Source organism: Tenrec ecaudatus, chromosome 16 (assembly GCF_050624435.1).
Source record: "Tenrec ecaudatus isolate mTenEca1 chromosome 16, mTenEca1.hap1, whole genome shotgun sequence".
NCBI classification, from domain to species: domain Eukaryota; kingdom Metazoa; phylum Chordata; class Mammalia; order Afrosoricida; family Tenrecidae; genus Tenrec; species Tenrec ecaudatus.
In genome coordinates, this window is record NC_134545.1 from 66,994,868 (window position 1) to 67,139,046 (window position 144,179).

Sequence of the window (144,179 nt, forward strand, 5' to 3'; positions counted from 1 at the left end):
TATTAAGACCTAAATATTGTGTCCCAAAGTCCACAGATGCAATTTGTAAGAATCACAAATAGTATTAGCAAAATACTCTGAAAGTTGGAACAAGAAGAAACAGTTCTGACAAGTAAATTCTAATTAAGCAGGAGACATGTATGTGATTTCTGTTTTATTGTGATTGCAGTTCTGAATAGCAGAAAAGCACAGTGAGCAGATAAAACAAACTAGAGAGAACAGCCAAATTCTCATGATTTCACAGGAGGCAATAGTGGATATTCTGAGCACCAAGTAATCAAAATGTTGTTACTTTTGACAGTTTTATTTATTTAGGGCTGTTCTGTATTTGTAAATTCAGCCTTTGTATTGAATTCCCTTTTTTGTGGAAATCATTTCCTTGCAGGCGCTTACAGCTCTTATAACATTCAATTGTATCAAGCATATTTGTACATATGTTGCCATCATAATTTCCAAAATGCTTTCTACTTGAGCCCTTGGTAAAAGCTCCTCTATTTCTCCTCTCACTCCACCCTCCCACCCTAGTGTATACTTGACCAATTATATACTGTGATTGTTATTCTGTATCTTACATGGTTCATTGTCTCCCTTCACGCACATTTCTGTTATTCTCCCTCTTTCAGGTGGAGGGAGGGCTGTTTATCCAATTTTTTTACTGGGTTTCCCTTTCTCACCCCTCTCCCTTCCTGACCGTGCCCCTGCTCTCCTGATATTGCAGTAACCATTACTGTTCCTCTGGGGTTTATCTTTCCTGAATCCCTTGTGTTTTTGATTCACACATGAACATTATTTAAATTCCTGAAATTCTTAAAAAAATTCATTTGTTTGGGTTTAGCCTCTGTTATTTATTATTTCTTTAAAGGGGGATGATAGTTTGTTTTTTATTTTAATGAACCTTTTTTAAAAGTATGTGGATAAAATGATTTTTACCTCATGATTCCTAATATTCACAAACAAATTTGAATTCTCCTGGGCATGTAGTTTTTCATCTTCAAAGCTAAATACATATAAGTGTGAGTGTATGAATGTAAGTGAATATACATATGTACATATGCTTGTACTTAATTGACTCACTTATTTTAACAGACATTTACCCTGGTGGCATAGTGGACTGCCTATTAAGCAGTAAATGACAAGGCTGGCAGTTGGAACCCATCAGCCACTCTGCAATCTAAAGATGAGGCTGTCTGTTCCTGTAAAGATTTAAGTCTCAGGAATCAAAGGGGCAGCTCTGTTCTGTCTCTATAAAATTGTAATGAGTAGGAATCTGCTCTGTGGTAGTGGTATAATTAGAATAAGGAACCCAGGTGGCACTGTGAATTGGTGGTTGGGCAGCTAACCATAAGGTGGCAGTTTAAATTCACTGGCTCTTTCCAGGAGAAAGATTGGACTCTGCCCCCATGAAGACTGATAATCTCAGCAATCCTATAGAAGGCTGCTACGAGTTGCAATCATCTTGATGAGAGCAGGATTTTTGGTTTGGTTGTGACCTGTGCTAGTTTCTAGAGAAACAAACTCATAGACACTCATATGTTTATAAGAAATCCCTTTATATACAAGAAAAATTGAATTTTGAGAAAACATCCCACCCCAGATCAAGTCCATAAGTCCGATATTAGCCCATATGTCAGATACCAATCTATAAAGTCCTCTTCAGGCTCACGAAACACATGCAAGGATGCTGAATGCAGGAAAATCACAGGTCAGTGGGTGGAAAGTCTTATGGATCCAGTGGCAGTGGAAGCATCTCAGAGCTGGCAGGGTCTCCACGTGACTCCTTCAGCTTCAGGGCTCCAGCACAGCTCCAGATGTCTTGTCAGCAAGCATGTCTTGTAGGAAGTTAGTGTATGTCCCGCCTCCAGCAAGCTATTTATCTCCTTAGCACCTCCAAATGAGGTCATCAAGCTGCTATCTGATTGACAAGCTAGACTCCGCCCCTTTACTCTTCAGTCTCAAATTGATAACAGATTATGTAACTACCACAGTACCTATATACAAAGAGACCCTGGTGACACTGTGATCTAAAGTCTGTGACCACTGAGCTGAAAGCGAGTGATTTAAATCTATGTCCCACCTCTGGAGAAAGATGTGACAACTTTCCTCCCGTAAGCATCACAGTCTTGAAAACCCAATCGGTAGCTGTACTCTATGGTCCCTGGTCGCAGTGATTTGAAATCCATTCAGCAGCAACAAGATTTTATACATAGATAGTAATGAATTTCCAATGTGATAAACTGAATCAAACTCAATGGATATTCATCCAGGCAGCATCCTTTTGACCTATTAATTCAGAATTGTATGACTATTCTACTTCTCTTTTTAACCTAAGTATACCAGAATAGTAAGTCTACTAAATATCTTATTGCTCTTTATGTTTCTCATATTATTCTCTGTTTTGTTTGATTAACATCAGGACTTATTGGGAGAATTTTCTATCCTAAAGTATTTAATGTCCTTAGTGCTTAGTTTTTCTGTTTGTTTTTTAGATGAGAAAGTGTTTCTGGGGGTACAGAGAGACTGGAAGTTGAATAAACTGGTCTTGGGACTATAAAATGGCATCACAACTGTGAAAAATGATATGGTGCTTTCTTTAAAGTCAGAAATAGCAATTCCATTTTATCTAGCAATCCAACTACTAGTCATGTGTCCTGGAGAAATAAGACTGTGCCACAGATTGGTATCTGTACACCACTGCTCATGGAAACATCAGTCAGAGACGCAAAAAGATGAAAACAATCAACCACCCATCAAAAGATGAATGGATAAATAAATCACAGGGAATACAGAACATTTAATTTTTTACCTAATTACAGACTAACAAAGAATCTTCTAAACACCTCATAATTGACATACATTCTGCTGAGTAGATCTAGTCCATTAAAAAAGGACAAGACTACATGACTGCACCTATATAAAAAGTCAAGGGGAGTTTTACACAGAGAAAGAAACATTTCGAAATGACCAAGGATCAGAAGGAAGGAAAAAGAAGGAAAATTGATAAGTAGAGAAAATACATGTATTAATTTGAGTTAAAGGAAAGGCAATATACAAAAAGGCCTTTACCAACACAATGTCACCAAAGAAAAAGAAAACTGTGAGGTACACAAAAGTTACAGACTACAAAGCTAAATACTAATAAATATACTATTCTGCTGACACGCATACAGGTTTGTAATAATAAACAGTAATCTATAAGCAGACATGAAATCTGATCAGGTATTACAAAGCAAACAAGATTACATGCATGAGTATATATAGGTTTGACAGAATATTTCTACATACATATGTATATATTTTACAAGCCTATACACATATATAATAAAGCAAGCAAGGACAAAGCAATGAAAATGTCTGAGCCAAGCAAGATACCTTGAAGGAATGAGTCAATGGGTTTAGGGGCTCGGGACCATAGTTGAGTGGGCAGCTAAGTCATTTGGCACAAGGGCAATCAATGTCTTGCATCCTGTTGTGGTGAGCTGTGACTGGTGTCTTACAAGTTATCAAGCAGTTATCTAACTACAACTTTTGGTCTCCCTCTATGAGATATAGTCTATTAATACAGCCCTTCAGACCATAATCCCTTTTGAAATGTAAAGTGTAGCATCTATACCTGTGGTTATAATCCTATTTTAAAGAGAATTCTCTGTTACAGGATTAAGGGGGGTTGTATTCTGGATCTCCACCTTCCTAGAGATAGTGAACTAAGTCACTAACCTTTGTTTTGGGGGGCATATGTTCTGCTAGAAGACAAAGATTACATCTTCTCCATCAAAGCCATTGTTTTCTGTAGAAGAGCCATCTCAGAAGCACAAAGAGGATACTCAGGGCCACCAGGGAAGGAAAGCACCCACAGAGCATTGGGGATCCATATCTGGGGTGGTATGATTAGCAGATGCCACCTAGGCAGCACCAGAGGCTGAGGCAAGGAGACCATTAAACAGAGACGTGGAGCTGCTTAGAGACTGTGAGGCAAAGTCCAGAGCAGGGTTACAGGCCCGGAAAAGCAGAAGCCAAAAGGCCACATGACTGCCAGTCTAAGGACCAGAGAGATACAGATGTGGTTCCTGGCTGAGGAGAGATACTTCTATGGGCCATTGACTGTATCCTTACTGTTACTCATTCTGACTTGGGATGACCTGTTAAATTCCCTGATATACCCCCATATTCAAGGGGTAGAGCATGACTATCAGTTATTTCCACCTTTTCCTTAAACAATTTATATAAAATATATTTTATTTCTTAACTCGGTTTATTAGAAGCTAATCCAGACATCATACCATCCCATAGTTCAATCCTATCAAACAGTGCTATTACATTGCTACCACAGTCAGTTTCAAAATTCCCTTCCTTATTGAACTCCTTGATATTAGCTCCCCATTAGAGACCCTTATTCTAATTGTTGACTCTCCAGTTTCACCTATCCTGGGTTTCACCTGCTGAAAAGCACAGAAAAATTCATAACAGCGAGTGAAGAAGGTTACCAACAATGACAACATATAAGAGAGACAAACCTCATAATGAAAAATAACACAGAGAAAATATGAAAAACCAGATCAAGCACAAAGTGTACCAGAAGGGAGATCAAGTGACAAGGTTTTACCCATTCAATTCAGAGTCATCATTTGAATCTGGTACAGCCATCTCTCCAATACTCTCTGATGACCAGGTTATTCCCATCCCTCATAATTTTTAGATATACTACACCTTGTTTCAGGGATCAGTTACATCTGCCCATCTGGAATTGGAGATCAATAAGATATATACCTTATAAGGTCTATGGTGGTATATTTTAAGTTCATCTAGCTTTGCAAGTAACACGTGTTCAGTAAGATGCCCCTTGAGAATTCAAACATAAATATCTTATTTTCCCTTACTTTCCCATCATTAATTTGTGTAGATGGTCTTGGGAAAAAATTGTGAACTTTGTAAGACTTGATTTCTTCTTTTTAAGTATTTTCAAATTTTGATCTATAAAAATAAGAATGTCTCTATTGTAGGGTTCTTAAGACACATATTATATGTTAACATCTTCTATCTTCTTCTCTTGTATATTTCTCCTTTTCACACTATATCCTCCCACAAGGTAACACTGAGCTGCTTTATTTTCCCCTCCATTTTCCTGCATGCGGATTTCAGTAGACCCCCTGGTTAGAAAAACATAACAAAAACAAACTATGAAATTCTTTCACAGTCTTGATAGACAGGATATTATTTTAATCTTAAATTATAAGACTCATTTTGCAGGTCACAGGGAAGGTTATATTTGATATATACAATATAACAAGAGGAATCTACCTTGTCTAGTTTGTCATTCCTAGCTAATATATTACAGTCATGGTTATATGGATCAACCAATGTTTTATAACCTCTTAAATGTATAATGGCATAATTTAATGATTTATCTCATACAGGAAAATTGGTGTCCTCACACTTTTTAAAAGAAGCATTGCTCAGAATTATCTTTTGTAAAAGTTTCTGCTTGCTGTTCTTTTTAATGTCCTTGAATAATACTAGTCACAAGATTCTTTTTTTTCCCTGAATGAATACTTCTTTTGAGACAGTATTCCCTAGATATATTAGTTTCCATTTTTGACATAAACCATTTTTCTTGCAACAATTTTAACCTTGAACATCTTTTTATATTGCTTTGCACTGTCTATTATTTGTAAAGTCTTTAGCTTTTACCCAATACTTCCATGTCCTCTGTTAAATATTATTCATAACAGATTATAAAGCTCACTGCCATTGAGTCAATTCTGACTAACACTGAAACTCAAAAAACTGCTCCATAGGACATATGAAACTTAAACTCTTTATGGAAGGTCATTGCCACATCTATCTTCTGCAAAGCAGCTAATGCGCTTGAGTGGCTGACCTTTCTGTAGCAAGCCCAGCGATTAACCCACTGCACCTCCCAGGCTCCTTAAAAACTGGTAACGATTTCCTTGTCATATTTTTATGATTCTGACACGATGTATGCGCCACAATAAACTCTTTGTAGGTATTTTTATCTAAGTCTAAACCACTTTTTTAAAAAAGCATTCAACTTCTTAACACCTAACCAAAGATCCCTGGCTGAAATGTGTAATTCTTTATCATTTTCTACTAAATATGTGGCTATAAACAAAGTTATCTACTGTGCTGTATTAGAGACTAATATTAGTAATAGCTTCTGTCTAAATATCTTACCAATGTCAATAGGTATTCTTGTTTTATTAATTTTTCTTTTAAAATGTAAGTACCTTTGATACATCAGTGGCATCATGCTTAGGCGTTGGGCTGCAGTTTGAGACCCCAGCCTCTGTGAGCCTGACGGCATGGTCTGTGTCTAAATAGTCTCCCACGCTCACTGGGGCTGCTCCACCTGTCCTTGAGCCATGCTAGGGATCCACATCAACGCACAGATAATGGTTTGTTTTTATTTTAAACCAACCATGTTTCTTCATTATGCAGGAATTCCTATTAACATCTGAACTTCCTTGAATTGTATGACACATTTCTGGCTCTAATCTTATCATTATAACCCAGTAGAAGAAAAAAAAAAGGATTTCAAAACCAGGTCTTCCACATGCTAATTGCTGTGTGTAAGCTTGTAAGCTCTTTCGAGTTTCGGTTTTCTAGCTTTACGAATGCCAGCAAAACTGCGTTCTCAACACTACAAGAAGTGAATGATGTAATGCTGTAATCGACAGAGACACACGCAGGTCCTGTTAAGACAGAGATGTAAAACCTATACAAATTTACTTGGAAAGTTTTCAACAATATAAAACTAATAGATGTCTTTTTTTACTGATATATATATGTATATATATATATATATATATATATATGAGAATTCATTAGAAAATGCATCATACTCCAGTTCCATATCTTTCCCTACCCACAGAAGTAAACTTCATAATTGTTTCTGCTTCGGGTTTTACTCCAATATCAAAAATTTAAAAAGAAAGGAAGAAGGAAATCCTTGATTAATCAACTATAGGAAACACCTTTTTGGAATTCACACATAATTAAATATTTATTTGACTTAATATTTACTTCTTGGTATTCTCTCCCTAAATTAAATTAGAGTATCACCGTTTAAGCCTAATGTGCTACTTATTTTGTAACCTAAAATATTAGGTCCAAATTATGTCTGAGAGCAGACTTGCGTTGCTTACATATTTTTTAAGGCCCCAGGGTGTGCTAAATGACAATGTAAATAGCAGGTGGGATGCCTGTTCGCACACTAACAGCCCAGAACATATTTTGTTAGTTTTATTGCTTTGAAACATTTGTATTCCTATAGACATTGGAGCTTCTGATCTCCATTTTAAATTATATGCTTAATCTCCATTTATCTTGCATTTATTTCAGTCATTATCTTGATATCATTCTGCACAGAAGAAATATCCTATTTATGTACTGTAGAGAGTTGTCTCTCCAACGTATATGCTCTATAGTCAGTGCTACTGTTATTTCCCATATTACATATTGTTAATAAGTTATCTCCTGCAAAGAAAGTAAAAATAAGACATTAAAGACAGTAAAAATTCATTTACATTATTGTGACTTACAGTTGTTTTCATTTGAGTTAAAGGCAGATAAGAGAGTGGTTTAAGTCCCTAAAATGATTTAGTTTGTTGATGGTGGGAAAGTCATTACTCAATTAAAAGTCTAGGACTTAAAAAAAAAGCCTATGCCCTAATTTTGCTAATTCTAAAATGAAAACCTTGAAAACATTATCGTTTGAGTGTAGTTTTTAAATTTGAAGTCTGTTGTCTTACAATGCAGTGAGTTATTTAATATGACTCTTCCAGCCATCGTCTTTGTAATTCCCACCAAACAACCTCTTCCCGAAGGGTCCGGGTAGGAGAAGAAGGGAGAAGACATAGTTACGATCACATCATCAATGATTGTTCCCAGTGGTCAATGTAATTGGCATTCTGCTGGGAATATAATAACCCGTCTCCCAAACAGGATGTGAGGAACTCACTACACAAGAGCCATTCAGAAGAGCTGCAAGATCCCTGCACATAGAACCTCTGTGAGACAGGAGAGAGCTGTGACATTTAAAGCAGGGGGGGATGACAGTGAGCGCTCAACTAGGAGCCAGACCTGGGATAGAGCAATGGGTGTCCCAGGCCAGGGAACGTGTAAAGCTGAGCTGGCGGGCTTGTGGAGTGGGCTGGTGCCTTTCTAGAGGTGGGGAACTTGTTTCTGTGAAGGATCATTTGGATATTCATAATATTTATTATTCACATACCATATTCCACAAATATTTATTTAGCTCACCTTCTTGAGATGGTTAGAATTGTTCCTCTTTGGTGGGGTGTGCGATGTTAGCTAGCATTTATCATTTCACAGCACTTATGAAATCATAACTTTGAAAGAGTCTACAGGCAAAATATTGAATAATGCAGGAAGCATGAAGAAAATATGAAAAGCTAAACAGAATCACGTTATAAAAAAGTAGTCTACACTCCCCCATTTCAGGAGGTAGTATGTGAACATGAACCAAGGGTTCCGAAGGAAGAAGCTCAACCTGCCTTAAACACATCAGCCAAAGATAAAGCTCCAGGAATTGATGGAATACCCTTGGAAATGTTTCACAATGCTGCAGAAGCACTGAAAGCACTCACTAATCTATTCCAGGAAATTTAGAAGCCAGCTACTTGGCCAGCTGACACGTAAAGCTCCATATAAGTGCTCATTCCAAAGAAAAGTGACCCAACACAATGCTCAAACTACGGACTGGTATCATCGCTATGGCACACAGTAAAATGTTGCTAAGATCATCCAACAGTGGTTGCGGCAGTCTGTCGACAGGAACTGCCAGGGATTCAGGCCAGATTCAGAAGAGGACATAGACTAGTACTGCTGATGTCGAATGGATCTTTGCTCAAAGCACAGATTAACAGAAAGGTGTTTAATGTGTCTCATTGACTATACAAAGCTATTCGAAGGTGTGGACCACATTAAACTGCAGAGGACCTTGAGAAGAATGGGAATTCAGGAACACTTCATTGTGCCCATTCAGAACTTGTACCTGGATGAAGAGGCAGTTGTGCAAACAGAACAGGGGAATACTACATGGCTTAAAATCAGGAAATGTGTGCATCCTTTCACTATATTTTTAATTTATAGATGAGCAAATCATCAGAGAAGCTGGATTATATGACGAAGAATGAGGCATCATGTTCAGAAGAAGGTTTATTAACAACCTGCGGTATGCAGATGACACAACCTTGTTTAGTTAAGTGAGGAGGACTTGAAGCACTTGCTGTTGAGCATCCAGGATTGTAGCCTTCAGTGTGGATTACAACTCAATGTAAGCAAGAGCAAAATCCTCACCACCGGACCAAAAGTTAGCATCAGTATAAATGAAGATAAAGTTGAAGTTGACAGGAATTTGTCTTACTTGTATCCATAATCATTGCTCACAGAAACAGTAATCAAGAGATCAAAAGATGTGTTGCATTAGCTAAATCTGCTGCACAAGACAGCTTTAGAATACTGAACAGTAAAGATGTTACTTTGAGGATTACATTGGGCATGACTCAAGCCATAACATTCCCCATTGCATCATATGCATGTGAAGGTTGGACATTGAATAAGGAGCGCAGTAGAAGAATTGAAACATTTGCTTTGTTGCTGGTGAAGAATATTGAAAACACCATGGACTGCTAAATAAATAGACATCTGTATTGGAAGACCTTATGTCAGAGTGCTTCTTCAAGGTAAGTGTGGCAAGATTTTGTCTCGCATACTTTGGGCATTTGACAGGAGAGCCCCACTCCCTGTGAGAAGGGCATCATGTTTGGTAAAGTGGAGGGGCCGTGAGAAGAGGAAGGACCTCCATGAGATGGATTGACACAGCGGATGTAGCAAATGGTTCCGGCATTGTGAGGATGGTGCAGGACCTATAGTGCTTCATTCTTTGGGCATAGGTCAGAGCTGATTCAATGGCACCTAATAGCAACAACAACGTAAGACCCAGGAGCCCTACATCCCCTCCCCTGAACACTTCATTGGGAAGCTAGATTCACTAGAGCACAGCTAGAGCAGAACACCTTTAGGCTGAGGCTTAGGACAGAATGTCCTGCTCCTTGAGGATTTATTGAAAGTCCTAAATCAATTTTGTAACATTCCACAGAAACAAGGCAGAAGGCAACAGGCTGGTTGGCTAACAGCCCTGTCTGTGGAAATGGTGGAAAAGAGGCATATTGTCAAATAAGTTATACCCTGAGCTGTGGGATTGTGTTCCCTGGCATAATGTATGCCATAGTCATGAGTGTTATCTGTATGACTGTTGATCGAAGTGAATTACTGAATCCAGATGAAATGTAGAGAGGACAATGAGAGGACAGTTGGTGGCAGAACTGGGAAGGTGGTGGTATGTGTGAGCTCACTTAGGTGTCCTGATGTGATAATGGTGTTTTTCCCTCTCCTTTGCGAAGTTAGAGAAGGTCAGCCACCACCCCCACATCATTTTCTCTCTACATATTGGAATTAACTCAATAGTAATATGTTTGGTTTGGGTGGATGAAAGCCATTATTAAAGAAATGGCTATGGGTATATTTATCCTGTCATCTTTTATATTTGGTATAGTGTGGAATTGTGGCATGTTGGACCTCTTGAGGAACTTAAAATCTGTTGACCAGATGTTATGGATCATGGATCGTGTAACCAGAGCTTGAGGTTCATTTGAGAACGTCAGTTCACTTGAGAACTTGAGGTTCATTTGTGAACTTTGTCTGGAGGTTCATTTGAGAACTTGAGGTTCAACTTCACCAAGCTGTTGGTATATGAATCACTTGATTTTGGGACTGCTGGATCCTGTCATTTGGCTGACTATTGGTGACCTGCCCTGCTCTTTGCTGCCTGTGGCCGAGCAGCTTACATTGCTCTTCAGAAGACTCAGCTGTCTGCTCCCTTGAACTTGGATCCATAAAAACTTGAACTTCCCATATTCTTTCCAGAAAACAATCCAGTAAACTGCATGGACATATCTGACTTCTGACTAGACAAAGAAGAAACACTACCATGAGGGAAAGGTCGAACAAACATCCACTCTCCATCTTTACGATGTGTTTCTCTAGTACCCCACTCCTGGTACTATAATGTGCTAGTCCGGGTATAATAGAGAAACAAATCTATAGAAACTAATGTGTACAAGAGAGAGTTTTATATAAAGGGTAATTGGACATTAACAAAGCATTCCAACCCAGTCCACTTCAAGCCCATAAGTCTGATATTAGCCCATCTATCTGATATCAATCTATAAAGTCCTCTTCAGACTCACGAAACACTTGCAATGACCCCGAATGCAGGACTATCACCGGCCAGTGGTTAGAAAGTCTTTGGATCCTGTGGCATTTGAAGCGTCTCGGTGCTGTCAGGTGGCTTCTCTATGTGGCTTTTCCAGCTTTCAGAGGTCTGGTTGCATGAGGGTAGGTCCGTGTGGCTTCTCCAGCTTAGGGAAGTAGCTTAGTTCCATGTGTCTTGTCAGCTGCAATGTCTTCCAACGAGTGACCGAAGGGGAGACTGTTTCCCGTCTCCAAGGAGGTAATTCCAGAGTTTTCCCAGAATCCTCAGGGGAAGGACATGCCGATAGACGCCTCATTGGCTATGTTCTGATTGACAGTCTAGACTCGACCCTTACACTCTTAATCCTCAAACTGACAACTGATCATACAACTCCCACAATATGGGAGTGAGAATGTTAAAATTAAAATGACCAAAAGCAAATAAGCAACTTTACAAAACCAATAATAGTCGCATGCCACCTTTAAAAGGCACAAAAGAGTTACTCATTTATACAGTACTCTACTTTTCTAGTGACATTTCACAGGGGAATAGTGATATTCTTCTTCTTGTTGGTTATGTTATATATTTAATAATTGTTGCTATAAGGGTGTAACTACAGATTGAGTGTTTATTCATTGTTGCTTAAAAATCAGCATTAATGTGGCTCAATGGCTTACCATATATACTTGTATATAATCTGTGTTTTTCAACACATTTTAAAGCAGTTTTTGTGGTAAAATTAGGTACCTTGGCTGATACCCGGGTCAGCTTATATTTGAGTACATATGGTATATATTCACTTTATGGATTTTATGTCAAAATAGGTCTTACTTAAGGTAATTATAGTGGAGGATTTGTTTATATCTTGAACATAACTATTTTAAGATTCATTACTCATTTTATTTATAAAAAGTGAAATACTCATATAGGTAAAATCATATGGCTACTAGGATCCCAGTCCTGTATGCATGGCATATTCCAAACGAAACGTGTTTAATCACTTCCCTTGACGAGCGCCTGGCTGCAGACACTGTCCCCACGTAACATACTTATCTTAGTCTGATTAGGATGCCTTCATTAAACAAGTTCTACTCAAAAGCTTCTGAAAGAACCTTGTGTGTCAGTTACATGTAAGATAAAATATCAGCTTAGATGGTAAGGGCCCCTGGCTCTTACAATTTTTATTCTAAAGAGGGAATCTTTTCAGATTTTCTCAACGTTCACAGGAGATCACAGAAGCTTATGAAAAACTTTTAAGAAAATAGAAAATTGCATCAGTGAGAAGAAGGTCAGGACATTTGCACTGAGAATTATTTCCATCATGACCACGCACCAGCTCATTCTCCACAGGTAGCCAGGACTGCCCTGAGAGAGCTCCACTGGGACACCTGGTTCCAGCCTCGCTACAGACTTAATATTGTCTTCTACCAAGTTTGTTGGTTAGGTTCCCTAACTTCAAATGGGAACACGATGGGAGTACCTATAGGATGCCAGGAATTGCTGCTTTGGTGTAGATTATCTTAAAGAACCCAGAATTTCCAAGGAAAGCATTAGAGAAATGAAAATACACCTTCAGAAGTATATAGACTTAGATGGAAGATGTGTCAAAAAACAACAGTGTCATAGTTTGATGTTTTGGTTAAATAAAATTGTCTATGGTTGCTGTAAGTGGGAATTGACGTGAAGGCAGGGGTGGGTGGGTGTGATCGCATTTGCAGTAATACTTTTTCACTTGCTCTCGCGTGAGCCTGAGGGTGTACTTTGAGGACAGGAAACTAATACTGTGAAGCTCCTGGAGTCCTGCTTTGCAAGCAGCTATTTGTAGTGATTATTTTTACCTTTCCTGATGCTCTGAATGTCTCAGAAAGAACACGGATGTTGTGTCTGTGAGTTAGAACTGTGAAACGACAAAGTAGTGAGGTGGCTTGCGTTAAAGTGCTTTCTTATTTTTTTAATTAATGCTGAAACAGGAATTGCTTTCAAACAGAAGAGGATCAATTTTTCAACTATAAGTGGTTATTGAAAGAAAGCACTCCTCGAGCAACTAAGTATTCCAGTGAGGAAATAATGGAATAATTGTCAGGACAGTGCAGAGAGAAAGACACAGATAAGAAGACGCTATTGATCATTCTGAGGGTCTGCTCTGTCTGTGCATTATACTGATTTGAATTTGTATCAGACTGGTTTGAATCTAGCTCAGACCCTTAAATTGTTACCTGATCGTGTTACTATGCTTGTTTAGCCTCATATACTTCGTGTCTAAGATAAATAACTGAATGCTCAATAAATATTAGGTAATTTATATTTTCTGCTGACAGGTATAGAGTAAAATATTTCTTACAAAATTATGTACTGGATAGGTTACTACTAGCCACTCCCCACAATGATTTTTCTGAACCTACTATAATTTGTGTCTGTAAGCAGAATAGGAGAGAAGGTTTCTGGGATTATTTGTTTAAAACCTTCCAACATGGTTCTGTTGAAACTCAGAGAGCTGATAATTACCTCTGGCAGTGGGGAAATCCCAGGAGATAATGTGACCTCCACATCTCCTGCAGAAATCAGTGGATCCTCCAAACAATCGCTCTTTCTTCCTTTGTTTGGAAAATCTTTGTTAAAGTAAGATGCCAACCCCAATGTCAGGTTGCTTAATTCCTTGTGATTGAGGAAAACAGAACAATCTCTGGATATCCAGATTTTCTCATGTGTTCAAGTGGCTCTTATCCTCTAAAATAGTGTGCTGTCTAAATTGGCACACAGAAAGGGTAATTGCATGCATTTTCTATTGAAGTAAAGGAGAACAATCATCTTGGTTTCTTAGCCTGGCTAAAATCTGGCTGAGAGCAGAGAATATACGGAAGGTGTTTACTTGTGTTTTATTGACTGCGCAAAGGCATCTGACTGAGTAAATAGTGACAAACTATAGATGGGCTTGGGAAGAATGAGAATTCCAGAACACTTTGTAGTGGTCATGGGAACCTGGGCATGGATCAATAAGCAGCTATATATACCGGAAAAAGGGAATACTGCCTGGCTTAGAATCAATAAAGATGTGCATCAGGTTTGGAGTCTGTCATCATACTTACTGAATTTATATGTGGGGAAATAGTGAGAAGCTGGACAGTATGAAGAAGAATCTAGCATCAGGATTGAAGGAAGGTTTAATAACAGCCTGCCATGTGCAGACGATCCAACCTTGCTCTCAGAAACTAAAGAGCACGTGTGGCCCTTGCTGACGTGGATCAAGATTTGCAGCCTTCAGTAGGGATTGCAACTCGATGTAAGGAAGATCAAACAATTCAACGGGACATGCGAGTGTTGTGGAAATATGGAAATTGAGGTTTGAAGTGAGGCACTTTGCTAAGTTTTCACCTTTTGCTCGAGAATTTTAAATTCCGACTTCAGCCTTTGCTCTTTGGAGGGTCCCTCCTGGTCACGAGCTCTTGGACTCGGGGAGACTCCTGCAGGGAGTCTAGAGAATTGACTCTGCAACCCCGGGGGCCTCTCTGCTGTGTTCTCTTCTCCTCCCTCAGCAGTGTGAGTTCTTGGCTCAGGTCTCTCTCTCACTTGGCCGTTTCCTCATTGTCACATTGTGCATTCATCAGTGCCACTGTCACTCTAAGGTGATGTTGTCCCAGACCTCCCCTGAGGTGATTTTGCTTTTGTTGACTTTATAATAAGCAATTGTCCAAAAGAAGAAGATCAAAACCACACATGAACCCATACGAAACATCATGATACATCGAGTACAGATTGAACTTGTCCAGGATTTTGTTTTGCCTGGATCTGCAATCAAACCTTATGGAAGCAGGAGGCATGAATTCAAAGGGTGCATTGCCCTGAGTAAATTTTCTGCATAAGACCTCTTTAAAGTGTTGAAAAGCAAAGATGTTTCTGAAGCACTAAGGTGCACCTCATCAAACTCATGGTGCCTTCAATCGCCTTGTATGTATGTGAAAGTTGGCCTTGAATAGGAAGACTGAATGAGAATCAGTGCATTTGAACGATGGCGTCAGTGAAGAATACTGAAAGCACCGCTGTCTGCCAGAGGAACAAGCAAACCTACCTGGCAAGAAGTGCAGCCAGAATATCCCTCCGAAGCGAAGATGGCACAATTTGTCTCATCAATACTGGACATTTTATCAGGCGAAACCAGTCCCTAGAGAAGGCTATCCTGCTTGGTAAAGTCGAAGGCAGTGAAAAGAGGACGACTCAAGGAGACCAAAGGGATACTTACTGTGAAGTGCCATCCAGTGAGCTCAGATGCAGCCACACCATATGTAAAACAGACGGAAATCATGCCAACTTCACAATTGTTCTTCTGTTTAATCCTAGTGTCGCAGTAACTGTGTGAACCCATCTTGTGGAAAACCTGATTTTTCTCTTAAGGTCATAAATGTCTTAAATGTGTCCTATTTACATTGTTGGAGATAATCTAATTTATTTATCTGATGAGAGATATTAATCACAACTACAAAATAACTTCCCAGAAATACCTATCTTTGGCTTTGATTAAATACTGGACACAATAGCTTCCTTAGAGGAACCCCTGGGTACAGTGATCAAAGCACTTGATTTCTAACCAAAAGAAATCAAGTTGGAAAGTTTCAGCAGTTTGCCTATACCCTTGGAAGGCCAGTGTGTTTGTTCTACTCAGTTCTGTGGGATTACTGTGGTTAGAGGTGTCTTTGTGTAAAACCAAGCATATCTAAGAGACACTGACTTATGTGTTACTGACTGCATAAAATATGAGGCCAGGATCATAATTAATTATGGATAACATTCTGAAAAGGGGATTGAAGAATCCTTAATAATGCTCAAGCAGAACCTGATCAAGAGGTAGTCATTTAAACATAGCAACTGAGTACTCTATGATTCAAAATTAGAAAAGACATGAAGCAAAGTTTTAATTTTTAACCTTAATTATTCAGGCTTTATGTTGAACATATAAAGGCACTGAACCATATGAAGATAGTTCAGAAGGAGACTCATTAGCAACTTGAGATATTCAGATGATACAACCTTATAAAAATTGAAGATTACATGAGGGATTTACTGATGACGTTCAAACCTTTACTATGGGTTATACTTGAGTTTGAAAAACTGATCAAAACAGGACTAATAAGTAACATCATGGTAAATGGAGTATCAATTTACTTTGAGAAGATTTCCATTCCATTTGGATCAATAATCAATTTCCATGAAAGCAGCAGTCAAGAAATCAAATGATAAATTCCATTATGCTTATCTGTGAAAATAATTCTTCAATGTTGAAAAGCATTTTGTGAACTAATGACGTGCATATGACCCAAACCCTGGTCTTTTGAATCACCTTATTTGAAAATTGGACATCAAAATAATTGGTCCCATTACATTTTCGTGCTGTCCAAGAATATTGACTATATTTTGGATGGCCAGAAGAATGAGCAAGTCAGCTTTAGTCAAACTGCAACCAGATGCTCCTTAGTGATGCGAATGGCGAGACTTTGGCTTGCTTACTTTGGACACACCATTGGGAAGAGCACTCATTACAGAAGCAACTTACACCTGGTAAAGGAAAGCATAAAGAAAAACAAAGAAACCCCCAGTGAAATGAATCAACACAAGAATGGACTGCAGAATATCAGTGATAGGCTAGTGAAGACAATGCAGGACGAGGTAATGTTTCCCTCAGTTATGCATAGGATTACTATTGGAACGTATCTGAGAGTAACTGACAGCAACAAATCACCTAGTCAAATGAATACATCAACTTCCCCATTCTACCACAAGGTACCAACCACTTCCAAAACTATGGTGGTATTTGGCAAGGTATAAAGAAAGATGTTCAAAGTGGTATCTCAATACTCATAGACGCAGGAGTACTATTTAAGTCTGTTTAACACAGAAATGAGGGGGAGCCATTTCTATAATCAATTACAGTCTCACTGGTGGTATATCTATTCGGACAATCATAATTAAACCTCAGATATTTTTATCACCACCTATACTTTTACTGGTTCTAACTTTTTAGATAACTTAGTAATCTATTAAATATCTAAAAGGGTATGTTCTAGAAAGGCAAACAAGAACAACAAACAATATGTCTTTTTTCCTTCTTAACAAGTAGGCAATGGAGAAGGGGGATTCCAGCAGTTGCTCATGCCGCTCCTCTACTTCCCACTAGGTTTCAGAGATGGAGGGTAGAAAAACTGCAACTGGGAGGACAATTAAGGAGCAACTGGTGATATGTATGTGGAACTATGTAGTTTTGTAGACTCTGTATCACATCTAAAATCTTTGCACTTCTGTTCCATTTGAATTAAGAAAGGAAATTTAAAAAGAAGACAACTCATTATATAAAAAGTAAGCATGGAAGGTGATTTTCTATTCCATAAATTAAAAATCATCCTTGGTTATTAGAATCAAACCAAACTCACTGCCACTGAGTCAATTCTGACTCTAGTAACCCTGTATGGTGGAGTAGGACTATACTGATGGGGTTCTGAAAATCTCTCAGTCATGATCCAAAATAAGAATGCAAAAGGTATACGGTGATTTTCCCTTTGGGTTAGCTGCTGTACTATAGACATTCCTTTCAAAAGATTTGTTTCTTTTGAAATATCCCTGTTACTAGTTTCAAGTAGGCTTAAAGGCGCAGTTGGATAACCCTTATACTGCTAGCTGCAAGGTAGAGAGTTGAAACCCTCTAGCTGCTCCATATGAGAACAAGGAGGCTTTCTGCTCTCATAAAGATTTACAGCCTTAGAAAATCTCCTTTGACTTTTAATTAACTTGTTAGCAATAGTATGGTGTATATACTTAGTTTCATTTGTTTACCTGAAAGAACAATGTTTTTGAAATAAAATTATATAGAAATCAAAACATTAAGTTTTATATAAAATTTAGCATAACATGTATGCTATCTTCCAAACTCACTGCCATTGAGTCGAGTCCATCAGATCAGGGTAGAACTGTCCCTGTGGGTTTCTCAGACTGTCACCCTCTGGGTAAAGACAAGGTCGTGTTCCCCTGCCATGGGGCAGCTGGTGGTTTTGAAAAGCTGACCTGTGGTTAGTTAGCAGCCCAATTCTAACCACTAAGAAACCAGGGCTCCCACATACTCTCACACGTGTCTTTTTCACTTCAAAGTGTTTTAATGCTTTAATAAACAATTTCTTGTTCATGTCAATTATCTACATTTCAGTCAAATGTACAAATTCTCCATTTCATTCATATTGTATTCATATTAATCAGCTTCATTTTAATGGGTGTTTAAATTATTTTCAATATTTTTCTATTGAAATAGTATGTGTATTGTATACTATATATTGATAATGTATGCACATATATGGAATATGTTCACACATACTCCTTCCTTATCAATATAGTTATGTTACAATGGCCAAGTTATGTAAAAATTGGTATATGAAAATGGAGGATGACCCATGAAATCACACAATGAATTTGTCAATAAGCTTATATAACTAACTGCCAGATTTCGTCATTACAGAACCCCCGAGTCACATCATTGCACAACTGAGAATCATGGCCCCCGCCAAATGGACCCGACCTTATCCCCCACAGACAGCACTGCTCTTACTTCACACTGAGAGCTCCTGGCTGCCAATGGTTGTATTTGTAAAGTGTCAGATAATGAGATAGCTGATCCAAAAAATTTTGATAGCTGATCAGTGAGATATGAGTGTATTTTGTTTATTACTTATGTATGTGTGCGCATATACGTATATATACTTTGTTTTCGTGGGTACAAGTTTACCTTAAGAAAAATTCATAGGAATTATACTAAGGAGTCAAATGGAATATGTATTTATGACTTCATGGCTATTTAGAACTATCTTCCAGGTTTTGTACTAAAACTTAATGAAAAACCAACAAAAAAAACTACCTGATAGTTGATTCAGTTTGATAAAAGTAAAATAGGGTAGGGTTGAATTTTCCCAAAGGATTAACAACACTATAAATATATATTTAATTTAACATTAATTTCAGGTTGATACATATATAATATCATTCCATAGTTCAATCACTTAAAGCACAATTGTGAAATTGCTACTACAACCAATTTCCAAACATTCTTTTCTTCCTGGACTCCTTGGCATCATCTCCCTTTTACCCCCACCTCCAACTATTAATCTTCGCAGAAGCTGTCCAATATTTCTATTGTGGAGTCACTGGGGGGTTCAAGCTGTTGAACTTTTGATTCACAGCAAAGAAGAAGAATACCAACCCGCACAGCTGACGCTACAGTGTTGCCAAAAATCAGGCTCTTTGCTAATCAGTGGTGGATCATTTAACCTGTTTCATAGCCTCTTAATAACAAGCATGTTTTGAAATTAAGAAATTTATATTTAAAGCAGGAAGGAAACTCTGTACACCCAAAACATCTATTTAAAAATCATTTTATTAGGAGGTCATACAACTCATCACAACCTATACATACATCAATTGTGTAAAGCGCATTTGTATATTCATTGCTCTCATCATTCTCAAAACATTTGCTCTCCACTTAAGGCCCTGGCATAAACTCCTGTTTTTTTCTCCTACCTCCCTGCTCCCTCTTCCCTAATGAATCCTTGATAATATATACATTATTATTCTGTCATATCTTGCACTGTCCAACATCTCCCTTCACCCACTTATCTGTTGTTTGTTCTGGAGAGGAGGTTACATGTAGATCATTGTAATTGGTTCCCCCTTTCCTCCCCACCCTCCTTCTACCCTCCTGGTATCACCACTCTCACCACAGGTCCTCCAGTTCCTATCTGCCAGTGTACATTCTCTGGTCTAGTCAGATTTGTAAGGTAGAATTGGGATCCTGATAGTGGTGTGTGGAGGGCAGAAGCATTTGGGAACTAGAGGAAAGTTGTATGCTTCATCATTGCTACACTGCACCTGACTGGCTCATCTCCTCCCTGAGACCCTTACGTAAAAGGATGGCCAATTGCCTACAAATGGACTTTGGGTCTCCACTCCACACTCCCCCCATCATTCACAATGATATGATTTTTTTGTTCTGTTGATGCCTGATACCTGATCCCTTCGACATTTTGTGATCACACAGGCTGGTGTGCTTCTTCCAGGTGGACTTTGTTGCTTCTGAGCTAGATGGCCACTTGTTTACCTTCAACCTTTAAGACCCCAGACGCTATATCTTTTGTTAGCTGGGTACCAACAGCTTTCTTCAGCACATTTGCTTTGCACTGCTTTGTCTTCAGCGACCGTGTTGGGAAAGTGAGCATCATGGGAATGCCAGTTTAAAAGAACAAAGTGTTCTTGCATTGAGGAAGTATTTGAGTGGAGGCCCAATGTCCATCTGCTACTTTCATACTAAATCTATACATACATACACATAGATTATTTCCCCATCCTCATATATAAATATATTTACATATGTACATGCCTGTACTTAGACCTCTATAAATGCCCTTTACCTCCTAGCCCTTTCCTCTATTTCCTTTTACTTTCTTCTTGTCCCACTATCAGGTTCAGCCTTCATTAGTCTTTCCGTAATTCCTTTTGGTTACATTATCCTTGGTCACACCCTACCAAGTTTCCTACACCCTCCTCACCACCGATTTGGATCACTCGTTCCCTTGTCCCTGGGTTTGTTTAAACCTCTACCTTTACCCTACAACCTCCTCTCCCATGTTCCCCCGGAACTGTTGGTCCCATTGTTTTCTCCTCCAGATTGTTCATCCAGCCTATCTTATTTAGACAGACATGTGGAGATAATAACATGCACAAAAACAAAACAAAGCAGAACCAAGCAAGAAAATGAAACAACAAGCCAATTACAAAAAAACCACAACAACAAGAAAGAAAAACTTGTAGTTAGTTCAAGAACTGTTTGTTGGCCTTTAGGAGTTGAGTCTGTTGGGGCGCCAAGCCTTGGCCCCAAGGTCTATTTTTTGGTATTCCCTGGGGACATTGTTGCTCTCTTCCCCTTACTGTTCTATTCCATGTCCTTAGTGTTTTGCCTTCGTGTGATGGGATCAGATCGGGCAGAATTCATACACTCTGTCTCCAGTGTTGTCCCCTATAGGGCTATGGGTCAGTGAGGGATGTCACGTCTCTTAGTGGGACCAGCTATATGGTCTTTTCTGTGAGTTGACTGCTCTGAGTGGGAATCTCTTCGTCAAGGCTTGGTGGGCCAGGGTGTGCTCCACTCTCTCCACCCCCTTCATTTGCTCCCATGTTCTCTGCTCAGACATGTCCCTCTCTTGGAGCTGTAGATTCAGTCCGGTTCTTGGAAATAAATTCTTCTGGGGGCGGTGCAGGTGTCCTATTGTAGCTGGGATTGGGGCTGGTCCCTCAGACCCCTCCACTGGTTCCCTACTCCACACCAGCATGCTGCATTCACATCTTGGAGCACCAGGTTGAAGTCTGGTCCCTCTTTCCCTATGGAGATATAAACAATACTCTCCCCTTGGGTGGGTTAGTGCCCTATCCCTCTGCTACCGTTTTCTTTAAAAAAAACTATCTTTAAATTTAAATCATGCATCATTTTCAGGTTAATTTATTTAAAATGAATTCCAACCACAATATTTCCATGTTTGTTATTAAACAATTGCTTAAATATCTGATGGAAAATTAATGCTACATCTTTGCATTATGAACCTGTAGTGATCTTTGCTTTAGTTGAATCATGGCAATGACGACAGGAAAGCAGAAGGACTTCTTTTCTCTCTCAAAACCTGTGCAGAATATTATTCAATATGCAAAAGTATTTAATCATTGCATATGTTTAAGAGACAATTATACTTCTAATTAGACAAATGTCAACAACAAAATGCAAGTTCTTAAACCTATTATATTTTCAAGATATTTCTTATGATTACTGGTTATATAAATCATTGGAATTTCGTCCAATATGACTGTCTTCCAATAATTCATCTTTCTTTTTTTTAAATTTATTTATTTATTTTAACAATTTATTGGGGCTGATACAATTCTTTTCACAGTTCATACATATACATACATCAATTGTATAAAGCACATCTGTACAGTCTTTGCCCTAATCATTTTTTTCTCTTTTCTTCTTTAACATTTTATTAGGGACTCATACAACTCTTACCACAATCCATACATATACATACATCAATTGTATAAAGCACATCCATACATTCCCTGCCCCAATCATTCTCAAGGCATTTGCTCTCCACTTAAGCCCCTTGCATCAGGTCCTCTTTTTTTTCCCCCTCCCTCCCCATCCCCCCCTCCCTCATATGCCCTTGGTAATTTATACATCGTTGTTTTGTCATATCTTGCCCTATCCGGATTCTCCCTTCCCCCCTTCTCTGCTGTCCCTCTCCCAGGGAAGAGGTCACATGTGGATCCTTGTAATCAGTTCCCCCTTTCCAACCCACTCACCCTCCACTCTCCCAGCATCGTCCCTCACACCCTTGGTCCTGAAGGTATCATCCACCCTGGATTCCCTGTACCTCCAACCCTCATATGTACCAGTGTACAGCCTCTGTCCTATCCAGCCCTGCAAGGTAGAATTCGGATCATGGTAGTTGGGGGGAGGAAGCATCCAGGATCTGGGGGAAAGCTGTGTTCTTCATCGATACTACCTCACACCCTAATTAACCCATCTCCTCTCCTAAACCCCTCTATGAGGGGATCTCCATTGGCCGACACTTGGGCCTTGGGTCTCCACTCTGCACTTCCCCCTTCATTTGATATGATATATATATACATATATACACATACATATATACATATACACATACATACACACACTTATATCTTTTTTTTTTTTTTGCATATGCCTTATACCTGGTCCCTTGGGCACCTCGTGATCGCACTGGCCAGTGTGCTTCTTCCATGTGGGCTTTTTTGCTTCTGAGCTAGATGGCCGCTTGTTCACCTTCAAGCCTTTAAGACCCCAGAGACTATCTCTTTTGATAGCCGGGCACCATCAGCTTTCTTCACCACATTTGCTTATGCACCCATTTGTCTTCAGCGATCCTATCATGGAGGTGTGCAGTCAATGATATGATTTTTTGTTCTTTGATGCCTGGTAACTGATCCCTTTGGGACCACTCGATCACACAGGCTGGTGTGTTCTTCCATGTGGACTTTGTTGCTTCTGAGCTAGATGGCCGCTTGTTTATCTTCAAGCCTTTAAGACCCCAGTCACTATCTCTTTTGATAGCCGGGCACCATCAGCTTTCTTCACCACATTTACTTGTTCACCCACTTTGGCTCCAGCCGTTGTGTCAGGAGAGTGAGCATCGTAGAGTTCCAATTTAATAAAAGAAGGTATTCATGCATTGAGGGAGTGTTTGAGTAGAGGCCCAAGGTCCTTCCGCCACCTTAATACTTGACCTATAAATATAGACATATAGATCTATTTCCCCATCCTCCTATATATATTTGCATGTACATGTCTTTGTCTAGACCTCCATGAATGCCCTTTGACTCCTAGCTCTTTCCTCCATCTCCCTTGACTTTCCTCCTGCCCTACTACCATGCTTCATCGCCACCTGGGCTAGAGTATACCTCTTCTCTAAGCAACCTTACCCTTTATCATTTCCCACCAGGCCTGCCACTCCCCCCTCTCTACCATTTGGGGTCCCATGTTTTTCCCTTGTCCCTGGGTTTGTTAACACCACTTCCTTACCCCCCCACCCCCCCACCCCAAGTCCCCCCGGAACTGTCGGTCCCGTTGTTTTTCCTCCAGATAGTTCATCCAGCCTGTCCTATTCAGACAGACCTGTGGAGTCACTAACATGCACAAAAACTAGACAGAGGAAAACAAAGCAACAGTATACAACCAGACAACAAAACAACAAAAACAAACCACTGACAAAGAACAGAACAAAACAGTTCACAAGAGAAAAGCTTGTAGTTAGTTCAGGGATCGTTTGCTGGCCCTTAGGAGCGTTTTCCAGTCCAGTCTGTTGGGGCACCACGCCCTGGCCCCAAAGTCCACTTTCAGCATTCCCTGGGGACCTTGCCACTCCATTCCCTTGCTGTTCCGCTGCACTCCCCCAGTGATTTGCCTCGGTGTGGTGGGATCAGGTCAGGTGCAATTCCCACACTGTGTCTCCGGTGCTGTCCCCTGTATCGCCCTTAGTCACTGAGGGGCATCATGTCTCATAGTAGGGCCAGCCATGTTGTTCTCTCTGTGGACTGGCTGCTCTACTCAGGAACATCATCATCACAGCCTGGTGGGCCAGGCTGTGCTCCACTCTCTCCTCCTGCCCCTTCATCTGCTCCCGTGTGCTCTCATCAAATATGTCCATCTCCCAGAGCTGCAGAGTCAGTGTTGTCCTTTGGAACAAATTCTTTTCGGGGGAGGGGCAGGATTCCACTTAATTTATGGTGCTGGGGCCAGCCTCCCAGACCTCTCCACCGGTTCCCTCCTCCACGCCGGGATATTGCATTCACACCTTGCGACACTGGGTTGAAGTCTGGTCCCACTTTCCCTGTGGAGATATAAACAATACCCTCCCCTTGGGTGGATTAATGCCCCATGACCCAACTACCCTGATGAATACAAGGAAGAAAAGGGTAATAATTCATCTTTCAATGTCAATAATATGTTGTGTAAAATAAGATCTTGTTTGAGGTGGGCAATGTGTAAGCACCAATTCATATATAGGCATTTCCTCAATTACAATGGAATCTATCTTTATGTTAAATTTGTATGCAAGTTAAAATAAGTTTAATACAGTACAAATCACACTTATGTGTATATAGTTTTCTTTGTTTTGTTTATATTTGTGCCTGTTGAACTAGAGGCAAACTTCATAGATTAAACTAATAAGTCACGTATTTAGTTAGTCAAATATTTGCTTTAGTATATAGTATACTTTCCTATATATAAAATTTCAAAGTAAACTTCCAGACACACTAAAACATCCTTAACATATATTATAGTAATAATAATAATAATAATAATAATAATAATAATAATAATGTTTAATTCATGTGGCAAAGTAGCACCCATTTTTACTTCAAACCACTCTACATACCCCAAATTTTTAATAAATTGGGGTTTTAATGTTGGGACTCAATATGTGGTTAGATTGTGCTGATAAGGAAGTTTTGCAATGTAGGATTATATTAAGATTTCTTACTTTTAGTATTTTATAATACATTATCAGAAATTCAAAAACAGATAACCTACATTTTTTAGAAGTAAACAAAACTTGTTAAAAAATGGCTCCAGCCATGGGAATTACCAGCTTCAATGTATCACCAAATTTCACTGTTTAAGTGATCAGATCAGAGCAATCATTTAACCCCATTATCCCAATCCTATCTGAGTGCCACTTTCTGAGAAATCCCAAATGCTGTTCGCTCTGTAGCATCCAACTGTCCTCTGGGAGCTGTTGTATTTCCTTATTCTGGTACCTGTGCCACATTTCCCATTTTCAATCCTATAACAAATATCCACACAAAAGTCAGTTTTTTATTGACTGGCACTTTATAAGGTGAGTTAACTTTAAGCCAAGTAGGAATCTGACAGCTTTTCACTGCATATCTGATTTTTATTGTATTAACCTCACCCTGCTCTAATTGTCTAATAAAATATTTCTGTTCTAAATTTCATTGCCTACTTCTGAGTTTAATAAATATGTTAAGGGCCATTTCCAATACTTGTTTAAAAAAGAGCTCCAAACGTGAACAATAATCTATATGTTTTGTATCCAAATAGGATTTAATCAGTGATTGTATGAAGTGTAACCAAATACTTTTATAAAACCATTTATTTTATTGTGTTTTTCTTCTTAAAGTATAATGCATGCATATAGCTACACATATAGTCATTATATAAATTCTTTTTTTTAAAAAAAGCAAAAACCTAAAAGAGTCTCCTTTGTCGCCTGGCTTCCTGGGAGCTGAATCGGAGGGGTGTGAAAGGAAGAGAAAGGAAAGCTACAGGTGCTGGGACCGCAGCAGTCCTGCCTGCTTGGGCGTGAAGGAGCACCTCTTTGTTTCCAGAGACAGATCCAGATTTTAACAAGTTGTACTTTTTGATGAAACAATGCAAAATGTTTATTTTCTCTTCATCAGTGAAGGGGTGTCGAGTTTGAACCCTGAAGATGCTCTGAGGTAGAAAGATGAGGCTTTGTGCTCTTATAAAGATTTTTAGCTTCAACACTTTGTGGAGGGCCACCCGAAGTTGGCATTGATCTGATGGCGGTGTTTTTTTGTGTCATTTTTAAAGAGTGTAAAATTTGGAGATCAGAGATGACTTTAAGCAGTAGCTGCAAAAAATTGTTGTGACACCTTGATGGTAAGTCAAACAGTACTGCTATAAAATCATAGAGACCGTTATTAAACAAAAACGACTCAAATGTGAAATTATTATTACTTGGCACATGCTCATCTCTTTCTACACACGTGAATACAGTGCCTCTACTTCTTCCTGAAAGGATCCTGCACTCTTCAATCCATACTGAAATTCAATCAAGGAGTTGTAGCATCCTTAATGACCCCAATCATGTTCCTTTTGACTCCTTTGAGTTTTAAGACCAAACAGTATCTGAAAGGGTAAGAACAAGGATGTAAGCTCTATGGGGTCAGATTTCTCAAGTAAATTCTAAAGAACAGCCCCAAACACACAAACAACCCAAACCACTGCCACTGCGTTGCTTGGACTCCCAGTGCCCCTGCAGCACAGGGCAGACCCACCCACTGAGTTCCCAGGACTATAACTCTGCTCCAGGAGAAGCCCCATCGCCTCCCACTGGCCTTCTCTCCTGGTGGTTTCAGCCACCACACTTCACTTGCAGGTTGCAGCCCTACTCATAACTACGACACCACCGGGACTCCTGCAGACATCATGGGGAGGACTCTTGGCACAACTTCCCTTGATTTTTCTCATGACTCAACTTTCTATTTTCTTAAAACTGCTTTATAATAAATCCCCAGGATTTCCCTGTGTCCTTTTAGATAATGTATCTAAATCTATTTGATTACTCCTTTGTTGTTGTTGTATGCCTTGTTTGGTTTTCTCCTTGTTTGGGATGCACTTGTTAGTCATTAAAGACTCCAAGTCCATGTCAATTTTGCTTTTCCTTTGGAAAGTAGTGTCTACAAGTTTCTAAGGTAAATGCTTGGTTTCAAATTTAGTTGTCCCAGCAGATTCCTCTGAGGCCACTGTTTTATGGGACTGCTTTTTAGAAGGCTTCAAAATTATGTAAAGACAAGATATTACAGAGGGAATTTGCTAGCACACATCCATTAATTATAGAGACATATTTAAATACATATTTTTGGAATAAACCTGGTCATATAGGAATTGGACCTTATATGTGTGTGTGTATGTATATATATATTAGACTAATATAAGTTAAATTTTGGCTTACCTTCATACAACTTGAATCCAAAGTAGCAATACCCTCTCTTACTTTAATTTCCATTTATATCTTATTAAGAATTAAAGAGAATATTTGTCATTCTACAATGTTTTTATAGAGCCTAATTGGCTTGACCTGTGGGTGACGATGCATTTGATGCTGGCAAGATTAAAGTTTACCTGGTAGTTGTTGCTGTGTTCTGTTCATTCAGTTGTGACTTAGAGTGTCCCTCTTGGAACACTCGTGGGTAATTCTGCGTTTAGATCGGTATGGGAATAGATTATAGGGATTTTATTTCGATTTTGTTTTTCTCCTATGGTGCTGCTCTTGCCTTTGAACCAATCACCTCACCACTTATTGCAGAAGACTACACTATTACGTATGGAAGAATTTATTCCAAGTTAATACATTTGGAATTCTCCCAAACAATAATAGAAGTTTGACAAAATCTCATATTACTCAAGACTTACCGTATATACTCATGTATAGCCAAGTTTTTCAGCACAATTTTTATGCAGTTTTTGTGGTAAAATTAGGTGCCTTGGCTGATATTCAGGCTGGCTTATACTCAAGTATGTATGGTAAGTTGTTGTTTTCCTCATAGGCACTGAAGGAGTTCAACAATCATGAAATGTTTTTTGGATTCTTGTATCAAGCCCTCAAGTCTTCTTTCATACTCCAATGTTTATTCCATTTTATCAGTTTCCCTACCTTTTCAGGATGTAATACTCAACAAAATACTCATCTTATTATTTGATTATGCTAAAGACATCTCCACTCTCCCTTATGTCATTAGAACTTTATGGTATCACTCATAATGTGAACCAAATCGGCTTCTCTTATATATCCCTGGATAATTGTCCCTAGCTCCTCATATCTAGTCATATGCCCTACTACTCAAGATTCCATTTGAACAGATATGGTTTGGTCTATCAGTCATTCTTGATTCAGTGATTAATGTTTATTGATTTGTTCAGAACTACAAAAACTGTTTCAGACATAGAGAATCTATTAATTCTAGAGTTGAAAATGAAAAAAGTCAATATTTGTGTATATAAACATCTGCAGATTTTATGATTATTTCAACTCACCAGCTAAAACCTACCTGTTGTGTAATAATGTGTAAAGCACATCCAATAAAAAACTGACACCTTTCTTTCTGCAGAGAGGAGGGTGGGCTTGAACTGTGGACTTTTTAGTTAGCAGCCAGCACTTTACCCAATGTGATACCAAGGAAGCAAACGTATAAGATACACATTAATTAATTGTAAAATGAATAAATGATATTTTATTATTTTCTCTTTGATAAATGACTACGCAGGCCTGACATATGTAATGGGAAAATGGGGATAATCTGCTTCTTCTTGAGAAACACACTAATGATGAAAACTGAGGAAAAATAGACTAAAAGAGGGTCATACAATTGAGAGAAAGCCTCGTATTAATGGCATACAATGCATTTTCATGGATTCTAGAGGAAACACATTGATACTAAGGCAATATTTTTAGAGCAGAATTAAATATCCCTTGGATAGTGCATAATCTAATTGTAGTAACAATGTGGTAGTAAGAGTCCATACAATAGAACTCTGGTACTCAACCACATGAGTACTTGACATAATCAGATTATGTCACAAAATGTCAAAAGAAAATTGTATCAGAGCTCAAACAAACAAAACATTGGAATGCAACCTGATGCATGTGATTTTTGCAAACAAAAGCAGTTCATGTTTCATACACTTGGTGTTAGTTGGCATTGTTAGTATGTGTTGTTTAAACCTTTGAGGCTGTGGTCCAAGCATTTTGCTATAATTTCTGAGGTTTTGTGGCTTTCTGTACTGTTTTCAGATAAAAATCATGGGTTCTAAGCCAGAGTTTTTTGAAAGGAATCATCATAATAAGGAACTGGTTAACCGTGTTATCGATATTTTTGATAAATTAGTAAAACCTCTTAGAAAACATTTAAGGAAACATCAACAACAGACCATCTTATATGACTGTTTTTTTAGTTTTAGTTTTGTTTTGTTTTGTTTTTAGAGAAAGCCATCCAGGTCCTAGTTAAAAAAGGCAAAGAAGGAAAAAAAAGTCTCCTGAAAAGCAGCTACCAGTTATTTTATGGAAGGGGATTCTCCTTCCACACAATGACTCTCTCCGCATACCTTCTCCCCACATCCATGTCCACAGATCCAGATCCTCATCAATCTTAAGATATGGGCCATACTGTAGTTGTTTATAACTTTTTTAATGTTGTGTTTCTTATTTAAATTATATTATTTTACTCTGAACTTATTTACTTTGAAATTTCTGCGTAATGTTTTGTATAAAAAGACAAGGTTATGGTGAAAACTAGGTGGGTGAGAATGAATTAATCTGTACTCAATTCTTTCTTTTTTAAAAATCATTTTATTGGGGACTCATACAACTCATCCCAATCCATACATACATCCACTGTGTCAAGTACATTTGTTGCCATCATCATTCTCAAAACATTTGCTTTCTACTTGAGCCCTTGGTATCAGCTCCTTTTTCCCTTCCCTCCCTGTTCCCCCTCCCTCATGAACCCTTGATAATTTATAAATTATTATTATGGCATATCTTACACTATCCGACATCTCCCTTCACCCACTTTTCGGTTGTCCATCCCCCAGGGAGGAGGTTATATGTAGATCCTTATAATCGGAACCTCCTTTCTACCCCACCTTTCCTCTACCCTCTGGGTATCACTACTCTCAGCACTGGTCCTGAATGGATCATCTGTCCTGAATTCTGTTTTCAGTTCTTATCTGTACCAGTGTACATCCTTTAGTCTAGCCAGATTTGTAAGGTAGAATTGGGATTATGAAAGTGGGGTGGGGGGACGCATTTAGGAACTAGAGTTAAGCTGTATGCTTCATCATTGCTACACTGCACCCTGACTAGCTCGTCTCCTCACTGAGACCCTTCCATAGGGGATGTCTAGCTGCCTACAGATGGGTCTTGGTGCCCAATCTGTACTCCCCTCATTCACAATAATATTACTTTTTGTTCTTTGATGCCTGATACCTGATCCCTTCAATACCTCTTGATCACATAGGCTGATGTACTTCTTCCATCTAGGCTTTGTTGCCTCTAAGCTACATGGCCACTTGCTTACCTTCAAGCCTATAAGACCCTGGATGCTATATCTTTTGATAGCCGGGCACCATCAGCTTTCTTCACCACTTTTGCTTATGCACCGATTTGTCTTCAGAGATCCTGTTGGGATCTCAATTATTTCTTATTGGGAACATTGATTCAGAACTCAACTGTATCACATCTCTTGACGCTCCTTCTAGAACGGATTAGTGTTGAGGTCAGGGGTTCTACTGTAGTTGCTAATTTACTTTTATGATTAAATAATAATATATTATGTATTAATAGTAATCACATGATCTAATTATATAGGAAATGAGTTGATGCTGACTCATAGGGGCCCTATAAAATGGCATAGCTTTCCCTCCCTGGGTTTCTGAGACTGTCGGAGTAGAAATTCCCGTTTTTTTCACACGGAGTGACTAGTGCTTTTGAACTGCTGACCTTGCAGTTAGTTGCCCAAAAAATAACCACTATGTTAACATAACTATAAAAAATATATTGCTTATAAGTATCTGTCATGGGCCTGACATTATGAAAAACTAGGCTACCCCTATAAACTCATGTGACTTCATTAATGGCCCTAACAGTTCTGGGCACAATTTTAAACTGGAGCAAACTAAGATAGAGAAAATACAAATTGAAACCCAGCCTTTGCTTCTGACTTGCAGGAAAATCAAGATTCTACCTTGTGTCACCTTCAACTCCAATCCATTGCAATGAACCACCTAGAATTCTTGTTGCAAGGCTACTAAGACCAGTTTTTCTTTAGCATGTTATTTAATCTTATTTTTGTTCTTCTCACCTTCTTCTTACTATCTACTTTTTAATTGCTCATAAGAAATAGAAGTGGAACACTGGTGGGGTTGAGATTGTGTAAGATCTCTCTCTCCGGGCTAAAGTTACACCTTGGTCCTTGGCTCCACATGAGAAAGAATTCATACTGAAGCCTGGCTCATGATCCAAGTGAATTTAATGAGAGTTAAAGAAGCTTCAGGTTTTACGCGGCACCCATAGGATTCCTTTCAACCATGCAGCCTGGTAGAGACTGCTGGGGGACACGCAAAGATCTCTCTACCAAGTTTTCCTCCAAAAAAGACCTGTCTCAAGTTCTTTCTCCAGTTATCTCCCCAGTTCCTCTCATTTCTTCCTCCTCTCTCCCCTGGCTCCTGCCTTTTTCAAGGATTCCCCAGGGAGGCATGGTGAATGACCCTAGGTCGAGCCCATTGGCTAAATTGCAATCCAGGTTTAATGCCCATCTGTGCCCACTGGCAGGAAAACCCAGGCTGCCTTTGTTCTCTGCTGGCTCTCCTGGGCATGCGTCAATGGACATCCCATACCTGCCTATCTGCCTAACCATAGGATCGCACCACCAGCTGCTCCACGTGAGGAGGCAGGGTTTCTGCTTTCACAACAGAGACACAGTGTTGAGAAACCCACAGGGTAATCCTACTTTGTGCTATCTGGTCCCTGTGAGTGGACTTGACTCAATAGCACTGAGTTTACAAGCTTGTAAGCATTCATTCTGGGGCTCTGTAGTAAAGGTGCTGGACACATCCAAATAAATACTGAATGGTGGGAGGAGGCTCCCTGGAAGACCCCTTGTGACTAGAGAGCATTCATGGGTACATCCCTAGTAATAGCTGGAAGGAATGCAAACACAGACCTGAATGGAGGGGCATGCGCCTTGGTGTGGCAAAGGAAATCCCTGTTGTTCCTCCCTGGCCTGCCATGTGGGAGGAGTTAATGATTGAGCAGCAGTTTTCCCAGTCCTCTGCAGACAGCCTCCTGGCAGCAAAGCTGGCAGGGCTGCATCCAGATGAGGGATGCGGATCCAGCCACTGTTTGGCACAATGAGACAAGCTTCCTGCTCTGGGACATGCAGCATTGTACTATCTGGGATTGCTTCCCACTGGGATCCCATGGGAGAGAACTGCCTCATCATATTACATTTGAATGGCTAGGATAAGACTGCAGGTTTTGCTTTTCTGAAAATCAGCATGCAGCAGATCAGCTTTGCTTATGGGCTGAACTACAGAGCTGCTTATTCTTCATCTCGTTCCATGGGTTCAGGAGCTTCGGAGTAAAATGCCGTAAGATGATGCATTATGCCATAGTCTCTGGCTTCCGCTTTCCAAGACTGTTTGAAAAACTTTTTGGAAAACCCTAATAAGGTTTCACTCTTTTTGTTTCAAGGAGTGAATTTATTCCAACTCATTTTCCTCTCAGCCCTAAGAGAGCCAATATAATATTAAAATAGGAACAAGAAACTGCCATATTATGTTCTAAAAATGAATCAAAGCTATATGTTAATGACTTTTGTGATACTTAATTTTGGAGAGACTTGAAGGGAAATACACTATTCATGGAAATACCCACTAATGAATATTTAAAAAAAAAACAAAAAACCCTCCAAAACATAACAAATATGTTCGTGATGACAATAGTTATAAAAACTCAGTAGTGACGCTACTTAGCATTTATGTAATACTAGGCTGCATTAGGCATTTACAAATATTTTCTAAATTAATCTTTACAATTTTAGAAAGTAAGAAATTGTGTCCATTTTTGTTCTAAAACACAGTTCAGAGGTTTTTAGCTAAACATTAACTTTGGCAAGTTATTATGACCTGCATATGAGTGTGTCCAGAGCTATTTATTTCTTAATAAGTATACATATTTTATGTTTTCCTATTTTATTTCTAATCTCCACACCTGTTCTCTACTAAGAAATCTTTCTTCTAAATTTTTGCATCAAAACTATGTTTTAGAATATTATCCATCATGCTGAATGTTTCTCCAATCTCTAGCATGGAACTGTATTTACTGAATCATTTTCCTTCAGGTAAGCATATGAAAGAGACCATAAAAAGAAAAGAAAAAAAACATTGGAATTTCTTTTTCAAAGCTATGATTTATTCATTTATTTTTACAAAGCACCCTTATCATCTTTAAATTGCTATCCATTACACTTAATACATTTGTCAAATCTGCGATTTCATTCTTTGATACATTTTTTAAAGCTCATCTGTTGGGATGGCTGAGAGCACCTCCCTCATTTTTTTTCTTTGCCTTCTTCTAAATTGTCAAATAGCTGTCCTTTCATGTCCCTCTTCATTCATGAAAGCAAAAAGAAGTCGCATAAGCTAGGTAAGGTGAGTAAGGTGTGTGGGGCAAGAAAGGCATGCTGGTTTTTGTCAGTAACTGGGTCACGGAGATGGCTGCAGGAACAGATGCATTGTTGTGGTAGCAAAACCGGTTCCTTCACTCCCCACCGTCTGTCACAAATCAGGTCTTTTTTTGTTACACTGCTATACCTAGCTTTTCAGAACCTCTACATAGAAAGCTTGATTAAAAGGCTGACCTGTTGGAATGAAATCCAAATGCACTACAGGTCAACATTTCTGTCTGCTCAGGAAGCTGACGAATGTCCAGAACGAGGTTTGCCATCACTCTATATTTCACCATTTTGCAAATGAGAAAACCACTCACACTTGAGTTTTTCCCATGGCGCTGTCCTTATAAGTGTGTTCAACATCACAACAGTATATGCAGCGTTTTTTTTTTCAGAGCAGGAAACAAAATTTCACAGCCTCATGTTGTGCTCTTAAATAGACCATCACATAAAATGAGGTTAGATGAAGCTACTTTTACCAAAAAAAAATTCACTGGACTAGAGAGAACCTTGCCAGGCGAGGCCACTGGTTGACCTACCTCAGAGTGAGTTGCTTCACTGAGCAGGGAAAATGCATTCTATGAAAGCTCTGCTCTGCCCAGTGCAATTCTGTTTTTTTGTTTGTTTGTTTTGTTTTGGGGGGATTACCCCTTCATATGTATTACTCTAGTCCATGTTCTCCGCAATGCACATTGATTAACATGATCAGAATTACCATTTTTAATTGTCAAACACAGTTTAATATTGGAAAATTCAGATTATTAAAATTGATATGTGTTTTAGAGAACAAAGCAAAATTCTCTGAAATATATATATATATATAATTTCGATTAAAATAAAAGTTATTTCCATGATAACTGTTAGGGGAAATCTAATCAATTCCGACCCCTGGTAAGTCTATGCACAGCAGAAAAACTGTCCTCTCCTGCACCATATTTGCAATTGTTGATCCCATTGTTGTAGCCACTGTTTCAATCCATATCATTGAGGGCATTCCTCTTTTCACTGCTAATCTACTCTAAAAAGCTTGACATTTGTGTTAGGGTTCTCTAGAGAAAGAAAACCAGGACACTTATGATTTTATAGATAGATAGGTAGATAGATAGATAGAGCATGAAGGAATATAACAGCTGATTAGTCCACACAGCAGTACAGAGGGCTCAGTTCAACTCACTTCCATGGAACAGTTAATATAGTGGAAGTCCTTCAACTCAAGAGGGCTACTGGGTCCAATGTCAAAGAAACAGACCACTGAGTCTTTCTGAGGGCAATGCAGGCAGTCTGGCCAAAGGCAGCAGGGTGGGTCACCAACAGGTAGAAGCTCAGGAACTTAGGGAAGCAGGCCAGATGGGCGATTGAACCCAAGCAATGCAAGACACCAGGATCTCATAGCCTCATGTTCAAGCAATATATACACCAGCTGGGTAGTGAAGATGATCTTTAAGGAAACACAAGCTATAGCAACAGGATCCATGGGTTGGCTGTCCCACAGGTAGTGTAGCTCACAAGTGGAGGCAGAGAACTAGCTAAAGCAGCTGCATGCTTGTCCAATCACCAGAGAGCAAGAGAGAGAGTGGGGTAGGGTGAAGGGCTTGCTGAGCCATTTATCTCTTTGCCCTCCAATCAAACTGCAACCTTCTTAATCCCACATGTTCCCATTGGCCAGGTTGACACAATAAATTTACCTATTTATTACCTTCTCCAAGACCAGGCTGTCATGACAACAAGTCCAAAGTTTGTAAGAAAAAAATCTTGCCATCTTTGCCTTTCAGAAGCACTCTGACCATACTTCTTTTCCAGAACCACAATTAAGGCACAATAATTTTTCTTTGGTGTACCTTCTTCAATGTCCAACTTTCACGTGCATGTGAGGTGACTGAAAATACCATGACTTGAATAAGGCATTCTTACTCCTCAAACTCTCTGTGTTTCAACACTTTGAAAAAGTCTTTTGCGCATATTTACTCAGTGAAAAAACCTTTAATCTCTTGACTAATGCTTCCATGAGCATTAATTGTGAATCCCAGCATGATAAAATCCCCTACAACATCAATATTTTCTTCATATATCATGCTGTTCCCTTTTGGTCCAGTTTTTAGGGTTTTGATCTTTATATTGAATTGTAATCTATAATAAAGACTGCAATTTTTTTTGAAGACTGCAATTCTTGATCTTCATCAGGAAGTGCTTCAAGTTGTGTCAACTACATATCACAAATTGTTAATATGCCTTCTCCCAATCTGATACCACTTTCTTCCTCATATAATCTAATTTCTCTGATTATTTTCATACATATGAAATGATATGGTGAGTATATTCAACCCTGACCCTCATAGTTCCTGATTCTAAACCTAGTACCATTTCCTTGGGGGTTTTATTTGTTCGATTGTATTTAACACAACTGCCTTCCCTTAGAAGCTGAGAATTACGAATTACTTACCAGGAAGGTTGTAACTGTGAATTTTTAAATAGATAAGGACCACAATTTTCCTCTATCTCTTCTAACAGTCTATACTATGAAACTTAAAAAATTCTGCCAATATAATAATAATATATGTAGAAACACTGTGTTTAGCTTCCATATCTCTAATTAGTAGTATGGATAAGCATTTACATTTTTGTCGTGTTACCACATTAATTTGATTTTATCTGAACTTTCAACTCATACTCTTTGATGCTTTTTTATGAAATAATTTTTTATTCTAAAGAACATGTAGAGTTTCTTAATACATATAGATATAAATAAGTATTACATATAGCTATAAAGAAGTATTTATATTAAGCCCATTTTCTTCTTATCAGCTATCATCCTGAACACTTGGTTTATGGTACAGATTGTCTAGATTAATCACTCATTGTGCTGCAGTACAATTTGGGCTTCTTATGTTTTAATTAACAATTCTGCCTGCCTAAGATGGCAGAGGTGTTTTTTTCCATACATTTGTAGTATGTTAAGTTTTACACTTTGATTTTAAGTTATAAACCCAAAGGAATTTAATTCTTTAAGGATGAAGTTGAGTACTTGATTTATTTTCTCCTAGAAGCTGACTTTGCAAGGAGGATTTTATCCATGCAGGTCGTTTTATGGTAAATTATCCCAGAAAGTATGAGCAGGACAGCGGTAAAGTGAGACAGGTAAAGGCAGCCAATGAGCCAAACAAGCTACATGGGGCATGTCTGGAACTCAGCACATCGCACGTCACTGTAATGCACAAGCCTCCGAGGTATCCCCCCTGAGGGAGAGTTGGATTCCCAGCACTTTCTTCCTACCTGCTGGCAGATGGAGAAAGCATCCACAATCACAAAAAGTCGCTCAAGCCATGCTGGTGATGCTGGCATACAGGTGTCGATAGGCTTTTTCTCTGGAAGGGTAAAATTAAAGAGAATGATCATCTTTCATAATTTACATATCAACCATTTTTATATCGGGATGTGTCATCTGCCACTTTTCAATAGATAGTTAGGGCTATTTCATGCACTTAGTATTTCTTTAGCTGCACTGCTCTTTAAGAGCAAGCATAAATAAATAAAATTGACAACACTAGGCATTTTTGTTAGGATATTCTTAGATTTTTTTGTTTCTTTTTTATTGTCTCTATAATATTCTTCTCAGCAATTCCTAAGTATGGGGATAACACATCTGTTTTTCTAAAATTATTTTTGAGAATTTATAGATCTTACTGACATTGTTATTTTGTTGCAATTTTACAAAGTCATTTATATCACAATCCAAAAGATTCAATTGCGTATTTCCTTCCTATATCTAACTGTTTATGTCGTTCCTATTGTAATAGACTGTGCCACCAGCACCGTATTGCAAAAGAGCAATGGCAATGAGGTCACTTTCTTGATCTCCAAACTGTCCCTCCCATGTAGAATTACATTCACTCTGGATTCCAAAAAATAGTAAAGATTGTTTTTTAATGTGTAATTTTCTGAGTATTTTTAACATTCTTGATATTTTTGGCATGAATGTAATCTGAATTTTTAAATATTCTGTTATATTTACCTAGTTAATATTTTACTTAAGTTTTATATCCATGCTCACAATACGATTGTCTTAATCTTTTCTTCTGTTTTTATTGTTCTTTGACACTTTTGGAATCCTTTTTTTATTATTAATAGACTTAACTTGGGTTTTCATTCTACCCTACATTCTGGAACAAATTGAGTATTTGATAAAAATCATCCATTAAACATTTGGGGCCTTGGCTTTTGAGAAAAAGTTCTTGATTACCATTTTGGTGTTTGCAATATAATTGCTTATAGAGAACACTATTGATTCTTCTGTAAGACTCCCTTGTATACTTTTTACAACTTCTCTGAATTCAACTTGTATACACAATTCTGCTAACAACTTGGACTTGAGCCCAATAGAAGATTAATCTTAGTCAAGAGTGATATTGTTATTGGATCTATATTCACCTCCCCAAAGATCTGATGCTAATGATTGGCATGTGTGGGCCAATACGTGATTTCCCTCTCCCATGTTCTAGAGATCCTTACAGAGTGAGCCTACATCTAGTGTTTACTATGAACTCCCAACCATATTCAGAGCTTCTTTCCATCCTTGAGGAGGCCTCATGACATAGGGGGATATGCATGGGTTGCTGGCCAGAGGGTAGGCAGTTCAAACCACCAGCCACTTCATGAGAGAAAGATGATGCTTTCTGATTCATAAAGATGTACAGACGCAGAAACACACGGGGAAAATTCTACTGTGTCTTACAGGGTTGCTATGAATCAGCATAGACTTGATGACAGTGGAGACTCCTGTGCTTAAGGAGTCTTGGAGGCCCAGTGAGCTCCATAGTGAGGTTCTCATCACATGATCAGTGGATCCAGCTCCTCATTCACTAAGGTGAGGATCACAAAGATGAGGATGCTTGCTAGGTAAATATTAAAACATCTTAGAAACCCAAAGGGATAATTCCAATGGGCTCAATGGCTGTGAATTTGGTTTTCTATCCTTACATTGATTTTCCAGTGAACTTATTTACTTCTTCCACAAACACCCTTAGTAAAACATATGAACACCTCTCCTTTCTTCAGCAATTGATTTGAAAGAACTCTGTACAAGACTGCGGTCTATGCAGATTCTTTATCTCTACATATAACAGCTTTTGCTTTTTACCCAGAAATTTGTTCGTGGATTTCTGATCTTAAATTAATGGTGTATACATTTTAAGATATTCTTTACATGAATATTTGAATTTTAGTAGTATCTGATTTCCCCCCCTAATTCATTCTATATTGTCATTTAAAATCTGTCTTTGAAATTTATTCTTTGAGGCATATTTACTTACCTTTTCAAATTAAATACTCTATTACATCATTTGCATATATCTTTAGCATTAAATTCTTTTTCTTTTACTGGGCTTTTAAAAATGTATTTAAATAATATAGCTCCTCAAATATTTTAGGTATATCATCACATTTGTTTGCTTTTTTAAATGATTTTTAGAACATACAGGATCTATGTGTTTTGTTTTTCAAAAAATGTTTCAGGAAAATGAACTCAAATAAAATAAACTTACCCTAATATGAACATGCACCTCCATAAATGTTTTGTTGTTGTTCGTCGTGGTTGAGTAAATTCTGACTCATGCAACTTGATATGCCACAGAACAGAATGCTGCTCCATTGGCCATCATCCTCACAATTGTGGACATACTTGACTTTACTGTTGTGGCTATTGTGTCCGTACATCTCACTGAAGATTTCCCTTACTCTAATTGGCCGGTTGATTTACCAAACAAATTTCCCCCCTTAGTGATTGGTCTTCCTTGTTCTCTTGTGTTTCATAAGGTTTTCATGGGTTTATTTTCAGATCAGTAGGACTTATTCCAACTCTGCTTTTTAACAGCATCCTGGTTGGACTTTCTCTCACACACTTTGTTCCCCGGGCAGTCCTCCAGCTCCTTGTATTTTCAGGAGGCAAGGTTCATTATCTGGATCTCCCAGGCTGTTGATGTGACTATCTCCCATGCTGTGGCTGAGTGCTTCTCACATAGTCCAGCATCTTGGATTGTTGGACCATCATCTGGATGGAATAAGAACAGTGAAAATTATAACCATAACAAACAACTTTCCCAAATATGCATTATCTCCTTGGATTACATTTTAATTTTTGTATTTTAATAATTGTCTCTCGGTCTATGTACAGGTTCCTTATAAACGTAATGAAGTGCTTTTTAATTCTCATTCTTCACAATGTTATCCATAATCTGTTTTGACTCATAGAGTTAAATGCCTCTGCATTGTCAGTTAAACATTGGTAAACATTTTTCTGTTATTTTAAGCATTCAGCCAAATCCATCTGACATCAGCAATGATAACCTTGATTCCATATTTTCTTCTCCATGTGTCTCAAATTTCTGGCATGCCATGAAACAATTTTTAAATTATCTTCAGCCTAAATTTTCCTTGTGTGATGTTAATGGTATTGTTTCATAATTTCTACATTCGATTGGAGCATATTTCTTTGGAATAATCACAAATATGAACTTTTTCCTATTGTTGGTCAGGTAGCTCTCTTTCAAATTTCTTGGTGTGTTAGACCAGGTTGACTAGAGAAACAAATCCAGTTATATATTAAATAAGCATGCAAGCCCAGTCCAGATCAAGTCCATAACTCTGATATTAGCCCATATGTCAGTGACTAGTCCATAAATTCCTCTTCAGACTCATGCAACACATGTAATGATGCTGAATGCAAGAAGATCACAGGCTGATAGGTTAAAAGTCTTATGGATCCAGTGGAGGTGGAAAGCATCTCCATGTGGCTCCTCCAGCTCCTGAGTGTGTTTTCATGGCAGTAAGATGAGCAGAGGGGGAGAGTGTGGCCCTCCTCCCAGGATACAAAGAGAGGTAGTTCCTAGAAGCCTCATAATTAGGCCACACCCACAAAGAGGCATCATCAGGCTGTGACCTGATTGACAGGCTAAACCCCACCCCTTCATTCTTTTATCAAGTTGTCATGAAACTGTAACTACCACACTTGGAATAGATAAGTGATTGCTTCTAGCACTTTTTTGAGTTTGTTGAAACATTCAACTTTTTGAGCATTGTTTTCCATGGATGTCTTCAGTGCAGCCTGAAGTACGTTGTTTAATGCAGTAGGAGTTTTTTTTTTTTCAATTAAGCCTATGTTATTTTATATTCTGAATGTCATTGGCATACAATTACCATCGAAAGCTAAAACATGCAAAAATTTGCACACATTTTAATATAAATCTTTGTCAAGTTATTTGTTTTTCATGATTTTAAGAAATCATTTTATTAGGGGCTCTTACAGCTTTTATAACAATCCATACATCAATTGTATCAAGCACATTTGTACATAGGTTCCCATCACCATTTCTAAACAATTTGCTCACAATTTACACCATGTGATTGACAGAGCGCTTCCAACTTACCAGTTCCATTGACTGTGGTCACTGCTGATGTGACATGTTCTTAGTCTTTCTTTATATGAACTACGCCATTGATTTGGTTAGTAATATTGTCCTTCTGAGATAGGCTTATGAAAATTTGCTTTAGGCTTACTCACCCAGGAACTCAGAACAATTAGAGCTTTCATTTGCAATTTCAGTGTCTCAGGATGCATCTAGAGAATATTTTTCTTGATCTAATTCCCAAATCACAATGCATTATGATTATATACATTCATCAATGCATATCCCTCTAAATATGGCAAAATAATTTTCCAACTTTAAAATTTTAAGGTAAGACTTTATCCACTTAAATTTTTGTTACGAAAATCTGCTTATAAAAAGGGACTCCTGTCAGCATATTTGGGATATACTGCTTCCGTTTACTGTTTAGACTTGAAAAAGACTTGAGTGTCAGTATTGGTTCTGAAATTTGCTATAAGATTTTATCCATGCCTAAATATTTTCTTTAATCTCTTTGGATTGAACTAGAATTTTCTTTACCTATGGTTCATGCCAACACCTTTCATGTGGTATCAATAAAGAAGCAATAGATATATTTTGCAAATTTAGAACATTTATAAGAAAGAGGATCTTTATCTAGCATCACAGTTCGCTCAAGTGTGAAGTAACAAATAGGAATGTGTCCTCAGCCAGGAACCGTGGCAATCAGAGAAAACATTCTTTCTTCCATCTTTTTTCAAGGTTGATTTTAATCAGCATGTTCAGTTGGCAGCGGAGTCCTGTTTTTCTTTATAACCTGTAATGGACTCAATTATTTTTTTCAGAGTTGCTTCCATTATCTAAATATACCAGCACTGCTTGGTTTTGATCAGCATATGCTTTCTTTAAATCCACAGCTATACAGTCTTCTGATTTGAGGCTGCTTTGCACAGTTGCAGAAATGTCATACGAAGTAAGACGAATAACCATTCCGCAAACTCTTTTGTTTAAATGGATAGTGAATGTTAACTATACACTCGGTACACTAATAGTGATTTCAATCTCAGAAGAACTGGTCTTCTTCATCCTCTGATTATCTTTTTAACACAGCGGCATGACCAGGGCCAATTTGTGTAGCATAATGATGTTCACTATTCCGTCAGTCTATCACCTGTCAGTGAGACAAATAAGTCCACTAAAGGAGGCAGGAAGCACTGTCGGCTAGTGATCCCCATCTGTTCTCTGCTACACTTAACAATCTACTGGAGATAATTGCCAGGCACAGATCTTTGGATTGCAAATAGATGGGTGGACAGGATCACGATACCATATATTCTGCCACTTCTAGTTTATATTTTTAGGGCCAGATTCTTCCTACATGGCTATGAATTATGTAGCAGAAATTGTCAGGGAAAAATTTAATCTCAAAAGTGAGTGCTAAGTAAATATATATTTTACAGGCTTCCAGGCAGATAGTCTTTTATCATTATTAAGTGACCATCCTTGTACACATGAGATAGGTTACCTGGACATTATCTCTTTTTGTTTCTATGCCTTAATCTTTTTGCCATGCAGAAGTTCACAATTGAAAAACTGGTATTGTTCCAGAATTTAATTTGTGAGCCAATTGTTTGGAACTTGGAATGTTTTTTCCCATGGAAACAGTATTATAAATGATGGTTAATAACCCAGGACAACCCATAGAATGTCCTCTTAATCTGGAATTCGCATTAATTCTAGAACCTACTAACTGAGCTGCATAAAATGTGCTTGGTATTTTTAGAGCTGAAAAGAATATTCAATTTTATCAACAGCAGGGAGAATTCCATGCTATCTCTCAATATCCCCTCTCTCAACACAAGCAGATTTTCAAATTTCTAAATATTTTTATTTTAATACTAAAATATAGTGACCCGTGGTGTAGTCAGTCTCTGAGTTGGTATAGTTGTCATCTAGGATGATGCGTGAAGACGAGATAGAATTAAAGCAGAATACTCTAAGCATGGATGAAGTTTTCCACTCCCATGAAGTGCGACAGTCTTGGAAACTCATACAGATAGTTTTACTCTCTCCTAAACACAAGTTAGCACCCGGTAAATCTTCTGCACAAAATTTCTTGAAAGGATTGAAATTCAAGGATGTTACTTTGAGGACACAAGTGTGCCTGACCCAAGTCAGGGTATTTTCAGTGGCTTCATAGCATGTGAAAATTGGATACTGAATAAGGAAGCTCTAATGAGGGTTCACATGAATGATAGCAATGCTGGAGAAGAATATTGACAATACCATGGACTGCCAAAAAGGAAAAGAAGAAACCGTTCTGTCTTAGAAGAAGTACCACAAGCATGCTCCTTACAGGCACGGATGGAAAGATCTCGTGTTATGCACGCTGGACATGTTGTCAGAAGAAACGGGACCCTGAAGTAGGGCATCACGATTGGTAAAATAGAGAGGCGGTGAAAAAGAGGAAAGCCCTGGACAAGATAAAGTGACAGTGTCTGAAACAATGGGGTCCAACCGAAGACCAATTTTGAGGATGGCACAGGACGGAACAGCGGTTTCCTGTGGAATGTAGGGTCACTATGAGTCAGAACTTGCTCAAAGGCACCTTTAAAAAACAAACAACAGCAAGAAGGTCCCCAGGAGTCAAAATCAACGACAGAGAGTTTGTTTGTTTGTTTGTTTGTTTTTGAGAGTTCTTAGCCCCATGTAATGTCTTTGTTTTGTATTGTTTTATATCATCTTACTGTTACAAACATTCACGATGTACTACAATGTGCAAAAATACTCATAAATGGAAGGATAAATCTAATAAAAACTTTACCTAAATGTTAAAATTGGCTTGTGTTTAATAAATATAAGCAAGTGGGTGAAGGGGGACATCGGACAGTGTAAGACGTGACAAAAGAATAATAGTTTATAAATTATCAAGGGTTCATGAGGGAGGATGGGTTAAGAGGGAAGGGGAAAATTGAGGTGCTCAAGGGCTCAAGGGCTCAAGTAGAAAGAAAATGTTGAGAATGATGATGGCTACAAATATACAAATGTGTTTGACACAATGGATGGATGTATAGATTGTGATGAGTTGCATGAGTCCCCAATAAAATGATTTAAAAAGAAATCCATATGAAACAAAAAGTAAGTTAACAGTATTAGTGAAAAGATATTCTAAAATAACTTATTTTCCAATACAGAACTAGCGCAGCTGAGAATATTGAAACATTTTTATTTTATACAATAAATATATAATTCTATGTTTAGTGCTACTTTCAACTATATTACAGAATCATAATTATTTATTGTATAGAACTGAACAATGGACTTTTCTCAGGAGAAATTTCTCCTTTAACTAAGTATTTTACTTGAAGTGCTCTTGCTCCTAGAGAATCAATTTTGTGATCTTGCTTTTGTCCTTGAATAGCACAAGAGGTCCCTTCTCGTATGTCAAAGCTTCCGTGGGAACCCTCAATCTCTTTCTTTTGTTGCACTAAATCAAGCAGGCATTTTGAAGTGAGAAACATGAGATTTATTATAGTCAGTTGTTTCAGAAGCCCTGTTCTTCCAATTCTTACACCTTTTAGGGCTTGAAGTAAAATTCATAGTGCTGAATGCTTATTGCTTAGTAGTTACATGGTTTAATATCTTGCCTCCTTTTTTAAAAAAAAAATTAAAGTGTGTCTTTAAAATGATTAAACAAAAAGTTTTACCTTGCCAGGTAGCAACAGTAACAAAAGTGTTTTAATAATCAATCGATTCTATATTTCTGAGCACACACGCGCGCACACACATACACATCCTATATGTCATAATGTTTCCAGTTGAGATATACTAATACTGAAAGAAAGATGACTGCTTGGAATTCAGTTAAAGATCTTTCCAAATTTGATTCTTCGTATTTGCTGACAGTCAATAAAATTCATAGGGGTTTAACGGTAGGCAAGGACAGAAGTCTATTCATAAATAAAAGATACAAATGATTGGTTATATGTATCTTGTTATATTTAATTGTTTTTTAACACACCAAATACTTTAAAGAGGATAGCTTTACTTTGTACAACCATGCATATTAAAATTTTAAATCATTTTGCCCTGAGAAGTTGATTTCTTTGACAAGACAAACAATTATGCCACAGAGTTTGTCTACTTAATTACAGCTGGGGATCACCTTTCTTCTCTTTGGCAGTTTTCCATTTATGTGTCTTTCTGTCATATTAGGAAATATCAATGTTTGCTCATTTTCATCAACCAGAAGCAAGTTATTTTAAATCTAGTTTTCTATTAATTGAACAAATATGTATTGTGTAAGTACCCTGTATCAAGCCACTGCCTTAAATTCTAAAGGTATAACACATTAAATCAAATAAACTCAGTGCCAGGTGATATACACTCTGCCCAAGGCTCCCATTCCCTCCAAATTTACCAATACCCCTGAAGAGACCTAGACAGATTCAATCTGCCCTTTCAATCCTCTCTGTCCCTCTCATGGCTTTTCCAGAATCTATGAATTCTGACTGGACGCTCTACCTAACTCAATTCCACAATTCAACACCTCAGTGCTCTAGGAGACGTCTCAAACTGCCTGCAGATATTTTACTACCAGTAGGAGCTGACTCTTTTGCCCCTCTTCTTGTTTCAGAAGATAAATACTGCAATGAAGCAAAGAAAGCTAGAAAGGAAGCAGAGTGCCCCTTGAATCAAACTATTAGACATGCATTATTGTCATTTCACTTGCTTAGTGTCACTGTGGTTCACTTTGTAAATCATGATGAGACATGAGGACAGAAAGAAAGAAATTCCAAGAAAGGGTTTTTACACCTAGCATCATAGCACATGCTTCATCCACATAAAACTTAGCATTTTTTTGAATTTCATTTATCATGTGTGCAACTGATCAGAAAAGCACTAAAAACCTTTGTTGGTTCCCTGAACCCGAATCATCAGGGCTGCCTCCAGAGAGCAGATACTATTGATTACATTAAATCTTTCTGGCTTCTATTTATTTCCGTGTTCCTACTGGGTTCGTCCAGCAGGCTCTAGGGTGTCCGCACCGAGCTCTAGTCTTTCATTCCTGGAGTGTCACCAGACAAAACTGAAACCATTAGGATTTCTGGCGTTGTTGTTGTTCTTCACGAATAGGCTTAAAACTGAGGAAATTCTTGACATCCAAAATAATAAAATAGAGATCAGTTGGGTCAGGGTCTGAATTAGAGCACTATTTAAAGCATATTTATTCCAGTGTATATTCTTGCTACATTACACGCCAGCAAATAAAACTAATGGTGTTTTTACCATGGGTCGGGTTAGAAAATGAATAAGATCAGCTCCTGTCATAAATCCACTTGGAAGATTAGCGTTCTTATTAGCATTCACTTCCACTTCAATTATTGAGTCTCCTACAACCAGGGAACAACTTGTTCACAGTGAACCAGCGAAAGGGAAAGATGAATAGTTATTTCTCCTTGTAAGTATTCTGTCATAGAGTTCAGAGAGCAAAATAGAAAAGAAGAAATACAACAGAAAAAGATGAACTTGCAATTCCACCTAAAACATTTTTATAGCAAAACGACATTTATCCACCAAGCATTTTTCAATATGCCCAATTAAGCACAAAGGTAATGGATTGTTAATTATTATGCAAAATGATGTCAAATCATAGTGAAGAACAAAACCCAAACCCACTGCTCTCAAGTTATTAAAATTCCTTACTAGCTTCCCCACAATCACTGTTGAATAAGTTGTCGTGCTGTCGAGTGGATTCTGACTGCCAGTGACACTGTAAGACTAAACAGAACTGCCCAGTTTTTGTATTTCATTTATCATGCATGCAAACCTGTCTTGGTACCCTGAACCCAGAATCAGCAGGGCTGCCTTCAGAGAACAGATACAATTGCTTACGTCAAATCTTTCTGGCTTCTGCTTATTTTCTTGCCCCTATTGGGTTCATCCAGCAGGCTGAAGGGTTTCTGTGCTGAGATTGTAACTCCTTTTTTTTGGGGGGGGGGGGGCGGCTTTGGGTTTCCACTCTGCACTTCCCCCTTCATTCACTATGGTAATTTTTTTTCCTGATGATGCCTTCGATCCCTTCGACACCTTGTGATCTCACAGGCTGATGTGCTTATTCCATGTGGGCTTTGTTGCTTCTGAGCTAGATTTGTTGCTTGTTTACCTTCCAGATTGTAACTCATTAGGGGAGTAAAAGCTCTGTCTTTCTCAGCGGAGCAACTGGTGGCTTTAAACTGCTGCCCTTGTGGCTACCAGCCACATACATCACCACTGCTTCTAAGTATGGAATATTCTCATGTGCCCCACCCCACGAGAGCTTCCCAGTTCTAAATGCCCACACTGCATGATGCACTGTGGGAGACAGACTTCCTTAGTATGGATTCAGTGCTTCAAGAATGCATTTTTTCTGTACTTTGTGGGGGGGAAATATCTACTCCCTCTAACCCTATACTAAGTAGAGTATTCTGACCTAGAAATTACCATAAAAAGGGTTTTGGAGCCTTCAGGGATAGAAGTCCCCATAGAGACTAAAAAAATGGACTGGGTGCCAATCTAAGAGCCACCAAGTATTTCATTTATATTCAGGAGCTCACTGATGAGGAGGGAGACACAGGCTAAAAAATAGAATCTGCTTTGGGGGTCACTGAGGGGGCTCTTTTTCTATTCTAGTTGATTAACTGTGTGAGGGGAGCTACTGAAGCAATTGTCACCAACATAATCCCCAAACCAAACTCCTTGGTATCAAGTCATTTCTGACTCAAAGCTAGAGGACGGGATAGAATGGCCCCTGTTGGTTTCTGAGACTATAGTTTTTTAAAAATTATTTTATTAGGGACTCATAAAACTCTTTTTATAATCCATACATACATCATTTGTGTCCAGCACAGTCGTACATAGGTTCCCATCAACATTCTCAAAACACCTGCTCTCTACTTGAGCCCATGTTATCAGCTCCTCATTCCCCTTCCCCATCCCTGCTCCCCCCTCTCCCCTCCCCCTTGATAATTTATAAATAATTATTATTTTATCATATCTTACACCATCCAACATCTTCCTTACCCAGTTCTCTGCTGTCCATCCTCCAGAGAGGAGGTTACAGGTAGACCTTGTCATCTGTTTCCCCTTTCTCCTTCACCCTCCCTCCACCTTTCTGATATCGCCACTCACACCACTGTTCCTGAGGGGCTCATCTGTCCTGGATTCCCCATATTTCCAGTTCCTATCCGTGCCAGTGTACATCTTCCGGTCCATCAATTATGTAAGGTAGAATTGGAATCATGATAGTGAGGTGGGAGGAAGCATTTAAGAACCAGAGGAAAATTATGTTTCATCGTTGCTACACTACACTCTGACTGATTCATCACCTCCCAATAGCCCTTCTCTAGGGGATGTCCAATTTCCCATAGATGGGCCCTGGGCTCCAACTCTGTACTCCCCCTCATGCACAATGCTATGATTTTTTTTCTTTTTTTGTTTTTGATGCCTGATACCTCATCCCTTCGATGCCTTGTCATCTCACAGGCTTGTATGCATTTTCCATGTGGGCTTTGTTGTTTTTAAGTTAAATGTCCCCTTGTTTATCTTCCAGCTGATGAGACCCAGATTCTATATATTTTGACAACTGGGCACCATCAGCTTTCTTCACCACACTTCCCTATGCACCCGCTTGTCTTGTGGGCTTTGTTGTTTCTTAGATAGATGGTTGCCTGATTGTCTTTAAGCCTTTAAGACCCCTGATACTATTTCATTTGATAGCCGGGCACCATCAGCTTTGTTTGCAACTTTTGCTTTTGCACCCATTTTGTCCTCAGAGATGTAGTCGGGACAGGCCGGTGTGCTTCTTCCATATGGGTTTTGTTGTCTCTCAGCTAGATGGCGGTTTGTTTATCTTCAGGTCTTTAAGATTTCAGGTGCTATATCTTTTGCTAGCTGGGCACTCTCAGCTTTCTTCACCACATTTGCTTGTGCACCCATTGTCTTTAATGACTTTAGGTGCTATACCTTTTTGAAGCCGGGCACTATCTGCTTTCTTCACCACATTTGCCTGTGCCCCCATAGTCAGCAGCGATGCTGCCAGGCAGGTGAGCATCTCAGACTGCCGAATTGTTACAACAAAATGTTCTTGTGTTGAGGGGATGCATGAGCAGGGGCCCACTGTCCATCTGTTTCCTCAGTACTAAACCTATAAATATATGTACATAGATCTATTCCCCCATCTTCGTATATAAATATATGTACATCTTTATATGTCTGTATTTAAATATCTATGACTACCTTTGCCTCCTAGAGGAGACTATAACTTTTTATGGGAGTAGGAAGCCTCCTCTGCCTCCAGTGGAGCTGATTGTCATTTCAACGAAGGGCCTTATACTTAGCAGCACAGGGTGTAACCCACCATGCCACTCGGGCTCTTGTGATCTCATAACGTGATGAGATCTTCTATGAAGCACCAAGCAGTCATGGGGAGAATTTTGCTGCTGCTTGTGGTTCAGTGCATTCCAGTCGGTTCTGACTAACAGCGACTCTGGACAGCAGAACAAAGCGCTGTGGTGTTTGAGTATCACTGCACCACCACTCTATCAGCCCATCTGGTATCAAGGAGCTTCCTCATTTCTTCTGCCCCTCTCCTTTACCAAGCAGGATGTCCTTCTCCCGGAACTGGTTTCGCCTGCAGCCTGTCCAAAGACAAAGGAAGACAAAGTCTCATCTTTACCTCTAAGGAGCATGCTGCCGTACATCTTTCAAGATAGATTTATTTGTTCTTTGGCAGGGCGTGGTACTTTAACTAATCTTCACCAGCACATTAATTCAAATGCAGTTGATTTTTCGTTGGTTTTCTTTATTCACTGACCAACCTTCACATGCATGCGTGGGCTTTGAAAATACCAGAGGAACCTTTGATCTCCCAGTAACATCCTTCCTTTCAACACTTGAAAGAGGGCTGTGCAGCAGCTTTACCCAACGCAGTGTGTCGTTTGAACTCTTGACTGCTGCTTCCATGAGCAGCAATTGCAGACTCGAGCAAGATGAAATCCTTGACAACTTCAATCTATTTTCCATTTATCATGCTGTACCTGTTGGTCCTGTTGGAAGGATTGGGCTCTTCTTGATTTAGTGTCATAATCCATACTGAAGGCTATAATCTTTGATCTTCCTCAACAAGTAATTCAAGTCCTCCTCACTTTCAGCAAGCAAGGTGGTATCACCTGCATATCACAGGTTGTCCTAAGCCTTCCTCTAATCTTGATCCCACATTCTTTTTAATATAATGTAGTTTCTCTGATAATTTCTTCAGCACACAGATTGAGTAAGTATGGTGAGAGGATATTGCCCTGATGCCCTGATGGACCCCTTTCCTGATTTTAAAACATGTAATATTCCCTTGCCCTTTCTGATTTATCCTCCTGCTTCCTGTTTGTCAGTGGCTACAGCTACTGTAGTCAGGAGAAGCCACATTTTGCGTTTGACCCATGAATCTGAACTTACTGGATTTACCCACTTCTACAATTGTGTGAGCCCTCTATGGATATAGATCTCTTTCTACATACGTCTACATACAAGAATCACTTATTTTGCGTCTCTAGAGAACTCAGTCTAACATGATGTACACATTCAATCAATATACTTCAGTAAACTGTGATGTAAAGAGTCTAATTTTCTCACAAGAGTTAATCTATAAATGAGACACACAAAAAGGATGAAAACATTTTATGGTAGCCTGGATCACAATATCTAGAATTTTTAATACAATAACTTCAGTCATTCATGTAATAAACAAAACAGTAGAGCAGATTTGGAACACTTAAAACTTACACCTCATGAGAGTGCATCCAGTTAAAAGGAGCACATATGCACATGCATACTCACACACATGCACATACACACTGAAATGAAAATATCCCAAACAACACACAATCCCTAAAATAAAGACATAAGCAAGTCATTGAATTCCTAAAACAAAACGAAGAATCCTTTTGGATAATACTTATAAAATACCTTTCCATTTCTTCTGCTTATTATTATTGTTTTATAGAGATTTTTAACATATGCTCTCTTATTAATACATTTTTATTTCACACATAAGCACCCTTATACTTATTAAAAATAAATGATTTGTCTAGGACTTAAAGTTCACATTACATATGTAGCTCACCTGGGAGCCAAACCCAATCATTCAAATTTTACATGGACTTTCTCAGTAAGGCATGAGATGAACACATCTAGGCTGACAATTACTTATGTATGGCAAAATATATTTGAAGCTAAACGAAATGTCCAGTTTTAGGAACTTTGCTGATCATTGCTTCTAGCTTTCCTTTTTGTCGTGATTTGAGTGGAAGTTTATGGAGCAGATTAGTTTTCCCTTCTACAGTTTTTTCACATTTGTTTCATGACTCTGCTACTGTTGTAGCAGTGCCCTCCCTGCTCTGCAATGCTTAATGTTTCCACTTAGCCTTATTTTCCTATCCATTCATGCCTTCGGAACTCTGTCTGGGGAAAATCGCTTTCATATCAGTCAGTTTTATTGTTTGAAGCAGAGTGCACCTCTCTGATTTTATTTTTTGGCTTGTGTATCGTTTGGCTGTGAGAGTTGTCCCTGGGGGTAAGTTTAGATTCAGGCCTGAAGACTGGCTGAGGGCCATAGTATGAAGGATTTTAGTAGTTCTTTCAGATCAGTAAACCTGTTTTGGTTTGTTGTTATTTTTCAATAGAGTTTAGTTCCGCATTTTACTCCAATCTTGCTTTCTCGAGGCAGACAAAGATCCTGTGGTCAAGTGCAATTTCTTAATCTGGCCCTTCTGGCCGTGTCTCCGCAACTCCCAACAAATGACTGAGTGGGACTCGGCATACAGGGCTTGTGTCACACTAATAGAAGTGATTGGTCAGTTTTAGTTACCACATCCCCTGGTTATAAAGATGAGCCACCTCTGAAACAGAGCAGAGTGAAAAACCTCAGGAGCATTTTAAGTGGAGCAGGTTCAAGATCTCTGTCTGAAGTGGAGAGGCCAATACCAAGGTGCTAGCTAGAGGCCAGGCCACTTTGTTGTAGATTGAGACATGCAAGCTATATAAGGTCCTAGTCTCTCCGTGGCATAGTGGTTAAGTGCCAGGTCAGTGGGTTCAAACCACCAGCCGCTGCCCAGGAGATGGAGCTTTCTTACTTCTGATAGAGTTACAGCCTTTGATGCCCATCAGGGTGGTTCACTCCTGTCCTATGGGGTCACTTTGAGTCAAAACCAACTGGATGGCAGTGGGGGTGAATCATCCAATTAAAGAGAGCTAATAACGAAATTAAGATACAGTGCATTGTCTTTGGGGACTGTCATATACCACTTGGCCTTGATGGTTCCTGTGACTACAGTTCTCATCCTCCTGTCCCATGAACTCCTTCTGTCAGGATGTTCGGTTATGGCTAATAAGTTTACATACCTTGTACCCTGTTGACTGTATTACATACATGGATATATATATGCAGAACATACAAATGTGTATGTAGATTATCATCTGCCAAATCTATATGTAGTCATCAGTTTAGTCAGTTTATCATACTTATACCTGTTCATCTTGGCTGTCAACTTATAAATCTAAATGTTAATTAATATTTGCTATAAATAATAATGTAATAGTATATGTGTGCCTCATTGTTTTCTTCATCTTTACTGATACTATGCTGACACCTACTTATTGCAAAGTACCTTCACCATCATCCAAATTGCTAAATCTTTACTGATAGTGCTGTGGGGGTAGGCTGCTAACCACAAGGTTGGTGACTTAAATCCATCAGCTAGTGTAGCAGGTAGAGGTGGGGGTGGAGGGTGAGGCTCTCTGGTCCCATAAAGATTCATAGTTCCAGAACCCTTACATAGGTTCACTCATGCTGACATGACTCAATGGCAGTGACTTCTTATTTACTATGTGATTGTTCCACCCCTCCCCCTCCCTTTCAGTTCCCAGTAACTTTCAATTAATGTTTCTGGTGTATATTTCTTTCCTTAGTGTAAACTATTTCTTGAATTTTTATAATATCATTCATACAATATATTATCTTTGTGATTTACTTATTTTATTCAATATCATATTCTTTATGTTCATGCCCAATAGGTTGTTTTGCAAATTCTTTGTTTTTCTTTAATGTTGCATAGTATTCCATTCTGTGATTGTAGAATATTTAATTTATCCATCTATCCATCAAAGGACAGCTTATTTGCATCTTTTTTGCTATTGTAGTTAATGCTGCAAAGAGCATGGGTCTCCTGGTGTTCATTTTTTGGGCTTATGTAATTAGAAGTGTGACTGGTGGACCAAATGCTGTTTTTTCCCCAACTTCCTGAGGATATATTATTTTTTCATATGTTGGTGGATTCTAACAGCTAGGGTTTGGTTGAGGACTTTTGTGTCTATGTGATTTTCTTTTTCAAGCTTTCTTTGCTAAGCATTGTTTCTTTGAATTCTTGAATGATTGTTCTGTCATGATGTTACAGAAATTTTTTTCTAGTATTTCTTAGAATATTTTTTATCCTCCCCTTCTAGTATGTTTATCAGACACAAGTTGCTTTTGAAAATGTCCTGTAGAATTCTTAAGGTTCTTTAAAAAAAATTTTATTGAAATTTAATTTCTAGATAATTTATCCTTAAATTCACTGATTGGCGCTTCCATTACATCAATTCCATCGCCTTGTTCTTTCAGGTGTTCTCCAGCTTAATATCTTAGTGTTTGTCTCTTGTATTTCTATATGGCTTTGATAAAATATTCCTAACATAATTGTTTTGTCTGATTTTTCTTTCAGTACTTTTTGAGTTCCTTGTTTTCTTTTTATTGTTTACTGTAGATCTCTCAATTTTTTTCCTTCATCCATTTAAAGCAGCTATATATCATTCTTTTGAACTTCCTCATGGGGAAATCTAAGCCTCACCCACCCACCCCCACCTAACACACACATTTTATTTTTTAATGTGGGAAATCACCTGGGTCTGGGCCTGTGTATAAGCCATTGGTTTGTGTCACCTCTTCATGTTTTCTCATGGGCACTGAAAGCGGCTGTTGCTTCCAAAACACAATGTTTTTTTATTTGTCTCTGTTGATGAGTTATTAGAATGGTTGCTATGGAAGGTTCGAGGGTGGCTGAGTTATGTGGCAATAGCGTATTCCGAACAAGGATTAATGACAAACAAAAGTCATTACTATTGGTTTCAAGATCCCCAGCTTTTTCTGTGCCAGGCAATGGTAATGAACAGAAAAGCTGTCGTAAAGGAAATGAAAATATAATGTCTAAGAAGCTCTAGTTGCCCACCAGGATGTTGTTAAATGTCAGCCTCTCTTAGGCTACTTTTCCCAGAGCAGGTTCAGTCTCCCACAGCATAGGTTCAATCAATTTTGGCCTCCCCAGGTGAGTGCAATCGCCTCTCGTAAGGGGATTCATGCCACTGTCCCCTGTGGGATTGAAGTAAGTACATCTTGCGAGCAGGTGTCAGCTGACCTCTTTCTCATTCCCACTGGGAAGACCTGAGTGCTGGGGGGTGGGGAGTTTAACCAGGTGGATTCTTGGGGGGCAGTCAAAAGTACACCGCCTTTTCTGGGCTTCATACAAGTGCTTCCTCTCTGGGAATCACCTGTGTCTGGGTCAGACTCCTGTTCTAATGGGGAAGCTCAGAAATCAGCTTTTTAAGATTCTTCTCTTTTTTCCTTTTTGAGATCTTTGCTTGGACAGGTTGATTACAAAGAATCTGGCTTTGTGACCGTGTTTGTCAATAAACACTTGCCGGGCTTTGCTATTGGGGTTCTGATTATGTTACCAGGGTTATGATTTCTTCATAAAATAAATTCAAGATTTTTCTATCATTTTCTATATTATGAAATAGATTTAGTTCAGGTGATGGCAACACTTTTTCGAATGTTTGGTAAAATTCGCCAGTGAAGCCAATTGGGCCAGGGCCTTTTCATCATTGGGAAATCTTTTTCACATTATGATTTTGTCATCGGTCTGTTCAAGTATTCATTCATTCTCTGCTAGTTCAGGTCGATTGTGTGTGCAGACATCTGTCCATTTCTTCTAGTTTTCAATTTTTTCAGAGAACCATTCATCAATATTCTTTTCCCTTCAGATTGTTCTGTTGTAACATTATCCATATAAAAGAAATCATTTTATTTACATTGCCCTTTCCCCTATTCTTTGTTAATTTGCCTGGGGTTGACAATTTTGTAAATCTTTCCAGAGACCCAAATTCATCTTATACATTCTTTCTCTTGTTTATCTGTTTTATTTCATTATGCTCTAATCTTTCTTATTCCTGTCTTTTGGAGATTGTAGGTTTTTATTTCTGCTTTTTTGTTAAAGTTGTTAGTGTTGCTTTGTCACATTTCAGAGGTGATATGCTTTAATTCTCATTTGTTTCTGGGATTTTTTTAACATCACATTTTGTGTCTTTATTTCCCGGTAATTTTTAATTATTTTGTTTCCATGGATTTCATTCCCCCTCCATGCTCATATCATTATTACTTTTTTATTTTTAATTTTTTTTGTAATTGTGATCCTAGGAGATGCTTGGTATCATGCTGATGTTTTATAATTTTTATGCTTTTTCTTTGTCCTAACAAATGGTCTCTGGACAATTATTCATAAGACATGGAAAATAATATATATTTCATTTGTGTCAGGTCATTTGCTCTGGGTATGCTTATAATTCTGGCTATGTTCTTGAGCTTTTCTGTATCATTTTGCATTTTTAAAATCATTTTATTAGGGGTTCATACAACTTTTATCACAATCCATACATACATCAATTGTGTAAAGCACATCTATACATTCATTGCCCTCATCATTCTCAAAACATTTGCTCTCCACTTATGCCCTTGACATCAGGTCCTCATTTTCCCCCTCTCTCCCTGTTTCTCCCTCCCTCATTAGTCCTTGATAATTTATAAATTATTATTTTGTCATATCTTTCCCTTTCCAACGTCTCCCTTCACTCACTTTTCTGTTGTCCTTCCTCCAGGAGGAGGTCACAGAAAGAGGGAACCGATGACAAGGATCGACATTTTGCATTTATTGCATTTCTTTATTCCACCCACTCAAGATAATGTTCTTTCTTCCATCTCAAGTGTGTGGTAAAGTCGGATATTGTTGTGGAGTTGGCCTTTGCTCCTCTAAACATATCGCTTGCTCTACTGGATTTCGTGTCTATTTCACCGAGTGCCAACATGTTTTTCTGGTTGTGTCACATGACTGAATGGACTGTTTAATCACTACTTAATGTTCTTCCTTTTCCCTTAAACACTTTGTTGCTTTGATTATTTTATTAGAATTTAATATTGCTTTTGCTGTTATTTTTGTGGGAGTCACGGAGTTGTCATATACTTTTTCACCCTTTGGTTTTTTATCTTGTGTCTAAGTTGAGTCTGCTGGAGGCCCCCATGGATGGATTTTGTTTTCCTTTCCATTCTGCCACTCTCTTTCTTTGGTGTGGAATGTTTTATCAATTAACCATCAGTGTTTTACATGATCGATATGAATTTAGTGTCGTCTTTCTTCTGGGGCTCCGTTTTGGTATAAATGATTGTGTTCCTGAGGTTTTCTATATCTCTGTTCAGTTTTTCTCCTGGAGCTTCTCTGTTCTATATTTGTATTCATTTTTGTAAATTTTGAGTTCATACTGCGATCCGATTTTATTTTCATTGTTGTTGATTGATTTGGGGTTTATCAAGTCGTTATGACTCTCTTCTTTTTGATTTCTTTAGGATCTCCCTAAATTTAAAACAGTCTGTTCTGTGTTACATCATCCTCGTTCCCTTTGAGTTTCTGGAGTTATGCTATTTCTTTCCTCTTTTTGCATCGTAATGGTCGATATTTGCAAAATGAAACCTCTGGTTCCCTATTTTCAATATTTTAATTTTATTTGGGAGATTTTTTTTCTAGGTTCTTTTCTGAATGATGTATACCTTAAACCCAGGTTTGAAGTTGTTGATTATCTATTCAAAGAGCCCTTTAGCATTTCTTATAAATTTATATTTTTTAAAAAACTATGTAAGTCTTAAAAGAAATGATGAACTTTATAAGAAATGGTAATACATTGGGCTTTGATCTTCATGATAGGCAGTTCAAACCCACCACCAGCTCTATGGGAGAAAGACTGGGCTTTGTATTCACATAACCAGTTTAATTCTTGGAAACCTGTAGGCAGTGGCTGAGTTAGCTTTGACGATGGTGGAGAGTGAGTTTTAAGTAAGTCAAATAGTCATATTTATGATCAACTTGTTTTGGTTGAGACAACACAAAATATACTTTCCCCACTCATAATTGTAAAATAATAAAAATGAAGTAAAACTAGAGTAAGTGTTAGTTATTGAGTTGACAAGAGCAGAATGTAAGTAAACATTTGTATCTCAGTTGGTGTTACTGTAATTACCTAAATGAACAAGACAAGTTCACCCTGCATTGAATCTATAGATTGTTATTTATCCCACAATATTTTACCTATAATTTTCCAGTTTATTCAAAATATTTGTCACTAATATAAGGCAATATAATAGTGGTAGATATTTTAAATATATTTGAAGAAGAGTATATGTAGATCTTTTCAACATAATCTCAACCATATAGATTGCCCTTCCTGGATGGAGCATGTAGCTCTCAAATTTGCTCAATGAATGGAAAGCATTAATGGAAAAGTTCACTATCATTGACCAAAACAAGGCCAAGGGCAGACGATATGCCAGACCATCAATTACTCACGTGTGAGTTCAAGTAGCAAGCAGCTCAAGAAAATGAGAACAATCAATGAGAGTTAATATATAACATATCTCTAAATTCCACTTGAATTTAGCGATCATCTCAGAAATATATTTGACTAATGAGTGAAGACTAGTGAAATGAAATCCTTCACAACATTAATTTTTAAAGTTCATTTTTCATGGTGTTGCTTCGGTCCATACTCAGTACCGAAGGAGAAAGCCGTCAGAAATTCACTTGACAGATGGCATTGGGGAACATTGCTATAAAATACCACTTTAAGGTGTTGAAAACCCTAAGCCCTAAGCCATGCTATTTTGAATTGCCTCAAATGCGTGTCAGCCATTCATAATGTTCAAAATAAGGAAGACTAAAGAAGAATTGGAGAGTTTAAAATGTGATGTTGGCAAAGTATAAATTTTAGATTTCCAGTAGAACCAACCAACCCAAAATGCAATCATTAAAAACATGATGGTGAGACTTTATCTCATGTGTTTTGGGCATGTTATCCAGAGGAAGCAGTCTCCTTAGTGTGTGTAGCATAGTAGTGGGTCAGACAAGAAGAGAAAGATCATGAATGATAAGGATCAAGACATTGGTCAAAACAAGGTCTCTTCTACAGCAGGGATTATGAGGTTGGCACAGGTCAAGGCAGTATTTAGTTCTGTTTGGCATAGTTTTGATTTGAGTTGGAAGCAACTCCATGACACTTAAAAGAACAATAAGAGGTTTTAAACTCATATTTAAGAAAATATGTTGCAATTTCTGATGTTTTGCATTTAGAATTTACGGACTATTTCTTCTGTTATTACTACATGTCACTTTTCAGTTTTGCCATTAAGCATTTGCACAACCTTCATTTCTTGGATGATGAATTTCCTCATCTAGAATATGAGAGTTTGGGTTAGAAATTGAACATAGTTAATAACTTTAATAGAGAAGATACTTAAACTTTTGTTCTAAGCCATTAGTTTTGTGAGCTTGAATAAGTCATTTATTTTAAGTCTGAATATATCTATATATCTATAATCAACCACTTGATTTTATCATCAATGATTAGGGTTAAGCAATAATATTTGATTCTGTTCATGGGTTCTGACTTTTGTATATAAGCTGCATATTTCCTGGAGTACCTCAAATAGAGCAGAGTTGCTTCTTTAGAATATTTTCTACATTTTTCTCTTTTCTCGTTGCAATTGATGCCTCTTCACTTCACCTGCCTTTTCCCGACAGCATACTGACATATTTTAGAATCTCCTCCCTCACTCACATTCTCTTAACTCTGTCCCTGAGGAAAATCAGAATGTCAGCCTTGACTCTGGAAAAGATTGATTTATTATCAGGAATTCATTGCTTCTTCATATCAGTCTTTATATTGTTGGTTAGGGACAATTTATAGTGATATTAACACAAGTATAAGAAAAGAATATAATCATTATTTTAATCACCTTTTTCTTTGTCCAGTCATCTCCCAGAATTACCACTCTGAAAAAAACTAGTGACTTCTGAATTCCCTCCCTGCCACAAAACTTCAGTTAACAAATTTCCAGTGGCTGCTAGAAATTATGAAGGATAAATTTAAGCATAATATGTTTATATGAACTACATTTAATGCATTGGCTCATTTAGATAGAGGCATATTTCTATTATTAAAAAATCATAATACTGTAGTTATGGTATAAACTCCACACTTTCATTTCTTTATTTTATGTTATATTAAAAAAGTAGTTAGTGGGTCTGTGGCTTATGTTACCATGTTACCCGTGCTAGGATCTTCATTCAAATTTATATAAGTTCTCAATGATTGTATTTACAAAAGTCACTTAGTATTTAAACAATTTCTTCTCATTGTTAAATCTACAAAAATCCCCAGACCTCTTTCATTTTGTTTGAATATCCCATGCCATTTCCATGCAAGTGATTTAAGACATGAGTCTTATTTTGGATCTTGATAGAGCATTGACCAGGCAGATCCGGCAGTGATTCAGAGACAGGAAAATTCATAGGAGAAATGTAGGAGTGTGATAAGTAGAAACAGAGCAAGAAGAAGGGGAATCGTTTTGATAAACTTCAAGACTGAAGTCAAGTCCTCAAAAAAGGATCCGTGTTGGAGTTCTCCGAGATCTCAGTGGATGCTAGCCTGAAAGTCCAATAGAGTTACCCCTATGGGTAAAGGTGAGGCATTAGGTGCCTATTGAAATTAGGTGAGACAAGAGAGATGTTTTTGAAAAGATATCAGTCAAGGTAAGCTACTCTCCCACCTAAGCTACAGAAGATATGAGAGCAGAATTATCTGTAGCAACCATCTATCAGGTCCAGTATCCTATTTCTCTGATTTTGAGAAGGAGACAGACATAGTTGTGGACAAATGTAAGCAGCTTTTTTATTCTGCAATTTAATATTGGAGGCAGCAGCATTTTCTAAAATAGCCAGAAGTAATGGCAGGAAAGAAGAATCCATGGCTTATCTACTGAACTTTCCATGTAGACTACAGGTTTAGTTGCAGTGACTCAAACATAGCTTTAGAAATTGCGTCCAAATATGAAAGTTTTACTTGCTTAAAAAAAAGACATGACCAACCCATGCTTGATCAGATTCTTAATTCTGATGAATAGTTTTTCAGTTGTTGTTCCAAAGTTCTTAAGGCTAAATTGACTCATTATTAAATAAAACCTGGGAAAGCGAAATGGGAAGACTTGTGTTGTTGTTTGTAGTTTTGCTTGGATTCTGTTTGGAAATTTGGCCCATAAATTGCCAGGGATTATCCCAGGTTTGGGTTTATATTAAAACATGAATGCAAACAAGAACATTATTTGAGCCTTTAACAATTGAATCAAAGGGCACATGTTATAAGCAGCCTAAGAACTACTCTGGGGTGACATAGGTTAAAATTGAATGACCTAACCATTTTTATGTATCAGTTGCTAGGGTATGTAGTAATATATTAGGGGTTTTCAACTGTGTCAAGTAGTGGAATTTTTCTATTCAAATAGAATATTTGGGTGCCCCTAATGTATAAAATAGATGAAAGTCCAATAGCTTGGACTAAAATAGGTGAAGATGGGATGACTCCAGCGTGTTCCTGACCACTTTTCTCTCACGGTGGCCTCAGGTGGCACTGGGGACTCCTAGGCCTTCTAAGTGCAATTTGCCCTCCTGTTGAATACCATATTTCAGCCACCTAAAGAATACTACTGCATCACATTAGTTTAGTTCCTTTTAAGTTCATTGGAAGTCGTTTACCTTAGCTTAGTTTGGGTTTACTAGAATGGGATTAACATGAGCTTGCCTACTAATTTTAGTAAGAAACTAATAATACACGGTAATATATGTAATATAAATTTAGATATATATAATATGTATTATATTTATGAAAATAAGGAAAAGCATCAGAAGAAGGGAGTAAACTTGAAACAGGAAAGTGATTGTTGTATGAAAATGAATCCATTCACTTTCTAATTTTCCTATTATGTTTCCTGGAAATATTATCATTTATTTTGAATCCCTCCAAAACTATTCTCCACGCACCTATGTATGCCTATGCATATATGTGCAAAAGCACATCTATATATGATGATTCTCTTTTATATAAATAAAATGAAGATCCTATTTGTTTGCATTTGCTTTAGAAATCTTAGAGATAAATCTATAGTTGCCCTGATACATTTTTTCTTAATAACCACTGCATAAACTGACAGTATTTTTAAAAGGTTATATTTATTTTACCAGTTAAAATCTGGAAATGTTTACACTAAGTGTATTTATTAAAGATAATTACTTAAATGACCACTTTGAATAGAGATATCTGCTAATCCACACAAGTGTTTCCGTAGTATGGGATCCTACAAAGGGAATTATGGGTGGGTTGAGTTCCTGCAGAATTCCCTTTCAGTGAGCCTGGAGATTCAGTTTGTGGTTCTTGGCACAATGATACAATGATAGTTACCTCAAATTTTCTTTGAACTGCATAACATCAAATCTATATTGTATTTGCCAGAGTTTTGAAAATGATATGATATATATTTTTTGCATCCCCTAACAGATGATACATTTAAGACTATTTTCATATATTTCAAAATCACTTTCTTTTTTTATCATTTTCTTGGGAACTTTATAGCTCTTATCACAAGTCATGCCTACATCCTTTGTGTCATGCACATTTGTATATTTTTTTGCCATCATCAATTTCAAAACATTTTCTTTTTACTTGAGCCTTTGGTATCAGCTCCTCTTTTTCCCCTCTCTCCTGCTCCCGCCTCCCTCACGAACCCTTGATAATTTATAAATTTATAAATTATTATTATTTTGTCATGTCTTACACTGTCCCACTTTTTTTGTTGTCCGTCCCCCAGGGAGGAGGTTATATGTAGATCCTTGTAATCGGTTCCCTCCTTCTACCGCACCCTCTCTCTACCCTCCCAGTATCGCCACTCTTACCACCGGTCCTGAAGGGATCATCTGCCCTGGATTCCCTGTGTTTCCAGTTTCTATCTGTACCAGTGTACAGCCTCTGGTCTAGCCAGATTTGTAAGGTAGAATTGTGATCATGATAGAGTGGGGAAGAAGCGTTTAGGAACTAGAGGAAAGTTGTATGTTTCATCGTTGCTGCATTGCGCTCTGACGGGCTATTTCCTCCTATACTAGTTTCCTTTTTTCTAATTACTTTGTAAGAACTCTGAAGATAATAAAGGAATTGCCACTTTGTCCAAAGCTTTGAAACAATTTCTAGTTGTTTATATTTTTTAAAGTTATGTATGAATTTGTACTAATGTTATTTTATTTCATGAGTTTATTTAGAATTGTGAAGTAGTTCTAAATGTTGAAGATGCTTATTTCCCCCTTGGCCAGTAACTTTCACGCACAAATTAATCTTTTGTTCCCAGAATAGTTGTGCATATATTTACTATTGCTGTAATAGTTAAGAAATTTTATTCTTCCATTTTCAAAGCCCTCTTAGAGTGTAAACTTATATTTTGTTAAACACGCAAAACAATTTTATTTACATATATATGAATTTGCAAATAGGATATATAAATATATATGTGTATGTATATGAGTGTGTGTATTAAAACTTGACTGCTTAAACAACATTCTGTTACTATTTTCCAATAATTTTGGGGGTCATTTAGTTTAAACTGGTTCTTATTATTTGGGGTGCATGAAATAGTTGCAGTCATCTTGCCATTGAAGTGGGAGTCACAAGAAAGCTTTTATAAGTATATTGCACCTACCCTGAAATGGCTGCACTAGCAGGGAAAATGAATCTTTTCTTTCTCCATGTGAATAATTTGAATTCCAACCTCACACATGGGATAGATACATATATATATGTGTGTATATATATATTATATATATTTAATATATATATATTAAAAGTGTTTTCCTACTTCTATTTCATATGTTCCGCACAACTCTACCAGGTGGCTATTATAATGTCTATTTATATATTTTTTGAATATATATTGAAAGAAAATAAAGCTGCTTATATGAGTTAGTGGTACAGCTGGGATTTTAACCTCCTGGCAGCAGAACTTCTAAAATGGCATGAAGATCTAGAGCAGAGGGTTCAGCAGAGTGCACCTCCATGATCAGGGTCTCACAGAATCACACATTTTTGAACCCAACAGTAATTTAGACTTTGCGTTTCTTAAAGAATGAGCTTTTCAGGAAAATGAGAAGTACAATGTAGTGTTTTTAGTCTGACAGAGTGTGCTTTTAATCCTGTAAGGCTTCACAACAAAATGAAATTATTCAACAATAAGATTATTGCTTTAAAAGAGCTATTTAAATCTCATTTGAAATTAGTCCCCAACTCCCACACCACTCTATTTTAGACTAGACTGAAATATTTTTTAACATGGAATATTTAAAGATTTAAAAACAAATATATGAGTACTAATATTTCTTTTATGTGGCTGACTGAAATGTATGAAGATAATTCACTTCAATGAACACAAACATTGAACATTACAGAGATCATGATATTAATGTTTGTTTAATTTTTTAATGAGTCTGCCGATAGGTTGGAAAGTATTAGAATTGTTACAGAACAGTTTAATTAGCCAAAATTAATATAATTAAACTAATTGTTTATTTTTCATCAATTATTTTTCCTTATTTATCTCATTTGATTGTAAAAATTAACAATAGATGACTAAATATAATTACCTCTTTTCCATGTAAGAAAATGAGGCTCAGCGACATTCTAGTGCACCTACATGACATATAGCTAGTTTATGACAGAGCTAAGATCATTATTTTAGTATAAATTTACTCCGTGATTTCTTACACCATAAGAGTAATGTCTGTAAGCTTAGAAACATACTATTCTACTTTGCACAAACTTTATGTAATAATTATTATCCTCAGTTTTGTCCTTGGGAGCGACTGTTGGGTTGGTGTGACTGACTTTCGAGCAGGCCCATGCTTACTCGACAGCACCACCAGTGTCCAGTCACTGGCACCCCATTACTTTTGGTTTTGTTTCTAGGAGTTCATTAAAATGCTTACTGCACAATGATAAACTAATTAACTTTGTATGGTCTGATTTATATGCTGCATCCATATTACCCCCGAATCTGTAAATGTGTGTGATCTCTCAACCTGTTTCTCATTTTGCCTTCTACCAGGACCACTGCTTCCAAATTGAAAATATCAATATGTTGTGGTGTCATTTGCCCCTTTTCATGTTCAAAGTAATCACATTCTTATTCGTGTGACATTATTTGATTGATTTTCCAAGTCTTATAAAGTGAAAAGTCGAGGACAGTCTGAAAAGTTACCTTTGGGAGAGAAGGTATTTAAAATGATTTGTGACTGTTCTTCTAACAGAACTGATACAATTGGGAATTGTGATCTGTAAGGAGGAGGCTGATTTCCATCATTTAAAAACTCTTTCCATAACAGAAGCTGTATTTATTCTTCACAAGTCAAAATACTTTTGTTATCTATATGCATGTATGTACCGAGAAGTGCGAAAGAGATCTAATCTCTCTGAAACGCATTGCAGAAGAATTAGAAATACACCATGCCTATGAATTAGTGACTATCTCAGCCCCAGCTCTTCCAGGCAGAAACAGACAGGGGATCCTAAGATCAACGTCCCTGTTCTGTAGGTTGAATCAGCATAAATCTGAAATAACCACTCCTCTTAAAATATATAATCCCTTCTGCTTTATTTAAACAGGAAGGTAGAAGTTACCTTTCTACCTACTTTCCTTGTCCTAGTAAATAGATGGACATACCATTTAGATGATAATCTGCCTCCAATCTGAGATTATGTTTTTCATTCCCTGAAATCCGATTAATAGTAAGATAAAGTTTAAGAGATGTTTAAGATTATTTATCTGATGAGTATTGAAACAATAAGGATGCAGACATAGCAGGATCGCAAAGATTCACAACTTAATAAACTATTTTTATTTAAATGATTATATATGTTTCAATATGTTTATTTAAAAAATTAAGTTGCTAAATTATTTTAACCCTTTTTAAATATAGCCATGTATTTTTCAGAAGAATCCTGTTAAACAAAACAAATGCTTATAAGCTCTTAAATTTATAAAATTTAATATTTTGGAAATTTCTGTATTATATAGAATATTAATTAGATTGAACATATACATTGACTTTTAAAAAATGTGTATGATCTTTATCAAGTTATTCTTTGATTCAGTTGAGCCTTTTATATAGCATGTATTAAAATTTATATCTTAAGTTTACTTCAGAATTAAAATATATTTTAATTTTGATCATGGACATGCATATCTCTTGTTCATTGTCTACATAGTCATTGTAGCGCATTGAGTAGATAGATCCTCCAACTCATATGTTGTACAACTTATATTTATTGTCTTTTTAGTATAACAACATAAGGTATTAAATCCTAAAAATTTGAGGTGATATTTTCTTATTTATCAAAGAGAAGGGAACAATTACTTTAACACTTAAATGATCAATAAAAACATAATCCATCCTTTATTCATCGTGAAGTCACATTGCCGTCAGACTGTATTATAGGTTTCATTTCTTATCAAGCACATTAGGGTTTACATTTGCTGACATTAAACATGAATGTTTCATTGCCCACTTCAAAATAAATACTTTATATTAAAATTTATAATTCATAAAAAGGAAACATGAAAATCAATTTTCCAGATGGTAAATTAGTATTCCAAAGTTTGGCTTCTAAACATTTAATTCAATATTTTAAGTCTTCTTAGAACTACTACAACTTCTAAAGTGAAGTATTAAGGAAGAAAGCTCATATTTGGAAATCTCACACTTGGGAAATATGTGAGTGCAGTTTTTGTTCCTTTTAAAAAATAGGTTGTTGAGTGGTAAAAGTTTACCCAGCAAATGAGCTTCTCATTTAAAATTGCAAATATATATATATATATATATATTGTTCAATGACATTGGTTGTACCATTTCCACTAATCAAGTTGATCTGATGAACACCACTTCACATTGTACGTTTTGATTTAGTAAAAATGTTGACTATTTGATTTCATATATTTTTTTAATTTAAAGGAACACAGGATACCTTAGCAGTAATATTTTATGATCAAATTTGTTATTTTGCTGAAAGGTGACCTCCAGAATAATTTCATTTAAAATGAAAGGATCTTTCAGAGCAATAATTTCAAGGGTCATTTTTAGAGGTATAATAAGCTTGCCTATTTTAAATTCAAGAATTATTATGCAATATTTTCCAATTTTATCTAGGATCATGTATTATGTCCCTGTTAATAATCGTCAATAGTGGTAGTTGGTCATGATTTAGGTCTTTTGGCCTCTGGATAGATGAGATTGTCATTTGCGTAGGTAAGTGGTTCTATAAACTCGAGTCTTTCTTGAGTTATTGATTCTTGTCTTTCTCTTTTGCTCAGGATAAGTCGAGACTAATAGCTGTATATTTGGCAAGAATGCAGGCACACTATTTTAAGACCCCAGATGGAATTTTCCATGCTGGGACAAAGAACTAAAACTTTATAGACTACACTGTACCAATAGACTACGTAAGTTGTGCCATGAGATGGCAGATCTATAACTTCAAATCTAGTCAACCAGTTCTTCAAGATGTTTGATTGTATGTGGGAGTTGTCTGCAACTGTGTTACCCTTATTTGCATATAGATACATAAACTTTATATATTAAATCATGTCACTTCATTTGCTTTCACATCTTTATAGTATTTAATATGTCTTAAACATTTAATATTTAGATATAAATTTATATATAAATATAAATTATATATAAAAGCAAACAAGGGTGACACAGCTTTTATATATATATATATATTACATATACATCACTAATTGTGCAGCAAACACAAACATGTGCATAGCTCTGTCTCCTCTGTGCTCAAAGGCAACCAAGGTGAAGATGGTGCAGGATCGGGTGGTGTTCGCGGTTGTGCAGAGGCTTGCTCAGAGTTGGAACCCACTCATAGGGCCTAAGGACAACACAGATATGCTCACATCACACACATTGATACATATACATCTGCGCAGACATCAAATAGTTCATGGAACAGTTCCATTAAATTTCAATTAAAATAGCCTTTGAACTTTGAAGTCCCTACAATGCTTATATATTGCCTTCTATGACCAGTCACCTCCATGTCAGTTGTTACTGCTTTTGTTGCCAAACAAAATATTATGGCCTTTCCCACATCTCTCATTCGTATGTTTCCTATTATCATATTTTACTTTGACTAAGTCATGCGCACTTCACATACATCTAAGACTATCGTTTAAGACTAGCCTATATATTTTCTCCCAAATATTTCTTCATTTGCAGGGAATGGAGACAAGTAATGGAGTGGGCACTCGACACTCTAATACCTGTTGAGAGAGTCCTCTGCAGTACTTGTGGTGCTTCAAAAACCTGTAGAAAAAATGGACTAAAAAGATAAAGGGTTTTCCCCAGGAAATTTTGGGATATCCTCATGCAATTTTTTGAGAAGATAAATGCTATACTTTTTGTTTTTACATATGAATAGTGCAGGGCTGGCAGTGTTTTTTTTTCTGTTGTACATATGATTGCACATACCAACAAGTTTTAAGTGTTACTGAGTTATAATTTCACATATACTTTGGAATAATTGTATATATAACCATAGATGAAAATTGAAGTTGATCTAAACATTTTTGGGCCTCATTTAGACACTAAAGAGTTAACCAGACTCACTAAACCCAATAAAAATATGGAAAATTATAAAGCTCAATCTCTTGTCTGAAACAAACTTGAAATCCCTATAATGTGGAAGTTGCCTTTCCACGCGTAGTTCCTCAGCAATGCCTAGATGAGGTAGGTTCCTTCAAATACATTGAAGCCATAGACCTGAATGAATGTGATAGTTTTCGCTCATGTTTTACCCAAGTTTCAAAAAATATAATCACTTAAACAGTACAAATTATTTGCAATCTACTGAGAGCCTGAGAGTCTCACTATCCTTTAAAATCTAGATATTAGATCAATTGAATTTCTTTCTGGAGACGTTAGGGGAGAATTCACTTCTCTGCATAGTCCAACTTCTAGGTATATCTAGATTTGTTGGTTGAGGTTGCATCTAAAAAGCTAAAACTGATAGCTAGTTCCTTACCACATTTACATTAATTCTGATATTGTTTGATTGCCCCACAACCAGCTGCAGAGACCCTTGTGATTACATTGAGCCTACATGAAAAACCCAAGTGAATAGGGATCATAGCTTCACTTCAGATTAGAAATGTTGATTCCCTTTTGCCATATGTGTAGCCTTCAAAGAATTGTGGGATCAGCACAGGAGAATCTTTGACATGGAACATTTGGGGGACTGAGAGTTGAAAACAATGGAAAATAAAAGGTCCACTTATGGTGACTGTTGTTAGCAGGGAGCACTCGTGGAGTCTTGGGCTATATATTTAGCCACTAGCTGTGAGGTCAACAGTGCAAACCCAGTTTCTCTGAGTGGGGGGAGGGGATATAATTTTGTCTAATCTTATAAATTTATAGTCTCTGGGAACTTAATGAATAGTTCTACTCTGTCCTATAGGGTTACTATTAGTTCAAATATATTTGTTGACAATGAGTGTTTTTTTTTAAATCATTTTATTGTGGCCTCATGCAATTCTTTTTTTTAAATCATTTTATTAGGGGTTCATATAACTCTTTTTACAACCCATACATGTTTCATTTGTGTCCAGCACATTCGTACATAGCTTGCTACCATCATTCTCAAAACACCTGCTTTCTACTTGAGCCCTTGGTATCAGCTCATTTCCCTTCTCTCCCCGCTCCCCCCCTGAACCCTTGATAATTTATAAATAATTATTATTTTATCATATCTTACACCATCCGACGTCTTCCTCACCCAGTTCTCCACTGTCCGTCCTCCAGGGAGGAGGTTACTGTAGACCTTGTCATCTGTTTCCCCTTTCTCCCTCACCCTCCCTCCACCTTCCTGATATCGCCACTCTCACCACTGTTCCTGAGGGGCTCATCTGTCCTGGATTCCCCATATTTCCATTTCCCATCTGCTCCAGTGTACATCTCCCAGTCCATCCAGTTATGTAAGGTAGAATTGGGATCATGATAGTGGGGGGAGGAAGCATTCAAGAATTAGAAGAAAATTATATGTTTCATCATTGCTACACTACACTCTCATTGGTTCTTCACCTCCCCACAGCCCTTCTCAAGGGGATGTCTAATTTCCCCCAGATGGGCCCTGGGTCCCCACTCTGCACTCCCCCTCATTCACAATGCTTTGATTTTTTTGGTCTTTGATGCCTGATACCTGATCCCTTCGATGCCTTGTCATCTCACAGGCTGGTGTGTATTTTCCATGTGGGCTTTGTTGTTTTTCAGTTAGATGGCTCCTTGTTTATCTTCCAGCCTATGGGACCTCAGATTCTATATGTTTTGACAATAGGGCATCATTAGTTTTCTTCACTGCACTTGCCCATGCACCCGCTTTGTCTTCAGCATTCACGTCGGTGCATGTGGGTTTTGTTTTCTCTCAGCTAGATGGCTGCTTGTTTATCTTAAGGTCTTTAAGACTTCAGGTGCTGTATCTTTTGGTAGCTGGGAACCATCAGCTTTCTTCACATTTGCCCGTGCACCCATTGTCATTAGTGATCGTGCCAGGTAGGTGAGCATCTCAGACTAATGAGTTGTTAGAACAAAGTGTTCTTGTGTTAAGGGAGTACTTGGGCAGGAGCCCACTGTCCATCTGTTTCTTTAATACTAAACCTATAAATATATGTACATAGTTCTATTCCCCCCTCGTCATATATAAATGTATTTAGATTTTTATATGTCTGTATTTAAATCTCTATGACTACCCTTTGCCTCCTAGTTCTTTCCTCTGTTTTTTTGTACTCTCCTCTTGTCCCACTATCATGTTCTGCCTTCATTTGGGTTTTAGGAATTCTTTTCGGTTACATTGCCCTTGATCCAGCCCTATCAGACCTTGCACACCCTCCTTGAGACTGATTTTGGATCACTTGTTATTCCCTTGTCCCTGGGCTTAACACCCTCTTCCTTTCTACCACCTCCCTTACCTCCATGTCCCCCCAGAACGGTCATCCCATCGTTCTCTCTTCTGGCTTGTTTATGACATGGCACCCCATCAGACTTGACTGGAAAGTACCTGTGAAGGAAAACAAACAGACCCTGAACTATTCATACGTTTTTGCGTGTGTGTATGTTATTGTTGTTGCTATTGTTTTACTTTCTGTTGTTGCTTTGTAGTACTCAATCTTGTGATAGTGCATAGCATGTCTACCTGGAAGGGACAGGCGCAATGAGTCTGGTTTTGATGGATAGTTATCACAATAGTTTATGGCCATTATCAATTGGCCATTTTTTTTTTGTACAGCATATGACTCAAGACCTCACAGAAACAGATTCACGAAAAACATCCATAGTATTCTAGGGTAGCATAAGCTCAAGTGTAGTTTGATAGTGATTTTCAAATCGTGTAATTTAGGGTCTGGTTTCTCTCATTCTATTCCCTCGCAGGTTTTTTTTTTTCTCTCACATGTTTCTTAATGTTGACCCTTTTCTTACAAAGTCTTAATTTATATAACTAAAACAAAACACAAGCAAACAAAAATTGTTTATGGTGAATAAAATAAAGGATACTGAGCAGACCGTTAATTTTACATCTAACATTTAATACATATTTTGTCTGAACTCACCCATTGCAATCCCTTAAATGTACCAGTATATTCCCTATGTTACCTATAATGTTGGTTAATTAATTTCTTTCGTTTCCCTCTGGGTTCCAGCATCCATTGCAATGGCTACACAGACTCACAGATTCAATTTAAGGTTAAAAGATTTATTAAGGAAGTAAACAACATTCCCTCAAATCTGTTAATAGATGCCTAAAGGGCAAGCCACCCTGCTATAAACCTCAACACGAAGAGATTCTGCTTCAACTGCATGGGTCAGCAAACCCAGCGCCCTGAACTAAGTGCCCAGAAGTACCCAACTCCAGTAAGCATCAGCCCAAAGGAACTCAACTCAATTTCAGTAGGTCAGCAAATCAAACTTCCCCAATTAAGTGCCCAGCGGCATCCCACTCCACAAGCCAGCCTCCAGCACAAAAGCACTCAGCTTTACTTGCTTCCCAATTTGTGAGTTGGGAAGTCCATCTGTTCAATGCGCTGATTCCTGGTTATGCTGCTGCTTCTCTATTTTACCCAGAAAGTTCACTGTGCAGGGATCACAAGTCCAGAGGACAAGCTCAACTTCAGGCTCTTGCTGGTATTGAGATGCCGCCTTCTGCTTCCTGGCTCATTTGTTACACAACCAGATGACCCTCTAAGGCAGTGGTTCTCAACCTTCCTAATGCCGTGGCCCTTTAATACAGTTCCTCGTGTTGTGGTGACCCTGAAACATAAAATTATTTTCGTTGCTACTTCATAACTGTAATTTTGCTACTTTTATGAATCGGGTGACCCCTCTGAAAGGATCGTTCGACCCCCAAAGGGGTTGTGACCCACCGGTTGAGAACTGCTGCTCTAAGGAATCCTGGTAGCAATTATGCACAGGTGAATCCTTTCAGTATCTGCCCACCCCATCCTCACCATTCTTAGCAGACCCCTTCAGGAAAAGGTTGCTTGATGGGAATTAGAGACTGGCTAGAAGAGCCACATTAAGATTTCACTGCTCCCACACCTGTTTCCATTTGTTTTTCCTAACCCTCTAACTTTTATCCTTGGATAAATTCTGTGTTGTCCTTTTGTCCTTAGTGGTTGAAAGTTTTAATTTAAAGTCTCAATCTCTGTGAGTACTGCACACCTGGTGGGATTACATGACAGAGAAGTTACTGAGTTTAACAAACCTTAATATATTCGCAGAATTGATAGAAAATTTATCCAATCTTTGTCCTAGAGGGAGGCATTTTTTTAATTCACTGGTTGTAACAAATTTGCTGTCTTCACTGAAGGAAAACACTGTCTTATTCTCTTCAGAAAAAAAAAAAGAAAAACTAGAACAAATATGCCATTGTCTCTCTTCACAAGATTTACAGTCGCGGAAGCATGCATAGAGGACTGCCGCCCTAAGCACCTACTGTGTTACTAACCACCTAGCCTAGAGAATACAAAAGTACCCATGGCGCTGTTTGTAGGCTAATGCAGTTACAATTTGCTTAATCTCCTTTCTTGTAACTTCCTAGCGATATTTTATCTACTGTTGCTGCTTACTGAAGATTCTTTGTATGCCTGTAACACCATTCTCTTGATAATCTTTCCTACCGCCATGAAATGCCTTCCATGTTCTGAGAAATTTATAAATTGAAGGTAAAAGCGCAGTATTTCTTTTCTCATGTAAGTGCTGGCTCTGGGTGTAGTAATTTTTCTCTCACAGATACCATCAGCCGGTCTCTGCTCACACTGATTTTATCCTTCTCTTTTGACAGTCAGTTATTGACTTTCCTTAGTTCCTCGGCCTATATTTTCAGCACTGTCTTCTGAAGTTACTATTGTTTTCTTTTTCTTTGGTGTGTAATGCCCTTAGCCTTTCAGAAACAGTTTTCATCTTCGATAAATTTTTGATGAGAAGTATCACTCTTACTAGCAAAAGAAAACGAGATAAAATTAGGATTGTGTCCTCTAATGCTACTCTACTTTCTCCCAGTTCCTCCCTTGTTACACTGTTTTCCTCCCTTCTTCAACATCATACCAAACTCAGTGCCATTAAGTGGATTCAGACTCCTACCCGGCTTATGGGACAAGGCAGAAGAATGCCCGTGGGTTTCCCAGGTTGCACATCTTTACGGGAGCTGACCTCCTCTGTATCCGCGAGCCCCTGATGACTTTGAACCCTGTGGTTGCCGCCCAATGTGTCACCCAGCACACCATCAGAGCTTCTTGGAGTTGAAATCTACTCCACAGCGAGTTTGAGTTTACTGCATATAGTCTCTCATGGAGCTTGGGAATTCAGCTCACATACTTAAGACATGTTATTGGGAGACTACCTGGAAAAAGACATCCAGCATGGTAAATGGAAGGTAAAGAGCAAGTGCCTCAGAAGTTCCCACACAGTGGTTGTAGCAATAGACTCAAACATAGCAATAGGGAGGATGCTGCGGCACCAGAGAGTGCTTCTTTTTATGGAATGGGGCTCTAGGATGTAGAAGGGCCTCGACTGGATCTAGTCACCACAACATGGCATACCAAAGGTTTCCTAGGACCTGCTGACATTGCTGTACCTTGCTATTATATTTTCCCCCGTTTCTATTCTTTCCAGATTTTCTGAAAGGCTACTTTCTGAAATAGTCTTTCAGAAAACTGACACCAGAAATCTCATATGACATAATAATGTTTTGCATAAGTACAGGAGTGTTAAGAGCCTGAGCTCTGAAATCAGAAAGCATGAGCTTTTCATACCAGCCGAAAAACTTTTGTTACTGGACAAACTAAAAGTGTTAAATTTACCACCACCAAGTTGATTCCAACCCCTATTTATTCTATATAAGGTTTCTGAGGCTGTAAATGTTTACAGAAGCAGACAGTCTCATCTTTCTCCTGCTGAGCAGTTGGTGGGTTTGAACCACCAACCTTGCTGCTAGCAGGTCAACTTTTACCCAATAGTACCAACTTGTAGTTGGACAACCTTCAAACCATTGTTTAACTTCTCCGTGATTCAATTTGCTCATAAGTAAAGTACTGTTGTAAAGGATTAAGTTAATTCAAAGGAACCCTGGTGGCACATGGGGTTAAGCTAAACCGCTAAACGTTAGGTCTGTGGTTCCAGTCACAGGAGCAAGATGAAACATTTGGCTTCCTTAATGATTGACAGCTGCAGGAGTTCTCTGCAGAGCTACTCTGTCCTGATTGGCTGGTGTGAGTCAGCGTCTACTTGCCAACAGTTTTGATAAATACATTAACCTTTGTAAAAATGCTGCATGTGATGCATTAAATAAGTTATTTTCTATCAGGTTTGTTAAAGTTTCAAATAAATTGATGCATATTATTTAACAAATTTAATCAGTGTGCTCCTAGATGATCCTCCACAGAGATTTCTTTTTTTCTCTCACCCTTTTCTCTTTTAATACTTACGTCATTACTACGTAATCCTCAGTGCAAAACATCTTAGCAGCACGTACATCGCTGAGGGGACAGCAAGAACACATTCATGTTGAAAGAAGGACTACCTAGACTTGGAACATGGCAACAAAGAGTTATGCTGACTTAGATTGTGTTCACAGGGGAAGGAAGTTAAAATAAAAATATATCACTGAATAGTTTTGTAAATCAGTTTAGTTTTGCTCACACAATATTTAATAATACATTGTTCCTATATTCATATATGAGATTATATGTGCCCTCACTCAGCTGCACATTAAAATTTTGCTTTACAACATAGATTGAAATTTATTTTTTCAGTGTTTTAAAACAACGATTTAGGACAATGAAAGACTGTGTTACATTTGCAAATTAAACAGGAAGATACTTTAAATGGCTTTTTAAATACATCGGAAGAGAGAGTGTGTGAAAGGGAAGGGAGGAAAGACACAGAAGTGGGGGTGGGTTGATTTATGTTTCTCTTGCCCTTGGACCTTCACTTCAGCTCCTCTGTTGTTAGATGTGTCCGTTTAGACGCCCAGTGATGTTATGTAACACAAAAGGAAACACTGCCGGAACCTGTGTCATCCTCAGTCCTTGCTGTGTTTGAGCCCACTGTTGTAGCCATTGTGCGAGTCCGTCTCCTTGAGGGTATGCAGAGCAGTGAATAATTCACTACTGAGACAAATATAACCTCCCCAGATCGATGTTCAAATGGCTAGTGAAATAGAAAAAAACCCACAGCTGTTTTATGGACAAGATGATTCACCTGTTTTTGAAATAAATACCTTGAGAGGCTTAAGAAAGCCAGAAAAATGTAACTAAGAGAGAACACGGAAACTTTATGATAGATTTACTTTGGCCAGAAATAAAAACCAAAGAAACAGGAAAAAGAAACTGAGTAGCAGGGAAACTGTAGGAAAAGCAGGTCAAAGTAACAAAGGGAAGAGACTCCCTACTTCCACTATCCCCCGTCTCTAAAAGGAGAGAAACTGGAAAGATGGCTTGGGGAGCAATGCCATCCACAACACAGCTACAGGCGTCTTCATATACAAAGTGGGCAGTTGGCTAAACAAGGTCTCTAACGGTGACATCCTAAGTCATACCAGGTCAGGGTCTGTATCTTCTGGATTACAAATCCACAGTAAATAGGGTGAGATAGTTAACGTTTATTGTTCCAACCTGGCCAATATACACATGTGGGATTAATTGAAGGGCGGAGAGATAAATGGCTGGGCGAGGCTTGCCTTTCTTGTCTCCTGCTCTTTGATCATCGGACCAGTGTGCGGCTGCCTTGCTTATTCTGTGCCTCAGTGTGCAAGCTACACAACCTGTGGGGCACATAACCTGTGGACTGTGTCGCTGTAGTTTGAGGTTCCTTCAAGTCTGGCTTGACTTTACATCTCTTGAGCTGGGAACTCTCGGACCCTGTCTTCTGGCTGACTGTTAGTGTCCTGCCTTCCTGTTTGCTGCTTGTACCTGGGTAGCCTGAATTGCTCTACAGAGGACTACCCGGCGGCCCTCAAGACTTGAAGGACGGCCAGTGTCTCACAGCTGTCTCACGGGAGTGAGTGCATCGAGCCGTTTGTACTGTTTTATAGATTATTTGTTTCCTTCTTGTGTTATCTATCTATCTATATAAGTACATATAAAACTATTGGTTAAAAGAAAAAAAACTGTTAGTGTTCAGGTTTTGTTTCTCTAGAGAACCCTGTCTATTATATAGGTCATCAGACTTTCATAAGAACTCATGATCCAAGCCTGAAAATGGAGAAAGATGACAGATAGATGGGTATGGATAGATGATAGATAGATAGATAGATAGATAGATAGATAGATAGATAGATGAAAAACATAGTTTTCGATGTTGCATCTGCAGAGCTTGGTGCCGTAAACCTGAAAAGATTGGCGGTTCAATCCCACACAGTTACTCAGTGGGCGGAGGCTGGAAAACTGCTTTTGTGAAGAGTGCATTCAAGAACACCCTAGGGGGGAGGTCTATTGTGTAATACATGGATCATCCTGAGTAGGGACCAACTTCAGGAAAACTAGCAACAACAACATGACTACTTTAATCCTGGTGACAATTTTAAGTCTGCCATGGATGCCTCCACTGGAATACTATGCCAGAGTTTTATGTTAAGATGAGTGTTTATGGGCCTTTAAAAACCTTTTCTTTAGTTATTTTTCTAATGGTATTTATAGCTTAGTCTGTGTGTTGACTATTATTTTGGCATAGGTTTTTTTTAAATTAAATTTAATTTTATTTTATTTTAACAATTTATTGGGGCTCATACAATTCTTATCACAGTTCATATATATACATACATCAGTTGTATAAAGCACATCTGTACAGTTTTTGCCCTAATCATTTTTTTCTCCTCTTTTCTTTTTTTACATTTTATTAGGGACTCATACAACTCTTATCACCATCCATACATATACATACATCAATTGTATAAAGCACATCCATACATTCCCTGCCCCAATCATTCTCAAGGCATTTGCTCTCCACTTAAGCCCCTTGCATCAGGTCCTCTTTTTTCTTCCCCTCCCTCCCCTTTCCCCCCTCCCTCATGTGCCCTTGGTAATTTATACCTCGTTATTTTGTCATATCTTGCCTTATCCGGAGTCTCCCTTCCCCCCTTCTCTGCTGTCGGCATAGGTTTTAATGAACATAATCATTCACATGTTGGTTTAAAACTGAGTTCCTTGAAACCAAATTTTCTGTCTACTTCATCTTTAACCACGGTGGCATCTAGCTGTCCTCAGACAGCACGGATTCAATGAAAAGCCGGTAGGAAAGGGCACTGCTGTGTTCACATATGTGCGTGGCTGGCAAAACGAGCTGTAATGACCAGAAGGAAAATGTCCGGGAGGCCAGGAAGAAAACGAATGTTTGGAACCTAATTATGGAAGCGATTGTACAATTCTGCTGGGCATGATTGAACTATGGAATGATATGCTATATGAATTAACTACCAAGTAATGATTAAAACAAGAATGCAAATGTTGGCTGAAGTATAATATGAACATCATAATCTACTCCTTGTTGTATTCAAAGTCCATGGAAAACTCCAAACATATAGTGATTCAATTGCATAGGAACTTTACGTATGTTGGAATTATCCCTGGTCTTAGAGATAAATGTAATGAGAGATTTGTGGTGATTCATGTGAAAACGCTTGTTGCTATTGAGTCAGCTCCAACTCAATGGTTTCTTGGCTTGTTCTTTGTAAAAGTAGATCCTGTTAGGGTCAGCGGGCTGGACTGGAATAAGCAGGCATTAAGTCAGCGGTGAAGTCATTGCAAACCACTGTCATCAGCAAAGGTGCTTTGTTTTCTTCAGTAAGATGATAGTATTTACTAAGATAGTATTTGACACAGCTCAATGCCACTGAGTCCATTCTGACTCAGAGAGAGACTCTAGGACAGACGGCTGTGTGTGCGTCAGAGACCGTAACTTTGACAGGAGTAGAAAGCACATCTTTCTCCCACTTTGCCTCTCGTGATTTCAAATAGCTCACCCTCTGGTAAGCAGCCCGATTTGGAACCCAGGAAGCCACCAGGGTTCCCACTTGACACGCAGCCCTCTTAAATTCCCATACTTATTCTGTGGTGACACAAAGCAGAAATCAATTTTTATGTCATATATAAAGACTGAGTAATTGTATCAGTATTTGTTCCCCTGTTTGGGTTGTAACTGAATAGTACAGCCCAAGTACGATGCAACTTTGGTGCGTAATTCCAATCTTTCTTTCTAGGGGATAAAAAACATGACAAGGTTAGGAGTCAAGACATACTTTAAAGGCGCACTGGCCAAGTATAACATGATACAATTGCTCAATATATTAATTAAATATTCTTATTAGTGATACTTCCTTACCATCTCAGTTTTGGCACTTAATGCCTTACTTACCCTTGTGTTCCAATAAAATATAACTAGATGATATGCTTTGTCTTAAATAATGTAGACAATTTTATCTAGAGGAGAATATTTAACGTGTTGCTAAGACATCTCTGCTATTTATATTCCATCAAATATTGCATTGATACTACATTTGGATCCTAATTAAACTATTTATCATAATTAAACTAATGAGGAAAATATATTAAATGTTTACCCATTTTCAAATAGGATCCAATCTCTTTAGGGTGCATTCAAATTTTATTTGATGAATCCACTAATAAATATATTGCTTCCCCTAGGACAACAATAAAATCTGTAAATCTTGATCTAATTTTAGGCTCTGGGTCCTCAGGAAGGTCTAAGTTAAATAAGCCAATAAAATAAAAATAGTAAGCCCTATAAGATTATACAAAAATATTATATACCTTCTCTGACCATTCAAAGTTGAAAATGGGAGAAAATCTGGCAAAATCTAGTAGTATGTGATGCAGATACTCTAAGTAAAAAAGTGAGACTACACACTTCTGTCCCTTGAAGAAAGACTTCATTGCTTTTGAAACCAAGGACAAAGATATAAGTTTATATAGAAGCTAAAAGTGCCCTATTCTATAAATAGTGGCCTTGTCTTTAAACTTAAGAAGCCAAGGGCAAAGATTCTTTTTAGGTGCAACTTTTTTTCATAGTATATGGCTTAAAGTAATGTTAATTTAGTTGAGTAACATCTATAACTTATACACATTAAAAAGATTGATTACCCTCTAAAAATACAGCATTTAAAATCAGTTGTTCTGCTTGGAATTACATAACCCACAAAGGTGTATATGATGTCAGACTTGTTGGACTAAATCTCCTGGTAAAGTGGCAGAAAAGAGGAAAAGTCCACAATATGAAGAAATAATTATCTCATTTAGACTCCCAGGTTAGTACAAATGGTACATGTCCAACTCATAATTAAAGATTGGCAATTTTAGCTGACTCAGAAGTGCCTCGGAAGAAAGACATGGCTCTCTACTTCCTAGACGTCCCAGCCATTGGCGTCCCATGGCAGACTGCTCCTGCGACACAGATGCAATCTGTGCCTCTCAGTGAGAATTAGCTCCAGAGCAGCTGGTACTAGCATTGTTGGTATTAGGTACATTGTTGCTAGTATTGCATACTGTATACCAGTTTACAATGATTATAATATCTAAAACCATGTATTTTATACCTAATAATCATCAAAACAATTAATAATTTTACATGCTTCTGAGAGATCTGTGCTGATAAACGGTATGATCTGAGATTGATAACTGTACATCACATGTTACACTGACTCTTTAGTCTCTAGCCCTGTATGGAGACATGAAGAAGTTCAGCCAGGGATGTTAACTGAAAGACCAGTGATTCGCACTCAGCTGCCAGAATGCAAGAGAGAGCTGTGGTTACCTACTTCAATATAGATTGAACTATTGGAAACCCATTGGGGCGATTCTACTATGCTATATTAAATCGTGATGAGTCAGAATCGACTTCCGGGCAATGGCAGTGGCAATGAGTGTGGTTTTGAGTAGGAAGACTGCTTTAACCTTGCATTTACTGGACGTTTTTGAGCGCTGCACATTTTCCCAAAGCCTATGATGTACACTATGCTTTTGCAGAACAGAAGCAAAAACAAAACTAAAGGTTTCTCATCTCCTTTTACTTGTGTTTGTGACATTTCTATTCTGCTGAACCTGCTGAAATTTCCAGGAGCAAATTCCAAAAATCAAAAGTGTTAATTGGGTGGGGGAAAATCACCCTCCCAATTAAACAAGTGAGTGAGCGTGGCAAGGGACAGGCTCCGCTTCACAAAGAGCTTTTTTCTTTCGTGTTTTGACTGTGGACGGATCTAAAAACAAGGCAGCTTCTCCAAGCTATCAGATAAAGGCAATTTGTGCAAGGAATCCAATATCTTTGATTTGGGTTGTCAGCTACCAGGCAGAGAGAGGCAACAGAAGAAAGGCTCTTGGCGTTTTGACATCAGTGAAAGTTTATGGCCTAGATGTTATGAGAATGTAAACCAGAAAATGTTAAAGGATCTTAAGAGAGGGAGAGAGAAATTAGAATTATAGGAAAAAGTTTTGCAAGTGGGGCCTTACCTATTTCTGGGAAATCACACCTTCTTATTAATTGAACTTCCTATGTCCTATGGTTTACTAATTTTGGTAGCATGACATCAAAATTTATCTAAATATTACTTCTGTGATGCTTATTAGACATTCTTGATGAGATTTGGTCCCTTTTAAGCACATTCATTGCATATACAGCCACATATTTAATGATTTTGGGCAGAAAAAAATAAAAGGGTCAGTTCTCAGCACTTTCTGTGGCAAAGCCAGAATTGGCATTTATACCAAACCCAATAGCACAAAAGGCCAGTTGTAAGCTTCAAATAAGATCTATAGAGCCAACACAACATATATGTCACGGCACAATGATGAAATTGGCCTAACAGTTATGGATGAAAATATTTCATACAAAATTTAGCAGGATTCATCCTAGTAAATGCTTAAGTAGAACTTCACTCTATAAACTACCTCATTTGCTAGAGAATTTATTGTGGGGTCGACCAAGTATTATTTTATTAATTCACTTTTTAATTAATTGGAGAAATATTTATACAAGTCTTGCTAGATGCCCCATACTGATCATGTTATGCATTTATGGAAGTCCTGATCAATGCCATACAAAGTTCCACACTCCATTTTCCATAATACTGTATATGATTTTTCCCATAATACCATTTGATTTTTAATTCAGATCTTGTTTATGTTGATGGAATACAATTGAATAGATATTTCATTTATGTTTCCCAAATTGTCATCATCACACTTTTTCCATGTTGGCTTTTGGTGCAGTTAATTCCCTTTGGGGGACATGTCAAAAGTTGGGAAATTTTGCTTATTTTTCTAGTATTTTTTTCATTCAGTAAGATGTCTGTGGACACTGTTGGCTACAAGTGGAATCCAAGGGTTCATAACAAGAAGAATCACCTTACTCTTCCCAATACTATGTTGTCTTTTAAGTAAATAAATTTTTGTCAATGGCCATAAAATAATTGTTACAGAAAATACTACTAGCATTTTATATTTATGTTGACATTTGTTTATATTGAAAACTTACCAGTATATTTTGTGCCACTTTCTTTATCTTTTAAAAAAATCATTTTATTGGGGACTCATACAGTTCTTATCACAAACCATCCGTCCATTGTCTCAAGCACATTTGTACATTTCTTGCTATCATTATTCTCAAAACATTTGCTTTCTACTTGAGCCCTTAATATCAGCTCCTCATTTTCCCCCTCCCTTCCCACTCCCCCTTCCTTTATGAACCCTTCATAATGCATAAATTATTATTTTGTCATATCTTACACTATCTGACATCTCCCCTCACCTGCTTTTCTGTTGTCTACTCCCCAGGGAGGAAGTTGTATGTAGATTCTTGTAATCCGTTCCCCCTTTCTATCCCACCTTCCCTCCACCCTCCAGGTAGTACTACTCTCACCGCTGGTCCTGAAGGGGTCATCTGTCCTGGATTCCCTGTATTTCCAGTTCCTATCTGTTCCTATATACATACTCTGGTCTAGCCGGATTTGTAAGGTAGAGTTGTAACTTTCATTTTGTTTTAAAGACGACTCTTAGAAATTCTAACCCCATGTCCATGGCGGTGTTGTACAACCATGCTTAGCATATAGAATGTGGTTTGAGTTGGCCTGCTTACAAAATGTGATTTCAGTGAAGTGGTCAAAACTCACTATAATTGGCTTCTGATACGATCCTAAGAGGTTTGCCTATTGACATATGAAGGTAAAGGTGAATCTCAATTCCTGAAGTTAGTATAAACCAATAGGAGAGAGGAACAGAGGTCCAGTATGAAGAACGATTTGTTTTATCAAAGTTCCTCATTAGATTTCATAGCCATTTCATGATCAATCATTAATCTCAGTAGTAAGCAAGCACTTAGGAATACTACATTACTTTTATATTTGTTCTGCATGGTACATGTTGCCATCAGCTTGGATCTGGCTCAGTGTCCCTACAGGAGAGGTCAGTCTGCAATCTGGAGACACCACAGTGGTGATTTTTCACAGAAGTTGGCTGCCATATCTTTCTCCTTCAGAGCCGCGGGTAAGTTAGAACCTCAAGCTTTTGTTGGCGCTCAAGCACTTACCCTCTGCACCACCAGGGATCAGGATTTTTAATTCTAGTGATTTATTTTTCCTTATTGAGCAGTCAGTTGAATAATATACACTAATAATTATGCTTCAGATGGATATGAGCGGGACTGGAAGATCACGGGGAACCTTAGTTTATTTTTAAATCTGTCTCTATTAACTAACAGCTATTAAATCATGAAAATCATCCAAATAAAAAAGAATTGAGTAAGTATAATTTTTCCAAACTAAGAATTGCATTTTATATGCATTGTATTTTATAAATAGAAAGGTGCTTTTGTGAATAAAGATGCTGCTTTCACGAGATCACTTCAATAGAAAAAAGGGATAAATAAATGATAGTACATGCACACAGTTGAATATTCTGTAGCATTAAAGAATAAAAAGACTCCCAAGAAGACCGCCTAACATAGATTCACGTTGAGAACATTAGATTGAGTGAAATAAGTCAATTACAAAAGGACGGTACTAGATGAGTGCACTATTATAAAAAGTGAAGGAAAGGCTTATGCACAGAAAGAAAAAAATTCCTAGAGAGTTCTCTAGATGGAAGAAATGGAGCAATATAGATATAGATATAGATAGAATATATGGATTGCTTATGTATAAAAAGTCATTATATAATGAGAGGTCAGTACAACATGATCAATGCAAAGACACAGGGATTTCATGAGAGTAAAAGAAAAGTACACATATAAATAACACAGAGAACCCAAACTCAAACTAAATTCAATGTTGTCAAGTATACAATTGCAGTTAGTTGCCATTGAGTTGATTCTGACCCCTTTAGACTCCCTGTGTGCCAAGTAGACCTGCTTCATAGTGTTTTCAAAACTTATTTAGCAGCAGATTTTCAATATACGTCTTTAAGGAATAAAGGACCCCATCTTTCTTCAATGTGCAGCTATTGGATTTGAACCACTGACCTGGAGGTTAGAAACCTTACACCTAACCCACATCACCACCATTAGTGGGAAATGCAAAACCACAATTAATCAGTGTGCTTATCTAGTATTTTTCCTATTTGGTTTAAATCTGTTTTCTTTGTGTGTGTGTATACATGTATTCTTTTATTTATTTATTTATTAATGATTTTATTGGGTCCTCTTACAAATCTTAGAACAATCCATTATTCAATTGTATTAAGCACACTTGTACATATGTTGCCATCAACATTTCCAAAACATTTCCTCTCTACTTGAGCCCTTGATTTCAACTCCTTTTATCTCCCTCCCTCATGAATCCTTTATCAATTATATATTATGATTATTACTTTATATCTTATACTGTCTGTTATCTCCCTTCACCCACATTCTGTCTTTTGTTGCTCTTGGTGTGTGTGTATGTGTGTGTGTGTGTGTGTGTGTGTGTGTGTGTGTGTGTCCAACCTTGTGATGGGTTCCTATCCCTTCCATCTCCCTGGCCTCATATCACTACTCCCATTATTGTTCCTGAGGGTTTTACCTGTCCTGGATGGCATGTGTTGAGAGCTCGTATCTGTACCAGAATGTTTCTTTATAAAACTCCTGCTTCCTTTAGAGAATGCTGTGTGCAGTGGCGATGGTGTGTGGGGATAGGACATCTTGAGAAAAAGCCTGACCTACGCAATGGAAATAGTTGAAAACATTGCAAGGAAAGCTGAGTACATGTATAGTGACACAGCATCATTTTGTTTCCATTTTGCTCTTTTGTAGGTAAAGACTTTGCATTTTGAATGCAATATTTGAAAGCCCTCCTGTCACTGAATTGATGTCATATTTACTCTCTGAAATACAATTAATACTGTCCAATCTGGATCATAAACATTGCTAAGATGTCTTTTTTAAATATAAAGACATGATTCCATTCTAAAGTTATTATGAAGCAGCTTTATATACATTACCTAATTTAGGACATACCTTATTCATATTTCACATATGAGGAAGCTGAAATTCCTGATAAGTTGTCTACCATTAGATGGGAATTGGAACAAAGCCAGGATATTTGGATTAATGTGAGAAATATGTGATTTGAGAGCTGTGTCATTTAAGAGCAGTGTAAACTTGCATAAGTCTATTCATTTCCCTGTAAATGTAAAAACTGACTAATGTATCTTGTATGCTCCCCAGATTTTTCATAAGGATCAAATAAAAGGATAATGAGATGATTATAAGGACAATTATGATTTTATTTCCACAGTTATGTGAAGATTGCTGAAATCAGATATATTTTTTTATTCTGATGCCTAAATTATTTCCCCCACCTATTTCCCTGAATCTTTTATAACTGAACAATGTCTTTCTATTTTAGGATAATGCCTTATATTTTACTGAATATTTTATGTAATCACTAATTTCTATTCTTATTTTGCAATTTTCACTTATATCCTACCTTGAAAATTAATAATATTACCAAGTACAATTATTTTATACTTTATGTGGCTTGGAATTCACATTTCTAGTATGATTGTTTGTACTCTTTAGCATCATAATCACCTGTATTACAGTCATTGAGTCAGTTCTGACTCATAGAGATCCTATAGGGCCAGGTCTTTCTGAGACTTTAAATCTTTATGGAAATGCAGTCTGACCTTTCTGCCGTGGAGCACCTGGCGAATTCCAACTCCTGACCATGGGATTAGCAGCACCCAGTGGAGCCCACTACTCTGCCAGTGCTCCATAGAATGTCCTGTAGGATTTGTTGAAAGCGAGTACAAGGATTCCCCCTAACAGTTTCTTAGCATAATATCAAATATTACATACAATTCCTCTTGAGAATTTCACACAATATGAAAACAATTTAAAATTAGAGTATTACCCAATTAGTACTGTGAAAAAATATTCTCTGTGTATTTGCTTTGGAACCTACATATCTATGGTGGACCTTATCTTTCAGCATGCCTCCACAAAAGAGACTGTTAAAGACTGATGACAGACTATATCCCCAATCCTTTTTCATTCATTTGGTGCAAGTAAATTCATTGATCTGCCAACTAGAAGGTCCGTGGTTTGAAACCACCAGCAATTCTGAGGAAGAAAGACCAATGTTGCTCTTATATAGATTTATATTACAGGAGAGGTTATGGGGTAGCTCAACTCTATCCCATAGAGTCACCGTGAGTCAGAATAAACTTGATGATGTGATGGGGGGGGGTGTTGTTAGGTGCAGATGAAGCAGTTCTGACCCGTACAACAGAAGAATTACACTGCCCAGTCCGGTGTCATCCTCACCAGTGTTTTATGCTTGAGACCATGGAAGCAGCCCTATGTCTACCCACCTTGCCCCCAGGGTCTTCTAACTTTGCTGGCCAACTACTTTACCAGGCACGCTGTCCTTCTTCAAGACTGCTCTCTCCTGGTAACAACCCTGAAGCACAGACGAAGGGTCTCTTCACCCTCGCCTTTTAGGAGCACTCTGGCTCTACTTCTTCCAAAACAGAGTGTGTGTTCTTTGGGAGTCCATATTCCTTTCAATAATCTTCACCAACACCCTAATTTCATTACATCCGTTCTTCTTGAGGCTTTCTTAACCAGTGTCCAACTTTACAGGCATAGAGAACCACTGGAGATACCATGGCTTGGTCAGGCACCTCTTAGTCCTCAAAGTAGTGTGCTTTCTTCGAAGACTTTAAGGAAGTCTGGTGGAACAGAGTTACCCAGAGTAACACAGTGGGTTTTTAAGCATACCTACTTCCGACTAGTTCCAGGGAGCTGATTGTGCTGCTCTGACATTTGATTGTGACAATCAATGTTCTAGATTGCTTTCTTCCAGTTACAATAGAACTGATTTTCCTAAGTTTACATTCTTATCCTTTTAACTCATCACCTGCATGTCTGAGTCCTCCTTTATGAAATTATTCTATAAGAATTATTTTCTGAGTTGTTTCGCTAAATCAGCCTATGAAAATTAAAACAATATTAAAGTAGGATGTCACGAGATGATAGACATTCATGAATACATGAGCCTTTAATTCTGCCCAACTATTTGAGCTCCTGGCTTCTCTCTCTGGTAGCAGGAACCCGCAAATTTTAGCTGCACGCTGTTTGTCAGGACCTCTTTTCCCTTCAAATGGTGAGAAGATAATTGCAGTTCAAGGCTCATTCCTCACATTTGGCATGATCGGAACAGCCAGACTACTTCCACGTTAGATGGATTATACGTTAGGGATAGTGTGGACCGGAATAGGGTGTATATAATAGATAATGAGGGAAAACAGAATTGGCTTGTTCTCTTGCTGACAGTCGTACTTATAAATAGCTTTAAAGATAAAGTGCTTGTTTTTCCTCAAAATTCAAAAATGGCACCAACATAAAGTAAGTAGAAATTTCTAAGGATCACTAATTGTAAGATTTATTATGAAGCTCAACTTCAAAAGAATTGTTGAATAGAGAAAAAAATTAGTTAAATGAATATTTCCATCCAGAAGAAGAGGTGGTTACATAACCCATATGTACACAGGCAAACCTGTAGGGTTTTTTTGGCCTTATGAATTCAGAATAGGCATAGTTCATCCTGGATGTCCAAAAGGAATGCATAACACAAGAAAAGGGCATGCTTGTCAGTTAATTTAAAGTAACTAAATGTATCCGCATGGTCAAGTGAGCCGCTTTATTTTGTAGCTGTCTGTAGTAATCACCCAAGGATGAGTCATTTAAAAGCCAATCTGGCTGGTTTGGTGCGTGCTGTTTTATTGCGTTTTCCTTTTGCCAGCAATGCACATTCGCCCCTAAATGTTTCACATCTGTTCTTTGTAATTTAGTGATTATGCGAAGGCCTGTGTCCTCCTTGTTTATGTTAAAAGGACAATGGGAAGCTTCATTTACATAAGATTTAAGAAGTAGTCTTGATGTTTTGGGTTCTGTGCTGAGTTTGCTACTCTAATTACAAGTGGACGTCATATCCATAAGAATGCTAAATGGTCAAAAGGTGGTTTCACTATTTGCTATTACCTTTGGAATCTAGGCCACAGAGTTGGATGGCTGGCCCTGGTGTTGTCCAGCTACTGCCATCACTGGACCATTACACTGTCTGCACAGAGGCCTGAGCCACTGGTTATGCTTTGCTCTGTGGTGATTTGAAATGTAAAATAATAGTGAAGCATATGGCGCCAGTCCCAGGACAAGCCCTATTTATAATTGTTGTACTGATGTGATTACTAATGTTTTTCATTGTGTTGTCAAAATTGTATACATATGCATAAACAATTATGTGGTAACAAACTGCAAGGTATGCCTGCTAAGTACATCAAATAAGAGGCTCGAATAATGTCATTTACATACGGAAGTGCTCAGGAGCTGTGATGGCTTAGTGGAGTACCAATCTTTTGCGTACCACAAGGTCTGCTGTTCAAACCCACCAGAAAGAGGAGACAACCACCTCCTAACAAGATTTAGAGTTTTAAAATCCCAACATGGCTGTTTCACTCTCCTCTAACGGGTTGCTGTGAGTCAGATTCGGCTTGATCACAGTGGATTTGGGGGTGGAAGTGCGTCCCGGAGTCGAGGAAAGTGGCTGCTAGGTGCATTTAGCAAAGACTTTAGAAAATTGTCTGTAATTAATATGTAGTGAATTACAGAGCAGGCATCACCGCCGCTGATATTTTTTTAGATTTTAAGAAATACACGCCCTTACACATGGTTGTTGTTTTGATACAGTACGAAGTATAGGATTTCTTCCGCTGCCCCTCCGAGAGAAATGCTCTTCTGACCCTATTGTGCTTATTACCAGCTGCTTGTCTTGACTATGGCAAGTAATTGACATGTACTTTCTTGTTTTGCATCTTTTTTCTGGCTTATGTATGCAAATAGCTATGATTGCCTCTTAATTGAATTTAACTCAGTCAGTTTAGAGAGCTAGGTGTTTCGTAAGGTAAAATGGCTTTACCAGATGTGTGAAAAACTATTTACCTAACATGAATAACTCTGTATCTTTGTAAGCAGTAAGGAGTCTCTGTGTCAGTATGCTGTATACCCTTCAGTTGATAAGGTTATTTCAATGATCCTTATCTAGCAAGAATATGGGTATAAACAAATCTAGAGTGGAGCGATATATGAATATAAAATGATCCTGGGAATAAGATAAATATTTGGTTTTCTGACTATGAGCATTTTTCTAAATTCTAGTTGTGTTTCTTCCTGCTCAGAAATAAGAATAGGGCCTTCCAAAGCTGCATCATAATACATGATTATTACATAGAAACTCTGTATTCTACATGCATGGAAACATCTGTCTACTTTCTCAGTTAGTGATCTCCACATATATTCTTCTTAACCAATCTATAGTTGTCCACAGATAAATAATATATGTATATAATTTCAGCAAAGCACTCCATGAGAACTACAGCTGATTCCAATGTGAAATCGTGGCATATTCTTGGGAATTATTTATAGCAATGGAAATAGCACATTATAGCCCCATACAAGGCTTTCAGCCAATACTTATTAATATGCATGGTGTACCTTTTGCTATTATTCATAGAACTTTCAAAACTGTATATCCCATTTCAAAAATTATACATATAGCAAATATCTTTTAGAATTCAGGCTATACACCCTTTTGGTCATAGGTATTTTTTAGTGGTACTAAGAGATCTATCTGTTCTGCAGTTGGCATAATCAATAATACAAACATATTTTAAGATCACCCACAATGTAAGTTTTTTATGCTTTCAGACGTAAACTGATTTTCAAACATATCCAGTGTGTGTTCCATAATTGTGGGACTTTTTCAGTTTCAAATGAACACAGTGTGTTCTGTATGTGTGAGAGAGAGACAGAGAGGAAAAGGTGGGACAGAGAGTTATGACACTGCTATGGCTGTTCAAAAAAGTATTTTATATAAATGGTACAATTTAAACTCTTAAAATTTAATCCTTATAAATGGATCTTTAACATAAAAGATGTCTATTCATAAAAAATAATATCAACGAGAAGACTATATTGAGTTCGTTTATCTATTATTCTATAATATATATCATTATTATCTCTACGACCCAATGAGAAGTCATGACTACAAAATCAAATGCTTAAAGTGATTTAATGGTTGATTATCAGACAAGGTAAAGTGTGTAGTAGGATGCCAAATGTAAATACTTTTTTTAAACCTATTTTATTTACTCTTTGGAGAAACCATTTATTTAGAAGAAAAGAGATCAATACTAACTATTTGAACAAATTTTCAAAAGATAATAATTTTGAAACCCCAAATTATAAACTATTTGAAAAAATAGCATTAAAAACCACAAAAGCAGATTGACAGCAAAAGGGGTGCATTCAGCGTTTCCTTTCCAAGTCCCCATCATGGTCAACAGTGGAGAGGAATGGGTGGGGGCATGTGAAATGCAGAAAGTGAGCACTCCTCTTCTAGCACCTCCACAGCAGTTTCTGCAGCCAGACCAATGACGAAAGCACATGAATTAGTTCCTCAGTTTCCTGGTGGAAACTTCAAAACAGTATAACATTTAAAAAATTTTCCCAAACATATCCACTCTCAAAAATATTTTGCTGGATTTGGTTGGGGGTGCGTATGCGTGTGTTTGACAGCATGTGACAAAAGAAAACCCGCATTGATAGAATGTTGGGGAGCACGTGACTTGTGTATAATCCCCATATTGATGCAAAGGACTAAGCGCTGCTTCTGTGAAGAGTGCAGCCACAGAAGCTCTGGGCACAGCCACTCCGAGTGCACGTGCCTACCATGGACATGATTTTATATGATTGGGTTTAGGATTTGCATTAACATTACTATTTTCAGGTTTTTTCAATGTTAAAATTCATTGAAGTTTGAAAAAACCTGTTGTTGATAAGCTATCTTATGATTGTGCGCACTGAGCACCTTATTGCGTGATAATACCTAGAGAGGAAAACACTTTGCTTTCCTAGGTTTATAGGGCTGTTTCATTAAGGATCCCAATTTATAATGGATTAGAAGCATTTTTATAGTACTGATAATTTACTTTAAGTTAATGTAAAGGTAATTTGGTGTTAGTATAATTGTATTTATCTTATTTGGTCATTCTATTATGTGAAGCTACCATTCCTGTATTAAAATGTACAAACCATTTCTCTTTTCAGTGAAGATTGGAAAAGCACACCACACATGGATTTGATCATGAAGTTCAACTAGCACTCTTGGACATGGAATGCCTAGCTGAAGACTCTAAAAGGTCAAGGAAAGAGTAGCAAGAAGATTCAAGACCACGTGACCTAATGGTGAGTGTTTGCTTTGCTTTGTTTTTGCCTCATATCTCTTGATCTGGCTCCAAGAGGCAGGAATTCCAGACCCAAGGAATGGGCACTGGTAGAAAAACCTCATAAAGAAGCCCATTCTTTCTGGTCCATTGCCTGAGCGGTGCCCATGCCCAAGAGAAGGAAGGAGAGCCACTCATGAGTTGCCACCTAAGCTCACAATGAATGACCACACGGACAATGAAATTTAACATCATGAAAAATGTGCTCTGAGGAACACTGCTTGGACTTACAGACATTTAGATTTAGTGAAAACAAATGAAATAAAATTGCTAAATTGGCTACAATCCTAGGGAGTATATGTTCTCTTCCAAGATGTTAAGACACTTAAAATAATAAGTCCATTTCTGTGCAATAAAACTCTCTAAATTGAGGTGTTCAGGTATATGGTTTAATAACCTGTATTATCATTTCATTTTTATTAAGTCGAGTGGAGGCATTCAGATAGTTGTTAGGTTGCTGCTTATGTATTTCTAGCATTTGTTATGCAAAATAAGGATTCAGGCCCTAGAGCACCAGAGCCAAATTCACAAACTCCAAGTAAGAGAGAAAGGAGAGGTTTTTAGAAGAGAACGCCAGTGAGGAGTCTACAGCAACAAATGCCTCCTTAAAAGAATATTACATATTTTTACATTTGTAATCTAGACCCTGGTCATGTGCAGATATTTTCCATACTTTTAAGTCTCCCTATAATCATGGGATGCAATTTTTGACTTTTAGCAAGTAGACAGAATATTAAAATTCCTCAAGTTTTAGGTTAATCTCAACTAACGAACAACCTGAATTAACCACTTGACTGCTAACAGACAGCTGAGACAAAAGAAGGAGTTCTCAGTATTCTGGACATCAAGATTCAGCATGTTGTCCCCTGCACAGTTGAGCGAGTGCTAAATATTCCAAAGGGATTGAGATAGGGGACTGGAGGAACACAGACTCATGTATGCTAACTTTAGTAAACAAAAAAAATATGGCATAGATTAGGCTACGTGCAACAAGGACACCTATGCGCCACCTCTGTTCTCATTAAAGGGAGCGGTTTTGCTTACAGACCGAAGGAAAGGGTGTCTGGGGCGGGTGCAGCAAAGGAATCGCAGAGACTGCTTCTGCTTCAAAGTAGACACACCAAAATGCATTACATGATCTTGGATATTTATTTAAAGAATAATAGGTGAGGCCAGGTATTCATTGTGACACTCTGTGATAAAACATCATTGAGTTTTGTTACTATTGTTCTGATATTAAAATTTGAGAGTTAAAGGGTTTTAAAAGTACATCAACATCACTCACGTTTAATAACTCAGATAATATCATACTGATGGGGCTCACATATTTCCTATGTTCTTTTATCTTTTATGTCCTTGGATTTCTAAAGGCGTTATTATCTTTTCTATATTTGAAGTGTTTTTCTATGATTATCAACTTTCAGATATCTTTCATCTTAGTGTTTTTTAAAAAACACGTTTTAATAAAATCATAGAAGAGGAAACACCATTAGATTGTACATATTGACAAATATCTTGAGCTTGATCAAATTCCTGAACATGAATGTGGTAAATTGCAAATTTCTTCAAAACTGCATAGCAGAATTATGGTTAATTCTACTTTTATTTCCCAGATTACCTGATTAACTTTTAAATTAATTTTAAGACATCACAATAATATACCTTGATGAAGTTTTATAATATAAATACATCTCTATAGTCAGCACTAGATTTGTGTGTATGTATGTGTATACATAGATGCATATGTGTATGTGTGTATATAGATATACACACACAGACATATATACACAACATAAATGTGTATATGTTTACACATAGATACACACTTCCATATACACAAACATATATAAGGGTACACACGCATATACACTTTTGACTTAGTTTACCACACCACCACTGTTATCCCAAAGGAGGAAACTATTTGGATTTACGCCAAACCAAAAGTTAGAATCCTTCTAACTTTTCACGTTGCTATTATTGTTGTGTGCTCTCGGGTGACTTTCCACTGGTGCTGACTGAATGACTGACACAACAGAGTGAGGAACTGCCCCTTGCCCAGTACTGGCCCAGTCTCACTGTCTTTGTTATAGTTAAGTCCATGATTGAAGCCACTAGGCCATTCCATTTTCTTCATGGTCTTCCTACTTTGAACATCATCACAATGAAATTATATAATATTTACTGTGCTATGAGTGACTAGTTTTGCTTAATTCTTGGAATTCATTGGTTAAAATTGCATTTGGAGTTTCTTCACTTTTATTGCTTTGCAGTATTCTCTTGTATGATTATACCATAATTTATTCACCCATTGTATAGTGAAACACATTTTGTTGACTTTTACTTTGAAATGTTTTGATGTGAGTGTCTATGAACATTCTTCTTAAAAAAACATATGTCGTATGCCTTCGTGTGTGGCATATACCAGGAAATGAATTCCTAGGTCATAGATGCATGTATTCAGTTTTGGCACATACTACCAAAATGGTAGAGAGCCAGTATACCAATCTACATGCACAGTCAACTTGTGAAACTTCCAGCTATCAAACAACTGTGCTTCAGTCTGTTAAATGAATAAAGGTATCCCTTTTATATTATAGCTTGTATTTCCATTTCTGATGATTCATCAAGTTGAACACAATTGCATGTGTATATTGGTCATTATATTTTTAAAGTTCTGGTTCAAGTTTCCTCTGTTTTTCTAATGAGCTACCTTTCTTTACCTGGTTACATACATTTTATGGATATTTCAAAAACACTTCTCCTAGTCTGTGATTTCTCTAATACTGTCTTAATAGTATCTTGATTATAAATTAGTTGATTTTCCAGTTTGATAGTACTTTTTGTGTTCTAAGAAATATTAACCCATTCTGAGGACACCACAATATCTTTTTTTGTTTCCTTTTATTTTATGTATATTTATGTTTACATTTATATTTATATATCTGATAAGCAATGCATTCTGAATTCAGTAACAGTAGTATTCTATACATGAATGGTAGGGCTGAGTTGGAGAACTTCATTCCAGCATATTATCTTATTTATTGAAGGAATACCTGAAAAAGTTTGTTGATAGGCTGTTCTGATACATTGACTAAGAATGAGAATTTTTCCTGGACTGTGGTATAAAACAAAACAATCAATTTCATATATTTGTTGTTAAATACAAGCAAGTATAGATTCAAGATATGTAGCCAATAGCTGTTAAAAATCCCTATTATTTTTAAGAAGGAACACTATTAATGTCCTTAAGCCGGTAATGAAAATAAATAATACAATGCTGAAACTATTATTATAAAATGGACATTCATTGTCAAATTATCTCTGAAAGTATACCTGAAATGTTAATGGTGGCAAAAGGATGTAGACTGTTTTTATTTATGGGGCACACTATACAATAGGTGACTGGTAATATTACTTAACTATTATTAAATATTGTCATTTCTACTTAAATGTTCTGCTGATCAACATGATGAAGTATACTATCTTCCCCTGTTACACTTATTAATAACTGCTATTCTATACTACACTCAATATATAGTTTGATGATTTTCACTTCTTAACAGTTTTAATGGCATAGAATGAACATATCATACAATTAAATAGTTTAAGCACTTAAAGAGTTGTAGAATCTTCTCCAAAATTGATTTTTAAAACATTTTCTTATTTGTTGTACTTACTGTTATTGGCTCTCATTTCTCCCCAATCTCCCCACCATCCTCCTAAGAAACCACCCATGCGGCCACCGTCGCTATAGTTTGACCAATCCTGGATTTCATACACAGGAAATACCCCGTCCAACAAATGCAAACAAACAACTCACTATACTCTCCGTGATAACAAGGCTAGGCACCTCCTTGCTATTTAATAAAACTTCTCAATGTGGCAGTTTTGTTACAGAAGCACTAAGTAACTAAAACAGCTTTCCATCTCGAATGGTACTATGCTTCCAAATGCTACTGAAAATGCTTCCAAGTGTATGCGCCCTGTGTGCAGGTCTCTGCATGTACAACGCAAATAACTGGTGAAGATAACATCAACTGAGCTCACATGTAAGAACCGCAGCAGTCTGTGTGGTTCAAGTATTATACACAATACAATCCAAATCCAAGGGGAGATTGGTGTCAAAGGTTAAATTATGAACACCTGCATTGCAGAAGGCTATGGATGACATTTGTAGCCCCAAATCCATTTGCAGGACCCACACATGAATTAAGCCTCTGTTAAATCCCCTCTGACCTATTCATAGTGACCTGTGCAGTTGAATGAAACACTGCCCTGCGTTTGAGCCCGTTGTTGCAGCCACTCTATCAATAAACTCCATCAAAAGTCTGCGTTTTCACTGCCCTTTGACTGTACCCAGCATGATATTCTCTTTTTCCTGGTATGTCCTAAGTATGTGAGAGGAGTCTCATGATCCCTGCTTCCTGATAGCATCACCATTGTCACTCTAAGGAATATTCTGCCTGTACTGCTTCCAAGACAATTCTATTTGTTCTTTGGGCAGTTCATCATATTGTCAGTATTCTGGCCAGAACCAGAATTAAAATGCATTGATTCTTCTCTCTTCATGAAGAACCATAATGGCCTTGGTATTTAATGGGAAATTTGCATATGTTTACAGGATTATATCTTATGGAGAAATTTTCTGATATATTTTCTGATTTGAATGGACTTCTAGTGTGATTAATAGACTCTAGGAGTATATGACAAATCATTCGCTGTATGGTAGAGTTGGGTGAGAGGGAGATCATCATGTATATTATTGGGAATGTGGAGGAATCTCCTGGGGGTAGGCAGCAAGTAAACATTCACCAAAAAATGTGGCATGTGCAAACACACACAGAATGAATAAAAACGGAAGATCTGGAGTTTATTTTATGTTTTTGGAGTCATTCTTGGTAAATTGAAGAAACAACTATATTTTTAATTGGAAATTTATGTAAAACCTAGTTTTATTGTGTTGTCTTATGAAACATATGGCAGCAATATCAATTAGTTTGATCCCACTGTGAAATTTTTTTTACAATTTTTATGAACATATGTCTCACTATACTTCCTACATTGTACCAATTTCTCCTCATTTTATATATGTATGGTAATTGTTGTCTGGAAATGTAAATATAATTTGTCCAGTATTGCACATGTGAAAGTGTTGGAGATGAGATTGGATTTGAGATATGTTGCCTCCAGGAACAATTTTTTATCTCAATCACCTATCTTAAAGCTTTCTGTGGATAATTAGCCACATGTGTTAAAGAGAGAAAATTACAAAATTAGAATTTTTATAAACAGTCTTCCATCCACACTTACCATTCAAATATCACTAAGTATTAAGTGAAAAATATCATTTTGACCTTTAAAAGGAAATCTAAGAAGTCTTTTTTTTAATAGCATTGCTATAAGGTATGGAATATTTTAATGACATATTTCAAAATATATATTTTCCAGGAAGATTAAATGAATGTGTGCCAAATATAACCTGATGAAGATTTAGAAATGTAGTTCAATATATTATTATTATGAAGTGAACTGGTATTAGCTACGTCTTTCATGATGCCTATTGGTACTGGCAAGTCAGTCCCACCAATAGCGACACTGGAACAACAGAACGCCATACTGCCTGATCCTTTGCCTTTTTCACAATTGTTACAACCATCATGTCAATCCATTTAATTGGGGGGCTTCTTTTAAATGATCCAAGCATGATGTCTTTCTTCAAGGACTGATCTCCCTGATAACTTTTCTTAAGCATATGAGATAAAGTCTCTCTATCCTCCTTTTCTGAGAGCACTCTGACTGTAGCTCTTAGACAGATTTGTCATTCTAGAAGTCCATGGAAAACTAATTATTCTTGGTCGGCATGAAAATTCAAAGTCACCAAGTCTTTAGGTTTGAAATGTTTTTATTATTATTATTTGTCATTGTTTAACTTTTACATATCATGATCAGATAAAAATAGCATCACTTGGGTAAGGTTCACCTTGGTCCTCAAAGAGGTATATATGATTTTTAATACTCTAAAAGAAGTAGCAGATTTTCCTGGTGCAGTACATCACTTGATCTCTTGACTGCTGCATGAAAGAGCATGGATTGTGGATCCAGGTAAAACGAAATCCTCGACAACTTCAACATGTCCTACTCCTATCATGATGTTGCGTAATAACTCAGTTGTGATGTTTGCTCTCATTACCTTAAGTGCAATCCTCACTAAAGACTGTATGTAGCCTTGGATTTTCATCAGCAAAACACCCCAAGTTTCCTGAACTTTCAGCAAGATTGTGTCATCTCAAATCACAAGTTCAATCTTCCTCCAATTCTGAAGCTGTGTTCTCTTCACATATTCTACTTCGTTAGGGTATTTGCTCACATGAAAATGGAAAGTGTACAGTGAAAAGATACAACCCAGATGCATATTTTACATGATTTTAGACCATGTTTTTTCCTCTTATTCCCATTGAACAATGATCATTTCATCTACATACAGATTCCATATGAGCACAATTAAATATTCTGTAATCCCATCTTTTTACAATTTTGCATAATTTGTTTGATCCACACAGTTGAATTTATTTCCATGATCAATAAAACAGATAGGATATTTCTGGAATTGGGTGGTTACAGTCAAGATGCATCTGACATCAAAAATAATAAACCTAATTAATTCTATTTGCTCTTCTGAATCTAGATTGGATTTCTGGCAATTCCTTTTAGATGAACTGCTGCAGCTAATATTTAATTATTAACTAAAATTATTTTGACCATATTTTATTTGCATATGATATTAGTAATATTATTAAATGATGGACACATACTGTTGGGTTGTTATTTTTAGAAGAATAATGTTATATATTACATTATAAATTACTCATTTAAATATAAAAGTGATCATCTAAATTAAAAAAAATTTGGAAAATATATATTTATAATGTGGGTTTCAGGGGAAAGAAAGAGTGCATATACATGTTCCTGATATGCTACTACTTTAACTACTGGAAATATTGTATATGTATGTGTTTAAGTTATGTGTCTAATTTTAATTACTTATGTAATATTCACAATAGTGTAACAATCTAAACTAAAAGTCAAAGCACTCCTCTTTAGAATAATTCTGACATACATTCATTCATTTATTGAACATGTATTGGAATCTCATCTACAAAATCCCTTATATTTTCACAGAGGTCAACCCATTAAAAAATTTTGCTCTTTCTGCTAAAGCAAAGACATAAAATTATCTAAATGTCTATTACTTATGTACAATTTTAATAACATATATCTAGTCATGTAATTCTGTGTGGCTATTTAAATAATAATCACACACTCCAGGTAATTATATTCTAGTTATTTAAAATGTAAAAATCTCACAGTAACCATTAGAAAACAAGAAGGTTGGGAAGTCATATGCTGAATTCCTAATATTAGTTGAGTGGTAGGGTGGGAGGCATGTTTCAATCTCTACTACTTATGCCTTAGATGGTTCAAAATTGTTGGAGGTAATATTTTAATTTGAATTTGAAAAGTAAAATCAAAGAGAATAAAATTAGATAAGAGAAGTTTGCTCTTGAGAGGATCCAAGAGGAGGCAGTTACTTATTCAGTAAAACTAACACACGAGTGTGGTTTACATAGATCTGATTCTCATTTGACTCTTAAGATTTCCTTGCAATTCAGAATTGTGAGAATTTATATTTAAGAAGGATAAAGGGAGTGTTACAAAACAAGGTTATGTGTAGTATTTTTATGCAAATAAAAATACCTTCCTTTTTGAAAAATACACATTCAAACCAGAGGTTACCATGGGAATAGTTCAGAACCTAAGGGGTGCTCTTCTGAACAAAAAGAAGAGGTCGATGAAGTTAATAATTGTTACATACCATGGACATTTAAAAATTATTATATTACATACAACTGCTAAAATCCATTTTAATTATGAGGCAAAAATTCCATTATTATTCTTGATTAAAACTATGGGAACACACACACACTCACCTGAGACAGGTGAGTTTATTCTGACTCACCAAATACTTTGCTGAGTTTTATGGGAATATACCAAAATTGAATTTCACAGAGATCTTTATTTGATGTTGTTTTCTTGGACATAATGTTAGTAAAATAAATGTACTCACATTTTGTGTCCGATTTTTTTTATTTTAAATTTCAAATACAATGTGAAATTTACTTTTTAAATTTATATTTTTGCTAAGGCACAAAGATATATAGGAGACCAGTAATGAGAATATGATTTACTATCTTTGAAGTTATAATTTATTCATAACAGTCTCCTTATGAGGGGGTTGTAAAAGCATTTGGTATATTGAATTTAATTTTTTTAATATTGAAAAGTCCCCTTACAATTAGTGGTAAATAAAAGTAAAAAAAGATAGCTGTATACATGGATTTATCCTAACACCACCAAGTATTGTCTTTTTATCAAATATTATGAAACAGATATGAATTACTCTCTTAGATGTTATTTATTTGTTAAATATTAGTTTGAAATAAAAATATGTTTGCAACCTCAAATTAGGTTGCTGTAAATTTCTGCTAGTCTAGTTGTTTTCTCATTAATAAATAGAAATTATTTTCATATGAGCTATAAAACATACTATATTTTTGTGTGAATCAAATATTTGTTATTCTGAGCAGCATATTAAAGATATCCCACAAATGTACTTATTCATTCTTAATTTTAGAACATTTGCATTATGTTTAATATTTGCCTTCTCTGGGTAAAATGTCTTTTAATTTTTATTGTAAAAGTTTTGTGTGTGCACACAGACACACATACCTAGAAGTAGAATTGCCTTGTAATATAGCAATCATGTGTTTAATTTCACAAGTAATTTATTATTAATTTATGGGTTTTGTTCTTCTAATTTCCCCCTTTATTTCACCATTTTTAGCACTGCTAGACTGTAATAGCTATCTTTATGGATTTCCATAGGACTGAAGAATTACCTTGTATATAGGATTTTCAGTGTTAAAATTGGGACAGTCTTAGACAAGCTAGTATGGCTCATCACCCTAATAGTACAATTTATCATGTTTTTTTGGTTTTAGCTTAATGTTTTTATTTGTGTTTTTTTTAAAAAATATTTGCCTAACTAGAAGGGGGAAATGCTCCTATGTTTTCTTTTAGAACCATGATACATTAACTTTTATGTACACCCAGAGGCACTCTGAATTAATTTGTGCATGTGGTGTGAATTATGCATGGATGCTCACTCCCAAAGTCACTCCCTGCCCCAGTCCATGTACCTGCAGGGTCATTTGCTGAGGAGCCGTTCATTTCCCTTTCTCTAAGCACCATTACTGAAAAACAACGAGCTACTTAGAGTCTACATTATTTCTTCATTTAGAGTAGCATTTTGTTTATCTGTAAGTCTTTTGAATTTCCATAATTACAGAATTAATTTATTGATTCCTAAAAAGAAAAAAACTTGTTGAGATTATCATTGAGATCCTATTGAATCTTAGATCATTTGGGAGAAAATTATAGCCATATTATTGCTATATTTGTGATTCAATAATTCCAATTTTAAACATCACCTAATGTAGAGAAATTTAAATATTTGTTCACGTAAAACTATTTATCTTTATATTTACCCCAATAATCAGTCAAAATTGAAATCAATTCCTTATCTTTCAGAAATGAGTGGATAAACTAAAGTACAATACACCCATTTTATGGAATATTCCCAAATTAACACTATCAGTTTTAGGTTCAGTTTTTTTGTGGTTTCAAAATTTATTGTCTTGAACCAGATTATTTGTTACTGCATGACCAATACATACTCTTCCCAATTGCCTCAAATAATTGCCTTCAAATCTTAGATTGTCACCTCTTCCCTAAATTTGAGCCATTAAAATTGTAATTTTTAGTTTCTCTTCTCAACAATAAGAGGAAGCATAGTTATGCAAAGCCTTTGGAGGCGAATGAGCAGAGTATATACCTCAAGAATGTTCAAAGGAGCCACAACCCTTCTTTATTTATCACAATGTTTACAAAACACTAGGAAATTTGGAAGGAGAAATGGGGCTGAACAGTCAAGAATGTGTCAAGATGTTTATCTGATGGAAACTGCCTTGGGAAAGAAGAAACCACGGAAGAGAGAAGCCTCGTCCGTTTTTCTGAACGTGAGAACATGATTTCCTGGAAGGTGAACAGAAGTGGCAGAGCTCTGCGAGCAGTTGCCCGTGTGAAATGAGCTGGGAAGAAAGCAAGAGGATGCATGAGTCTCTCAAAGAGACATGCACTTTGTATTTGAATGAGAAGCTAAGCAGAAGTAATTCAAAGACTTGAGATGATTTGGTTTGATGAGACAAAAGGGAGGGTTTTCTAGAACAAATTTTGCTTAAATGAATATTGAAAAAAGGAGGATGAATTGAGAATTCCTAAAGAAGTCTTTTTTAAAAAAAAATTGTGGTCTTGGTTTGCTAAACAATAACATTCATATAGGTATTGTATGACCCAGTTTATAACCCACTTACAAGATTAGTAGGAATAAAATTCATAGATAAAAGGCGCACCAGTTCAGTAATAAACTCTGAAGGATGAAATTGTAGGATAGTTACATTTTCCAACTTCTTCTGAAGTCAATCTAAAATAGAAAAATTAAGTGTCATGCACAGAGAATTCACCCATGAAGAGTTCCCACTCGCTCACTGCATGGAGGTGTGGTCTCTGACTCCCGATGGAACATACTCGAACTATCACGAAGGGTTTCTGAGAATATAGCTCTACAGGAGTTGAAGGCTCATCTTTCTCCTAGGGAAGGGAGGCTGAGCGTTTCCTCTGCTGACCTTGTGCTGGGCCGGTGTACACTTATCCCATGACACCACAGGGCTGCATCCACATGAAGAGACGGGGTATAAATAAGAACTTCATGTTTTAATTAGAGGCATAATTTTGGAAGACTACAGAAAGATTTTTTGGTAGGAATTTCCGGTTGAATTTTGTTCTCCAGTATCTGGATTAAAGGCCGAGCTCCTGTAAATCTTGATGTGCTCATGTGTAGAAGAAGTTTTCCTTTTGTTATATTAATGAGGTCTAAGTTTAATCACTCAAAATCAAACCAAAACCAAACACACCATGGCCCTCAGTGGACTCTACCACCCAGTAACTCATAGAGGGCTTCCAAAGCTGTGAATCTCCTTGGGCAGCTCGCCGCCTCTTTCTGTCAATGGGGCGGGTGGACTTGAACATGAACTTTGAAGTCAGCAGCCTATGCTTACCTGATGGTGCCAGCCAAACAGCAAATTACATACAGAGGCGTACCCATGGGACAGCTAGACAACGGAAGCAGAAACGATACAAAAAACTCCAACTGCTGGTGGACACCCGAAACTAGGGGAGGCTCCCCCAAAGAATCAGCAAAGCTGGGTCTCCCCTTGGCTATGTAACCTCCAATACATGAGACAATCGTTCGTTGTGTTTGGTTTTTATGGCACTTGTTTGTGACAGTATTAGGGAAGAAAGGCAGGAGTCTATTTTGTTATGGTGGTGTTTTATGTGTCTATTAGGAAACTAAGCCAGGAGGCAATTTGGTTAGATTTAAGTCATTATCTACTCAAAAGGAAGCAAGATAAATTGCTTCCAACTCATAGTGCACCCCACAACCCACCCCAGGTGTCAGGGTAGAGCTGTATGCCTTAAGGTTGTCATGGTGTTTGCCTTTCAGGTGTAGACTGCCTGGCCTTTCTTCTGAGCCACCTCTGGGTAGACGTAAACCTTGAATTGGTCAGTTACCATTATCAGTTACATGTTGGTTTGCTACACTATGAAAAGAACCATGGGCTTCCAGAAGAGCAAACACATCTGTCTCTGAAGTACAGCCAGAATGCTCCTTAGAAACAAGGATGGTAAGACTGCTTTGGACAAGCCCCGAGAGACAAGTTCCTAGAGAAGTACAATATGCTCGGTAAAGTTGCTGGGCAGCAACAAAGAGGAAGATTTTCAACAAGATGGATGGACACAGTGGCTTCATGGAACGGCTCAAGCATCAGAATAGTTGTGAGTGTGATGCAGCACTGTTTTGTTGTGTATCTGGTCTCTGTGAGTCAGTACTAACTCAGCGGCACCTAACTATAGCTGCAGGATCTCGTAATCTTCTGTCAAGGTAGACTTAAATTGCCTTGAAGTACCCTAGAATAACAAGGAACATAAAAGTGTCATACAGATACTCATACTTGGGGGAAAAATAAGTCTGTTTGCAATACTTCATTTACTTCATTTGTTCTTGATGAGTAAAGAGTAATTTAGTGAAATTCAATTAAGTTTAATTCAGGTCAATATCCACCCTTATTAAGTGTTGTGTCTTATCACGCAAATATCGATGCATAGTATGCGCCGTATAGCCGATTACTACTGTGCTTCCAGGATTTTAGGTTGTCTACTTTAGGAGCAGATTATACGGGCTTTTCTTCCCAGGGACAGCTGGTGGCTTCAAACTGTTCACAACGTGGTTACTGGCTGGGTGCTCCATGATTGTGCCGCTATCTTTACAGGAAGACGGAGACGATCGTTTTCAACTGAAGGGCTTGCACCCAAATTATTCTCCTGTAATTATAATATTTGTTTTTCATAAGCTGAAAGGAAAGGCAGACTATCATTGAAAGTCCTTTAGTATGATCCCACACTCTGCAGTAAAACTAGTACTTGCTAGTTTTATCAAAATCTAGTCTTCATCTTTTTATGAATAAAAGACTACTTACCTCAGGGAATTCTAGATTATTGAACTTTTTTGTATTTTTCTCATTTCCTATATTCACTTTCTCTGACATTTTCTTCCAAAAAAAGTCAGGAAAAGAAACTCACTGCCATCAAATCAGTTCTGACTCATCAGACATAGGATGCTCTCTACTGCGGAGGGGAGCTCTCCCATAGGGTTTCCAAGACTAACCTTCCAGGGAGCAAATGGCCATGTCTGCTTCCTAGAGAGTGACAAGAGGGCTCCAACAGATGACTGTTAGCATTTACCCTAACTGTGGCACAAGGGCTCCTGATGTCATGATTACTATTCCTGATGTGTTTCTCTCTTTTGTGCTCTTCATTTTATATTTCAGATGCAATTTTATTTGATTTTAATTTTCAGAAAAAGGTATCTATGAAAAACAAATTTGGAAATTGAGGTATTTTAAGTACCCAATAGTCCTTCCCTGATGCCTCAGGGTACTTGTTAATAATGCTCAGATTATTCAAGTAAAGACATCTGTTTTTACATGTTCAAGTGTAGATAGAGGCCTATATATAAGTATGTGTATATATGTGTTTCCGACAAATTATTTTTTATTCGTGGTACTCAACTTTAATTTTCATCTGATAGCTCTGAATTGTTTGGTCAGTAGTAGAAAATGGCCTCTGTGGGGACCATGGACAATTAGATGAATGTGGTTTCTGCATACAATAGAGTGGGGGTGCCTTAGATGTGGGTCAAAAGGCCACAGAGAACATGAGGTGAGATAGATATGTATTATATATATATCTACATATATAGAATGTGTTTTAATTCTGAATCTAGAAAGGGGAAAAGCATTGATATAGTTATTGCAATTTCACTGTCAAGAATGAAATGGTCCAATTTCCTTAATACTTTAAATATTTGTAGATACCTTTTGAAGATGCTTACATCTTCCTCCCTTTTTCTTTCTAGTGTGTTCTTTCTTGCTTAAAACAATGATGGGAAGGTGAAACACTAATCTTATTTTCTTTGTTTTCTCTACATTTGAATTTGCATATTTATTCAAATGTATATCAAGGAACTATTTCATAGTATCTTTGTGTTGGTATTGGATGGTGTCTCCTTGGTTTCATTGTTACAAGCAGTAAGAGATGCATTGTGAGAAGTAACATTTGAAGAGCATCAACAAATACAATGTAGAATAGCTAATGCATCCCAAATAACCATTATAGGGAAAAGCAAAAGTATCAGGAGGCAGACAGTCATTTTTTATTTAATTGGCAAAAGACAAATGTTAAGATAAAGAGTACGGAAGATGTTTATCAATTTTACAAGAAAGCTATTTGCATGAGAAAAAAATTATCTTTTCCAGAAATGGCTTAGCAATTTGTGCTAGTTGATAAGGTATGAAAATAGATTTTGAAATTACTTCCTGGTAATCTAATATCATTGATAGTTGTCAAGGTCTTTTATTATTTGCGTTTAAACAGTAGAAAGAGAGCATTGGAACTTCACAACTTAACAGACAGAAGTCATAAAGTAGCATAATGGGAACCTTTGGAAACTTGTTTGGTGGTCCGAGATCAGTGCTGACACTTAGAAGATACAATCAATATAGAAACAAAGCAATATTCTCAAGAAATCGATATTTCTTTTGACTCCCTGCTCAATCATGCTGATCCATGTCACCACCGACTTTCCTTTAGCGAAGGCTGTTGCAGTGTCAGCTCTCTGACAAGAATATGTAGAGCCAGGAGAAGATTTCCCGGCTTCTCCTCAGAGAAGAAATACTGCATCACAGGAGGACAAAGATGACAGTGTGGTTTTACTTCTGGGTGTGGATACGCTGACACACAACTTGGGCATTCCAGTACTAGTAGTTTGCACAAAGTGTGATGCCATCAGTGTATTGGAGAAGGAACATGGCTACAGAGATGAGCATTTTGATTTTATTCAGTCACATATCTGGAAATTTTGTTTACAGTATGCTGCAGCACTTATTTACACTTCAGTAAAAGAAAACAAAAATATAGATTTAGTATATAAATATATCATTCAGAAACTCTATGGATTTCCGTATAAGATTCCTGCTGTTGTTGTGGAAAAAATGCAGTATTTATTCCAGCAGGTTGGGATAATGATAAGAAAATAGGAATATTACATGAAAATTTTCAGACACTGAAAGCAGAAGATAATTTTGAAGACATCATAACTAAGCCACCTGTCTGAAAGTTTGTGCATGAGAAAGAAATCATAGCTGAAGATGACCAAGTGTTTCTTATGAAGCTACAGTCCCTATTAGCAAAACAACCAGCAACTGCACCTGGAAGACCCGTGGATGCCTCACCAAGAGTCCCAGGAGGCTCCCCTCGAACACCAAATCGATCCGTGTCATCTAATGTTGCCAGCGTGTCACCTATCCCTGCTGGCTCAAAAAAAAAAAATTGATCCAAACATGAAGCTGGAGCCACAAGTTAAAGTGTCCTGCCCACCATGGACCATTTCCATATAATAGTCATACTATACTTTGAACTCAGTCATACTTCACTCTTGAATTCTACTCACAACTCTGAAATGATTATTCATTGTTCTTCAATATGTAATTCAAATTCTTATGAGGACTTAAAAGCAGGTATCAACCAAATCTAATGATAAAATATGAGATAATTTTTTTTTAATTTCAAATTAGCAACATAAGTTTAAACAGTTATTTTGAGTAATGGTAAAAGTGTGGATTGATTCACTTAGAGATTTAAAATGGAAGAGTTTTTCCATTTTATGTCTTATAAAAAGTAAACCAATTAAACAATTGGAAGTAGTTTTATGTACAAGAAGAAGCTATTATCCATAAGAGCAGCCCTGGTATCACAGTAGGTGACAAGTTGAGCTGCTTCCAAAGGTCAGCTGTCTGATTCCAAAACCAGCCAGTCCTAGGAGATTTCTGCTCCCATGTTGATGTACAGTTTCATAAAATCAAAGGCTGTTCCACATGGTTCTATAGGGTTGCTAGGATTAGAAATCAGCTCAATGGAAATCAATTTGATTTTGTTTTGACATTATTCATAAGAATACAAGTTCACAAATGTTTCAGTACCTATGATTAATAAATTTACATATCTGAAAATTATAGTGTTGCGGTGCATATGTGGAACTAAACCACAAACATTGTCTTTATAAATTATCAAGGGCTCATGAGGGAGGGGGAATGGGGAGGGAGGGGAAAAATGAAGAGCTGATACCAGGGGCTTAGGTAGAGAGCAAATATTCTGAGAATGATGAGGGCAATGAATGCACTAATGTGCTTTACACAATTGATGTATGTATGGACTGTGATAAGACTTGTATGATTCCCCTAATAAAATGATTAAAAAGTATAAATCACATTGTCCTATAACCAAAATTAAAGTCACTACCATCAAATCGATTCTGAATGATAAAATCCTATGGGACAAAAGGAATGTTTCCTAAGGTTTCACAGAGAGTAAATCTTTATGAAAATAGATTCCCTCATCTTACCCCTGTGGAACAGACAATGGGTTAGGATCATAGATCTGTTGGTTGTTATCCAACAGCTTACTCCAGACACCACCGGGGCTCCTTTGATGCAAAGTACTGTACATATCAGTGAAGGTGTATGCCCTAAACCTCCCAGACGACACTCATCATTAGAGCATTTCTTTGATTAATATTGTAGGTGACTAGTGACATTAACTGCTTAGCTATGTCTAATTATTTCATTTTGCTGTTAAAAAAAATCCCAGATAGCTTGTCTAGTTCTTCGTCTTCCAAATGAGGATCAAATTATATAGCCTTGCATTTTTGTAGGTGGCCTCTTGTTTCTTAACGACTAAAAAACACAACTGTTCATCACCCTCTTTTCGTCCTCCTTCTACGTTTTGTTAACCAATTTGGACTACATCTCTGACTTGTTGGATTTTCGCTCAAATGGGTCAAATGTATATCTGCTCTCTATTACCTATATTTTAATCACACTGAAAGTATCACCTGGCATGACAGACCTAACTGAGTTCATATACTTTTGTCTAGAAGAAAGTACAAATAACTCTTTACACTGATTTGACATAATAAATGAATGTATTGATTCACAATGTTAAAATATGAAAAGGTATATACCATGTAGTGTATTATGTCATAAAATCATGTAGATATATAATTAATTTTGCATTCACTATAGAATTACACAGATTCATTCATATTCCTAATACTGAACCATCCACTCTGTTAGACAGAGGGCTTACTCTTTGATTTATCAATGGAGGAAGAGATAAGGTACATAGACCTTAGTCCTTCTTTGTAGTCACATAGACCTTAAATTAAAACTGAAGTCTTATTATAAAGGAGGGATAGACAGTCCATTCTAGATAGAAAACGAACAATATCAACTACGACACTCAACTCTTTAACAAGACAACTACTACAGGAGATATCCTCAGGCAGTTTGATTACAAAATGAATGTTCACATTTCATTGGAATGTATACAGGCCCAGAATATGTATACTTGAAGCCACAAGTGTTACTCACTTTTCTTAAATATGTTTGTGTAGCCCCAACCGTTTAGACCTTAGGTATGGGCCATTGCTTATCTTTCGCCATAGCTAAGTATATTTCCTATGTGTAGGATATTGCGTTACTGTTAGGTGCTGTTGAGTAGAGTCTGACTCAGAGCCACAGTACGTACAGTAAAATGAAATGCCACTGGTGCTGCGCTCCTCACAACCATCTGCATGTTTGAGCCTAGTGTTGTAGCTTCTGTGTCAATCCATCGCAATGGCAATCTTTTGTTGTTGTTATTGTTAAAGAAAAATGACCTCTGCGGTTGTTTCCCTCTTGATAGCAGGTCCGAAGTGAGTCTAGCCTTCCTCACTTCCAGGAGATATGTAGGCTATACTTCAAAACCAGATCCTTTTGTACTTCTGGAGGTCCATGACTTACTCAATATGATTCTCCAGCACTATATGCAAATGCATCAAATTTTCTTTGTCATCCCTTATTCATTGTTTAATTGAACACAAATAATTGAAAACACATAGGCTTAGTTTAGTCTGGTATTTTGCAACAGATATGCCCATTACAACAGATCACCTACTCTTTTGACTTCTGCTTCCATGGTTATTGATTGTGGATCCAAATGAAATTCTTGACAACTTTCTACTTTTGTTACTAGTCACCATAATGCTGCTTACTGGTCCAATTGTGAGGCTTCTTATTAGCCTTATGTTAAGAGTTATCCAGGATTAAGGCTGTAGCTGTCATTTAATCAATTAAGTGCTTCAAGTCCTCTCAGCAAGCATGGTTTATTATCTTCACATTTGAGATTTTTAAAAGCCCTCATCCAATGATGATACAGTCAAGTTTCTCAGATTATCTGTTCAAGAGACAGATTGAATAAGTATGGTGCACACCTTTTGAATTTCTGGTTTAAATTCAGCAAACATGTATTATATGTAATAGAAATGACAAATGAGCTTAATGTTGAGGTAGGTGTTAAAAATCAACCCCCCCAAAAAAGCAAAACAAAACACAAGATTATTTATAATTTTATTTAAGATCTATAAACTCTAGTGTGGGCATTAATAGATATTCCTTTTGAAATATTCTTAAGCCTTATTTAATCATTTCAACCCTGTCCACATTTAGTAATAGGTAAATAATTGATATTTCTTAGAATGACTATTAGTGTAATCCAGTATCAACAAGATATGCATCATTGTAAACTATTTTATAAAAAACTTAACAACCATGTCACTTAGTATGGTTCCTTTGATGGGTTTATGCTAAAAAACTAACAATAATAAAAACAAAGCAAAACATACACTGTTGGTTTTGGATGACTGTACACCAGCCTGTATAAAAAAATTATACAAAAATAAACATTTTAAAATATCCTATATGCTATTACAGAAAGCACAGTAATTCAAGGAAAGAGAAAAAAGTATAACTCAGTGTACGAAATTTGGAATTTCGTGTGCAATTTAGCATTGCAATTGAAATTAGCATTATAAAGTTTCAATTACCCACTCACTAGTCATGGAAGTATTGTAAGTTATGGCTAGATGTTGCCTTAAATGATGCTTATATGATTTATATAGTCCAGGACTCACAGGAGAGTGTAGGAGTTGCCATATTTCAACTCTGGTTTAGGGCTTTAAAGTGGTGTTAGATAGTTATTCACACACTAAAATGGTTCACCTTTCCTTTTATAGAGCATGATGATGGATGGTCCTTTGAGAACCTTGAAAGGAAATGTGGTAGTCTCAGACACTGAGTAATGCTTCTAGCATCTTTCTTAAAATCCACAACTGGTCAGCAGCCCAAACACACTGGGTTTTGTTATGCTTTCATTGTGCCAAGGTTAGCAAATTGAACATTTCTGAAAAGAATGATTAACTGATCTCCTTTATCAAAAATAAATTTACCTATAAATATCACCATGCTTGCTATTTTGTGGCATAAAACAGTGGAGATTGTTTAATAAACAAATAGGAATAAATTATATTGGACATTGGGAAATGACTATATTGTTTTAAGTCTTAAGCTGCATTACTTTTAATTTATAATTTTTAAAAATGCAACCTCTCTGCAATCTGAAATCTAATGTTTTATTTTCTCTGTCAAATGTTAATCATATATCATCATGTGTTTTTCATTAGACACAAAGGAGATAATATTTATAGAATCTCCTCAATATTGATGCAATCCTAGTATTTTTATAACATTTTTTCTTGATTAAAAAAAATAGAAAATAAAAGAAATATTGACAGTACCATGGGTCTTTGTTTCTTTTTGCTGCCTCTCCACTCTGCCAAGAATGACGTCCTTTCCAGAAACTGGTCTCTCTGAATAACATATCCAAAATACTTGAGACAACGTCTTGCCTTCCTTACTTCTAAGGAGCATTATGTCCCCTTTCCTTCAGAACAATTTGTTTGTTCTTTTGCCAGTCCAAGGTACTTTCAATATTCTTCACTGTGTTAGTCTGGGTAGACTAGATAAACAAATGCATAGACACTCATTTGTGTATAGAAAAAGGCTTTATATACAAGAGCAAACCAGACAAATTTAATATTGAGAAAACATCCCAACCCAGTCCAGATCAAGTCCATAAGTCCGATATTAGCCTATATGTGGGATACCAATCTATAAAGTCCTCTTCAGACTCACAAAACACATGTAATGATGCTGAATGCAGGAAGATCATAGGCCAGTGGGTGGGAAATCTTGTGGATCAAGAGGCAATGTAGGCATCTCGGTGACTTCTCCAGGTCCAGGAATCTCATTGCCATCAACATCGCTTCATGTGTCTGGTCAGTAGAGAGTCTCTCGGAGTGAGCAGAATGTGTCTCTCATCTCCAGGGCAGAAATACAGGAGTCCCCAGAATTCTTAGGAAAGTTCATGCCTACACAGGGACCTCATTGGCTGTGATCTAATTGACAGACTAGACTCCACCCCTTCACTCTTAATCCTCTCAAGTCCCCAATTGACACCAGATTATGTAACTATCACATTCACCAACAGTATAATTCAAATGCATCAGTTCTTCTTCAGTATTCCTTATTATATGTCTAATTTCCACATGCTTTTGAGGCAGTTGAAATTCCAAGGGTTTGATCAGATGCACGTCCTCAGAGTCACATCCCTGTTTCTGACTAAGTTAAAGAAGTCTGGTACGGTAGATTTGCCCAATGCAACGTATCTTTTTCGTTTGATTGCTGCTTCCATGAGCATTGATTGTGACTGCATCCCAGACAAAGTCCTCGAAAACGTCCGTCTTGTTCCATTTATGGTGATGTTGCCCAGTGGTAGGATTCATCTGGTTTGCACCAATTCAGCAGAATCGATACCTAATTTATTGTTGTCAATTTTGGTGAACCAGTTGTTCAAATGGTACCTGTGATCAGTGTTCTCTCTAAGATGAGTAGCTAGTCAGCCACCTGATATAGATAGCACAAATTTACTAAAAGACTAATTACTTAGTCTTTTTAACATTCATCTGTGCAGTAATATATTTTAGAACCTGTACTAATAATTTTCATGATGTCCATCAGTATAAAGTATTAGAGCTATGTTTGTTATAATTTATTCATTTCATAAAACTCATTATACTTTTAATGAAATATTACATTTTTAGTCCCTTGTCTTTGCTACTTAAGTAAAAAAACATATAAAGTGCCTCACAAACAGAAAGCGACATATTTTCCTTAATTTCAGCTGTGTGTTATGTTCCAAATTCCCATGAGATACCACGAATGCATTATGCAACTCATGAAAGTATTCAAAGAGTCAAAAGTATTGTCTGGACGATAGTTGTCCATTCAGCACAAGCTGAGAGGTGTTTTTCAAAGATGAACATAATTTGTTCAAAGAAGAGAAGTAGCCAGACTTTCTAATGTATCAAACACAATGACAATGACTGCCATTTAACTGACTGCCCTATCAAAGAACTGGCTCCTGTTCTTAGAGAAAAGATGTGTAAGGGTAATCATACAGCTGGTGATTCTCTGATAAAGGGGGAAGAATATCGCAAGTGAAAACTCAAGAAGCAATATGGAAATATCATCAATAACACATTTTTCTTGTTTTGCCAGATACTGTTTTATATTTTTGATTAAAATTTTTAAATTCTTTCCAACATAATCTAGTCATATAACAGATTATTTATTACATAATCTAGTTTGTGTATCTCTTATTAATTTTCAATTACTAACTGTATAAAATAATAAAAAACCTTTCAGGATATAGTTGGGTTTTTTTTTAATTCCTAAAGTGGACATTAGGACTGCAAACCCTTAGTTAAATTATTTGACTTCCCCCACTGGTGTTCCCTATGGGTCCAGTTGTGAGGATTTGGGTTTTCTTCACAGTGGGTTGTAATCCATATTGATGGCTGCAATTCTTGATCTTCCTCAGCCAGCGATTGAAGCCCACTTCACTGTCTGCACACAATGTGGTCATCTGCATATCTCAAGTTGTTAGTAAGCCTTTCTCAATCCTGATTCTGTGTTCCCTTTCATATAGTCCAGTTTCTCAGTTTATTTGCTCCATTTGCAGTTTGAAGAAGTGTGATGGGAGGATGCAATCCAGGTGCATGCTTTTTCCAGGTTTTAAGCAACACAGTATTGCCTTGGTCGCTGGAACAGCTGTCCCTTGATGCACGTACAGATTTTGCATAAGCACAATGACGTGATCTAGAATTCCCATTCTTCTTAATGCCCCCATAGTGTACTTCAATACATACAATAATTTAAGCTACTATAATCTTAATTTCTGGTGTATCATTCTACTACTCTCAACTACCTGAATGAAGAGTTCTGAATCGACCATATAAGCTTGCTTGTCATTATCTGGCTCAAACACCTCATTGGCTCACCACCACTGACTATATAACAAAACCTTAAAGTGACCCATGTACCTTTACAATTTGACCTCTGACAATGATGTGAATGCCATTCTTCAACCCTGAAGCTGAGGTTGATATGAAACGCCCTCTGTCAGCACTACAAAGATACATTCTTTCCCAGCCCAGACCACTGACTTTTATGCCTCAGTGTCTTTGCAGGTGTTTACCCTGTGTTTTAACTGTCTTAATCTCCTGGTTCACCTAATTTTCCTTCTTCCTTTTTTTTCCCTTTTAATCATTTTATTGGGGACTCATACAACTCTTATCACAATCCATACATACATCAATTGTGTCAAGCACATTTGTACGTATGTTTCCATCTTCATTTTCAAAACATTTTCTTTCTACTTGAGCCCTTCTTATTTTTAAACATCCTTCTTCAGGTATTTTTACCTATAAATTAAACATCTATTTTTGCATGTGCGAAATTCCTCCATATCTGATTACTAGTATTATCTAATTATATATTTGATCCTCTGATTCACTTGTAAGCATCTGGACACATGAATTGATCATTCTAATGTATTTAAGCAAAGAATTTAACTTATCAAGGTGTATTATATTAAAACATCTGTACCAAGGAAAATATTTTGATTTTGTTTTATACTCATATATACTTTTTAGTCAAGATACAGTATATCAGAATATCTGAATTCAAGTATAAATTCTGAAGTATAAAGATAAATAGAATGTAATGTATAATCATCTCAAAAACTCATCCCTAGTGAGTCAATGCTGACTCAGCAAACTATAGCACATGGTAGAATTTCCCCCCTTTGAGTTTGCGAGACTATATCTATTTGTGAGGGTAGAAAACTCCTTCACTCCCACCATGGGGCTGGTGCTTTCAAGCTGCTGAACTCTCAGTCACAGTCCAATAAAAAATCACTGAGCTGCCATGGTTTTAATATATACTTATGGTATTTATTTTTATATTAATTAGCAGCATATGCCTTATTACCCTGATCAATACAATATATGGGTGTCAAACCATCATTAACTAGATATGAATTATAATAAAACCTGTGGATCTTTACCACTTAGATGACTCACTGATTCTATTCATTTTTAGAAAGACCATTTCTGGAAAATCAGTTTTTTTAATGATACAAATGAACTAACTGTATTGAATGCATATGCAATCTCAGGCACAATTCTATCATTCTGTAAAACCGACTAAGTCAAACAGATGAATTATGATTTAGTTAAATATGTGCTACATTACTTTAACTAGTAAATAATAGAAGTACTCTGGAAAGTACCAATAAGTATTATTTTAAAGGGTACTTGTGGCACACAAGTTTAAACATCCTAAATCATGTTAAATATATTTAAATATATTTTTAAAGCAATGACATTTTAATTTTCCAAAACAAAGATATTACAAGTGTTTTCCCAAAGCTTGTTTGACCATGGCATCTAGTCATTCTTTCAAGTATGTGCTACAAATCTATTATCTCAAAAGCACAGCTTAGAAAGTGTTGTTTTGAAATTCCCACCATTATTTAGCTCACCATATACCCTGCAAAAGACCCTTGTGAAATAAATGATATTTTAAACTTTAAAAACATATGATCTCAACAATTACTGTTTAGGTTAATCTAAGTATTGTGGAATGCTTTACTCTCAGAAAAAAAATGAGTATATTAATATCAATAATTCATCTGGAAATAATAATTTGAGTGTATCATAGTATAATATGTAAGTTCAAGGTCTTCTATAAGAAAATTGATTTAGTATCTGTGTTTATCTTTGTTTTATAAAAGTTATACTTCTTTATCCATTTATTTCTATTTGTATCTAAAATAATACTTTGGAATTTTAAATATATAAAAACTAACAGCTGTTCTTTTGGAAGTATACTTGAGAAACGGACTGGTAAAATAGTGGCAAATATAGATTTTTGATAGAAAAATAATCCATTTTGAAAGTGTTTAGTTTGAAGTAAAGGAATTCTGATGGTGTGGCTGATTACAAGTTGAGCTATTTACTAATTATGAGGTTACTGCTGCAAACCTGTTAGCCACTGAATGAGAGAAACTGTGGCTGTGTGCATCCATAAGTATTTATAGTCTTGGAAATTCACAGGGAGAGTTCTTTGTCCTCGAGGGTCACTAGGAGTCAGCATTTATTCAAAAGCAGGCTCTAACATGGTTGGAATCAATATGCATTTTAATTTTTAGATGCAACTGCATAATACACAGGTGAGCAACTTCTTCAGCTACTTATAAGAGTTGCTGTCATAAAGGTGTGAAGATCAACGGATGGGAAGACATGCGAATACAGGGTGAAATAATATGGTAATAGAAAGAAGAGACAGAAGGGAGCTGAGGGAGCGCTGAGAAAACTCCAGAGGGAAGCATGACTGCTTCATTTCTTGAGATTCACCAAGGAGACAAGAAGGGACATTGGTCAAAGGATGATGATGTATAAACCTGGACTTCTTTTGAAAGGAGCACTAGTAATGAAGATAAGGACACATCAGAAAGCCTGATTGTAAAGCCATCCATGATAATTAAAAGGATATTTCAGCACTGACAAGTATATTAGGGATGCAAGCTACAACAGATTCTCAGGACTTCTCATTACTTTGTAGGAAGCATGGGGAAGAAGAATGAAGACTGCTGGATGAAATTTCAATAGATATTAATAAGCGCTCAGAGGGAAATGAGTGCAGAAAATGAGTCATTTGAGGGAAAAACAATGAACAAGTCCATTGAATAAGACCCTGGGCAGATGTTAAGGGCATGATTAAAGAATCTCTAGTCCACATTTCTTGCTTGAGGTAAATGGTTATTCAGAAATCATCAAAAGCATGCCGAAGATGAAACAGGGTCAATGGGTTGTTGCTTTAATGCAGTAAGGGACCACCAAGCTTACGCTACCCTGACTGTCTGCGTGCGGAGCACGCACTCTTATCCTTTCTGCTAAAGCAGCCTCAGAAAATAGTCTACGAGTGGCCCTTCGAGGTATGTGGTTTCTCTTGAAATTATCTTTCAATCGAATGACTTAATTAAATCTAAAGACTAATTTTTTTCTGATTTTATTTTTTTTAGTCAGCAGGGCTCTCTATTCCTTGAAGTCCATTTTCAAGTGGCTGTTGGATATTTATGCTTGAGTATTTACACTGCTATCTGGCCCCAAATTTGGTTTATGATGATTTCAGACTTAATTTCCTTATCTCACACCTGTCCCACCTCAGTTTAGGTAAATTGCATTAGTTTAAAATTTTTTAGGGGAAAATTTGAGTGCCTTCCTTTTTTTTAAACATATTTCATGTATAATTCATCATACCATTCTATTGATTCTGCCTTCAAAACATGTGTAACTTCTTTTCTTTGCTCTGGTCTCTCACCTAAATTATTGCAGTACATTTCTAATTATCATTTTGACTTCCTCCTCAAAACTTGGGTTTTATTCACAATACAGTATTTAATAGTGGTAACCTGTGAAAATAAAACATGGGTCATGTCACTTCTGTGACCGAAACATTCCAGTGACCTCCCACATCACTCTGATTAAAAGCCACAATAATCACAATAAATCTAAAAGAAAACTATGCTCAAGTGGTACCTCATTAAGATCCTGACCTTAACTCCTACCATCCTACAAGCACTCTTTGTCCCTGTGGTAACGGTTTGTTGCTGTTTCTTGGGTGAGCCAAGCATATTTCCAATTGAGTGCCTGTTCAGGTAATATTTTCCGTCCTGAAAAGTTTTTCCTTCTGTTATCTGTGTCGTGGTTCACTCACCTTCTTCAAGTAGTTAATCACATGTAAGACATCCCACTTTAGAGGATATAGAAGTGACTTTAAAACCGTGGCTCATTAAACCATCATAAATAAGCCCACCCCATACCCATAATCATAAAGCATAAGATTATAAAATTATCATGGATATTGAGTTATATGAAACTGTCTTTCATAATAGCATTTGAATTTTTCTAACCTTAAATTTTCATCCTTGCATTTAGATCATCATGTAAACAATAATTTGTAATTTTGATGTGACCAGAGGTACTGGAGGCTTCAGGCTCCCTGTCTCTTGTTTCCTGTCACACTCACAAGAAAGCTTTCAGAGCAGAGAAAGAGCAAAGGCCCAAAAGGAGCAAGTGCATTTACTTCAGGTTTCATCCAACACAGTGATGCAGAGCGGCATCACAGCTAGTCCGAGAGCCTTCGTGATGGGGCTTCAGATTTCTTTTTATACTGTTGATGGTGACGCTCTGATTCTCGGCTGTTTGTAGCCTATCTCCCCTTGATAGATGGTGGATTTGTTCCCCAGGTATATTTCAAATTATAGCCTAAGTAAAAGATAGAGCCATGGAGAATAGAAAGAAAGAAAGAGTATGACAGGCAATATGAGAGAAATGTCTATAAGAGTGTTGAAAAAAGAGAGGTGAAAGAGACACTTTCCAGTATGATTGACACGCTGATGGTTATTGAGTATTGAAGACGCACTAGATTGTGTCCATCAAAATCTGTTTCCTCCGGCAACAAATTAAGGTTTGTTTTATGGACATCTCAGAGGAAGGGGTCTTCGGGAGCAACCTAGGCCTTCTGGTTCTCCGATTGTTATATTTACTTTGAAGTCCGCATCCACATTCCAGTTGAATATAACATTAGCTGAGTTTCCGTCTTGCAAATGGAGAGAAACCACGCTTGCCTTCTGGAGCAGTGGTTCTCAACCGTCCTAATGCCGCGACCCTTTAATACAGTGCCTCATGTTGTGGTGACCCCCAACCAGAAAATTATTTTTGTTGCTACTTCATCACTGTCATTTTGCTACTGTGATGATTCGGACGACGGCTGTGAAAGGATCGTTTGACCCCCAAAGGGGTGGCGACCCACAGATTGAGAACCGCTGTTCCAAAGGGAGGTGGCGAAGTTTGCTAGTCCATCACGAACTCTAGGTTAGGACAAAGGGGAGTAGAGAACAGGATGCTTCCGTTACTTGCTGCAGGTCCATGATCTGGCCACAGGTCTTGGTAGCTGAGTTTCTTTCTGTCCTTGCCATGGAGATGAACTAGTCTTAACTTTTAAAGGGCAGCAGACAATCCTAACAGAATTGCAAGGTAAGAATGAATGGGAAGCAGAGGACAGGATGCGTGGCTAACACTGTGTGTCTTTGCGCAGGCCACGTGGAATGTCAGACCGGCCCCTCAGGTGGTGATGGGTTAATCTGAACTTTTAAGTAGAAACAAAAAGGTTTGTCAGTCCATCGTACATTCTAACAGGATTTCAGGATGAAACAGAAGCTGAGCAAAGTACAGGAAGCCTGAGAGTTTTGCTGAGACATAGTTGGCATTAGTGTCAGTTTTTAAAAATATGCTGCGAAGTCTAGATCTTCAGTGAAGACAAGAGGCCTTACCTGTACCGAAGTGGGAGAGTGGGATATAACACAGATAATTAAAGTTGTGCATCAGGGAACGTTGATTTTCCAAAAGTCATTCAGATAGTAACCCAACTACTAAATATTTGCACATTTACTTCTAGAAATTTGAAGTAGCATGCTGGAATCCTAATGACAATCAAAGTATAAATGCCAATTCTGTAAAATGAAATAATTTATTGGTATTTTCAAAAGATGAAAAATGAAAGTAATGAAATGTTATTTTTTCTAAAAAATTAGTCAGAGATAAGTAACTATTTCCAGCCTTTCGGGATTGCTTCAATTTGTTAAATTCCTCTCCTGGAACTGTCCATATGGTTTTGCATCCTTTTACTTTTTTTTTTCCTCTTTTTTTTTAAACAATTTATTGGGGCTCATACAATTCTTATCACAGTTCATACATATACATACATCAATTGTATAAAGCACATCTGTACAGTCCTTGCCCTAATCATTTTTTTCTCCTCTTTTCTTTTTTTACATTTTATTAGGGACTCATACAACTCTTATCACCATCCATACATATACATACATCAATTGTATAAAGCACATCCATACATTCCCTGCCCCAATCATTCTCAAGGCATTTGCTCTCCACTTAAGCCCCTTGCATCAGCAGGTCCTCTTTTTTTCCCCCCTCCCCTTTCCCCCCACCCTCATGTGCCCTTGGTAATTTATACATCGTTATTTTGTAATATCTTGCCCTATCCGGAGTCTCCCTTCCCCGCTTCTCTGCTGTCCCTCTCCCAGGGAAGAGGTCACATGTGGATCCTTGTAATCAGTTCCCCCTTTCCAACCCACTCACCCTCCACTCTCCCAGCATCGTCCCTCACACCCTTGGTCCTGAAGGTATGATCCACCCTGGATTCCCTGTACCTCCAGCCCTCATCCTTTTACTTTTATGAACGCTTCAAGAAAAAAACTAGAGAAACAATGTTATCAACTGGACTCTTTTGGTTTTCTTTCTGGAAATTTTCATGAAAAAATTATTTAACATATACAAAAATAGAGGAATTAGCAAAAAAATGCTTAACTGATAGCCCCAACTCCAACAAGTTAACAAGTTCTCAGTTTACAGCTACTCTGGTTTTATCTGTCCATGCAGCTGTATTATTTTGAGCCATACTCTGGTGTCTTACAATATCTTAAGTTATTTTTATATATGAATACCCAAGTGATAAATTGTTAAAAAGTAAATGTAATATTATATTGAAAAACATTTTTAATACATTGAATATCAACCTATTCACACAATGCTCAGCTTTCCCAAATTGCCTCACAGTTACTTTGTGTGAGTATGTTGATGTAATTATATAAATAAATTCTGCATATTTTATTTATTTGTAATTTACTTCTTTATTTAATATATATCTTTTTTATTCTTACAACTTTTTTGTGTAAAGTAAAACCACACAAAATAAACCAAATTATTTGTTCTGTAGTTTCCTGTGTTCTGAGTTTGCTCAACTGACGCTTCTCACTAATGGTTGTTCTGATCTGGGATTGTTTGCTTGTAAGACTATCATTCTTGGTCTTCAGTATTTGATTTGATAGTCACGTTTCTGAATTTCAGCCTTATTGCGATGTTGAAAGTATGTGAGTTCAAGTGCCATAAGCATGTTTGTATTAGGAAAGTCTACATTTTCACATTAAAGCCATTTTGTCATTAGAGATGAAACAATTGGCAAGAATTTCTTCATTCTATTAATTATCAATGAGAATGCACCACACACCACACACTACACACTAAGGGGGCTTTAGAAAGTTCATTGAAAAATTTAATCAAAGACACTAAAATTGTTCCATAAACATTGGGCATCCACCTAACCCTATGGTTTGCAGGGAGTCTCATCTCTCAACTGGGAACTGGCCTTCCAGTTCACAGCCCAGTGCTCAGCTTAGCCCATAATGCAAACAAGGCTTTCTCACACATACAGAGAGGTCCAATAGTGTGTGCCATACACGCATAGATGGCATCTATTGGTTTGGTCTCTCTTGCTCTCTCTATATATATAATAAAGATATATAGCTAAATTTTTATGTACACATATTTGGTAATACTATATAGGGTGAAGAGATATATATGCATACGTATAGATATATACATATTTAGTTGCATGTGTAAATGTAATTTTTTTTCCATTTCAAATAGTTAATGATCTGGAGGCACATTTTAGACAGGAAAACAAGATATATGTCTTTGGTTCTTTTCTTGTCCTTATTAGCTCTAAGATTAATGAGTTGACTTCTTGAAAAAAAAAAAAGAAAACAAACTCTGCCACCGGGCCACTTCCAATTCAAAGTGACCCTAAGAGACAGAAGAATAGTTTCCGCTGTGGGTTCCCAAGACTACGCGTATTTCCTGGAACAGGAAGTTTTGTCTTTCACCTGCAGACCAGCGGTTAGTTTCACTGCTGACCCTGCTGACACTCTGTCACTTGGACTCCTGTGCCACTGGCATGTTTCAAACGTGCTCATTATTTTAGTGTCTTTATGAACTAATAAATTGGGTGTACTTCAGTAATTTGTGACTTTTCCTTTACTGATATTCAGATTGTTGTGTTTGGGATCATTTGGGACCTCTTCTAGTTAATTTTGTAGTAAATTTTTTTTTAAATTTCTGATCTCATTTCCCAACTTTAAGATTATTGAATCTCCACTATTTTTTCATATTGAATGAGACCTAGAAAACATATTATCTAATGAATAACAAAAGTGTCACAATTAGTTTAGAAGTATGACATATTTCACCATCACTTCTTTGATTTTCTATTACGAAATTAAGATTAATTTGGGTAATCAGAAAATATAATAATCACAAATAATGTATGAAGCATTGTTTTCTGACAAATGACAATCGTGTGACAAAATAAATTCAGTCTCATTGGAGTCTAGTTTTTGCATACCAACCTTTCAAAAGTCAAGCCATTATTTTGTGACTTCAAATAAGAGTTTTGATGTTAGCCTTCTACGTCACGCGTGCTTATGGTAGCATATTCTCAATGTCACCATCACTATCTTCTCCTATTCCCTTCCATTCCTGGGGAATTCTTTCGTGTCAGTATATAAATTATACTGCCTTGAGTGCTATCATTTGTACTGGATGCATGTTTAACCATCTCTTAATTCCCATTACATGTCAGCATTGCTTTCAAACTTTCAAGTCCCAAGTTCAAAGATGCTTATGAAGATGACTTTGAACCTGACAGAAGCCACTCTAGTAGATCTTGTAGCAGTAGCAGAATAACAGTGGATCTGAAAAGTGCCCATTGTTTTCTAGAGAATTAGGCTGCCTGAGTCTATGATGGCTGCTGCATGGCTGCGTCTAATAATATCTGAGAGCATTTCATGCCCAGTCCCTACACTGATGGGAAATTCACCCAAAATTCCATATCCAATCTCTGGAAGATTCCCAGCTCACCATATCTTTTAGGCTCTCAAGGGATTGCCAAAGGGAAATACTTATATTAATAGAATGGTGTTATACACACACATACATGAGAGTGTGCATGATAAGAGGTCGCTTCCCAGGGGCTTAGGTGGAGAGAAAATATTTTGAGAATGAAGAGGGCAATGAATGTGTAAGTGTGCTTTGCACAATTGAGGTATGTATAGTGATGAGAGTTGTATGAGCCCCTAATAAAATTATTTTTAAAATGCTAAGGGAAAAAAAAAGAGGTCACTTCAAAAGAGTTTGTGGAAAAACTCCATTTTCTAAAAATTTAATTTTTCTGTTAACTTTTTGTATGTAATAATTAAAAGAAAAATATCTACATATACAATATAAATTTAATGACACACAAAGTAGTATATATTTTCTTTAAATCGTTCAATTTACTATAAAAGTGATCACGTCATCTGAAAATGCACATGTTTAAATAATGATTTTCAGAGGCTAACTCCATCAGGAGCACATACACCATTTAAGACTGAGAGAGGAGTCTGGCATCAGAGTGTCACTCCAGGGCTAGTCATCATCCCTGGAAAGATCAGAAGGGAACCCACAAAAACAGTCTGAATTGTGTGCTCGTCTCTTGCTGAAGATCTTTGATTAGATATCGATTTCAGTTTTTCATTGTTTCACAACCACAGATCAAACCACCCTCTTGCTATCAAGTTGATTCCACGTCACTGAGACCCTGTATCAAAGAACATACCTGGCTCCCAAGCCTTTCAAGGTTATAAATCCTGAAGGCAGTTGGCCGCCACATCTCTCTTTCTCAGATGGGTGTGACCCACTTGTCTTTCCATGAACAGTCAAGTGCTCTAACCCCTCCATCAATAGGGTGGGCTCCTTGCACATTGTTTTACAAAAGATTACATATAAAATCTTTTCTGAATATATATGATAAAAATGAAAAACTGAGGGACAAATTCCTTTTTATTATTACAACTGTGGCTAGGAACCTTTTTCTGTAGAGAAGTGACTTTTCCCCCCTCTAACGGAATCTTAAATACGACAGAGAAACTGTCAGGTGTGTTTGCATAATTACACGAAATGATCTTGGCTAGACCACTAGTTATGCTTTCTCATTCAAAATTTCTTTGGTACAATGTGTATTTCTGACAGCTCAAAATGAACCTGATTCTAGATAGAAGCTGAGAATTTTCACTCAGGTTAGATACAGTGAGGCAAGAACTAGCCTCATTTAGTTTTGCTCCTAATGGAGAATTTCTGACCTCTATCACAAAAACAGAGGGGTGTGTGTGTGTGTGTGTGTGTGTGTGTGTGTGTGTGTGTGTGTGTTCCACTGAAATGAATGCTGGGCTAATGTGATGAAGAGTCATACACAATCAGATGGTTTTTATGAAGTGCCCATAGGATTATTCACAGGGGACAATTGTAAACCTGCCATGTAAAATACATGAAATTGTTTAATTTGTGGTAAAAATAGCAGCTGTAATTTTCAAATAATGTATTAGGCCTTGACAGCTAGGAATAGTTTATGGAAATGGGCATGAAAATATAGCTGGTAATTATAAAGTTCATTCTATTCTTTAGGAAAATTAAAAGAAAAATCAATAACCTCTCTGCCACTGAATGTGTAATACATAATAAAATATAATACTTCATGACATTAGTTTGTTATTAGCAATGTCTTCCTCATTTGTTGAATTAATTTTACACTCTGCTTTGTATGGGTGTATAAATTTCAATAGTGACATGTAGACTAATGTGAAATAATGTAAAATTCTCTTCTAGAACAATAGAATATGCTTATAACCTTCTGGAGCTCTGAAGAACATAGTGTCCTAATATCTGGTAACAGTGCCTCAAATAACTAGAAGTGGCTCCACGGAATCTACTGAACTTCCTAAGACAGCTGTGATCACAAAGATCCTCTGTCATTGTCATGTCATGAATGCCAAATTTGAGGCATAAAGAATCAAGTAAATATATGTATCGATGAGGTTAAATCTCTGGAGAGTTCTTCCTTAGAAACATGGATTTTTTATATGATTACAAGCTTTTCTTGTGAAAGTCGGGCACTCACTGGGCACAGGGGGTATCATTTTGGCTGCTAATCACAAAGTTAGTTGTTGGAACCCACCTCAGACTTCTGGGAGAAAGATTGGGCTCTACATTCCAGTCAGATGTGTGAACGCAGAACCCCTGGAGGGCCGTCTAGTCTCTGAAATTGCTGTAAGTTGCCATTGGCCCAAGGGAATGGAGACTTTTTGTATTGTGGGTGTAATTAATGCCGCAAAATGGCGGATCTCAAAAGAGATTAAACGGTAAATATTATGCTATCCCCTACCATGAAAAATCTATTTTGGAAAACTATCTGTTATATAAATTTTAAGCTGAACTTTTAAAAGAAGATTAACAGATGATAGTTTAACATACCAGTGTATAAGCAAATTCTGTGTTTCCTATCAAGAGCTTTAAATGAAATCTTAGGATATTCAAAGTACAAGGATCAAGCAGCAGTTGTGTGGACCGAGGGAACGTCACATGGTTCGCAATCAAGAACGGTGTGCTTGAGTGTGGCATCCTCTCATAGACACATGCAATCTATCGTCTGAGCAAACATCACAGAAGTTGGAAAAATGAAGAACAATGTGGCATTGGGACAAGACATTAGCGTTAGGAAAAGCCAAAATGCTACTTTGAGGACTAATGTGCACCTGATACAAACCATCATATTTTCAGTTGCCCAATATTGAATGTGAAAGTGTGCAGTGAATACAGAAGACTGAAGAAAGATCGATGCAATTTGGTACTGGGAAAGAATACTGCAAGTGCCATGGACTTCTGAAAGGCCAAGCCGCTTTGTGTTGGCAGAAGTTAGACTGGAGTAGTCGTTCGAGGCAAGGATGACAGATTGGACATTTGGACACAGTGTCAGGACAGACCACTACTTGGAGAAGGACGTCATGTTAGGGCAGGTTGAGTGGCAGCAAAGGAGAGAGAGGCTCTCAAGCCGATGGATTGACAAAGGGCTGCCACAAGGAGCTCCAGCATAGGGGCAATTGTGAGGCTGTTTAGGACCAGCAGTGCCCGGGCTGTTGTGTGTAAGTACGGTCACTATGTGTTAGAAAGGACTCCATGCTGCCTAACAACCACAAACCCAGTTCTCTCTTGCCAATTCCAACTCATCGTGACTCCATTGCCACCATATCTAGTTTAATCAAACTGCCTCATAGGGTTTCCCAGGCTATCCATCTTCAGAGAAGCAAAGGCTGTCCTGTGATGCCACCCCGGGGCTGCTGTGTCTCCTGGTCCACCACTTGGTTAGCAGCTGAGCAATCTAACTCCTGCTCCACCAGGACTTCACTAAGGCTGTCTTGAAGTGAAGACTAAAAAGCACATGGGGATTTAGGCACATCTTTTATAGGTTCTCCCTTATCTTCATTTTTCATATGTGGATTGTATTGAATTTCTGAACATTGATTCACTAAGAACAAGGAGCGCTGACGGACGGTGCAGTGGATAGACACTGGGCTGCTAAACTAATGATGGACACTGGGAGCCCACCGCCACCTATGAGCTAAGTATGTGGCAGTCTGAGTCTGTAACATTGCAGTCTTGAAAGCCCGTGGGGGATGTTTTATTGTGTTATGAACAGTAAGAATCTGGACACAGTTTGATGGCCCACACCAAAGAGAACAATTCACACAAACATGATTTTTAATTATTTTATTTTCAACTTAACTTCAAGCCAATTATTTGGGAATTCTGTTGCAATATTCATTATCCCCTTTCCACTCCCACTTATTTATACCTGGATCTTGCGCTGTATGGCTTCAAGTGGTTGTAGAGTCTCTCAGATACCGTCATCTCAACATTCAGAGCGCCTTTCATTATAGCATTTCTACTGTTTCCCTGACATGATTGGGGTATTTGGTAGTTACACAATTTTATGTCAACTTGATAAATAAGAATGAAGGGGTGGAGTCTTTCCTGTCAATCAGGTCACAGCCTGATGCCTTCTTATGGGCGTGGTCTTTAGCTGCCTCTCTTCCTCCCTAGAGGTGAGACACACTCTGCTTCCCCTTCTTGTCAAAGAGACACATGGAGCCACACTAATGGCTACCAGTCACCTGGAGATGCTTCCACCACCATTGGGTCTACGGGACTTTCCTCCCACGGGCCTGTGGTCTTCCTGCATTTGGCATCATTGCATATGCTGTGTGGGTTTCAGGAAGCATTTATGGACTAGCTTCAGACATTCGGGCATGATCCAAACTGAGCTGAGATGTTTTATTGATGCATGATTACTTCTTGATATAAAGATCCATCCTGCACACATTTGAGTGTCAATGAATTTGTTTCTCTAATCAATCTTGTCTAACACAGGGCACATAGAATTTTTTTAATGGGACTATAATCCTTTTCCTTATGGCTCAGTTTATCTTGAATCTATTTTGTTTGAATACTAGCATTTTACCAGAAGAATGAAAAAGTTTTCAAGTAGTCATTCCTATTTCCTCCTCTGCTTCCCCCTATCATGCACTGCCGCCGTCTTACCTTTCCAACTGTACGTTTCTTCAGTGCCTACTTTACTGTGCACCGTCCACAATCATTGTCTTGAAGAACTCAAAGGAAAATCATTTGATCATTGACCCTTAGACAGTGTTCAATGCAGCCAAAGATCATTATCATTTCTGAGCATAAAATAAACTTAACTGGAGTTTAATAGCAGTGGGAAGTACTATCTTAGCTACTATTTACCAATCATCACTTTGTGTGAACCTTGCAAATCAATTATCAAATTAAACAATAACTTCAGTTATTATTATTGATGATTTTAACAATAAAACCTTTTGAAGTGAAAAAAAATTGACATTAAAAGTCAAATCCTCTATACAACCAGATACCATGCCACAGTATTGTTTCCCTTTAATTTACTTCCAGTGTGCTGTGTCTTCATGGCATATCATTTGTGAACACAAAGAGAAATTAAAAAAAAATAAAAAAATATAATAAGTCAAATCTGTGAACACAATTAAATTTGACTTAAAATTAAAATGTTATTGTTTGCAATTTAAAAAATAATAAAATAGCAACTATTTTTAGACTTTTTCTTTTTAGGACATATAACTTATGTTTAAGAAAATTCACAAAACATTGTAATATACCATAAAAAGAATACCCCTGTTCATAATAACCCAGGTCATGGTTTATTTATTTGTCTAGTATGCCAACAACTACCACTTTATAAAATTCTGTTTTACCACTTACCAACTTCTGCCACTTGGCAAATATGCCTTCTCTCTCCAAGATATGACAAGACTCCCCTGACCTTTATAGACATTATTCCTGATTATCTTTTTAAATAAAAGACAAAACATAATAACTAAGCATACATTCCTAAACACTATAAGTTACATAGTTTTATATCTTCCTCTAACATCTCTATAGATGCAACATATAAAATATTTTGTATCTGGCTTTTCAATGGCCAATGATATATGATATTTCATCCTTACTCAGATGAACAATGAAAAATATTTTATTGCTCTATATCTTCAAATTACGGAAATCCTCAGTTAGTGCATCTGTGCTGTCTTTGTGTTTGGTTTTGTTCGGTGTTTTCTAGTCAGTTCTGACCCATGTGCAACAGAAGGAGCATGGCCCAGTCCGGCACCATCTTCACAATTGTTCTGTTTGAACCAATTGTTGCAGCTGTGGTGTCAATCTATCTTGTCAAGGGTCTTCCTCTTTTTTGCTGCCTCTCCACTTTACCAAGCATGATGTCTTTCTCCTGGACTGGTCTCTCCTGATAACATGACTAACATCTGTTGAGACAAAATCTCATCTTCCTTGCCAGTAAGCATCATTCTGATTTTTCTTTCAAGACAGATCTGGTCTTTGGAAATCCATTATATTTTGAATAGTTGTGATAGTTGTAATTCAAAGGCATCAATTCTGCCTTGGTCTTCCTTATTTAATGTCAAACTTTTATATTTATATGAGGCAACCAAAAACGCCATGGCTTGGGTCAGTTGCAAAATAACATGCCTGCTTTGGAAGACGTTAAAGAAGTCTTTTGTGGCAGATTAAGCCAAAGCAATGCATCATTTGATCTTTTAGCTGCGGTTTCCATTAGCATGGGTTGCAGTCCATATAGATGAAATCCTGAACAACTTCAATTGTTTTGGGTTTTTCCCCTGTTTATCATGATGTTGCCTATTGGTCTACTTGTGATGAGTTTGTTTTCTTTACTTTGACTTGTTATCCATACCGGAGGTTACAATCCTTAATTGTCATCAGAAAATGTTTCAAGTCTTCCTTACTTTCAGCAAGCAAGGTGTGTCATTTGCTTAACACAGTTTAATAAGCCTTCTTCAAAGCCTGATGCCTCATTCTTCTTTATATAGTCTAGCTTCTGTGATTATTTGCTCTTCATATAGATTGAAAATGATGATAAGAGGCTATAATCCTAGGCTATAACCCTGAAGGGTACCTTTCCTGATTTTAAGTGACACAGTATTGCATACTTCAGTTCTCATACCTGCCAAATCCATATGCAAATTCTGCTTGAGTACAATAAAGTGTCCTGGGATTCCCATTCTTCTTAATGATATCCATAGTTTGTTAGGTTCACATAGCTGAATGCCTTAGAATAGACAATAAAACGCACACAAATATCTTTCTGATAGTCTCTGCTCTGAATCAAGATACATCTGATAACAGCAATGGTATCGCTTGGTCCAGATCTTCTGAATCCAACCCAAACCTCTAGCAGCTCCCTGTCAAACTGCCACAACAATAGTTTTGAGATAATATTCAGTAAAAATTTACTTGCATGTGCCATTAATGATAATTTGGAGTATTTTGTTGGGTCACCTGTCTTTGGAAGAATGGAGATAAATATGGATCTATTCCAGTCAGTTATTCAAGTCTTCCCAATTTCCTGCCATGAATGAGTGAGTCCTTCCAACGCTTTACCAGCTTGTTGAAACATATCAATTGGTATTCCATCAATTCCTAGAGCTTTGTTTTTGCTAAGGTTTTCAGTGTGGTTTCTACTCCTGCCTTACTTAGCATTGGTTCTTGCTCATATGCTATCTTTTGAAATAATGAAATGCTGACTAGTTCTATTTGGCACAGTGACTCTGTGTTCTTCCATCTCCTTTTGATATTCTTCACATTGCTCAATATTTTGGAAAGAGTCTTTCAATATTACTGCCTGAGCTTACAGTTTTCATCAAAAGACTTTATTAAAAGAGTAAAAAGAGAGCCCACAGATCAGAAAAATATATTTAGTAATGACTTAACAGATAAAGGACTAATTACTATGAGTTACAGAATTTTACAAGCTTACAACAAGAAAAACACGAATAGCCCTCTGAGAAGGTGGGCAAAAGACCTGAACAGATGATTCACAAAGGATGACACCTGAATGGCTGTGTTAGTCTGGGTACATTAGAGAAACAAATCCACAGAAACTCATGTATAAGAGAGAGTTTTATATAAAGGTTAAGTGCGCATCAAGAAAACATCCCAACCCCGTGCTGCCCAAACCCACAAGCCCAACATTAACCCATATGTACGACACCAATCCACAAAGTCTTCCTCCATCTCACAAAACAGACACAATGATGCCAACTGCAGGAGGAAAGTTGAATCAATGAATGTGTAAGCATCTCAGTGCTGGCAGGGGTCTCCACACAGCTGCTCCAGCACCCAGGGCTGCATCAGGGTACGTCCATGCGGCTTCTCCTCAGAGATGCCTGGCAGGCAGTCAGCCTTGCCAGCTGAAGCAGGGAACTGACTAAGGCAGCTGCTCCCTGGTCTGACCATCACAAAGCAAGAGACCCAAGAACTAAGAAGGAGAGGCTCACTGAGCCATTTATCTCTCTGCCCTTCAATTAACACCACAGGTGTTTATCAGCCAGGCTGGCATAATGAAATAACTAGTTCAATGGCTAATAGACACATGAGGAATGCTCATCTGGGATATGCAAATCACAACAATGAGATACCACCAAACACCCAGTATTGGAGCCCAATTTAAAAACCAAGAACAACAAATGTTAGAGAGGGTGTGCTGAGATAGGAACTCTTATTCCCTGCTGGTGGACTTGTAATTACAGCTGGACCAGTGCACCCATCATCTGGTTCAGGTAGTGTGGTGTAGATCACTTGGCCAGAGGGCACCTCACAAGAGCTGAAATCAAATGGTCAGAGGTGTGTGTGTGTGTGTGTGTGTGTGTGTGTGTGTGTGTGTGTGTGCAGTCTGCTGAGGGGTAACTTGGTGAACATAGGTACAAGACACTTTGGGGAGAGGGGAGAAGGGCTGACTGTCATGTGGGGGAAGGAGAGTCTGAGGATGTCCTTGAGATTACTAATTAGGAAGGGTCTTTAGTGGCTTGCAGCAGGAGGGCAGACTTGACCTAGAGTTTCAAGGGGTATCCAGGGAACCTAGACTGGATGTCCCAGAACAATGGGCAAATTATTTTCCCCTTTAGTTCTCTGTTTAAGATATATTAAACATTTTCTCCTTGAGGGTTTTCCTCCTAATTGTGTTCGATCATTAAATATATAGATACATATATATATATATATATATACACACACATTCATATATATTTATGTTTATTGCATATACTAAACTATTTTACAAAGTAATTGCAAAAATTCAGATGTACCCCACGAGCACATGAGATTTCAGTGCATATAATTGTCATACTCAGTATTATGATATCTGGGACATACAATTATATTTTCCTAATTAATAATAATGTAAAACACCTTTACATAGTTACTGAACAACTAGGTATAACCTTTGTTTATTTAGTTAATTTTTTCATTTGTCTATTGTTTCTTTTTTATTTGAAGAATGTTAAATATATTGTTGAAGAACGCTATTTACCAGTTGCATGTATTATAGATCATTTTGTGTGTTATAGCTTGCTTTCTAATTTTCTTAATTATGTACTTAGAAAATGAGACTTGTGTGGTTATTAAAGTATTTTAATGGCTAGATTTTTCTTTTAAGTGCTCAAATTACTTTTCTAACTCAGGGTAAAAAATATATTTCCACAGTGTAACTCTAAAAGCTTTGTTGATTGGCGTTTCACATTTAGATCTGCAATTTACCTGGAAAAGATTTATTTGCAGGTCACTGAAGTTTTCCATATAGGTATCCATTTGACCTAGCTACATTTTTCAAAATTTTAATTTCTTAACTTGTCTGCAGTAGAAACTTTGTCATAAATCAAATGCCCATGTGTGAAAGCCTATGATTCAAAAAAGCATATTACATTTTATCCTTTTACCCAAAGTTCATCCTTACAGATTTGAAATATTTGTATATAAATATTTATATACATATTACATAAGCATATGTCTAAAAGAGCAAGTCTTCAGTATTGTTCCTTTTCTTCTTTTCATTAAGAGTTTCTTGACTTTTCCGATACCTTAAATTTACACATACATAATATTTAGTATGAAATTGTTTTTCCAATATATTTCTGTTGGGAATTTCATTGAGAATTTTGGATTCATACATCAGTATTTATGATAGCCTTATAACTCTTAATATTCTAAAATTTTTAGATGTTTGATAACATTTTAAACCTATTTTAAACAATATTCTTTTAAAAGTTATAGGGAAAGAGGAATGCTTAATCTGATAAAATAGTCTAACAAAATTGACAGGAACCATTATCATCTGTATGAAAATATGGTAAAGCCACCGCATTGTGATTTTCCATATGTACTTTTTCTCATAAAGTTTAAGTGCTCTTTATGGGAGTGCTTTCTGTATTTCTTCATTAATTATACTTACTGCATAAATATTTTAGAATATTTTACTTTTCTTGTTCAAGTTCATTTTCTTTATTTTTATTATTATAGGATTATTTTACATAAAGGATAATAAGATATAAGAAATATTTTCTGTACCTACTGCTAATTTCATAGTGTTTATTCTTTTAAACTTTTCTTTGTTGTGATTATCAATTAATTTCTTGGATGTATGTGTTCATATGTGTTTCTGTTTCTAGTGAACCTATTTTTTTGCATGTCTGTCTCACTCACTCCATTGAGTCAATAATGACTCATAACGACCTCTTATGGGGTTCTGAGACTATAACTCTTACTGGAATTGAAAGCCCATTGTTTCTCTCAAGGAGCTGTTGGTGGTTTTGAACCACTGACAATGCAGATCACAGCCCAACACCTAACCACTGCACTGTACCTTTAAATAATTTAAATTTTACTCTTTTTCTGTGCATTGTTTCCTTCTATAAGACATTTATATATTCAATCATTTGTTCTAATGGTTATCCTATCTATTTTACATAGCTATTGCTTTCATGGTGTAGTGGGTCGCTAACTAGGTCAGCAGTTCAAATCCATCAGCCACTCCATAGGACTAGGCTTTCTACTCCTGTGAAGAGTTACAGTTTTGCAAATCCACAGGGGCCACTCTATCCAGTCCTAATGTTAATGACAGTGGGTTTGTCTTAGCTAAGATACACCCAAATTCCAAACCTGTTTAAGTCCATTCTCACTCATGAAGACCCTGTAAACCAAACTCATTGCCATCGAATCAATTCTGACTCACGGCAACTCTTTGTAAGACACAGGGAAGGGCTTCATTGAGTTTCCAAGGCAGCTGTGCTGCGTTAAGTGTTGGCCTGCTGATGCTGATGCAAGGTAAATGGTTCAAATCCACCAGCTGAGCTGTGGGAGATAAAGGTTGCTGTCTGTTCCATACAGATTTAGTCTTGGAAATTCTAGGGGGCGTTTCTGTCACCATGATCAGAATCAAGTGTATGGGAGCACTGCCTGTTCCGCATTCCATCTTTGTAGAAGGTGATGGTATTCTTTTCTAGTTGGTTCACACAGCTCGCATCGTGCTAGCCCTACGTCTCAGTGTGCTGCCAAGTCTTTTCTAGAGTAGATATCACTCTCACGTTTATAAACGAGTGGAAGACTTAATATACATAATCTAACAAAGGCTTTGCGATGCTAAATATCCCATCAGTCTCTAAACTCATTTGCTACTCTGGCCAGTGGTTTAGCTCTAGTTTTAAGACATGAGTTTCTCACTACTGGTTTGTACAGTTTGCTTTCAATGGCCACATATACCAATTTTCTGGTTATCATAACTTTTTGTATTTCAGTACTTTTAAGTAGCACTGGGTTATTTTGATTTAAAACACTTCTTTGTAAAATATCCTTTAATATGAATCGGTTAGTAATAAATGTCTCAGAATTCTTAATTTCTGTTTTCCCTCACCCATTCTCTCCGTTTCTTCCTCCCTACCCCATTCTTTGGGTCAATTTATTTATTATAGGTTTTACATGATAGACAGTTTCTATCAGCACATGTGTTTACAAGTGTATATATAATCTAATAAGATATACTGTGATATGTATATATATATACAATACATATATATGTGTGTGTGTGTGTGTGTATATGCTCAGGTATGAGGAGACTTCAAACTGTTGGGAAAGTAGAATTAAAAGATAATGGGGTTTGTCCATGAAGATTTGGTAGCCCCCAAGTATATATATGATATGACCATCTTATATTAGAGTGTCTATTTTATGTTTCCTTACATGCAACCCTTTATATGACTTTTTTTCTGTTTTTTTTCCTTCCATTTCAGTATGTCCTTTGAGATGCTTGATTCAACGACCCCATTTTTTGTTGATGTTTCTGTCAATTTTACTTTACTAGTACATAATTTAAAATTTATATCAAGAACCAGATTTTTTAAAAAACATTTTATTAGGGGCTCATACAACTCTTATCACAATCCATTTATATACATACATCAATTGTATAAAGCATATCTGTACATTCTTTGCCCTAATCATTTTCTTTCTTTTTTTTCTTTTCTTTTTTACATTTTATTAGGGGCTCATACAACTCTTATCTCAATCCACACATATACATACATCAATTGTATAAAGCACATCCTTACATTCTTTGCCCTAATCACTCTCAAAGCATTTGCTCTCCACTTAAGCCCTCTGCATCAGGTCCTCTTTTTTTTCCCCTCCCTCCCCGCTCCCCCCACCCTCACTAGCCCTTGATAATCCACAGATTGTTATTTTGTCATATCTTGCTCTATCCGGAGTCTCCCTTCCCCCACTTCTCTGCCGTCCCTCTCCCAGGGAGGAGGTCACATGTGGATCCTTGTAATCAGTTCCTCCTTTCCAACCCACTCACCCTCCACTCTCCCAATCTCGCCCCTCACACCCCTGGTCCTGAAGGTATCGTCCACCCTGGATTCCCTGTGCCTCCAGCCCTCATATGTACCAGTGTGCAAACTCTGCCCTATCCAGCCCTGCAAGGTAGAATTCGGATCATGGTAGTTGGGGGGAGGAAGCATCCAGGATCTGGGGGAAAGCTGTGAAGAACCAGGTTTTTCATATTTTTTCTTTATGATTTTACTTATGGGAATTACTTTATGCAAAGATTGAAGCTGTCCACCTAAAGAACAACTTGCCAGGTTTGATGTATCTTTTGGACATGTGCCTGTGCTCATTAACAGCTCAAGCATTTCATATTACTTTATATTCTTAGATCTTGAAATTTTTCAGACCACACTGATAATACAAAATCTAACAAAAAATACATACTATGATCACGATGTAGTTATTTTATCACAGAAAATGTTTTTCCCCCTTGGGCATAGTACTCTTTTGAAAAAGAAAAGTTCATTTGACTTCTTTTACAATTGTTGCTTTGTAGTTTATTTAAACGTGTCTAATTGGCTCCACTGGTGTTTTCTGACAAAGAAAAAAAAGGTGTCTAATGGAGCGCCCACAGGCCACGGAGAAGAGCTGACAACAGTCCTTCTTCCCACAGAGGGCTCTGGGCGCGGGATTGCTGCAGAGGCCGCAGTTAAATGTCAGGTGCGGTGTCCTTTGCTTTCCCTTTTGACTCATTTTAATTGTTGTACTTTCTATTCTGCTTCCTTATGGATTGAGGTTTTTCTGTGTTTTATTTGTTGTCATTATTGGTTTTTTTTGGTAGGATTTGCTTTATATGAAATCCATAATAGGTGGAGACAATAACCAGATTAGTCATTTCTCAGGGTCAAGGCAGGAGAAGTTGGGAAATAATGGTTAAAAGAAGAAAAGTTTTCTAAAATTGATTATGGTGATGATTGCACAACTTTTTAAAAATAATTAAACCTTTGAATTTTATAGCATGAATTATATGTCAATAAAATTACTTAAAAATGTATCTAACTATAGACTTTACTTTTATTCATCTTGGTTTCTTTTCCTCCCCTTCCTCCCTCTCTCCCTCCTCTCTATTCTATTTTTCCTTTCTTTCATTTCTTTCTATCCCTAATTCCGCTCTTTCTTTTCCTCTTCTTTCTCTTGCTGTCTTTCTCTCAATCTGTTCCTTAAATCTCGACTACAGCTCAATTTCTAGAGTCTGATATCCCATATATTTACTTAGAAAATTTAATTATTATACATTCAAATGGTTCTTCTCATTCTCCAGTCTCTGTGAATATCTTTATAAAGTATACTATAGGTTTCCTGTTTTATTATTTCTGTCTTATGATTTCTTTTTGTTTTCTAATGTCATATATATGTATATAAATAATTTAACCCTGAACCTGTCTTCATTTCTGCCTTCCAATGAAATAATTCATTCTTCAGAAATGCTTCAGAAATGATAACTCTTTGTCTTATCCAGCAAGCTTCCAATTTCTAATCAGCATGTTCCTAATTTTGAAAAATGCTGCACATAGGTGCAAATATATAAACTCCAGACTATCTGCACACTCTAAATTCAAAGAGTTCTGGAAAACAGTGGCACAGGCTACACTGCTTTCCCAATATGACTTTAACAAACAGACATTTATTCTCTCATACTTTAATAGACTAGAAATCTAAGTTTAGGGAAAGGTGCCCCCCCCCCCCGACCTGTAGAGCCTATGGAGAATGGCCCTTTTCTCCTTTCAACACTGCATCTTGACATCAACATGGGCAGGCGGTTCTGCCTGGAAGCCATACCCTGCTCCGTGATTTTTTTTCTGGTTGGTTCGAAGACCCCATTGACTACTGTTCCCTTACTTAATCTCTTTGTTATCTTGAAGCGATTGGTCTTGATAAAACATAGTTCTGTGGGTTTTCTTGCCTCATGAATATAACTGCCACTGACCGCTGCATTTGCATTATGGAGGTCATGATTTACACAACACTGAAGTATCAACTCCTAGCTACAAGGACAACTCTTTTTGGAAGACAATTCAACCCCTAACAGCTGCTAATCCAGCTGTTGCAGTTTTAACCTATCAGCCACTCTAGAGACAACGCTGTGGCAGCCAGCTGCCATAGAGGTCACAGCTCTGCGACTTCACAGGGAAAGTTCTGTTCTGCTCCTGTGAACCACACTCCCAGGCCACTGAGTCAACGCTGACTCATAGTGAGTCCCTGGGGTTTCGGAGACAGGAGACCATTGCTCTGAAAGGGAGTGGAGCACCAGTCTCACGATGAAATCGGCACTGTACAGACCGGAGCCCAACTCACGCCATGACACCACCAAGGCTCTGCCTACAGAACCATCTAAATGGCAATCAACTCTGTAGCAATGGGCTTTGTTTGCTTTTAAATTGGGTTCGTCGAACTTGTCTGCTTTCACCACGCCACCTGTTTATTAAAGATTTTATACTTTTTCAGGTATTTAATTATTTTCAAATACTTAATTCATTTCCTATTTCAGGCTATTATTTTCAGTTATTAGGATTTAACTTATTCTGCAACTTGAAGCCAGTGGTAATCTCTCTCTCCCCCTTGTTTTGGTCCCTCTCTCTCATAGCAGTGGCTCTCCACCTTCCTAATGTCACGATCCTTTAATATGCGTCCTCCTGTGGTGCTGACCCCCAACCATAAAATTATTTTCATCACGGCCATTTTGCTACTGTTATGAATCAAGCCACCCCTGTGAAAGGGTCGTTCAACCCCCAGAGGGTTTGCAACCCACAAGTTGAGAACCGCTGCCTTATGAGGTGTGAACATCCCAGTGACAAGTGATTTAATTGTGAGTTTGCCTTTTATATGAAGGTTAACTTTTCCTCATGATACACCAATGAATATATTTTGAAATCATTCCACCAGAGTGGTTTCAATCGTGCTGTGATGACTACCAGGGTAATCCAGTTGTCCGGATACAATTGTTGTAGGAGGTTCTTAATTTCAACATCAGGTAGTTCTCTCATACCTACGTTTGCTGTAGGTCAGGTCTCATCACAGGTGGCTCTTTCTCTTGTTTATGCCCAGATGTTGAGATTTAAAGTCTCCTCTTTGACTCTCTCCATACTGTTGTTTTTAATGGAAGGGGCAGTTTTTAAAAACATTGGAACTAATTCCTGTGATCTCGCTTTTTATTAATCAGAAAGCATCTTCTTTGTCTGTAATTTCTATATAGGTTGTGAGAACCAAGCCCTAGGGCACTTAGCCAAGAGGAAAGATTTTCTTATTTTTGTCAGCATGTGTGTTCATGTGTATTTTGGTTTTGTTTATTTTCACTTTAACCCATAGGTATTTTCTTTATTCTTTTAAAATTTCTTTTCCATGCTGTTTTTCATATTTTAAAAATTGCTGTTAAATTTGGAAACCAGTTATTGGTGATTTTATAAATAGTGTTCTTAGAAATGCATACAAAATCACTACACTCATAAATTTCATATAGCTGCAAGTTGAAATTTTGAAAAATATTATTTTATTGATCCTAACTCCATTGATAAGAAATACTCCAAAATGGGTAGATAATTGATTACCATTGATTCGATCTTCCATACGCTGATGCTGTTTAAATTTGTTAGGAGGGTTTATTATGTATAGTAGTTAATTACAGTATCTGCTTGTATGGAGAAGTGAATCTTTCAAAATTTATAAGGTCAACCCATTTCTTTACTCTAGGAAATATATGCATATGTTCACGTAAGGGAGATAAATTGTGTTGGTTTACTTCATGAAATTTTTGTGACCATTTTCTATCCTGAAGGTTTATTTGAAGAGCAGGGCATGTGGTACAAAAAGAATCACAGAAAATGCTTCGGGTGTGGCTGTGAATACAGACCCGAGTTTGCACAATAGATTTGCCGAACGGAGAACACATCGATTTTCAAAATGTTGAATGGGAAATCCTCTGAAAAGAGGTTACTAAAAGGACAATAATAACACGGTAGTATGAAATAATTTCTTACCCATTGTATCACCAAGACCCTTCTCACAGGGAAAAGGGGCTAGGATTTAAAACAGATTGTGGGAGAACACAATTCACTTCAAAAAGAGGCACATCAATTTAACTTTTTAAAACCAGTTATCACAAAATATCAGGTATTTGTGTGGACATGTCTCTGTTTTCTGACTTTACATATAATACGTGAGCAGGCACTATTCAATACAGTAAGTAACTTTATAAAATTAAATTTGTCTTTCCAAATTTCTCTAAACCCTTAGGAGAACCACATTTTGAAAGATCAGTGACGATCGGTGGGGATAATAATGTAATTTATGTAAGATTAGCAAAGTGTATCATGTTTAGTGAGGTTTTGTTTGATTTCTTTTGTTTTAAGAAATGTATGATTTTTAAAATTTGTTGGCATCAACTATATTTATTAAGGTGAAAGTAAAAAGTTAATTATCAGGCTTGGAAATTTTCTCCTTGGATTAAGAATATAGAAAACAATGTAGCTTTATATAGAATCCTATGGATAAGACATGGACTTTGGAGACAGACTATACCTGCATATAAAATATACTACATTTGTACAATTAATTCACACACTTAAATTTAATAAACTCTCTTCGTTGTTTTTAATTTTAAAATGAAATGATTGTTCCTATTTTGTGGAACTGTTGCAAGGATAAGTGATATGACTACGAAGTTATTTTAATTGACACAGAGGATTTAATTAACTGTGCCTGCAAATCAGATGTCTTTAGACCTGGGTCATCAAACAGACAAGTCTATTGTGACGATGTTCCAGCAAATGATTCTTATTTTCATTCTCCCACATCTCCTGTGCTCTCTAGCTAAAGCGCTGGAAGTGATTTCCTCCTAAATAGAATAACAAAGATTTATTTTTATGACTGTATGTATAATTTTACTCTAATTAATGAATATACAGATATAATTATAAAAATTTAAACCAACGTATAAATATATGTTAACATAATATTTGATATTCCAAATAATAAAATGCAAAACTTCACAAGTAATACATTAAATACATATATACATTTAATTTATTTAGTTTTAATCATTTTATTGTGGGCTCATACAACTTTAAAAAATATTTTATTGGTGACTCATACAACTCTTATCATTATCCATACGTACATCTATTGTGTTAAGCACATTTGTACATTTGTTTCTATCATCATTCTCAAAACTTTTGCTTTCTATTTGAGTCCCTGCTAACAACTCCTCATTTTTCCCCTCCTTCCCTACTCCCCCTGCTTCATGAACCCTGGCTAATTTGTAAATTATGATTACTTTGTCATGTCTTATACTGTCCAATATCTCCCTTCACCCACTTTTCTGTTGTCCATCCCTCAGGTAGGAGGTTATATGTAGATCTGTGTAATTGGTTCCTCCTTTCTACTCCACCTTCCCTCCACCTTCCTGGTATCACCACTCTCACCACTGGTCCTGAAGGGATCATCTTTCCTGAATTCCCTGTGTTTCCTGTTCTAATCTATACCCGTGTACATTCACTGGTCTAGGCAGATTTATAAGATACATTTGGGATCATAATAGTGGGGGGGCATTTAAGAACTAGAGGAAAGTTGTATGCTTCATCATTGCTACACTGTACCCTGACTGGCTTGTCTCCTCCCCGCCACCCTTATATAAGGGTCTGTCCAGTTGCCTATAGACGGACTTTGGGTCTCTACTTTACACTCACCCTCATTTACAATGATATGATTTTTTGTTTTAATGCCTGATACCTGATCCCTTTGAAACCTCGTGGTCACACAGGCTGGTGTGCTTCTTCCATGTGGGCTTTGTTGCTTCTGAACTAGATGGCTGTTTGTTTACCTTCAAACCTTTAAGACCCCAGATGTTATATATATTGATAGCCGGGAACCATCAGCATTCTTCACCACATTTGCTTATGTACACATTGTCTTCAGTGATCATATTGGGAAGGTGGGCACACACTGATATAATTTTTTGTTCTTTGATGCCTGATACTTGGTCCCTTCAGTAATGTTTTCAGGTCTCATATATTATAAGTAGAGATAGTGAATTGTTTCATTTTACATTCTCATACACACAGGATGATTTTAATATAGCATTTTATTATAAAATATACAGTGTAATTAATCAGCTTATTTCATGGAACTTAAATAAATATATAAAGATAATTCTATTTACCACTTAGTAAACATACCTTGGAAATTTAGCTAGGCCAAATAAAAAAGATGAAGTTGCCCTGGGTTAGAATTACATGCTGCTACCAATTTGAATGACTCATAGCAACTCTCTATGGGATACCTGGGTCTGTAAATCTTAACGGGAACATTTATCTTCATCCTTCCCCCATAGAGGACCGGTGGATTTGAATTGTCCCACCTGCATTTAGCAATCTAATGCTACCCTTGGACCACAGAGGAATCGATGGGCTTGATTTATGGTGTTAGTAAAGATTATGGAAAGTGCCATGGACGGCCCGAAGAACAAGCAAATATGCCTTGAAAGGAGAACAACTAGAAGGCTTCCTTGAAGGAAGGTCGGTGAGACATGTTTCCAAGAAAAGATCAGTCCTTAGAAAAAGATATCATGCTTTCCTGCTTGCTGAAGTACAAGGTGATTGAAAAATAGGAAGATCTCCCTCAGTATCTGCACCAATGGGCTCAAACATAACAACATATAATGACAGCACAGGACAGGCCAGTAGTTCATTCTGTTGTGCAGAGGGTAGCTGAGCTGGAACCTACGTTACAGCGGCGAGCGAACAGCAGAATCTAACACCTTACAATCTAAGTCAAGATGGATTTGATGGGAATGGGTGTAAAAAGTAAAAATGGAAACTTTCAAACACTGTACATGTATGTAGCGGTGAGGTTTATTTATAAAGACAGAAAAATTGAGGCTTGTATTTCCTATCTTTTCTACTACACCAAAGTGGGTTTTGTTTTTCATATATGAAGATGTTGTTGCCTAAAGTTTCTTTCATAATTAGAATTAAGAGCAGATTTGGACAGAAATTCTGAATGTTTTAGGAAAAATCACAAAAGACCTTTCTTCTGGCTAATTTTCCACTTTTAGTGATTCATCCCAAAGTTCCATTAAAAAGGACCTATTATTATGCATTTCTAAACTTCTTCGTGAAAGAACTTTTAGAAGGTTTAGTTATAGGTAATGTATATGTTTGGGGGAGTTGAAAAGCAGAGCATTACAGCTCTTACTGAAAGTAAGTTCTTTGAAAACAGGAAGACTCATCTCTTTTGGTTTTCTGATGTAGCCGCTGCTACTTGAAGAAACTCACAATTAATATCCAATAAATATCCACTGAAATATTTTGTAATTTTTTTACTATGGATACATTTGAGTCTGTTTCCTGGGTAACCATTTATACAGCCATCACTATTAGTCCATGATTATTTCTCCAAGTAAACAATAAATATCAGGAATGTAAGAAGTTTATTTCCTATGTGTTCGAAAACAGTTCTAAAGTAAATACTGATCAGTTGTCCATTTGACTCAACTCACAGCAACTCCATGTAGAGGAGAGAGAAACATGGCTGGTCCTGCCCCATGCTCACCTTTACACGTATGGCGTAGCTCCTTTTAAAAGCCGTTGTGTATTTTGAATGCCTTCCAAGCATTAGGATTCATTATCTAGAACTAGTCAGACAATCTTCTGTTATGATCATAGGAATTTCATGGGCTCATTTTCAAAGAAATATGGCTGGACTTTCTATTCAGACTTCATATAAATGCTCCACTGAAACTTGTCCAACATGAAACCATCCCCGGGATTTTGAATTCTGGTGGTAGTTTCCAATACCGAAGCAATAGGTTAGTCACCACATTGTAACAAATTGAAAGACGCCTGGTGAAAATGTGACATGGGATCCCTTTTAAAATACCAACTATTTCCACTGTACACACCCTAGAATACTTAGAAACTGTAATAATAATCTCTGCCTATATCTCTTTTATATATTCAGTAATGACGTCATGGGGGACTAGAATTTTGCTTTTAAACACTTTGAGGGACATGGTCAGCTGCAGCTATTATATGACACATCAGCATGCGGGTTTGCCATCTGCTTCCTGCTTCCTGTCTCATTATCCTCCTACGAACAGGGGGACCCCTGCCTTCTCATATTCCTTAGAATTGTGAGATCTTTTTTCAGATATTTTAGGTAGTGTAAAAATGACTTTATTTTTATAATGCAATGCTTTGGGTTATTTTAATAATGAATTTTCTTTAGTTTTGGATTCAGATGGCCTTTCTTACCCTAAGCTACAAAAGGGGGATATTAGAATGCATGAGTCAAATCACTAGCTGGGAAAACACAGTTAATAACATGCTTTGCTCTTAAAAATATGGCATAAATATATTTTATACTAATGGGATAGTTAAAATAATCTCCTACAAATAGTTTCTCCTTGGGCAACATGGAAAAACACAATTAATACAAAAAATTACCATAATAGTCACTCATAGTTGATGAAGTCCCCAGTCCTCAAATTATAGCCTATTTCAAGCATGCATTTTGGTTCACAGCTCCCTTGGTTCACAGCTTTCAAAAATCCAAAGCCCCGTGCAGTTCTACATATACTGCTTTTGTCGAGTTCTGTATTCATTGATGTATCAAAAAATGCCACCTAATATATTGAGTATATAAATATCAACAATTATATCCTTCTCAGCATCTTGAAAATTTAACTGTGAACTTATAGCTGTTGAAATTATTTTAGCTGAAACCTACTCCGTATTTGTGATCTCCTCTACCAGGTTAAGTCATTAAAATGCGTTAACTCTCTTTTGGTCTATCAGTTTATTGAACTTTTGTGACTTGAATATTTCTGTAGTACTGGAAGCTATGATATTGATATTTCCAATACCAGCAGGGTTACACATGGTAGGGAGTTTTCAATGGAGCTTCCAGATTAGGACAGACTAGGAAGAAAGCTTTTATAAATTAGGTAATAAAAACTATTTGGATCACAATAGATTATTGTCCAGTGGGAACCCTAGATTGAAAGACATTCAAAATTCACAGTGGCTACAATATTTTTATAATGCTCTCTAGTTTCCCTAATCTTCAGGTAATAAAAGAGGATCCCTAATCCAGACCTTTTTCTCGGCTTCATTTTGTGATTTCTCAAAATTATCAAACATTAATGAATCTTCAAAGTCTCTTAACTTCCCCATATTTTCAGGAATGCCTTTGCACGCTTACTGCAGTAGTGTGACACTGTCATCCTTTTCATATATTTGCAAGCATTCTGGAGAGACATGGGTACTTTTCTAGCTAAACAAGGGCAAAGGCAATCCCAATGCATATCAGCCTAGCTCTATTTTCTGTGGAGCACAGGTCACCGTAACCCCATCCTCTATTTTCTTCATCTTATTCTGATGCCAACTATCCCTATATGGCAGTGCACTGCTCTGCTGAACTTGATAATTACTTGTAACAAGTGATTATAGGGGTAAATAGTTGCTACAAGTCAGGATCATAAAACATTAAGGATTCAGTCCTTCACCCTTCTTCTGAACCATTCCAGAGGCTTATCCTTGTTCTTGATCTCTTAATCACATGGTCCCTTAGCCACTACAAAAATTGTGATCCTGGAATCCCATGATGCTATCTCACAATCTTGGTCTTGATCCTCAGCTCTGTCTTAAAGGCTCACCACTGATCCTCCATTGCCTAACTGCATGAAGCTCTCTGGAATACTTTACTCTGTATACTTCTTGTTGATGGTCAGGGGATTCTCTCTCTTCCTGTTTCTGAAATGAATCAACCTTATTTTCATGCTCCCATGTACTTATTTGAAGGAGAATTACAGAGACTGTGGATAAATTTGTCTGTCAGTTTACTGTAACGGTGACTTGACTCGGGAATGTATGGAGCTGGTATTTTAAATATTAGCAGGGCCCCAGAGTGAGAGGTTTCAGCAGAGCTTCCACACTAAGACTGAAGAATGAATAGGTTTTCCACATCAGAGGAATTAGGCACTGCATACCTGACAGCATTGAAACATTTTCAGATACTGAAAACCTAATGAACAGAAGCAGAATATTGTTAGAATGAGTGCCAGGTTATAAGTACCTCATGTCAGAAGACATTTGAAATGTGCCTGAGGAAGATCTGCCTTCTCAAAGT

General features: G+C 37.2%; 1 pseudogene; it reads left to right on the top strand.

Annotated features, from left to right (window-relative positions):
* Positions 1 to 43,231: 43,231 nt before the first annotated feature.
* Positions 43,232 to 106,031, top strand: LOC142428620 (cytoplasmic dynein 1 light intermediate chain 1 pseudogene; annotated as a pseudogene).
* Positions 106,032 to 144,179: the final 38,148 nt, after the last annotated feature.